This window comes from Anser cygnoides, chromosome Z (genome assembly GCF_040182565.1).
Source record: "Anser cygnoides isolate HZ-2024a breed goose chromosome Z, Taihu_goose_T2T_genome, whole genome shotgun sequence".
Classification (NCBI taxonomy): Eukaryota; Metazoa; Chordata; class Aves; order Anseriformes; family Anatidae; genus Anser; species Anser cygnoides.
Window position 1 is genome coordinate 68,560,695 of NC_089912.1, and position 144,179 is coordinate 68,704,873.

At 42.4% G+C, this 144,179-nt stretch overlaps 1 protein-coding gene across 1 annotated transcript; it reads right to left on the reverse strand.

The window, feature by feature from the left end:
• Positions 1-3,680: 3,680 nt before the first annotated feature.
• On the reverse strand, positions 3,681-95,305 carry PLCXD3 (phosphatidylinositol specific phospholipase C X domain containing 3). Its single transcript, XM_048048453.2, has 3 exons — positions 95,069-95,305; positions 40,153-40,861; positions 3,681-10,339 (listed from the first exon to the last, which is right to left on the reverse strand). The coding sequence occupies exons 1-3, from the start codon at positions 95,169-95,171 to the stop codon at positions 10,183-10,185; spliced, it is 969 nt and encodes a 322-aa protein (XP_047904410.1). The 5' UTR covers positions 95,172-95,305; the 3' UTR covers positions 3,681-10,182.
• Between the last annotated feature and the right edge of the window lie 48,874 nt (positions 95,306-144,179).

Consider the following 144,179-nt stretch of genomic DNA (forward strand, 5'->3'; position numbering starts at 1 on the left):
CCGTGGGAGGGAGCCCGCGTGGAGCAGGGGCAGGGAGTGAGCGTGAAGGAGCGGCGGAGACGAAGCATCAGGGACTGACCACAGCCCCCATTGCCCATTCCTCTGTGCCACTCGGGGGAGAAGGTGGAAGAGGGTGGATTGGGGGAAGGCATTTTTGTTTTGCTTTTAGTTCTCACTGCTCTACCTTGTTAGTGATAGGTAATAAATTACATTAGTCTCCCTATGCTAAGTCTGTTTTGCTGGTGACAATAATTGTTATCTCCCTGTCCTTTTCTCAACCCAAAATATGATTTCCGTGTTTTCTCCCCCTTTCCCTTCGAGGTGGGGGAGTGAGAGAGTGATTGTGGTGTAGCTCAGCTGCCCAGCAGAGTGAAACCATCACACTGGTTTCATTCTGACTTCTTGCACTTTGTGCTTTTGAATGCTGTAACTGAAGGAAGAGCAGAGGTGAATTTTATGGGGTAATAGATATGTGAGGTATCAACAGACAAGGGAAAAGGAGTTCGCTTAGATTTTGGGTAATGTGAAGTGTTTAAATAACAAGGGTAACCTTCACTTTACTGTGAAGATAATTTATTCAAGTATTTCTGTATACCAACAACATGGACAGACCTGCTTATGTCCCAGGGACACATCCCATGGGCCCAGGACCCCACCTCAGACCCTCCAGAGCCATCATCCCCCGTCCCAGCTCTCCACAGCTGAGCCCACACTGGGATGATATAACACAACGCACCCTTCTGGATTTCAACGTGAGCAGAGAGATGGGCTTCATGTTTTTTTTTTTCTAAGTTACGAGAAGAGCACAGCCAGAAGACACATAACTGGCTAATCATGGGCTTTAGTACTTCAAGGTGAGACCTATTCTGTCTGTCTCAGCCTCTTTGTGCTGGACGTATCTGAAACGCACATCGGCTTGTGATTTCCAGTTCTTCTTTGCAAATTACACAGATTTCATTATAAGCTGTTTAGAAGTTTCAGAAATGTGACAGTTCAGCTACTCAGGAATGGGAAGCGGTTTGGTCAGACAATAATCTAGATAATAAGGAAGACAATTTCATGACATCTCAAACTGCAAAGGCACAAGAAAATAGGATATGTATGTGTAGATACCGCATTTATATCTGCGTTTCCCAGCAAGACCAACCACCTGCAGCATTTACTGTTGCATTTTACCAAGAGGCAAACCCAGACCCTTCCCATGCAATGCCTACAGATGCAGTTCCCGCTGCTCTTAGGTTTTCCCACCTTCTCACTGACTCTCCCCAAAATATATTTCCCCAAAATACATTTTCATTACAAAGCATAGCCCCCTGGGATGTCCTGTCGGGAACCACCCTATGCCCTTCATTCCTGTGTTGGGGTCCCTTCAAGCTGACCGGATCCTTCTGCAGGTTTGCCACCCCCACGAGCCAAATTCTCCCTGTCTCCCAACAGCTCCAGGTTTTAGTCCACGTACCCTGGTCAAGTTTGCTAGCTGCTAGTGGTTACATGAAAACTGGGTATTCCTTCCCACCATTTTATAGGAGAAATGGAAGCTTTGTGCAACATTAAGATTTCACCCCATCTGAGAAAATGCATCTGCGTTGTACAGAGTGTTGTACCCCAGTTTCACTAACACAAATGACTTCTAAAAATAAAAAGGATAACCTTAAAAAGAGTTTTAAAAGTTTTAAAGTTTTAAAAACCAAAAATCTACAGAAGTGCTGATCTATGTTGATCCAAGTTAAAGCTTACATTTACTACTTAGTAAATGTAAAATTACCGGCACTGAAACATAGATCATTTTTTTAAATTTTTTATTAAAAAAAAAAGAAGAAATGAATAAGCCCCCCAGCTATGTACCCGGGAATAAAGCCTCCTGGAGTGACCAACTCTTTTTGGCTTGTGGGATCTCTGCAGCAGAAATCAGTAAGCTTTCTTCCCTTCACTTTAATTCAATAATTAGCTTTCTCAAATTGACTTAAAAGCCAGAACGTTTCCCTTTTCTGCTAATCTATGAACAAAATGTACATGCAAGTTTTGTGGGTTTTTTGGCCCTAAAAAAAATAAGGGAATCTGGTAATTATTAAAAAATAATATTTCAATAATTAACTATAGACAAAACTTCTTTTTTTTAAATTACCTTTCATAGATATCAGTATTTATACGGATTTTCTTTGGAATCCAGCATATTTAGCTCTGTTTTATTTATTTTATTAGTGCTATACAGACTTTATAAATGATAATTCACTGTAGTCATCTTTAGGAGGCAGCATGAAAAAACACCTCAAAAATTAATAAATTCATGTATGTTAAAACAGAAACTTGTTCATGCATAGATTAGCTATGTTCATGCATAGCTTAGCTTCCTGTTTAGCGAAGACATACCAAGTCTAATATGTTATTCCAGTTACTTGTTAAATCAGGTCTTATTGGCTATACATAAGGATTAACCAGTCATCAAAACCAAAAACTGACCAAAAAGGCAAAACAAGACTAAAATTCACTGTTCAGATCAATGTTTTGTACTTGAAGATTTAAACTTGGTTAAGACCAATTATTTAAGTTACTTTTATTTCAATCAATACACTTACGTTGCAATTATTTTTCCCTCAGGAATCTCCCAGTTGGTGGGAGAAAAACAGGAATAAATAAAAAATGCAAGAAACTACAGCTAGGTCACTAAGAAGCAAGAAGCTAGACCAAAAATGTGGAGGTCCTATTTTTCACATACACTGTACACTGTGCCCACAAACTGCTTATTTACATAAAATCTATTTAAAATTGATCTTCCAAGAGAATAGTTACATTTTAATTGAACTCGCTTATCATGTTAAAAACATCTACGTGTAGCCCTTTTTTTTTTCTTCTTTTTTTTTTTTCCCAGATCCAGTGGCACAACATGCAATTACTTTCTGGAATCAGAATCATTTAGTAAATACCTGCTTCACTTGCTTCACTTAGCATTGCAAATGCCTCCTTAAAGGCTTCAGCATCTCAGCTGGCTGTGTTCTGTGCATCACCACACCACTGTATGAGCCAGGACAGAGACACCCCGTTTTGGGTGTAAAGTGGCTATTCCAACAGCAGGATACAGTGGACAAAAAGAGTGCAACCACAGCAGGACACCGTAAAGCCCAGCCACGTTCTCTGTGCTCCTGGGCGCAGTGAGCTCTTGGTGCAGGGTCACCCGCGTCCCCCTCCATGAAGCAGGTCCCCAAACCCCACAGGGGTCACCGAGGAGAAGTGGAGGCAGCTCACCTGCTGGCCGGCACGTCCTCCAGCCAGGCATGAGGAATTGCCTGCTCCACCTGCACCTCCAGGCTGTCCGGGCTTGCCTTGGTGGCTGGCATCCTCCCCAGGGGGGCCGTGGGACACTAACATTTGCAGGTTTGGTGGTTGGGGCAAACCTATGTTGGAGAGCCCTGCTGGGTGGGAGAGGTGCCGGAGAGCCTACCGCGTCCCTGTGGCACAAACCCATCCCAGAGCTCTGTGGTGGCCATGTGTGGGACCCCTGAATGGGGTGGAATCAGTCCTCCCGCTGCGGTGCCCTCACGGGGCAGTCCATCCACGCACGCCTCTGGCATGGTTGCACAGCCCGAGCTCAGTGTCTGACTTCAGCCCGCCTTAGAAACAGCATTTAAGAAGCCTCCAACTTGTAACATCTTGAAGGAAGCAAAGAACCCATAAACCAAGAATACAGGTACCAGAGCTTTATTAGATGTTTCACTGGATACAAAGAAACTGGATTTTATAGTTTTTTTGTTGTTTTTTTTTTTTACATTAAATACACATTCTTCTCATAAAAATTCACATTTGCTATTCAGAACTGTAGGCATTTTTTACACAACATTTATTAAAGTACCATTAAATAGATCCTAAAAAGAGAAGGTGCAGCTCTGTGAACCTTTGTGGGCACAACACACAGGGAGCTCCATGTCCTCAGTGTTACACATTCATCCTTCCCACAGAAATGGAGAAAGTCACTCAAATGCATTAATGCTCATTTGGAATAGTAAGGCTTCTGTACAGAGACCCTGAACATTGTCAGGAGGCAGTGTGGCAATAACATCCTAATCATCACCTTGCATGATTATAAAGATACTCGTGACTGAAGCAGGAAAAAACTTAATCTGTCCTGACACGCCCAGCTATTTCTTTTAAAGTTGTATTTTTAAGCATGTATTCTTATTTTCAGCAATAATAATTACACATGAAGCCCAGGATTTTGCTTTAAGGATCACAGCTTCACAGCAAAACTGATCTGGCAGTGCCAAACATTTCACCTGCTACAGGAATCTCTTCTGATGAAATTGATTTTGGCAGGACCCAAAACCAAGGAAAGAGACTAGTCCTTGCCATTCCACTGCAGAAAAAAAAGCCTAACTGCATCCCCATCTTAGGAGATACTCATTGGCTTATCTTCTAGTCTGTTTCTGTTTTGGAGAGAGAAAGCTTACAACTGACTTCTCATCAGCCAAGGTGAGGTCCATCTAAGTGGAGACATGTACATCACCTGGAGTGTAGAGATAAACCATGAGATGTGGGACGCTGCCCTCTTTTAGCCCCACACTCAACACCTTGTAAGAACGTGTGAATTGTGATGGTGTAGTGAGGATAACAAACCTGTACCACTCACTTTGTGCACAGTGCTGCTGACAGCTGGTGGTTACAGGGATGAGGATGCAGAAGTGCATAAAGAGTGCTGAGCTGAGACAAAGAGAATTGGGAAGATGTTGTATTATAGCTAGACAGAGATAACAGAAGAGGGTCTCCAGCCAGACTTCTGCCTTCCCTCAACCACCACGTACGTGGGTCTTTCTGAAGCTGACTTCACACCAAACAAGAGCGCTCTGCCTTCCCCTGCCCAACCAGCTGAGCACAAGACAGACTCTGTCTCTGTTCTGCATGTCTTTCAGCACCACCCTTAACATCAAGCAGCGGCATCCATCACAAGAAAAAATGAAAGGAGAGCTAGATCTAGCTGTGGGAATGGTAAGGGCAATGGACAGATTTAATATTCCCCTTCCCAAGAAGAGCAGTAGGTCTTGCCAGCCTCCAGGAAATTATTAGAACCATCTTAATTTAAGCTGCCAAGGCTCCTGAAAGCAGAATGCTGTATGTGGGCATGCCAGGCCAGGCTGCTCAGCCTCAGACATTCATCCTTTTTATGTAAGGACTTATACAATCCAACCTGGGTTGGAGCAGAGTTCAGAACTCTTACTGCAGACTTAGAGCTTCGTTCCAACGCGGGACATGAGCAGTATTGCATAGCATTCAGGCAATTCCACAGAGCCAGGGTACCACGACCTCAGCATCATGACTGTATACCAGAAGAGGAATTTTAGGCCCTTCAGTTGCATAAACACAATTCCTGCTGGCATCAACAGGAGCTGTGTGTGCACAGAAGTGATTTGCTCTGTACCACATAGGAAACCAGATCTTTGACAGCATGTACAATCAAGGTCGTACAAGCATGCTATTCTTTATTTCTTAATATGTAAGTGAGCTCCGGGTAACTTCAAGTTTAACTCCTTAATGCAGAGAAGTGAGGGAGTCAGCCCTACAGACAATCCTCACTAACATCTGAAATCAGAACTTGTAATTATGGGACTTAAACAAGATTATGTGAATGCATTAAGGCAGGTTACATAACTGCCCTTTTCCTTTAGGATTAATTATTTCCTTGTACATTGTAGACAATCCATACTCCCATATACACACATACCTACAAAACAGCAGCACAGTAAGAACTAAATAGATCACTGAACTCCAACATACTTGTAATCAATACATTGCACATACTATACAGCATATTTTAACCTCATCATTGGGTAAACATATACGATTCAGAACAATGTTGACTGTATGTAACACAGAAGCTACCACTGAGATATGGCAAATACATCATACACACTATTAGCTTTTACTTCACTGAAAAGGAGTTTAGAAGTTTAAAATGGTGTTAACTGAACTCTTGAAATCACCAAATAGTCTACTTAGCTGCTAATACCTAGTGCTCCATATACTATATTCAGCATAAACAGCACTGGAGCTATGTTTTCAGGGCGCTCCACTTTTTCAATATTGTGGAATTGACCTCCACATTTTTAATTTCCTTTGCAACACAGCATATACTTACTACACACTGACTATCTGTTCTCTCTCATCCCAGGGTAAAATGTTAGTAAATGTTTTGAAGTTAGTAGAAATGGTCTGGATTTGTATCAGTATGACAGAAGGACTTAGCCCAGCATACAGAATTGTACATTCTCTCACACACATATGCATATATATATACACACATATATATGTTTAAAAGAATGGCTTGAAATGGCAGAACTTACAAAACTAGTAACATAACCTGTTGTAACATTTGCTGTTAACCAAATGAATGTAGATAAGCAAATGCTGTTAAGCAAATGAATGTAGATAGCCCACTGATTTTAAAACTAGGCTCCTTTGGTCTGGTTCTGACCTTACACCTCTTTGCACAAGGCAGGACTCAGGCTTATGAACCAGCTGCTTTATGGGTTCACATTGACAGGAGCTGGGTCAGCACTGGACAACGAGATCCTCAGCTTGCACAAACTGAAAGAAGGAGCCACCTAGATTTACACCAGCGAAGAAACCGCTCCTTTCAGCTTGTGTTGTGCGAGGCAGGTGTAATTTTTCAAGCAAAACTGAACGAGAGGGTGAGTAATCCCATGAAAAGGTTGAAAAGCAATACTGCTTCATGCGTGTAACATGAACGTAGTGAGAAGAGAAAGATACACAGGAAGAGAAAAATGTTTTGACAGAGAACGACATTACAGTTTGAATAAACAGATGTTCATGAAGATCAATAGTGTAGACAGGTATTTTTCCTCTGATCGGCTGATTACAGTCATCTGACTTCCCATGCAGGAGTGCCCAGAATGCACGGGTTCAGGTAGAAGCCTCCCAGATGAATCAGGTCAGACAATTAGTCTGAACCAACCCTGCAGTCCTTCTGCAAGCATTTTGTGGTTGAAATCAAAAAGTTCTAGCTGCATATGAACGGCAACACGGGGCTCTACAGTGGTCCAGTTGTGTTGCATAGTCCTTTCTGGCTTGTTCTTTTCTGGTGAAATCTCCCAAATTGTTATCAACTGGGAGTGTATCCCCATCAGGACAGTCCAAATAAAGTTTTGGTGCCTCACATATGAAATCACCAGAAAAGTGTGGATAGCATGCTCCCCTTTTTTATTTTATTTTAGTAATTAAGGCAAGCTTGTTTACCTGTCCCCTTTCATAAAGTGCTGTGCTTCTCCAATATAAAGGAGATGGACAGCTAAATGAAAACAATTTTTGACCAAAATTTAACATTTTCCCCCATTAATGGAGAAACTATGTGATTTGTCTATTATCCTTCTTGTCAGAGGATTGTTGGTTTTTTTTTGTTTTGTTTTGTTTTTTTGCTTTGCTTTTATTTTCCAGCACCCAAATGACAATTAGAATACAGCTGATGCTAAGCAAATATTTCATAACAACGGTAGTAAGCTTAAGATACGATATAGCTCTATATTTATTCATATATACAGGCGCGCACACACACACATACACACACTTCTTCAATAAGCAGAACATTTGCTTTGAGTACACCTTTGTGTAAGCAAAAAGCCTGGTGTGTCTGGCACGTGTTTGAGCCAGGGGTCCCAGGAGGAACTCGGTGTTGGTGCTCTCAATCTAACAGAATTTCAGTCAGTATCCAAAAGATGAAACCTATCTTTTTGTTGTTCCACCTAAAGATTCAGATTATTTTAATACATTAGAAGGATAGTTTAAGTGCTTGACCTATACTTTAAGTAGCTAAAGAATGACAGAAAGAATCTGGAAGCAAATAATCCAGTGAAACAGAAGAATGAAAAGAGCATTTCACACCACATCTCCAATAAATTAGCTAACATTTTCATCCCACAAAGAAGAAAAGGTACTGCTTCACAAACTGTGCAAAATCCACAAGACTTCAGATTGCACAGGGTTCAAGAACACATCCACGTTTCATTTTATGTGTCCATTACATTAATTTTGTTTGGCAAGCCTGTGAAGATTGAAAACAAAGTGCATCTACCCACCCCCACATCATGCTTAGTCATGGGTGAAAGCACCAAGTCCTACCCCTTCCTTGTTCAATGCAAAGATGGGCTGTGGCTCTTGGTAAATTTTTGGATCAGTTTGGGTTAAATTTTAATGCTATAAAAATACTAACTGGCTTAGATCACAGATTTTACTAAGGATGAGTTTTACAGTTGTAATCCATACGGAAAAATCTGCTACAGAAGGAGGCATCATAACTTCATAACACCTGCAGTTTTCTTCAGGCAAATTTATAACACTCCTGTCCAGAAGCCAGATCATCACTGTGCAAGTGTGCATGGATGTCTTTTTATCATATACATACATTTAAAACGTGTCTTTATAGTATAGATGCACTTAAATGTTTCTCTACAATACACACACACACACTTTTTCCAAGGCACCCTCTCAGTACAAAATAGCAGCAAGTGTTCATTTTATTCCACTTCTTTAAAATAAAACAAAACAAAAATAAAAATAAAAGCATAAACATAACCAACCAACAAACCCCCTATAACCCACCTCTTTGATGAGACAATTTTTTTAACAAATAAAATCTGATGGTAGATTGCAGCCCTTACCATCTGACAGAAAATAGCAAAAGACCCTATGAAGCCATTCTCTCTTCTTACTCAATGGAAAGTTCTAGTAATATCAATGGAAACTTGACATTAGTCTTATCCTATAAAGCAACATTTCAAAGAGAATTTTCCTTGTATAGCATCTATTGGTTTGCACAAACAAAATGTTTTGCTTTCCAAAGTTGTGTGCATATGCATTGATGGATGTAGGATGTACGATTGATGGTATCCAATTTGGTGTCATACTCTCACAATGCTCTTCTTTTATTTTATAATTCACTAAATTTTCCATATAATTGAGTTTTATATGCTTCATTAAAAGTAGGGTGATAGAGGTTCTGCTACTAGCACAGTGCCATTCAGTAGACTTTCTATTTTGTGTTATGCTGTATTATTTCCCACAAACAAAGTAAGGACTATAGCATAATGTTTTTAGCCAGATATTGAACTACTACACTCTAGTACAGCAGTTTTTCACTGATGAAACTGGCACTGTTTTTGTTTTTTGTAATCAGCAGAGAAGTGTTGTGTTTACAACAGCCCTAAAGAGAAGCTCAAACTGCACCTACATTTTTTAAAGAGTAGATTTAAACCTACAGAAAGCCTATTTCGACTATGGGACAAAACCCTGCCCACCTTACAATACACACAGTTTACTGATCCCATGCTCATTCCATGATAAACACAGGAAATCTCCCTATTAAATTCAATGGATGTTGGATCAGACTCCTACATGAGATTAGTCCTGGGAAGGAGCAGTGCTCCAAGCTGGCCTAACTTTGCTCCAGCTAAAGCCATGGAAAATACACACTGGCAGCGCTAGTACAGAGTTAGGCCAGCACTATGTAACTGCTGACGTTACCTAGGGCAAAAACACTGGAAAACCCCATTTCAAGAACGAAAAGCAAGCAAGATTTAGTCTGTGCTTTGTGCAAGCTACATAATGCATCATGTTTACTGTCCACTGACTATGACTGCGTTGGAGGCATGACTTTGTATTTACTTCACAAAGGCATTTAAACCTGTAGCTCACTGATAAATAGAATCCATTAAATCACCTAACAGATGAAGTGTAGCGGCTTAAAATTTTAGGGACAGATATACTGTCCTTAGTCCTCTGGTGTATTGTTCACACCTTCGGGAATCCTGCTGTGGGCAGACAAAGAGAAACACACATCCCACTGCACTGAAAGCAGCACATTTCTTGGCACTGTTCATAACCATAGAAGACACATGAATCACATTTGGTACCTCATGGAAAACATGTAAATGGCCTTCTTTTATCAAACACTGTAAACATGGTTAGTTTTGCTCTTCACATGAAACACAAATGTAAAAAATGATCATAATTGATTAAAACACTTCCCTTATGCCCACCCACTAAAGCCCTAAACACCTCAGAGAGTGTTATAGGAAGATCAGCGTTTTACAAGATAATTCTTTTAAAATGCAATCTTTTTTTCTTTTTTTTTTTTTTCTTTTTAATTCTAAATAATGCAACAGCAAACATATTAGAACACTATCAAGTAGTGTCATCTTCACCTTCATCCAGGGCATAGTTGAGCTTTATGACTGTGCTGATAAAGTCACCGAGTTCTACAAAATCTGCAGTGATAATATTCACACCACTTTCTCCTGGTTTCTGAGTTCGGACCCACTGCATCATTGCAGGAAGAGCCCTAAGGAGAAAACAGGAACAATAATTACTCATAAAGCAGTGAGAGAAATACATCAAGACAGGATTTATTAGCAGTGACTGCCGTTGATTTTACTTTGTTTCTAAGGGAAGCACATGAGAAAGGACAAGGGTTACTGCTCAGGCTTTTTGAAAACCCTACTCTTTTTTATTCTCTGTGGGAATATTATGTTGGTTGTATTCAACTTCTCAGTAGAAAAGAATAAAAGCAAGGTTATACAGGCTCACAGTGATTACTGATCTTGCCTAGGGGCACAGGAATGGACTGGACACCTTTTCAGTATCGTATGGCCATATGACTCCATGGGAATTGTTTATGGAAAAAGAAACAACAGAGGACTCAAGCCACTTGCAAAGCACATTTGACACGTTCAAGGAAATACTGAAAATATTATATTTGGGGACACAAAACAACCATGATTTCTACAGTATAAGTACAGCATATCCTCGATACTCCTTCTTTCCTAGTATTAATATCCCTGCAATAATTACATTTTGTCATATACAAGTGATTAATAACTGAAATAAAAAGCACTACAGTCATATTCACTCTTTTTAAAAAAGCATATTTTTATTATGTGAGACCCCTAGTGCTGGGACACTGGGGTATAAAAGACATCTCCCTAACTGGGTTGGTGAATGTAAAGAAATCTTTCTGATACCATGAAAATATAAACTGGTGACCACTACAAATATATATGGGAAAACAAAGGACTCCCTAAGTCAAGAAACAAGATCCAATGTTCTTAAGACAGAAGTTAACAAGTCAAACAAAATATGGTACAGATTTTTCAAAAAAAGTGTAATTGACCGTTGGAACTATTAGCAGACACAGATTTTATTTGTGACTGGCCAGAATCAGTCTTAAAAAAAATATTAAAAAAAAGAAAGGTTACAATTACCTATGATTTTACAGGTGAATGCACAACACAAAGGTTTAGCTTCAGCAAAACATCTGTCCATATGCTTAAATCCATTTTAAGACATATGTCTAGGACTAGTAAAGCATTTTATTTCACACACTGATTCATTACAACTGAAGCACAGGCATATATATGCACCAGCTCATAAAACTGAGCTTAAGCACTCTACTGTAAAAAAAAATAAAAATAAAAAATCAGTATCTATAGATTTATGCAATCCTGGAAAGTTGCACTCACTGGAATAGTAACAGACATAGGTGTGCTGTTATATATTCTGCAGTGCCTGGGCTGTTTGAAAAGGTCCATGAATCATCAGAAACTCTGGAACTCAGCAAAATAGCTGGGACCACAAAACCAATCAAGTCTCCCTCCTTGGAGACCTTCATAAGGCCCAGGCCCTGAACAACCAGCTCTAGGTGGCCTTGAGCTGGGGGACTGGATCACACAACCTCTAGAGACACCTTCCAACCTCAACCATTCTGTGATTCTGCAAAACAGATACCCAGAGCAGCTGAAAACTCCACCGCATCTTCACGTGCAAGTGACATTGCTGAACACTGAAGGAAGACGTGAGGCTGCACGTCTAAGATGGCAGCATGCTGCCTTTGTCTTTAATATCTGCCCGTTGAAGCTCAAGGAATTGCAGGATTAAAGGTGAACTGAGAGAGTGCAGGCAGGCACAGATTTTTTCTTCCTTCTGCATATGTTGATACCTTTGGCATATTAGTCTTCCTTGAGGCATAAGTACTTTCTTTTGGTGTCCTTTATTTGTTCTGAATCTGGTTCTGATAATGTAATTCTGCCTTGAGACCACTGTGCTTCCTGTCTACATGCTCAGTCACATACCCTGAAATACTTTTTAATTTTTCCTATTGTGTTGTTATTAATTCAGTCTTTAATAGACAGTCATGTTCCTTTAAATAGTGTTTTATTTTAAACTCAGTTTGCCCTGCCATTTCATCTCCAAATAGGCTTGGTTGTAAAAATGGGTTGTTTACATTTTACTGATATCTCAAATAAAACTCAGTTGCATGACCCTTTGTCCATACACAATTTGTTAGATAAAGTCATAGAAATCTTTTGTTCAAGAGACTGACAAGTGTTCAAAGGTAAGTCAAAAAGTGAATCAGATCCAATAAAAAGCTTCTTTGCATAGCAAAGTCAAAGAACACAACCCTGAAAAATATATACCTGAACAAAAGATTCTACTGACCTTAACGATTTGGTCTATGCAAGTCTGCTTGTGACAGAAATTCACAGAAAAACACATACATTTCCCCATCTTCCTCCCACAGTGCCATCTTGAAAGTGGATCTAGATCACTGACTGTAAGAAACCACGCATTGCTCAGCTGCAGTACAAATATCTCACACGCTCACAGTAATTATTAGAATAAGCCTGCTTTAACATTCCTCAGGGTGTCTTTGTGATAGCAGCACAAACCTTGTTCACCCTTCCTTGTAATTTCCAGTCTCTGCATGCCTCAAACTAGTAATTGTTCTCATTAAGGGTTTTAGTAAGAGGAACACAAACCATGCTGCGTGGCAGCCACCTACATGATTGCGTTCACAGAAACCCAGTATGTACCATGGTCTTAATGGAAATTCTTGCCATCTTGATAAAAATGATTTTGTGCATGAGGATATGCAAGCCTCTCAGCCTGCAGACCAACCTTGACAGCACCACTCTGTGTTAAGCAGATCCTGGCTCTCTTATGATACTTCTGGAGGCTGTTGCTGTCTGTGTTTCAGGGTCTCAGTGGGGACCTGTCAACAAAGGTTCTGATCCTGACCCTGTAAGGGCTGGGAACAGTCCAGCCACATCAGCATGGGCTGCAGTTGTAGATACTCAAGGTTAGGCATCTCTGCTTCTCGGCAAAAATAATTCCACTAACGGCAGTGGTCTCGGCACACTCTAATTACATCCTGCACTGCGCTAGTGCAACTAGTTCTCATAATAATCAAACAGGTTAATGTTGGTAGCAGTGCCAGTGATGTCAATGTTGAAACTACAGGCAGGACAGGCCCCAACTCTCCTTACAGTACAGGGCAATTCTCATTCTCCTCACCCTCCCATACCTCAGCTGACTTTTCTGCAAAGCATGCAGTGTGAGCTTCAGAAGTTAATCACAAAATCACAGAATATCCCAAGTTGGAAGGGACCCTGAAGGATCACTGATTCCCACTTCTGGCTCCACACAGGACCACCAAAAAATCAGACCATATGTCTGAGAGTGTTGTTGAAAGTTGTTGAGAGTGTTGTTGAGTGTTGTAGCCCTCCTTTGGACACTATCTGATAGTTTTATGTCCTTCTTATATTGTGGTGCCCCAAACTGCACACAGTGAGGCTGGAGGTGAGGCCGCACCAGCACAGAGCAAAGCAAGAGCAAGAAAATCCCTTCCTTTGACCGGCTAGCAATGCTGTGTTTGATGCACCCCAGGGTATGGTTGGCCCTCCTGGCTGCCAAGGCACAATATTGGCTCACATTCAACTTGCTATAAACCAAAACCAGATCCCTTTCTGTGGGGTTTCTCTCCAGCCTCTCATCCCTCACTCTGTACGTATAGCCAGGTTTGCCACATCCCAGGTGCAGAATCTGGCACTTGCTCTTGTTAAACTTCACATTGTGGGTGATTGCCCAGCCCTCTCATTTGTCAAGATCTCTCTGCAAGGCTTCTGCACCCTCGACGGAGTCAACAGCTCCTCCCAATTTTGTATCATCTGCAAACTTACTCAGTTTACCTTCAATTCCTGCATCCAAGTCAATGAAAACATTGAAGAGAACTGGACCCAAAATGGAGCCCTGTGGAACCCCGCTGGTGACTGTCCGCCGGCCTGATGTAACCCCATTTACTAGAACCCTGTGAGCCCAACCCATCGGCCAGTTGTTCACCCATTGCATTATGTATTTGTCCAGCTGTTTGCTGGACATTTGGTCCAGAAGGATTCTGTGAGAAACAGTACTGAAAACTGCTGAAATGCAAAAAGATTACATCAACTGGCTTCTCTTGGTCATAGAATCATAGAAACATTAAGGTTGGAAGAGACCTCCAGGATCACCTGGTCCAACCATCCCCCTACCACCAGTATCACCCACTAAACCACGTCCCTAAGCACCACGTCCAGCCTTTCCTTAAACATCCCCAGGGACGGTGACTCCACCACCTCCCTGGGCAACCCGTTCCAATGCCTGACTGCTCTTTCTGAGAAGAAATGTCTCCTCATTTCCAATCTGAATCTCTCCTGGTGCAGCTTGAGGCCATTCCCTCATGTCCTATCACTAATTATCTGTGAGAAGAGGCTAACCCCCAGCTCCCCACACCGTCCTTTCAGGTAGTTGTGAGAGCAATAAGGTTTCTCCTGAGTCTCCTCTTCTCCAGACTAAACAACCCCAGTTCTCTCAGCCGCTCCTCATAGGACTTGTGTTGCAGACCCTTCACCAGCTTCGTAGCCCTTCTCTGGACACACTCTAGGGCCTCAATGTCCTTCAATGACTGGTCGTCAGCTGGATTTCTCTCTGTTCACTACCACTCTCTGGGCCTGGCTGTCCAGCCAGTTTTTAACCCAGCAAAGACTGTATCTGTTCAAGTCATAGGCTGTCAGCTTCTCAGGGAGAATACTATGGGAGACCATGTCAAAGGCCTTGCTGAAGTCTAAGTAGACTACATCAACAGCCTTTCCCTCATCCATCACGGGTCTCCCGTTGAGAGAAGAAGATGAGGTTGGTCAGGTAGGACTTGCCTTTCATGAACCCTTGCTGACTAGGCTTGATCCCCCAGTTGTCCCACCAATGCTGTGTGATTGCATTCAGGATGACCTGTTCCATCACCTTTCCTGGCACTGAGGTTAGGCTGACAGGCCTGTAATTTCCCGGGTCCTCCTTGCAACCCTTGTTACAGATGGGCATCACATTTGCAAGTCTCCAGTCATCTGGGACCTCTCCAGTTGACCATGACTGCTGATAGATGATGGAAAGCGGCTCAGCAATCACATCCACCAGCTCCCTCATCATCCTTGGGTGGATCCCATCTGGCCCCATGGATTTGTGACAGTCCAGGTGGAGCAGCAAGTCTCTAACTGTTTCCACCTGAAACCAGATGGATGGTGATCAACCAGATGGAGGACCTTGACATAAAAGGAAATTAAGTTTGTTAAGCCAGACCTTCCCCTTGTGAACCCATGTGTTGTGAGACTTCAGCCCTGTGAATAAATGCTCTGAAGTGCACACAGGATGGAAGGTCATACATTAACATGTTACAAACTAAGCGCTAGGTAGCAGGAAAACCTGAATATACAGAATGCTGTCAGCCCTTTAAAACATATGTAAGCCTGTTGTGTCTCACAGTTGTGAAACTCAGCCCTCAGTGGCAGAGTGAAAAGTTTCAGAAGGAAAAGTATCTAACTTCAGGGGTTGCAAAAGCCACTGTAAAACAGAACAAAGGACACAAAAGGGTGCTGCTTGCCTTAGCCTCAAGCCACACAGGAAGAAAGGCACATTGTTCGGCAAAGCCTTAGAGAGGAGGAAGAGAGGAGCATCCACCTTTTGTTGCAGTAACTCATGCAATGCTTTCACAGCACTGCAGATCCACCAACCTCTGTGTGGGCTGGCCAGACAGGGTACTCCTGCAGGTCCATACAGCGCTGCCCCAGCAACCAGCACCTGGGGTTGACTCCTTCATCCTGTTCCCTGGCACTGGGGCAGGGCTGGTGGTACCAGCAGTGTGGAGAAGCAAACCATAGGATAGAGAATTGAGCCACCGTGGGAAGGCTGCTCTGGGGAAGGAACTGGCACGTCACCCAGCTCTGACTGTGCACAGCAACTGGCAATCTTTGCAGAAAAATCTTCTGTCCTGAGGAAATATGTAGGATACATCATTTATTTGCACTCAGAGCCTGCTGCCCTCACATTCCTGAAGCAGAAGAACAGGGCACAGAAGTGACGTGGACAGCCATGACATGTAAATGCCTGGTGGGACAGGCGGTGATCAGCTCCAGCCTCTCCACATGGTCAACCTGACCCACTCCACGGCCATGCTCCCCAGCAGTCTTCTACAGCCACCCAGATAAGCTGGATGGTACGTGTGGAAGGGGGACAGTGGAGGAGATGGGTGTAATAGGGACATACACACACTGCACAATGCCATGTCCTGCAGAGCCATTTGTGGCTGCAGTTCTTATAAGACCAAAGCTTTTCTCTCTAGATGAACCCTCACTGGGTCCGTCAGACATATCAATCATTTGGGCATGGCTTGGGTATCAAGATGACTTACATCAGTGCCACGGAAACATGCCCTACATCACTGTCTCAGGCTTTTTTTGTTGTTGTTTGAGGAGCCACATATTTTCTCATATACTGTTGCTAGAGTGATTTTTATTTACAACCCAGTAAGATCTAGTCTCAGCTTTGACAGTTACTTTATTACCTCTATTTTCCCGGTCCTGCTTGCTTGCTCATATAAACAGAAATGTGTGCAGGTGTTTTTTGTGGTTTTGTTTTGTTTTTAAGTTTTGCACTTCTTTGATGAGTCATTTTCTGATGTGTTAGAGAACTTACCTAAGAAACTCTGCCCTAAACTACAAGACATGCTTGGCCCTTTTCAAAGCTATTTACCATTCAGGATGACTTCTTTATTTTTCTCAATCTGTCAGATATCTTAGGTGGACTCCAATGGAATTAAATTTTGTTTAGAAAATAATACGTTCACATAGCTTCAGTTTAGGCAGCAGAGCTGAGAGGTCCATTATATGCTTTCAGAAAGAAGATATGACGTAACTAATTGCATTAAAATTCGCTTTAAAAAAAATTGCTGTTAGGCTACTTTAGTTCAGAAAGATATTTTTTTTTAATGTCTGAGTCATCACAGCCTGACAACATGACAGAACATTAACAGCAGCAGTGCTCCACAACAGGACCTCCCATGGCGAAACAGCCGCTCCTCTCTGCAGAGCTTTCAAGGGAGGAGAAGGAAGAGAAGTAACTCTGCAAGCACAAAACAGAAGGGTTGTTCACTGTTTAATGAGAATTTGAGCACTAAATGGCAGACAACAGGTTTTCTTTTAAAGTGTAAAGAGCCACTACAACCTAATCCAGAAAGGGAAACCGGTCTCATTTCCAGAGCGCAGAGCTGTCTAGCATTAAATGCCCACTACCAGCAACACCAGAGAGAACTGAAGCGCATCCACTTGCTTAGGGCAAAGGTTAAGTACTCAGGGCATTTCCTCCCACTCCAGTGAACTACACAGCCTTTTGCAAGTAGGTGTTACTATTCAAGAAAAAAAGCACTCCTCTGCAGGAGCATGTGCTCATATGAGCCAGAATTAGAATCCTTACACTTTAACTTTTCTCACCCCTTCATCCAATTTTACTCATATTTGAAGAACACTGATTAATTCTAGAGCTGTAAGTCAGCACATGCTGACTTTTGCTTTTCAAGGATGCTGAGAATTCATCGCTCCAGTGGGAACAGGGGATGTCTCGTGTGTCACTGAATCATAAAAATCATGACTGGAAAGAACCTTGAAAAGTCGTTCAAGTTCATACAGTCCATCCTGAGGCAGGATCAGCAACATGAAGATCAACTATACAAACTACTCCTGGCAAATGTTCAATTTAATCAGTTCTTACAAGCTTCCAGTGATTTCACATATTCTACAACCTTGCTCTCTATTCAGAGCATTTCTACACAAATATCCATACACATTCTCCCTAGTTTTAATGGGATTAGCCAAAAATAGATGCAGCCAAAAATATTGGCGTAAAGGTGTGCTATTCAGAAGTGTTCATCACGTCCACACCCTGTTCCCACTTATGAGAAACTGTTCATCACTATAGTTTACCTGCAAAACACAAACCATTCCACAGTGCATCGTTCAACTGTGATTTTCTTTTGTGGCAGAACTATTTTAAAAGGCTTATTTTTCTTTTCCATGCCAGCCATTTGTTTCTGTCCCCAGATCACAACTTACCATTCTCTCAGTTGTGTTAATAAACCTCTAGTGACAAAAGGAAAGACAGCACATGGAAGTGTTCTGGATTAAAAGAAATAAATCAACCATGTTTAGTCTTCCCATGTCCCAAATGGCCCCAGTTCACTGAAGAGATTTGATTTATATCAGGATCTCATAAACGTTGAATTGGCACAGCCAAGGAACAAATGAACTAGCTGTGCACAAGCATGGACCAGCTGGGACGGAACTCCTTAAATTTGCTTCTTTAGTTCTCACATCCTCTAGGCAGCAGCAGAGTAGTCATAAAATTGGCACTACTAAGGCCAGACTGACTAGAACCAGAAAATTTGGGCAACACTGGGTGAAATGAGTGAATTCCATTATTCTTAGGCTCAGAGAGACACAGGTGGGAACTCCTTCTCCAGGATCGTGAATGGACACGTTACACTGCCCACGAGCTGTCAGGTTGCAGGTACAACCTACGTTAACATCAAACAGCCCTGAATTTATTCTTCTGAAATGTTTATCTATAATTCAGTCATCTCCAATTGCTTTATACAGTTTGGAAGCTCATCTAATCAGATGACACAGACTACCGTGCTGGGGCCAGATGAATATTTTAGTGTAATTGATCATAGCACTGTACTCTGCAGAGTCACAAGGGACCAGATGTCTTTGCTCTTCTATTGAGCTGTTGTTGCTTTTCTGGGTTTCATTTTAAAGGGGAGGCAGAAACGAGCTCAAAAGTGCCCTTTTCTGCCCTCCCTTCAAAGAAATTTCAGCTGTATTTATTGAACCTACACCTCTATGCTTGTATAAAAATGTAATGGGATATTTAATAGCAGCAAGCGATGGTTCTGGAAGTGACTAATATTCAACATCCTATTTTCCTCATTATGTTTTTAGCCATTGCACCTCGAGCATTAACTAATAGCATTAGGAACATATCAGCTGGTAAAGGCTTTAGCGGACCCCATATTATCAGAGATCTCACTAACGAGACAACGCTAGAACTATGGCCACTCTCTTGGCCTATGTGGTGGGGAACTGAAGTGGGAAAAAAGCAGAGCTAAAAGCTTTAACTTCTACCACACAAACTGAGGCATTTAGCTTTTATGACATGAGGCCTTGTAACACATGTACTTCTGGTAGCATGGACAAGTACATGATAGTCCATGGATTAACTGGAAAAGTACTGTCTGTCATGAGGATGCCTGTGTTTGAAGCCCGGCTTTTCCAGTGATTGAGCAGATCAAGTCAGACAAGCTCTGTAACTGTTCTAATCTGTCATCTCTTTGGAGATCACATGGGAGAGGAACATCTCCCACTTTCATTAACAGTGGTATAAGTCCTAAGCTATGAAAACAGAGGGGAATAGAATTGCCATCATTTCCTAATCAACCTTTCAGCTGAGAGATTCAAGAGCTGTTCAGATGTCATTCATTCCAACCTTTTGTGGGTCAGAGAGATAAGCCTGAACACCCATTTATCAGGTGTCTGCAAAGTTCACCTGCTTGAGGCAGTTGTTTCATTCCAAATGGAAATCTGGCAGTTCAAGAAATGCTAAGGAAACCACAGCAATGACAGTAAGAGCAGACTATAGAAATTAAAATTGACCTTAGCCCATTGCCTGTGAAACACAGAAGTTCTGCTTTACACAAGATAATGTTCTGCCACCCATCAAGGGATTAGCTACACATTTGCTTTTTTTTTTTCCTCTCATCTTCTAGTTCTTTAAAAAAGTTATAATTTATTTATAAACTCATTATACTTGTTTCACTGCATTAAAACCATTCAAATTGTGTGTTAGAGTTGACCACAGAACAGGGATGGCTTGGTCACCTGTGTGTAATGATCTGTCAAGTGTTTGTTCTGCTTTGTGTCCCCAGATCTTTCATTGACATTTGTTGTCAGTCCCTGTGCTCCCTATCATGTCATGATCTGAGTTGTCGAGCACTTCCTGAGCCAAGCTAGTATCGTGTTTTTGTTTTTGTTTTTTCCTTCTAATTACACGAGTTACATGATTCCCATTGCAAGGAGTTAAACACATTACTATTGTCACACAGAATTATCTCCTTTTCACGTTGCGCAAACATTTCTATTTTACTGTTCTGCAGCATCCACCTACAGAGCTGATAGAGCTGAACTGAAATAGTGCCAGCTGATTCCGAGTGCCACAAAAACATAACCCTAGTGATGCTGCATCATCAATGCCCCTTTCACTCTTTCTAAGCTGCAAGAAACACAGGTGATAAAATACTGATAAGCCTCATTTGTACAAGTACAAACAAGGAACCATGCCATTACAGAAACTTACGTGAATAAATAGCCCACAAACAAAGCAGCCCAGCATTGTCACCAATGGCAAATAACCATCCATCAGATGTGTTCATTCGCCACTAAGCTGCTTTTTCGATACTTTTTTTTTTTTTTTCAGTCCAGGTCTCTTGCTCAAACTTTGAGCTAACAAAGCTCTATATAGCAGGAGGAGTCATGTTACATGGAGTAAAGGCAAATGACCAGAGCCAGGAGACTCTGAGGTGTCTTCCCAAAAATGCTCATAAGTACATCTTCATCAGTGATGGTGGCTGGGGAATAATTTCTTACTACCTGGAACTTGTGGGTGATCATGTTAATTAAGATAAAGCCGTAAGTACTGTTACAACTACAGTACATGACTATGTCCACTACAAATTCTGCCACTGATAAAGGCTACAACTTCCTTGCCTTTATCACACTTATCAATTCATCTCCTACCTTCTGAAGAGAGAAGGCTTGAGTTATTTTATGCTGAGTTATTTTATGCCATGTTTTGAACACCACCAAGGAAGAAGCCCTAGGCAGGCAGCAGGTTTGCCCTTCCTACCTTCTGGCAACTCCAGCTACTCACAGTCTCCTGAAAACAAGTCCTAAACATGTTACCTATACTGCCCACGGCAGCCCCCAGCTCCCAGGCATCCACAGCAGCTTTCAGGTATGGTGCAGATCAGCCTCCCTGCACTGATCTGACAAATGCCTGAGGGGGTCTAGCTGCAGGCTGCTATCATCTCCCTGCTTGTAAGGTGCTTTGTGTACACTACACATCCTTTTCTTCTTCTCCAAAGCACAGCACATGTGTTCTGCCTTCTGCCAGCAGACAGCAAGGCATCAAAATGCTCTGCAAGTCCTGTGGTGGAACACTCAGCGGAAAGCTGAGAACAAGAATAAAACGGCCAGGGTCAACCAGACAGCTAGAAAAAATCAAATGCTGACATTAGAGCTACTGAAATTATAATGGACTAACTGGAATCTGAATCCATACACGTCTCTGAAGAATCATGCTATGCTCAGAGACCTAGTGGTGGTGCCCAACATGACCACCCCAAATGAAACTGGGAGCAAGAAGCCACGGCAGAGCAGAACAATGTAAGAAAGGATCCCGTACCACGGTCATGGGCTGACACAGACCTTGAGAGGTCAATGCCACAAGGCACTTTGTCACTGCAAAACCTCTCTCTCTTTAAACACTGCAAATTAAAAAAAAAAAAAAAAAGAAGAATCTCACTGAAAGTGGGTATATGTTTCAAAACTGCAATCTTGAAAAATTCTGTCTTCTGGGTGCCCAGCAACAGTCTGACAGAGTAAGAAAACCCCCACCTCCTCCCCTCGCTAACAGCTCCCTTCCGGAATTGGAGTGATGCATTTTGCACTAAGCTCAAAAGTTTTCACAACAATTTTCCAACCTGTCATCAGGGGCTAACTACCATATTTTCTTATGGGTCTCATGACAGATGGCATTTTTCTTACAGCCCCATCTCCTGGAATCACAGTATGTAACGATCCTTCTTTTTTTCTAAATGAAAAAAATAAATGCTCTGAATTTATGGAAACAAGCCAGGGAAGAGGAAGCCTAAAAGAAAACAAATAATAAGATAACTGAAAAGACTTCAACTAGTTATTTTTAATACCTTGTTCATTTCTACTCAAAATTTCTTTTTTTTTTTAATTTTACTGTTCGTATTAATCATTTGATACCCTAAATATTATAATCAATATAGAAAAAAAATATATGTCATTTTGGCTTCAAAGGCATTTCTTATGCTTTAACATAAAAGACAGCTTCACAGAACAGTATAAAAGAGTCTATAGTTAGTGCAGCTGCACTCAATATTCATATTCAAATAAACAAGCAATTACAAGCAACAGATACAAATGGTTTAATTCATCTTGAAATGAGGGAAGAAAGCATGTGTACATGCAAGCACAAACACGTAAAAAGCACTAGCTTCACTGATGGATGAAAGGACGAATTTTTCTAACTTTGGCCATCTTCCTACCACGCAGAGCAATGCTTCTTCTACTTGTATGCCAAGGAGCTTAATGAAGGCACCTCACCAGGGCTCCATGTGCAGCAACCTGAGACATAATTGGGTTTTGCACTGTGTAAGGGAAAGGAACCCAGGACTTGTGTCATCCGTATCTCCTCTCCTTGATTTTTGCCCCTCTACTTGACATCATTCGCCATCGGACTGTTTTCATTTCATGTTGGCTTATGCATCCCACATCTTGTCCACACAACCAACCCTTTCACCAGTTTTTGGCAGTGATATAAAATAGGGCTAGCTATCTTGTGTATTGGTATTAGCTGGACTTCAACCTCAAACTGTGGGGATGGCACTACTAAACTCCATGACATGCAGTAAGGAACACAGGTTGAATAACTCAAATATTTAATGGCTCCAAGTGCTCTTGCACAACTCCCACAACATGCCCAGGAAGATTAAGAATTAAGAGAATTAAGGGACTGACTTCCTCTAAAGGGCCAAAAAGTGCAGGAGCTGCTTTTGGAGGTCCTAGCAACACATGCAGGAGCAGAGAGTACATAGAAAACAACTTCTTGTGCAGTGATTTACAGCAACGATAGGGGGTGATTGCTGGTTTTAGTCTCGAATGAAGTTGTAGCCAGTACTGGACTACTCATGCTCAAGGTTTCCTCCATCAGCCTTAACCAGGGGGTTCATTTTCTCTGAGAGTTGCCACCATGTGCTGCCTGGAACCTTTCAAAGAGCTCTCCTGCTGAGGAACTTGGTAGGGGACTCCAGGTATGGAGCTGCCCAGTTACCCCCCAGCTCATGGTTTCACTTGCTGCTGATGGCTTAGCCCCTCCCTCGTTACAAAACTCAAATTCTTAAACACCTAAAATTTGAATGATGCAAGAAAGAAAAGAGAAAGAACATGGATACAAATTAAAAAGATTAAAAAATGTTGTGCACAGAAGAAACACCCTGAAATTAGATGTGGAGAACAATGAAAGACTACCAAAGCAGAAAAGAAAAGGGGATTTTTACTAATGTTTAGACCTGCCCAGTAGCCTGCATGCAAAACAGGTGAATTAGCAAAGTGATTTTAAACAAAAACTGCTTTTGAGTAACTAGAAAAATGAGCAAAAAGGTATGCATCACCATCAGGGAAAACAGAGCAGCTAGAGGGAAGGCAAAGTGTATTAAATAAACTTCTGGCTGCCAGCACTATCACTTTGCTGTATGACCTGTAACAGAACTTCGCACATCATTCACTGAACAGTTTCCACTGAAACAGATACTACAATAAATCCAACTTAATTAAATAGATAAAATATAGATTTTTCAGTCTAGTAGAGTAGCCTGCAAAATTAATGTTTTTTACCCAACTACCTGCAAATGCTTCAAAATTAAACTAACTCTCACCTATACTTGAACCTTCACTGTTGAATACAAAACAAAGCAATTTCCATTTCCTTTCAAATCAAACTGCTCTAAGTGGTTCAATTTTTCTTTTTGTTTCATCAAGTAGATTTACAAGGAGTCTGCAGAAACAGAGAGCTGACAACCAAAGTATACAAAACTGCACGCAGCTGTTTGCCATAGTACCTTGCTTTGTGTATTCCATAATACCTTATTCAGAGATAGATGCACTGTAGAATAATTCATATTGAATTCACTGTTGAAAAATGCTAGGAAAACAACCACATTCAAATCCTTCCAACTCTGTTGTGCCTCCAGAGAAAGCCCCAGTGAAGAGCTGGGTCTTGTAGCATTCCCAGGAAGCTAACACCTGATTCTTCCAAGAAGGTGGAAATAAGCTTCGTTTGTGAAACATCACTAAGTAGATCACAATGAAGCAATCCACCCAACAACGCTGAAATAAGAAAACTGTGACATAAATCACTGCCTTTGAAAAAAGGCCTTTGAAAAATAGGCATTTTTCATCACTATTGCCTTCTGGACAACAAGAAGAACCAGAGAGTACAATATGAGCATCAGGCTTGCATATTCAAGTAACGGAAATTCCGAATAATTACAGCTCTGATTTGAATGATGTTGTGAAGAAAAAAATCAGGATGCAAGATGGTGGGGGACAAAATTATATAGGAGCTTACACAATTTTTCAGTTAATTAAAAAAATTAAGTGTCTAGCTAATGTTCAGCATAGCCAATTAAACCTTGTTTTCTTGCTTTTTGTTCTTTTAAAATTTAAATCATTTTAAATGAGGTGTCTTTAAAGTTATTTTGGATTTGTCAAAGCACTTCAATATTTCTAAAACATTAAGTTAGAAAATATCAAGATTAAATGTTTTCCTACATGTTTTCATCAAATACAATTACTTATCAAGTGTGACCAAATTTCAAAAATCACATCAGTGCTTCTCACAGATCTGTTTTTCTAGCAAATTTTTGTTTGGCATCAAAATTCCTCCCTGATCTACATATGCCTTCATCTGAGGTACCACCTTGTGTACTTCCTGCTGCTGTTTCTTTTGACCAACAACCATCTTCTTATGTGGACTGGAGCTCCTCCACCTTTTTCTCCACCAAGCCTGTATGTCCAAAACTAGTTTCATCATTTTGTTTTGCAAGGTCCACATCAAATAGATACACATTTTCAAACCCATAGTACATTGCTGTCATTGCCCCCAAGGTTTTCATCTAAACCATGCTTAAAAACTTTACATAATCAACTAACAAAATGAAGAACTGACATTCAGTACCAAGGTCTTGGTTAGGTCTTGGTTATGGGTTCGAGCCGCCATGATCACTCTGGTATGGTCATGCCATTGTACTGATGTCTGGGAAGCACCTGATTTGGGTTAGCAACTGTAACTCATCTTTTTTGGAGACTGGTGAATGGTACACAGCAGCCTCGGGCCCAGCAGTGGTCACTGCGCAGCAGGAACACAAAATGTCAGAGCAAAGGCCAGCCCAGCAGCCAGACCACAGGTTGTGCAGGTCTAGGATCTTCAAACACCAACTCTCTCTGCAACGGCTGTTTAATCTCACAAGAGCAGGAGACTAAGATGCTTAGCATTCTTTATACATTTTCTGGCTTCTAGCTCTGGCCTCACATAGCAAAACCAGCTTTGTTAATCATCACGATCCCAGAGGCAATATTCTCTAAACAGTATTCTGGGCATTCCTGTGAAGCATTTAGCAGGAGCAGATTTCCCTGAGCAAATCCTTGTTCCTTCTGGTTGTTTTTCACGCAACCCAGTACTAACAAGCCCAAAACATTCATAGAATAAGCCCTGTGCTACACCAATTATAATTATGCCACACACAGTGTCCAGGAGATAGGGCAGAATAGCCACTTTTCTTTCACAATGAGAAATGCTTGCTCTGGTCACAGCTGAGGGAGACACGCTCATGGGGCTCTTCCTGCCAATGTGCTCCCAAGTCAGCAAGACTTATCCCCCTACCACAGGCAGGTCTGGCTCTGACTTCCCAATAACCAGTGGGGCTGTGAATGAATACCACAAATGTCTTGTTCATCCACAGAAACAGGTTGGGAGGAATCTGCTAACTAATTATCTCTCTCCCTCTTTCAAGGGCTGATAAAGCTCATCTTATAAGCAGCCAGCTTTTTTACCTCCCATTTTTCCAAGAGGGTTGTAAAACCTCACTGCTCTGGTGGCAGGGAGCCCTTCTCTCACTTCCAGCCTAAATTTATGTAGTCAGTTTATCGCTGTTGCTCTTGTGAGAACACTGGCCTTTAGCCTAAACTGTTCTCCCTCTTTGGTATTTATTCCCCTGTGATATTTATAGACAATAATCACATAGCCTCTCTGGCTTCATTGTGCTAGGATAAACAAGACAAGTGCTCTCCATGTCTTCAGCAATGTATTCCCTGATTACCCTAGTAGTCCCTCTCCGCACCTGTTCCAGGCTTAACCACCTCCCCAGAACAAGGACGCTCGGAATTGCACAGGATATCCAAAAAGATATCCAACAGCACCTTGGGCAACAGCATTGCAGCCCTTCCGTACATGCTGGAAACACCTTGGTGCACACCAAGATGGTACCACTCTTTTTCCCAGATGCTTTTTACTGAGGGTGTAGCTTTAGCCATCCACAGGTGAGAGATACTCCCCCAGCCACCGTGCCTGGCTTTCCCAGCTGAGGAGAACCCACCTCACCAGAACACGTTCCCATTGCCATCACCCTGCATTTTGTAGCACCGAATTCCAGCTTGTTTCTAAATTCTGCAGGTCTTAAGGTCACCCAGTTCTTCCTGTATGTCACTCCTCAGTCTAGTATGATGATAGCCTCTTTCTTTGTGTTAACAGCAAACTGCGTTAGCACTCTCCTATGGGTGAACCAAGGGGCCTTCATGGAAATGTTCAAGACTACCTTTCTCTTTAAGGAATGGTACCATTACTTCCTCTTCAGTCTGGTACTTTCAATCAGTTTAAATTCCATTTCTGACGCCTAAATTCTATTTTGGTTGATAATATCCTATTTCACACTTTACCAGCCACATTACTGAAATCCAGTCATCTGTTTTTTCTGTAAAATTTCCATAACATTAGTTAAAAAAAATAATCAATACAGTTTGACACAATCCACCTTTGGCAAAACCTCATCAAGATTTGTCCTACTTTCCTTTAATCTCTGTAACTTCAATTATCGCTTCTTTCCAGTTAAGGTCAACTGTCTCACCTTCTCCTAAAAGCCTGTTGGGGCTCAGAACATCCCCCTATCATTTTAATGTAAGCAAATTTTACATTTGCTGCTCTCCACTCTAAGCCATTGTTTTCATAGATCTGCTTTAATATTGGCAATGCTTATGCATTTAGCAATTATGCAATTCTAGTTATGCCACTCTCCTCTGTGCTTGATTGTATCCACTTTGTACAGCTTTTATAAAACATTTACCTCAACACTATCTGGGGTCACAAAGAAGGCTGCAAGAGGAACCCTGACAGTCAGACAGTGGGATCTCAGGCTGCAGTTTGGCTTTTTCATGTACCTTATCCTCCTGGGCTTCTGGCCTTACAGAATAGGAATTCATCCAGCTGCATAGAGGTCTATCTCCAAAAGTTTGTGTACACCTAGAAGCAGATCATTCAGCACAGAAATCTTGCTAATACATTCAGGTCTTATTTTTCATATTATTTTTGTATTACATATTTTATATTAGATATGAAAATATCTAATATTGAAAAATATGAAAAATGTTTTCATACTATATTTGTTTTTATTATCTACAGGATAAAAGTCTAACTCTCAAGATCCACACTGAATAAATGAAGCAGAACTTAATATAAAGATAACCACTGTTAGTACAGTTATTTTAGCCAACTCAAGAGGGCCAATTTTTAATGTAATGGTGCTACAGTTCATATACTGCACTGTGCTGTGGAATCCACTGGAAGGAATGAAATCTGCTTATGTCAGTCTGGCAGGTATTTTTGCTGACCTTTGAGCCATCCTTTTTACCATTTGTTATTGTCAGATTTTATAATAAAATGCTAACAGTCATCTTTTCCTATAATTCAACCTTACAGACAACGGTCTTGAAATGGCTCAGTGATGAAGCAATCACTGGCAACATAACGTGATTGGCACCAAAATTCAGTCCTCTCACAAAGCTAAGTCATCTTCACTAGACTCTTTCACACTGCCTATTACTGACTCTAGATTACATCTACCATCATGCTGTCTACCTTCGTTTCAGATTATTTTAAATTTTAAAATGTCAGCTGGGCCATTTCACTCTTGGCCAAAGTGATGAGGTTGAACTTTCTTACAGAAAAATTAAAAACAAGTTCTGAATTATTTTTCCCGCAAAAAAGTAACGGTCCTGGAAATATGACACAGAACATTACTCATAAGACAGATTCCCCCAGAGAACTCTGTCCTTCTACCGTGTCTATTCCCATGCACACTGGGTGAATTATTGTTGTCAATAATACTGCTATTTCGCTTGGTCAATAGTACCCACCGTATACGTAATGGGTAAGACCGTAATTTCCAATAGCCATAAACAAAATTAAAAAGGAGATTAGGAATGAGAAAAAAAATAAGTTATTGTCTGCAGACTGTCACTTGATCAACAATGATAATCCAGGGAATGATAAAGGCTGGGCACTTCAGTGCTAGACACCCTTTGTGATATTTCATAGATCTGGCCTGAAACCAACAACTTCTGTTCTGTTACAAAATCCAGCTTTTCAAAATGTGATTTTATTTCAAATTGGAAAGCAAAGTGTTGGCCTTTCCCATCACGTAAAGTTCAAAATCTATTTCTGAATACAAAAATGAAAGCTGTGGATACAGCAACAGCATTAAATATTGCAATTAGCACTGTAACATAAACCTAAAGACAAGATGGAATTAATAGAAGTACAAAGTTGAAATGTTTTGACATAAACTGTTTTGCTAAAGTAGACTTCTCCCTGGAGAAAAACACTGAAAGATGCAGTCTTGAAAAAAAGTGTAGACTAAGATATCTGCAGCTTTCAACAAAAAGCTGCACCAATGGGAACAAATGGTTTTGTAATCGCTGGGTCGAAACAATTTAACACAAACGTGTACTTGCTGTCACAACTAACAAATCTAACAACTGTAGACCAAAATTTTAAAAAAGGAAATAAAATATTAACTAACATAGCACTGACGTGATCTCAACTTAGCTTTAAAAACTAAGTTTTTTTCAAGTGCAAATGATGATTTGGAGAGCTCTTACTGGTTCTGATCTGCACTATAAATAGCCAGACATTGTGAGAAGTCTCATGCTTCCAGTAATACTGGTAACTTCTGAATTGATCTCATATTTTATTTAACGAAAACTCCACACTGATGAACTAGGGTTGCTATACCACAAATGAAACAAGCCACATCACAGACCATCAGGGAAGAGGTAAACTAAAAAAATGCATTATATAGCTTGTAAAAAGTGTAGCAAGGGATTTCAGAGGAGGCATCAACAATAAACTAAAATCCTTCTGGGGTGAAGCCAAGATAGATTTCGGCTGAGATATGCCACAGCAAAGAGGGCATTCCCTCTTCCTCTGGGACATGAGTCATGCTGGATCACTCTGCTCCATCAGCAGAAGACCACACAGACCCGTCACGTCAGCCACACAACGAGTGCGAGAGCCGCTGCGGTGGCTCGTGTGCCTCTTGTGAGATACAGACCAAGCTGCACATGTACTAAAAAGCTGCTGCAGTCCCCTTCCTCCTACAGACCTCCCAAGGCCAGATGCTGCTGGTTGGCCTCAGGCCCTGCGCCCCTCCACCCAGCACTGACTCAGCTCTGGACAGCACGGCTTCTGTCTGCGTGTCCCCACAGGCTGTTCCACCTTGTTGTGCATCCGTGGACACGTTATTTAAGAGATGACAAGAGCTCACAAGCATGGGCCTGGAGTAAGACACACACAAACCTCACCTAAAGAAAAAAAAAAAAGGCAAAGAAAAAAATGCAAACAACTGACAACAACAAAAACAGATAAATGAATAAAGCATGATTTCCCTGCCAGCTGCTGTGAGTCTGCATCTCAGAAGAGGCATACCCTGAGAAGAGCTGCTCAGTGCAGGAGCAGGCAGCTGGTATGGTCAACCCTGGCTGTAAGGTCGGTGATGGCTGCAAGCAGGAGAGAAGCCCAGAGGTTTCTGAGAGGGAATTACAGTAAGTGAGCCTGTGATCAGTCCATACAGTGCATTTCCAGAGTTACTACAGAATAAAGTCCTGCCTGAGATGGCAAATATTTTTCTAAGAAGCAACCTACCTGTAACTCTCATGAGAAACAGCTTACAAGAAAAACACCCAGATGCTCACCATATGATTTCCTATTTCCACAAATGCTCCTCAGACTGGAGCTCTCAAAGAAGGAAGTTTTCCACCAAGAAAGAAGCTAACCGGTTGCATTTACATCTTCTCTGTTTTCATGCAGCCAGAAACGAATAGCACGACACACTGTGTGAGGGAGAGAGGGAGCCAGCAGCAAGCACCACGAGGTGAGAGACCATTATCAACCAAATGCTTTCTGATCCAGGATTAGCAGCAGGCTCAAAAGAACTTCCTGATCACGGCATTAAACAAGGGCGAGAGAGCGGCTCTCAGGGCACTTCATTTCCGATGCCTTCGCGATGACCTTGTCCATCCCTGCCAGGTGAGTCCTGCCCTGTCACTGCCACAGAAGGATGTTTGACAGAAGGGATGAACCAGGCACAGACACTTGCCATGCCATGCGGTCATACTCCTCAGAGAAGCAGTGCTGGCCTGAACACACATTTAGCTTAATGACCCGCAGGACCACCTGCCCATCACCCGATGGCAGCCTGAAACAACGCCTCTGGGAATGAACCCCCCTTTCCTTAATTCCACCCAGTGGCACCACTGAAACCAGTAACACTCTGGTTTCAGATTTAATTATTTCATCTTAATTGTCCAAATCCCAATCATCGCCATCCATGCAACTGAAGCAGAAATGAAACTTGCTGGAACAACTGCCTGCAATGGTCAAGAGGAAGAAATTGAAAACAAAGCAGAAAGAGTGGAAAGCAGGGAAATGGCGAAAGGAGGCCAGGGAAAGGAGGCCACAGGAGCAATCCTGAGCGGAGGCAGATGCCAGCCCCTTGGCACAGGGGGTAATGCCCCCGAAGAGCTGATGGTGACCATGCTCACCCCATGCTCTCTGCAAACGGCAGTGGGGAGTCAGGTTGCCATGTCCTCAGTTCCTTCCAAGAAGTTCTGGCAAGCAGCAATACGGGGCCAAGCCATAACGAATTAACTCTTGAAAAAAGTCCTGCTGGTGCTCAAACCTTGGCAAACAAGGTACCAAATGCACTGGCTAGAACGATCCTTTCCCAGGTACTCGAACAATGAAGTACACTACTACCTGCATGATTTTTGGGGGATTACAGCATTGTCTAGGAGCCCTGATTTCAATTGCTTTCACTGTAAAAGGAGAGAGAAGTCAGTTTCTGACTTCAGAGTTTGTAAATCCAAGTAGGGAGGAAATAAAGGTCCATGGCTGTCCCCCGTCACTGGCCAGCAGCAAAATCAAGGAGCTGTATCACCCAAGATCTGGATCAGTTCTTGATTTCCTACACAAAAGTGCTTGTTGGTACAACTGAGAGCACGACGGCACTACTTGAAAGATAAAGCTAAGCAAGTTTTAATATCCAATATGAAAAGAGTGATGGTAACTACTCCTTTGTGCTACAACTCAGAAAACAAAAAATTTCAGTGCAAAAGTGCCAGCATGTCACCATGACTCTGACTTGAACCACTCAGTCTTCTTCATGCCTTTATACTATTTTTTGATCTAATACCTGCCAGATGACAGTTGCTTAGTTACAAAAACTCTCAGATCAACAGCTACAACATCCAAATCTTGCCAAAGGTCAGATCCCACTGCATGATCATTCAGTGTCTCAAAGACATGTCTTTTATTATTTTCCTTAGCATCTGAGATAAATACTGAGACATTTTACTATAATAGCTTGCGCTCTGTTGAAGCAACAGTACAGCCTGGGACAGTATGTGCAATGTTATCATTGTAACTATAGACATACTCTTATAATCTCCTATTACATGAACTTTGTAGCTTAGCCACAAAAAAAAATTAATCCTGGAAGAGAATAGAATAATGAAGCTTTTGCCTAGGAGTAAAGTTTTAGAGAAAAAGTTTTATAAAAACAGGATGAACATTTTCAAGCTTAGCCTATGCAAGTTCTGGATCTTGGTGTATCACCAAGACCTTCTGCCTGGCTGGCTTTCCTATTTGCCAAGTCCTTTTCCACTCCCCCTGTTCCAGCCACTTTATTTGTACCAATGCATCACCACATTGCCACAATCTCTTATTGCCTTCCCTGTATGTTTTGTACCAACACATACAGCTATATGGCTATATATGTGGCACATATGGCTATATAGCTAATACACATATAGCCACATCTCTGGCTATATCCTGCATGTCTAATTACTCATTCAGTCCGGGAAGGCTGTTTGCAAGCATGGGTCAGCATTTAATAAAATTAATTTCAGGCTTGGAGTAATTTCAAGAAAACTTAGACCAGTCTGGCAGTCTACTTCTCAGACGGGAGGCTCATCTTCCTCATTTACGGCTGTTTTCTGGTGAGACAAACACTTCACTCTTCCTCTCCTAACCTCAAAGAGAGTTCAGACATTTTAATGGTAAGTGCCAGTACCTTCTGTCGCTAGTGTTACTGCCAGAGATCAGCGTCTCTGCTCTCTTGACAGTACATGCTTTCAGACTATTTAGCTCCCATCCCTGCCTTCTTCCCTATCACAACAGCCCATAAAACCAGGACAGATAATGGATCCCGGGGGTTTCCACAGCTGAAGGTTCCTTAGCCTACCACCCAAGTCTGGAAACAGCCACTGCAGAAGGTGGAGATAGGCAAGTGACTTCTCTAGTGAGAGTGTGGATGCATTCTCTCTAGATTACCCTTGAAAACCCTCCTCCCATTGCCTTGGAGCTTGCTGAGAATTGCCCTAATGCATCCCGAATGATACAGCAGGTGCAACAGGATTTTAAGAGCTGATGGGAAGTTTTTGACAACTCACCTTCCACATCCTACCACTCCAGAAACACATAGCAGATACAAGGAACTGCTCAAACTTCCAAAAATACCGTGAATGCATCAAGAACTGCCCGGTTCTCTGCTTAGGAAGTGACCACAATGCCCCTATTATTCTACTTACTTACGCAGTCTTGAAGGCAGTGCTTTGAAGTATGCAAGTGCTAATACAACACAGAGACATGAATGTTTTTATACCCGCTGAGCTTTTATTCACCCCAGTTCATATTAAGAGTCTTTGTATTACAGAATTTCATTATCAGCTTGAAAGCCTCCTTGTGAGTAACCCTGGAAAGGCTTGTTTGTGTAAATCGCTGTGCTCGTTTTGTACCCTACAAACAAAGAGAAGGACCAACCTGTCAAGGAACTGTTCCCTTCACCATGAGGTACAAAGCAGACAGGCAGACCCAGACCCTGTACAAGCAAACGCATTTTCCCCCAGGGTCAGTACTTGTTAGCATCTATTAGTTGTAGAACTTCCGTAGTTATCTGAGTAATGTCAGAAAGATCAAAGAAAACCCAACCGACTTAATGAGCCATTTGCAATTTCACTAGAGCTGCCGTGCAGATTGAAGCATGAAGTCTTTAAGACAAGTAGATATTAGTGACAGCACACAGCAGCAGTGCTGGGAGAATGAGCATTTACTCTACATGCTGAAAAACACTTGCTGTTTTCTGTATACACAGGGTCAGACTGTACTTGGAGAGTGTGATGATAGCATCACATAAAATATCTTTATGAGCAGCCACCCAGCACACACCAGGACTGCAAACAGGTGTTCTGGTGCCTAACAAGTTACAAGCAAGCCAAGTCAAGGAAAAGACTATGAGGAAAAACAAAAACATCCCCCAAAACCCCAAAGCCAAGTCACCAATTAAGTGGGTGGTCGAGCTGGTGACCACCATGTCACCTTCCGTTCTGGACTAAGTCCCAGAGGCTACTAATATGCACTTAGATCTATATTAGCATGTAATAAGGTTATTAAAAATCCCGTGCTCTTGTATTTTGTGGTATTTTAATACTATCCCTGGTTCGTGACTAGACAAACCCATCAGACACAACCAGCCAGCACCTCCCAAGGGATCATTATACTAAAATCCTTGTGCACACCGATGCTCCAGTGATGAAATACCACTAAAACATCTGTCAGTAAAACCAGATGAATATACACGGACCATTCTAGATTTTACTGTGGAGGACCATTGATGTGGCAGCGAGATGCTTCAGCTGACAGCAAGGTCTCATCATGCTGGTCTGTGCGCAAACCTAGAGACTGCTTTCTCTGAGGAAGGGCTAGAAAAGTAATTTGAGGAATAGAAACACTAAGGATTTGGCTGCATTGCACAGCAAACTGATAAAGTCCATAGTAATGATAGTTTGTGCCTTCTGGAAAGTGAAAAAAAAAAAAAAAAAAAGAGGAAGAGTTGCCTCCAAAGTCAAAAATAATGACATAATGATGGCCTAGCATGCTTAGTGAGGGACTGGGTCTGCTCTTGCCTCCTGGCAGTTTAAGAGCTCACACAGCCTCTGTGCCATGGGTTGCTGAGAACTAAAGCCAAACAGCTCATTTGAAATTGCTGCTCTCAGGCAGCCCATAACATCGACAGACATCAAGACTACAAGGAGGAAGTGCACTCACGCAATTAGCAAAATACAGTTGCCATTTCCAATATTTGTTTTTCTACATAATTTAAAAACATCAACAGTCAGTACCAAGTGTGGATCCAAAACAACAAACTCTCACTCACCCAGCAACACAGAAACCCTCAAAAATTAAGCTGGATGAGATATGGCCTGGAGGAGGAATGCACCCTCTGTAGCTGTCCCCCAAATCCCACTTCTTGCAATTTCAGGGATTATTTTTCTTTTAATATCTACCTATTTGCTAGCTAAATCTGACCCTGCTTAGTTTATGACTGCACCCAGAGATGGCTTTTCTCCAGACAGCTTCTGTGTCCTACTTACCACCCGTTATTAATGCTGCCTATGCTTTGCCTCCACTTCAAACGTTCCCCTTTGCAGGATATATATATATATATTTTATTTTTTTTTTTTGCTTTGGTTGCTAAGGGGGAAGCTTTAGCATGGTGGGCAAGGATTTAGTCACATGTGAGCTGTAGGGAACATTATCCTTACAGATTAATTTGGAAATCAAGGGGGACAATAGGCTGTGTTCATCTTCCACTCCTCAAAAGCTTTAAAAGTATCTCAAGATTCTTCTGTTCTCTAAACAAGATCTGTTATTCTTCAGTATCATTCAACCAGAGACAACAAAGAGAATAAAATACTTGTCTCCAGTGTCATTTACCAGTCAGAGATAAAATTAGTAATTTCACTACAAATCAGAAAGCAAACTACATTAATATAAGCAACAGCTCTACACGCATCAAAAGGTTGTTTCACAACTGTCTTTCAGATGTACTAAAGGCAGCTCCCTCACTGTGAAGTTAATTCAATAAGCAGAGGGAATGTAATTCATTTGGTACATACTGTTTGCTAATCAAAGAGTACTTCTTGGCACGTAAACTGTGCATGACAGAATGTTAAGCCTGAAAACATATTGTTAGTCCTCCAAGTTTTCATCAAATCCAAGAACGTAACGTACGTGCATGCAAGTGAGTCTCCTTATTCAAGTAACAAAGATAAAAGCTGTGTAATGAAGTTCTGTAATGGTGATCCGTGGTCCTGGGGAGAGCTCATGAGAAAACTTTTCCCCCTGTATTTGTGCAGGATAGAAAGCTTGATGACTTTTTCATTTCTTTTTCTTTCAATTATTATCCCACTGAGTGGGGACAGCAGCCACACCTATGAGCAAAGTTAATCAGTAAAAAACAGAATCACAGAATGATTTGGGTTAAGGGGCCTTAACAACCACCTAATTCCAACACCCCTGCCACGGGCAGGAACACCTCCCACCGGACCAGGCTTCTCAATGTCTTGAGCACTTCCAGGGATGGGGCATCCACAGATTCTCTGGGAAACCTGAGCCTCACCACCCTCATAGGAAAGAGCTTCCTCCTTCCAAATATTTAATCTAAATCTACCCTCTTTTAGTTTAAAAGCCATTCCCCTTTGTCCTATCACTACACTCCCTGACAAAGAGTCCCTCCCCAGCTTTCCTGTAGGCCCCCTTTAGGTATTGACAGGCCGCTGTGAGGTCCCCCAGGAGCCTTCTCTTCCCCAGGCTGAACAACCCCAGCTCCCTCAGCCTGTCTCCGTAGGAGAGGTTCTCCAGCTCTCTGGTCATCCTCGTGGCCCTCCTCTGGACCCACTCTAACAGCCCCACATCCTTCTTGTGCTGGGGGCCCCAGACCAGGACGCAGCACTGCAGGTGGGGCCTCACAAGGGCAGAGCAGAGGGGCACCATCCCCTCCCTCCACCTGCTGCCCACCCCTCTGTTGGTGCAGCCCAGGACGCAGTTGGCCTTCTGGGCTGCCAGTGCACACTGCTGGCTCATGCCAAGCTTCTCGTCAACCAACACCCCCAGGTCCTTCTCCTCAGGGCTGCCCTCAATCCATTCTCTGCCCAGCCTGTATCGGTGCTTGGGATTGCCCCGGCCCAGGTGCAGGACCTCAGACACGGTGCAGTGGGGAACAGGGTCAGGAACAATCTGGAAAGGCACGAGCAACACCACCTCAGGAGACTGCAACACTGCAGTTGGAGCAGGTGGGCCTACACCACAAGCAGCCACACCGAAGAGCTGCCAGCCTGGCCAGTTTGTTGGCTACAGAGGAATATTCCACCGTGCTCCTTCATGCGACATGAGCTGCAAAGCAACAGAAAGGAGCATGGTTCGCTGCACGGTGTCTGCTTGCAGTTTTCCTGGACTGACAGATGCTGCAGCTGACAGAAACCACATCCTCCCTCTCAAACCATTGTTCTTGCAATCTTAAATAATCTCATCAGTAGCGAACAATTTCAGAGATGAAAATCTGATACGTCTTATTGTATCCACAAGGATCCGAACTTTGTTCTGGTCTCAGAATTAAGTAGATAAGTAAGTGACAGTGACCACTGTTAAAATGAGGGGGAAAAAAACAGGCAAGCAAAGGTTTTATTTGAAAATGCTGAAAAGGAACATTTTTTAAATATAGTATTTCATTTAGGGGAAAAAAAATATATGAAAATTCAGCCTTGTTCCATATTTACATCGCAAATTCAATGTTCCAAAATTCAATGTGAGGAAAAAAAAACCTCGCCAGGTACAGTTACAAAACTGTGTCCAAAAGCAACACGCTGCAAAGCTCTTTGTCAACATTTATTAAAAAGCAGAAAGTAGTATAAAAATCTATACGTGTTTGCAGCAACTGCCAGATAGCACATGTGCAATCTACCTGGACACAATAATGGGATCTGACGTGTGTACTCATTCTGAAAAGGACAGGATAATGTCTCCATGAATAATCATTAGATGGTTCAAAGCAGCAAACACAGTGCAGCTGCAACATATACCCTGACTCCTTTAGTATGGATTACATACTTTTAAGTTACTGTTCTATTAATGCAGTGAGATTGGAGAGAATTCTGTAAATTCCACTAGTTGTATTCCACCCTTAATTGCTCATCTATTTATTTTTAACAGGATCATCATCACATTAAGGAGCAGTTTTGAGTACACTTGATGTTTACTTTCAGAGCAGTTAACTCAATATACAAGCTCTGTTTCTGTGTAGTTTAACACATATTTCAAGCCTGTGTCTTCACGCATCATATGTATTTTTTTAAACAACTACTAGGATTTCAATTTCCATACCAGCTCTGGAAATGATTTTCAAAGTCCATTTCTTTTGCGATGGTTAAAAGAGCCATGCAAAGACAAAAAAAAAGTATCCATGAAGCAGATATGATTACACACTTAGGGCTCACGTGAAAATCTCAGTTGCAATTTGGAAAAAACCAACACTGCCAGGTATTCCTGCCCAATTATTTACTAACATTTCAAGTGGTTTAGTTGTAATCTCTAAATTTGCTGTGGACAAGAGCATACTGAGAGTTCAAATACAAATCATTCAGAGCTTAGACAAACATATCCAGAAACCATTTGAACCTTTTATTTTTTCAAACAGCTTCAAGGAAGCACTTTATGAGCCAGAGGGGAAAAAAAGTTTTTTTAACTGGCTATTCCATTAATGCAGCAAGTTTTAAGATGAACCTGGTTGTTTCTCAATTGTGCTACTTCATGTTCTAAAGAACACTCAGAAAGATGTTTATCAGAGAAAAGAAATCCCTGAACAATGAGGTGAGTGTTTAACAGTAAAACCCACTGGCAAAGTGGGATTTCAGTTCTAAGAAGTGTTCTTCAGATTCACCACTAAGAGAAACACACAACCCAAAGGAGTCTATAAAAACATTAATGGAGGATATACACACACCTGCAAGTACAGTCACACAAGCATTTGTGAATCATATTCAACTGCCTATAAAACCATTTGTGTCACCACTTTGTCTTTTCAGGTAACATGTGTCCCTGTTTTTCCTAGTTAACAGTCACTTGGGAAAGCTGTCATGAAAACAGTTCAATCCTTCTCGAAAGTGAGGCATGTTTTCTTCTCAGGATGTCTTCACAGTGTCATAGACACTGTGCCATTCATCACAGAGAAGAGGACAGTGCTCCCAGTAGACAGACATTCCTGGTACAGGCACCTCCAACCAGATAGCAGAACATTAGCAGGCCATTCATCCCCGTTATGTATTTTTCCTGTCTGTATTTTTTTTTTCATTCCTTTTTTCTAAGGGAAAAAAAAAAGCTCTTGTGCTTTAGCATTAAATTTCAGGTTTCCTAGCAAGTTGTCAAGAACATAGTCGCACATACATGCCTTTAAGCTGAAAATTGGCTGTGATTTATCAAAGTCAGAACAGTATAAATAATGCAAGTCTTGCACAGACGTTTTGCAATGTAACAGCCAATGGCCTGCCAACACAGCATTCCAAATACACAACCTCTACAGTGGTCTCCAGAGTTTCTTTCCTCAAGAAATTCTGTATGATAATCAAAGGGCTGTTAGAAGGCAAATGCACCCTAATGGTGTCTTGACAGCTGATATAGTGTATGATCATATGCAGAAAGAAGTCATGCATCCTTAAGGTGTATAAGGATAGTAAAGGATGCAAAATTCTGCACTGTCAAGACTTTGCTAACAAGCCAAAATGAAAGAAAAATGATTTACTGAGTACCCGAGGCCTGGTGCATAAAACAGACTTAAATAAACTCAGTGCAGCCTAAACTTAAATATTGTATTCAGTTCTGAGCTCCACAGTAAAGAAAGGGCATTAAGATACTTGAAGGCATGCCCTCCAGAGGAGGGAAACAAAGCTGGTAACAGGGCTGGAAGGCATGTCCTGTGAGGAGAGGCTGAGGACACTTGGGTTGTCCAGTCTGGAGAAAAGGAGGCTCAGAGGTGGCCTCATTGCTCTCTGCAGCTTCCTGAGGAGGGGAGGCAGAGAGGGAGGTGCCAGTCTCTGCTCCCTGGGAACTGATCACAGGACACAAGGGAACAGCACAAAGCAGCACCAGGGGAGGTTCAGACTGGACATTCTTTACTCTGAAGGTGGTCAAACATTGGAACAGGCTTCCTAGGGAAGTGGTCATTACCCCCCATTCTTCTCAGTGTTCAAGAGGCATTTGGATAATGTCCTCAATAAAATGCTTTAACTTTTGGTTAGCCCTGAAGTGGTCAGGCAGAGGGACTAGATGGTTTTTATGGTTCCCTTGCAACTGAACTGTTCTGTTCAGACAAATTTGTCCACAGCCAGTGAGGAAATCTGAGGTAAAATGATCAGTGCCTATGGTGACAAACCACATTCAAAAAAAAAACAAAACATCTGCCTTCAGGTAAATGAACGTCAAGCCAATCCATATGATTTCATGATGAGTTAGTGCCAGATTTTCTTTTGAGATACAAAAGCTCCTCCTTAAACACGTTTCACCAAATACATTAGGATTATGCCCAAGTTCTGACTCTTAGTCACAGTAGCATGGTAAAAACAGATCTGCTGGAGTTTCTTGAAAATAAATTAGAAAAAGCAGCATTTCTGACACACATTCAGCACGGTCAGCAGACGTCACCCACCAGGAACTTACCTTTCTGTGATTGTTTCTCTGAGACCACTAGCAACCCCTTTCACCACTGTACTAGCCTTTGGTGTCAGCACTACTTGAGAAATAAAAAAGGAGCCCTTCTTTCTTCTTTCAGTGATTGATGCCTGGAGGAACTGAATCAGTTTTTCCGGATCTGTTGTGTTTGCCCATGGAGCTGGCATCATCTGGCCTGGCCAAAGAAATGGTACCTCGAGAGCCACTGGGCTGTGATAAAAAACCAGCACTTGGTGTTCCTTTTCCCACAGGTACTGGAGGCTTACTTCATGGGCAAATATAGCAGGACACATTTTGTTTCCATACGTGTCCTTGAGCATTTGGACAAGCTTTTCATGATGATATTTCTGCATCCCATAGAAATGATTGAAGTCCAAGAAGACCACTTCTTTTGGGTGGTCAGCAAGAAATGCATTGATCTCTTCCAGGCCCTCCTTGACTTTGGCACTGAATAAGCCGTGAGCAAAGTAGAGTTCGTTGTCTGGGTCTCTTGGCTTGGTGGAAATCCTAAGATCAAAATACCGAATGCCTGCCCCCAGCTGGCTGGTGAAGTTCATGGTCTGTGTAGCCAACCACTTCCTCATCAGCTTTTTAGCTACAGTCCCAAAAACAGACACAAAATTCTGGACCGTTTCTGGCTGTTCAGGCCCAACCGGAGAGGCTTCATCAATGTAGAAGCTAAAGGAGTCATGAGACCCTAAAAACACAACAAAGGAAAATAATCAATATTGGATTTACATGTTAGAAGGCATTAGTGATTCTTTTTTACTGAATGCAATTTTCTGACCTGTACCAGCACTTGACAACAAACTCCTCCCCTGTCCTTTTTCTCAATACACAACCTTTGCCTGGCAGCATTTACCCACCAGAGCTTCACAGGAACATGACTGAAAGGCAGTGCCTGCTTTACAGCTTATCTGGGCTCTCCCTCACTCTTTTAGCTCTTACGCCTTTTATCCCACTTAACTCAGAGGGCTCTGAATGTCAAAACAAGCCTGATGTAATTCCAGCAAAGTCAGACATGTAACAAATCCCTAGAGCCAACAAGAAGATGAGAATCTGGCCCTCCACACTGAATCGTGCACTGTCTAGTTTACAGAACTGAAGAAAAAAACACACACTTTTACTTGAGTTGAAAAATGCCAGGACATGTAACCTTTCTGACCTTTATTTCAAGTCTCATCTGGTCATCAGTAAGATTACTAAATGCTGTTTTCCTTCATAAATATACCTCTAAAATTCTTTGATTTCCCTTGTTACATAAATGAAACAGAGCTAAGGACAGCATTATGTTTCTCTGCTAAAACACAGCAACTTCATCGTGTGCCTTCAACAAGAACAGAACTCCTATTTAACATACCTATGTAAAGAGGTTGCCATTTTCTACAGCATAAGGTAGTTGCATACAAAAATACCTAAGACAATTTGCTCTGCAAAATTCTCTTTATGTCAAGGTATGTCCATTAAAAAAAAGCCACACACTTATTTTAACAAGCCTTTAGATCTTTACATGAATGAAGCTGATAATGCTAATGCTTTGGACATCTGCAAAAACATGATAGTTCTCCGTAAGGGACTTTGCCTTGCTTTATGGAGGGATAAGCTCACCCTAGGAGATGCTATCATCCTTGTCTACTACCAGCTTTCTCCAATCTACACAGACCGTCTGACCAGTCTCACTGTCCCAGCAGTGGAGGATGCTGCTGCTCAGAGTCACCACAGCAAGGAGAGGAGGTCTTCTCCTCTGCCTGCGCCACACCACTTGCAGAACTCCTCCAAGATCAGCAGGACTCGCATCTCCAAAATGGACTGTAGTGCTAAGCACTCAGAGACCCAACTCCAAGCATCAAAAGGAGTTCAGAGAACAAGTCGTGTCTTCTGCTATTGATGCTTTTTTAGGTGCTTTTCAAAATCACTTTCCAAGGCACTCATGCTGTGACAAATACGTATCACATTAGCGAAATCCTGCTAGTCAGTCATTTCTGATGGCGATGCTATTTTAACTGAGCTGGAACAAACCCTATAAACTGAAGTGACAGCTGTAAAATTTTCTTCTTTAACAATAAGTGGAGTCATGACAAATCATCTTAAACTCTGGCTTGAATTTTGCTTTGTTTAATCTGAGAAACGTCTTAAAATTTTGTACACCCCTGCTTTCCACAGTTGTCTCTTTGAACTGCATTTTACTAATATTAGATAAGTTTTTCATTTTGATGAAAGCTTTCTACTGCTATGTGTTGAAGCAATACCATATTCTTCACAGCACCTGATTAGATCACGGACTATCTTGTTACACACTGATATCCCAAGGGGCCAGATCTGCATACAGAATTTTAATGGTAAAACAAATGATTAGAGCAGCGACTTATGTTTCAACAGTGAAAAATCAATGAGATACATTAAACGTTCTGCTCAATGTAACCTGCACTAATCTAGAAATCAAAGTAAATCCAGTCCTGTTGAAAACAAAGCGTAGTTATTGATATTATCAAGGACGGATCTTGCAAACTCTTCACTTTGTCCACTGACGTTCCTTTGATTTCAGTAGGATTTACGTCAGAATAGGTATATATGTACAAACAAGAATAACTGATTGCAGCAGTGGGCCCCAAATGGTAGTAAGATTAATTAAACCATTTGCCCTTTATTGTCAGTTCTGTAGCCTCTGGGAATCTGCAGTTGCAGAAGAGGCAGCTAAGCTTGACCACCACAGCCAATATGCAATGTATACTGTGCCAAGCACTACTTAAATCTACTGAAGTCAAGAGAGGCAGCACAGTTCTCAGGGCATAAAACTAAGGTGGAAAACTTGACAGCTGGCAGCTACCAGCTATCACTAACACAGAACATGGGGTGGGGGGCAGAGGGGAAACATTGTAGATAGAAGCTACAGACCATTACAAGCAGGATAGGCTACATTTTTTTTTTCTTAATTAAGGGCTTCATGCACATGTTTGAATCTAAAAATTGGGTGAAATTTCACAGTGGGTGCAAGGTACAGAGAAGAGGACACAGGACACTGAGAAAGTCCGTATTTTGTGACTAGAACAGGAAGGACCCACTAAATTCCACAAAGAGAAAATAAAGCTTAATTAAACTTGGTTTACAACAAAAAGAACTGATGTGAGCTGAGCTCTTCCAAAGTATGTAAAGGTTCCTCCTGACTGAAAGAAAAACAGCAAATGTTTTTCTCTTTCCACATGTATAAGTAGTTTGATCAGGTCTTTTGAATATTTATTCTCATCATGCACTCATCTGTATTCCTTCTGCCTTCAACCTGCACTCCCGTCTGAGCCAGCTTGCTCGCCTAACTCTGGGAAATTCAAAATCCTTACACCTGGCAGAGCAAATTAGTGTATGACCTTTTGTACTGCCATGTCCCAAATCACTATGTTCCTGGTAACGAGAGGATCCTGTATGGACATACACTTGTTTTAAGCAAGCAGCTTTCTTTCCAGTCTTGCTTTGGTACACAGGGACACTCTCGTACTCCTTTGCCACTGGGAAGTGGACTTGTCAGCTCTCTGCATAGCCAGATCTCTGCTCCTATAAAGAAAGGATGCAGGGTTGTCCTGTTTTCGGCTGGGATTAAAGTCAGTTGTCTTCATAGAGGCTGGTATGTTGTATGATGCTGTGCTTTGTGATGAAAACAGTGGTGATAACATGGCAATGTTTTGGTTGCTGTTGAGCAGTGCTCACACAGAGCCCAGGACGTTTCAGCCCCTCGTGCTGCCCTGCCAGTGATGAGGGGCTGGGGGTGCACCAGGAGCTGGGAGGGGACAGGGCCAGGACAGCTGGCCCAGGCTGGCCGAAGGGGTGTCCCACACCGTGTGGTGCCGTGCTCAGCAATAACAACTGGGGGAACAAAGGAGGAAGGGGGGACGTTCGGAGTGATGGCGTTTGTCTGCCCAAGAAACCATTACAGGCGACGAGCCCTGCTGTCCTGGAGGGGCTGAACACCTCCTGCCGATGGGAAGCAGCGAGTGGGTTCCTTGGTTTGCTCTGCCTGAACGCACGGCCTTTGCTTTACCTGGTAAGCTGGCCTTGTCTCAATTTACTCTATCAGTTATTGAAACTGGGCAGTTTGGGTTTTTTGGATCACAGATGGTGCATGTATTTTAAGTGTCTCTTGATAATCGTTTCTAAGGTTGAGAGATGAGAAATGAAGCCTTTGTATCTCTGGGGAGTGTGGAGATAAGCAGACAGAATAATTTAGGTTGGATGGGAGCTCCAGAAGTCATCTGGTCCAACCCCTGCTCAATTGCTTCAGAAGTTTTCTTGCCCTGCATTAAAGTCTCCTGCCCTGTTCAGCAGCAGACCAGCATTTTCCTTGCTTTCTTTTGCTGCTGGAGCTTTCTTTAATTGCAGGAGCTCTCTGTTGCCTTTCCCACCCCTTACAGAATTTTTGAACTTAGACGTCAGCTAAACACTTTTCAGACATTCAAGGGTAAAATATGCAGTATCACTTAGACTGCAAGAGAACAGCTGCTTGTACTCTTACTATGGAGAATGGTCTCCTGTTTTCTTTAGTGAATTCCCTTAATAGGACAACTGGGAATATAAAACCCACTGTTGCTCAGCTATGGACATATTTATGGCTTCCCTGGAGGGCTAACCCCCCATTTAAAAAATAATTGGGCTCAGTGCTGAAAAAAATCCCTCCGGGAGAATGTGTTTCAGTTCAGAATTGTTTCTTCAATCCCACCAGAGATTTACAGAGAGGCACAGCAAAGCTACTATTTTCAGTGGCTAAGCCTTAACACATCATTCATAAAGAGGGCAGGCACAGCTGAACTTCACTCTTCCCTCCCTTTGCCTCACTGGGAGCTCTGGCCATCCCTCTTAACAATCACTTGGCAAATGGCACCTAAAATAGAGGTACTGATTCAAATGGTGCTGCCCAACGTGCCCCTGACAGCAGCAATCACATTCTGAAGGAGCACAAGCCACAGCAAAACCCCAAACAGGAGCAGAGTTTCACAGGTTTGGGCACCCTTTGCCCTCCTCACCTTCTCTCACAGATTTCAAACTCCTGCCTCTGCAGTGGAAGTTACCCAGCGATTGCCAGAAGTAGTCTTTTACTGCTGCTTTGGGTGTCATTAGAAGCTTTACCTGCTGTTGTTTCCTGTATTTAGGAGATGACATCCCTTGGTGACTACTGCTGAAGCATCACATGCTGAGGCAGTCTAAGCTTTTGGAAAACATCCTTGCCAAGAGGGCTCTACAGAGACTGACACCAGATCACAACGTTTCTCGGATGCTGCAGAGGACAGCAAGGACAGATTCCCTGACATCTGGTACCAAAGGCAACCAAAGCACATGTGCTCCCTGTCTCATTTGGTCTGTTCTCGCCATCTCGTTTGTCCTAAAAAAACAGTCACACAAGGACAAAAACCTCTGTGAATCTTTACTTAACAACATTGTGATCAAGGAGCAGCAAAGTCTTTGTGCATGAACACTAGACTTGCTGCAGCTTAATATTGTGTTTCAGCTTCTTTTTAAGACAGCTGAGCCCTCACTGCTCCCCCAGCCAAAGCCGCAGCACATCTCAGGAAGTCAAAACGTGCTGGCAAGAGCAGTGGAACTCAGGCTTCGTAAAACCTTTAGTATTTAAACTGCTTGGGTGACACAAACTTAGTTTGGTAAAAAGACTGCCCAAGACAGCAACACAAAAGCAACTGTGGGGAGAAAGAACACACTATATATTGTGCAGTGGCCCAGCCTCCCCAGAGGTAACTGCGTGGCTTATCAGCTCTTCTTCCAATGTGCATCAACAGTTGTGAGCCCATAACTCCAGCTGAAGGTCACGGGGCTTACAGTACTCACGTAATGCAAAAATCCAGGTAACAGAGAAGTCAGGGTCAGAGCATGAGCACACATACAGGTTACTCTGGTATAAATAAGCCCAGCGGCTGAACTGTTAGGCTGGCCACATTAGGTTACCGTGCAATGCAAGCAGACAACCCTCTGCTACCCATGACACCTCAGAACAACCCCAAAAACCCTGTCAAAACTATATGAGAAATATCTGGGTTCTCCAAGCACCACGCTGCTGTTCCAAGAAGAGCAGTTAAAGATGCACAGACAGCCCCGTGCAAGTCAATTTGGATCTGGAAAAGAAAAGCTACAAACGCCCTCCCATAGTGGGACCAGGAAGCTTCCCCCAGACCTTTGTCTTGTTCTGTACCTGCATCAAGAAGCCTACAGAGGTGGAACTGGCCACCTCCCAGGTCTCATCCACTCAAGCCGATGGTTGTGACCACGCCAGCTGGCTGGCAAGGGAGCTCATCCGCAGCCTCGCTCCTGCACCTCAGCCCCCGAGAGCTGCACGGGATTTCTGCAGATCCCCTCCCATGGGCAGTTCTGGCACTGCCCGCGGGTGAGCCAAGCTTTTCAGAAAAAGTTGCCTGCAGCACGAGCAGGATCACACTTAGCTTTTGGCTTTCTGAAGGCTCAGGAAAACTTCTTAAGGGAAAGCCAAAGCAGTCAGCACTCTTCCCAGAGTCCCAGTCAGCCAAAGAGCCTCATATTCTTTTACCTTGGTATTAGCACAGAAATCCCTTCTTAAGTCAGGCTTTTCTCTAAAGGAGAACAGTGTCTTTTCATAGGTAACAATATCTGGCTTTTAGTCAAGTGAATTGTCCGATCAGAAAATAAGAAAAAAATATTCTACAAGCCCGCATTTTGCAGGTGGTGAGCTAGCCCATACATAAATCAACCTTAATAGCCCCATCCCAAGTGGTGAAAACAGAAGAGCTATTTTATTTTTTGTACATAAAGCCTTGAAGTTTCTATTGAATGAGACAAACTAAAATGAAGACATTTTAAAAATAAAGCCATTAAACTTGAAATGTCTATGAGGAAACATGAACATAAATCAATCCGCTTCTTAAAAATCAAATCTTCCCCCAGGTCACACAGCACAAACAACCTGATACACAGACAGTCAAATCTCTCAAAGCCACTGGTTTTAACCTGTGAAGTAAACATTTTAGTTTTTACAAAGTATAAGTACAGGGATGAATTAACCTTGGTTTTCACTGGGAGATTACAGATAAAGTACAAGTCCAGAGCCCAATTCTAGGAACACTCAGCTGTCTGAATGCTCTTAATTACGAGCGCAAATGTCTGCAGGAAAGAGCCCCATTTTCCTCCAGCTTCTTTCAGAATAATAGAATTCCAAATTGCTTTGGAGTTTCAAGTCACACCAGCTAAATTGCAGTCCTCGAATATCTGGGAGCAAGAAGAGGCATGCAGTGACAAAGGAGAAAATGTATTCTGGTTGTGCTTGAAAATGTAAGCAAAAAGGTGACAGGAGTGACAGAGAATGAAGCTGTTAAAGCAACATTTGTTAGATTACTATTAACTTCGCAAGAATTTAGATGCTGTTGCAAATACAGCACAATTTCCCCATCTGAAATCTACTCCACAGTCTGCCCACGTCCTCTGTGCCAGTTGTATCAGCCCCAGCAACTCTTCTCTTCCCCCTCTCAAAGCTAATATCCCCTTCTGCCTTGAAGACCTCACAGATAATGTGGGAAAAGGAAAGGAAGAGTTTGTTCCCATCCTTCCTGGAAGCGGTAGCCTTCCCCTCACCTGCCATCCTCCTGCTGGACAGAAAGGTGCATTTTCCCTCTTCCATCAGAGAAGGCCTGGACCCCCACCAGAACTGCGCAAAACCCTAACTCCGACCTCAGTCCCGCATATGGGGACAGGCTGTCAGAAATCTGTGCTGTGCCACCTCACTGGGACGAAGACTGCAGGCAAACCGTGTGTCAAGGAACAACCTGAGAAACCAGAGAGGTGCACAGTGATTGGTATGCTGACATTTTAACGTGGTTTGTTGGCAAGGGTGAACAAACCCGCTGTGTGTTAAAATAAATAAATAAATAGAAAAGTCACGTTTTGCCAACCTTTGCCAGACGTGGTTTAATACTACTTCTGCCATGGGCGGACCCTGCATTGCTCAGCCAACACATCCACATCTCTGATGGAGCACCTTAATCCACATTGAGCAGCACAGCACACCTACAACAGACGGCAGCTACCGTACCAATAGCCACGGTTTAGAGCTCCACGTGGTAAAGTATAAAACATTTAAAACCCAGCACAAAGCAAATTAGCAAATGTCTTTGGCGTCCCTGCCTATGGCAGAGGGGTTGAAACTAGATGATCTTTGAGGTCCCTTCCAACTCAAGCCTTTCTATGATTCTATGATTTCATATATAATACAGAATAGAGAGTTTTATCCTTCAGAGAATCACAACCTAATTGAGGTTGGAAGAGATCTTTGGAGCTCATCTGGTCCAACTGCCCTTCTCTTGTGTCTAAAGAGAAGGAAGTGAAAGAAAGATATTTTGACAGACAGCTACAAATCATTGAAGACTGCTTAAAAAGACTTGTCTGCATCAGCTTCTTAGCTAGGGAGAAAGATGAACTGTTAGTCCCCCAGTCCAGAGACGGCATCCCATGTCTACTAACCAACTTTCAGATCAGGAATGGCTCCCTGCTTCTGTTCTCCCTATGCACAAATCAAATTTTCATGCACAAGAAATGATTTTAGCAACTATTTACTCTTGTTCTCTAGCGTCTCCTCATCGCGCATGAAATACTCCTGAGCTCACACTTTGTTGTGTGCTTTTGAACATGGCTACAATTGCCTCCGAGGGGAGCCTTTGTTGACACTGCCTGCAATCTCCAAGTCCTGCTCTTTACCCTCTCTGAGAGACATTACCATTTGAATGCTTTTTTACGTGACAGCTTGTGGTCTGTGGCAGTGCCTGCGCTGGGGAAGTGTTTCTGATTGCTCGACTGAGGCAAGGCGTTGCTCTTACGAAAGAGGCAGTACTGAGTGAGGATCCAACTCCTAAGATCAAACAGGACAGAAGGTGGGGAAGGATGTTCTTTGCTTTAAAGCCAAAGATAAATGGAAATTATCACAGTACTACATGCAAACTTTGGCTAAAAACCTGGTTAGGTTAATGATTACTCAATTCATGCTAGTACATCTGGTGTACATAAAACGTACCCACATTCAGTCCCCTACAGCTCCCTCTTGTAAAAACAAGGATCAACTCCCTTTTTCCTTCCAACACAACATCAGCTAATACCAAATTGCAAATTCTCAATGCACTGTTGAAAAGTGAGGAAATAAGAAAAAGCAACCTGTATTTCTAGCTCTCCGAACAGTATGAGCACGTGTCACAACTATGGATACCAACAAGGAAAGCTCTGCTAAAGAAACTATTCTTTAACAGAAAATTAGCACGTTGCCCTTCTGAGAGCATGTTTCCCCTCTCGCTTGATAACTTTCTTACTGTCCTGTAATTATTTGTGTAGGAGGAGGTGTTTAAATGTTTTCTGAGACACTGAAGTGTAAATAGCCTCCCACCTCTCACCAGTCGAACCACCTCCAGCCGGATTTCAGCGTGGACTTCAAGCAGACAGCATGCAGAGAAGACAGAATGATGGAGCAGTGCTCAAATGCCAGGGGCTTTCTGAGAGCACCAGATTACTGTACTCAGAAAGCCCACCATTAAGGGAATGATTAGTTTCATTGCAGGTTGGTTCTAAACAAGCTAGTGTTCACTCAGACAAATGTAACATTAACATCAGAGGAAGCCTGAAAAGGGGCTGCAGGATCAGGCCATAGCGCAGAGCAGAGCAGGCTTGTTCGCAGGTTTAATCAGCTCAGCGGAGACCTCGCACCACGGCACAGCGGCAGCATGGCAAGCTGTCTGTGGCAGCTCTGCTCACAGCCTCTTTCCATCTCTTTTGCCCCAAGAGCCGTCCCCAGCTGCTCTGCAAAACACGAGTTAGGTTACCAGAGTTCCTGCCGACACCTGAATTCAAACAGCACAGGGAACATTTTTGTACTATACATGTAGAAATGTAAATGATCATACTGAGGATTGAAAGAATCAGTCGGTGTTCCTTCCCCACTCTTTTTCCAAATGTGATCTTATAAACCTCTTAGCTGAACACAGAAGAAAAGGTGGAGGAGGAAGGCAGTGATATTGCCTGCATGCATGCCAAATGCATAAGCACCGTTTCATCTTTGTGCACTGCACTGAAAATTTTAAAAGGTGTAGGAATGACTTTAAACTTTTAAAATCAGCCCTACAGTAAGAAACTAAAAAAGCCATTCTTATTTATTCAAATGAAATTGTAAGGATGACTTCAAGATGTTTGGAAAGCAGACACAGAGCATATTCTTTAATGGAAGAAGGCTCGCTTCACCTATTGAGCTAACACCTATCAGGATTCATGGAACAAGAGCTTCAACTCAAACTTAAAAAAGCTCATAAGGCAACTCCTGTTTCTGGCACAGCAAGACTAGCCATTGAATTATTTTTATTTATTTTTAAGGAATTTTTACATCAAGACTGACCATGCACCTAAAACATACAGTCTACGATGGTAAGTTACAATTTCAACAGAGCAGACGCAGTTGTATGGCTTGCAAGCCATGGGTCAAGCGCTGTGATAGGTGGACCGCTGTGGCTTTATTTATGAATTTAACTGCATATATGAAGGTTGAATAGTATATTTTGTATCAAACTAATGACTATCACATACATCCTTGAATATTATGGACAGCTATAACGTGAAGACAGATTAGCTATCTAATTACCTGGAAATAAAATCCCTAGGGGGGCAAAGCCCTAGCTACACAAATGAGATCCACAAATGAGGATTCTTTCAAGTTTTCGCTGCTTTGGGAACAGAGCAGACCAATCTACAATGCTATTTTTTCTTTCTGCTCTGCAAGCTCACTGCTGGTTGTACAGATGCATCTGAGATATCTATCACAACTGACATTTTAGTTAGACACTAGTCTTAGAATTACCCTATTAGCTATTTTCCTCTTAACTCAAGGAATAGCATATGAATGTGAACATTTCAGAGTACAAAAGGTGTATCTGATTCTAAGCATAAAATTAATGTGCCAGGAATAGTTCGGGGCGTATTTTATTCCAGCACCAGCTCAGTCTGGCTGAGTGTGTCATCAGCATCCAAGTCATATCTCCTGGGGCAATCAGCAACACTTGCATTGCAAGCCAGTAGCTTTGGGACTGGCAAGAAGCTGTGATGACCCCAGGCAGCTCTGCTGAGCATGTGAAATGGCATCTCCTCACAGCGAATGCCTTCCGATCGTAATTCTTGTTCATAACCCTAATGCTACCACTGACAGGACAGCCTTCAAGGGCAGCATACAGCTGAGGAGGCTTATAAAAACGAGAACGGGCTGCTGTTGATCTGTTCATATCTCTTCTTCTCCATGCACACAGGAGCATAAAGCGCTACTTATTATGTATAGCCACAAGTAATGCAATGTTCACACCCGAAAATAGGATCAAATCAGACCACCTCTGCTTCTTGTGCTTTTATTTATTTGATTTCTTTTCATGAAAAACAGCCTTTAATACTCTTGGTAAGAAGACAAATATCCCTTGAAATAAGTGCTTCTGATTACACAGACTCTTGCCAGTTACTGCATCTTTTCAGCACTAGAGAGCATTTTGGATACCTGATTTTGCATTTCCCTCATCTCTTGCCTCTTCCCTCTTCTTTGATGTAATTTCCTCCCTCCCCTCTGGCATATACAATATAGCCCTTTCCTAACTCATTGCTGCATTGACAGCATGTATTAGCCTCACTATTGTTGCTATTTCACTGTGCTCTTTTTTTTTTAATTATTTTTATTTTTTTCCTTTCTAAACCAGTGCAATATTTTCTATTACATCTGAATAACGCTACTGAACAACTGTAGCGACCCTGTAACTGACAAAAATTACTTGCATGGCATGTGTAGCTTCTGCATTACCCATTATTTTAGGGCCAAGAAAATGAAAACTGGGAGGTGTGGTTATCACAGTATCACAGATTTCTAGGTTGGAAGAGACCTCAAGATCATCGAGTCTAACCTCCGACCTAACACTAAGTACTCCACTAAACCATATCGCTAAGCTCTACATCTAAACGTCTTTTAAAGACCTCCATGGATGGTGACTCCACCACCTCCCTGGGCAGCCCGTTGCAATGCTTAATAACCCTTTCAGTAAAGAAGTACTTCCTAACATCCAACCTAAAACTCCCCTGTCGCAACTTTCGCCCATTCCCCCTCGTCCTGTCACCAGGCACGTAGGAGAACAGACCAACCCCCACCTCTCTACAGCCTCCTTTCAGGTAACTGTAGAGAGCGATAAGGTCGCCCCTGAGCCTCCTCTTCTCCAGGCTGAACAATCCCAGCTCCCTCAGCCGCTCCTCCTAAGACTTGTTCTCCAGACCCCTCACCAGCTTCGTTGCCCTTCTCTGGACTCGCTTGAGCACCTCCATGTCCTTCCTGTAGCGAGGGGCCCAAAACTGAACACAGTACTCGAGGTGCGGCCTCACCAGAGCCGAGTACAGGGGCACAATCACTTCCCTCGACCTGCTGGCCACACTGCTTCTTATGCAGGCCAGGATGCTGTTGGCCTTCTTGGCCACCTGGGCACACTGCTGGCTCATATTCAGCCGACTATCAACCAATACTCCCAGGTCCCTCTCGGCCAGGCAGCTTTCCAGCCACTCGTCTCCCAGCCTGTAGCTCTGCTTGGGGGTGTTGCGCCCCAGGTGCAGGACCCGGCACTTGGCCTTGTTGAACTTCATACAGTGGTTGGATAAAATGAGATTGCATTGCAAAGCTTCTGGAAGAATGATGCCTTAAAACAAGTTTTCTGTGACTTCAAAGATCTCTACAAGAAATCCAATGCAGTCTGAGATGCATCTCCAAAAGAACTTTAAAGGCAAGATCTTTCAGTGGTATCTAGAAGCATCAAACTCTGCTGCAAGGACACCTGTGAAGCAAAGAATAAGGATTCCTCCTACACTTTAATAAGTGCACTGCCAGCCAGCGTATCAGCACTCCAGGATGGGCTGTCCTAGGGGTGGTACTGGTGGAGTTTTCTATTACCATGCAATAAATCCAAGCTAGGCTCATCTTCATTTTCTCAGCCACTGAGCTTGAAAAGCTGGGACAAACCTGAGCAGTTAATCTGATTCTTGTGAGAGAAAGATGGAGAGGCGAGTGGGAGAAATATTATTCCCTATTCTGAGTCAGTTCACAAAGGCTTTCACACAAAAACCCTCTTTAAAGATCACTTTTAGGAAGCTGTCCATATAAACTTAGCTGACCAACCATGTCATGACTCAGAGATAATGAAAAGATGCAAAGTACTGCAAAGGAATGGGAGGAAGAGGGAAGCATGGAAGTTGTTATATTTTCACCATTCCCCCTGTTCTGCCCTCTTCTTTATCCTTTGTTTGCTTAATATCTTCACACTAGAGATTCTTCTATTCTTGTGTATTGCCTGGTACATTTGACAAACTGCTGCAAACAAAGCTCCCAAAGTCATGGTGCTGTACATGGAATACCTCCTGAGGACAGGTGCCCTAAAAGAAGTCTCTCTTACACAAGATCTCCTCAACTATAATCAAAGCCACTGTAATGTTTGGCTTCATGTTTAGTAGAAGGGAAATAATGAAATACTTCCCTTGGGCCTGAAACGTGAATGAAAAACACTACATCTTTTCCAAAGCTTTTTTTTTTTTTTTTTTTTCCCTGCAAAACTCCAGAAAAGCAGTCCTAAGCATTTGGAGCCTGAGCTTTATGAAGACACCAGTTAAACATGTACAAGTGGGGTCCTCCTCAGATGTGTGTGTCTCCTGCCATCACTTTCCTTTGCTGTAACTAAACAGGGTGCCAGAGAATGGGCAGCTGGAGCAGTGTCACCAGGAGGAAGCACGCCAGCTCGCTTAGCTGGCTGCAGACACCATCACACCACCAAGTTACCACACCATGGTGTCACTGGCCTTCTGAAGCCCCACGTCGGAGGTCTGCAAATGCAGGACAGCTCTGCTTTAGTATCTACAGCCTGTTTTACCAACTTACTCCCTGTGAAAACACTGCAGAGGAAAAAAAACTTTCTAGGAGGTTCCTCTTTCCACATAATCAGTCTCTGACTTTCACATCCAACTGCAGAGCAAGGAAAGTAACCTCACCCAAAAACTTTGCATGTGAGAGTTCAAAACTTTCACAAGACATCCATTCTAAGATGTTACGAACCATCAGATACTGATAAACTCTGATCTTGCATGTCCTCTTAGCATCCAATGCTACTCTCACATTTCACCATTTTCTTGTACTGTTCAGTTTCTCATGGAAGATCTCCACGGCCACATGTACTCACTGTAAACCATCTTTCCTAGGAGATGACGGAGAAAAATGTGTCTGGCTGCACAGTGTGTGAAGAAAAGCAATCATGACACCTGTAAAACACCAAATGAATAAAAGCGAACACCCTTTTGCAATCGGATGACACCCAGCCTTAAAGACAGTGAGCAAAGAGGCTTTATGGAGGAAAAGTGTGGAAAGATGCACATCGTTGGAAAAGGAGAATCCATTAAAAAAATAAATAAATTTATTTGGTTAGTACTTGTACTGGGTCTAGCTGGGATGGAGTTCACCAGAGCAGCCCATAGAGTGCTGTGCTCTGCACCTGTAGCTAGAACAGCCCTAATAACACTCAGCAATAAGAGCTGAGAAAGGGGAAGGGGGCGGGGGGGGGGGATGGATCTCATTGTGAAGACATCTGTCCTCCCAAACAACTGCTATGTGTATGGAGGCCCTGCTTCCTGGGACATGGCCAAACGTCGCTTGCTGATGGCAAGTGGAGAATTTATTTTTCCTTCTCTGTGCTTCCACATAGTCTGTGCTTGTTTTTCCCTCTTCCTCTTCCCTTCAGTTAAATTATCCTTATCTCAATCCTTTTTTTTTTTCCCATTCTTCTCCCCCCTCTTTTTTTGAGGAGGAGGAGTGAGGGAGTGGTTGTGGTGGGGTTTGGCTGCCATCACAGTACTGAAGCGAATAGTAAGCAAAAGTGATCTGCTTTCTAACTCCTTGACCATGAGATATGAACAGACAGGAGACCTTTCTGGAGCCAAACAGAGAGGTTTAAAAACAGATCCTGTCTGAGCTGGGTGCAAATGCACGCATGTAACAGTATTTCAGATTGGTTAAGGTAAGAGCATGGTTAAGGCAAGCACTGTCAGATTAGCAGTGCTGTGAAAGGGCAGTGTCCTCCTCCAGGAGCTACACCTCAGCAGAGTTTTAAAAGCCCTCTAGACAAACGTATGGGATAATCTGCCACCCCTTCTTCCCCACAGGTTCACAGTCTGGCATTTGAATAAAGTTAAGCCCCAAAACATGAGTTTTCAAAATTTTTCTTGTTTTTAACTGTAAGTCTGAAAAAAATATCCCTATCCATGCCGCTAATTCCATTTCTGTCCTTTCAGACCAGGAGATAACATAAAAGAACAAAAGAGAAAATGTGGCAAAACACCAGAGACCTAAAGTCAGATCTCAATCTCAACAAATATGCCAGAAACAGGACTCAATTTGATGCTATTTCAACTTGTAGATCAAATAAAAAAAATAAAAATCACATTGTATTACAGGTAAGCATCACCCAGAGCTACTGCTGGAGCAGTCTTAGGTAGGACTGTAAAATGAGTCTATCAGCTACATCATCCGGTGCATATCCACTCTGGTCCAGGGACATAAAGAGACTAATAATTTCATTTTGCAAACAGAATGGCAAAAAGTAAAGACACGCAGAATACAGAGGAATCAAACTGTCAATGCCTGCCTTTTACTCATCTCCTTTACCATCACTGAGCAGGCAATTTAAAGCCCTGCACAATCAATCAACCTGGAGTGCTGCCAAACACGCCATGCCCAGCAATCCAATTTCAGATCTTCTTGCATTATTTGTTGCAAACTGTATCCCTACTTGATTCAATACAGCAATCAAACAAGCCACTATACAACACAGTGGACAATAATAAATGAATGAAGCAAGTTACAAAATAACTGTTCCATTTCCTAAATTTCCAGTCCACACCAGATTAGATTCCCAGTTGGTATTTATCAGTATAACTCTAATGACCCATTATGCCAATTTAGACCGCTGTAAATCTGGCTGTTAGCGTTTACCATTTAGCATCAAGAAGTCAATGAAAAAGCACAGGCAGCATTATTGATTAACTGAATGAACAGTCAGCTGATCTGCACTTTGTCCAGGCTCTGATTACAACTAATTTACACTGGATATGTTCATGTCTTTAAAAACAGTAATTAGTTTAGCTGTTTTATACTAACACTACATAAATAAAACATTTCATATTAATTTCCTAACACGTAATTGGAGACTATCCTCATCCTCCTAACTCATCTCAGCTGTTTTCATCATCCTGGTTCAAAAGTTAACGTTGATACTGTAGAATTAGTAAGTGTATTTCAAAGTGCTTTCAAAGCATCAGAACATCAAATGCTCTCAGTCTTGAATGTACCCAAAATAATCACATTTTCTCAGAACATTGCTTTGACAACACTCCAGTCCAGTGACTGCATTTTGGCTTTAACATGACATTCCTCAGCTTAGAAGTCCAAGTATTGTTTGTTATCTGCAATAATCCCAAAGCTGGTGATACTAGTAAAGGTGATGATGTTGGTAAAGCTGACACTTACAATACAGTGATGATTCCAGCACAAATCCTTTCATGCTTCCTTTGAATTCTTAAATAACTTCTGTGTCACACTTCTCTCCTGTAGCAACTGGTATGTGGTTGGGCCAAGATGGCCCTTGTTACTCAAGCATGAGTATCACACGGCAAACTGCCTTCACATCCTCCTTCCCTTCGCTCCCTAGCTTTATGCCATCCTGAATATTTATTTCTGGATGTTTGCAAGGACTCGCTCCAGATGGTCCATTTCTAACCCATTTATTGAAAAGACAAGAGTGGCTTGTGTGAAAAGAGACCTTTTCTTTCCTTTTTGCTCTAAACCATTATGTTATTACTTAATAAATCGGCACTGGCAGACAGCGCCTCAGTTCTGCAGTCCCGCTCCACAACCAAATATAATAGCAGCTGTTCCACACTGCTATTATTGCCATTTTTCAAGGAGATTGTCAAAGCAGAGTCTATTTCAGACTGTTTTTTGTTGTTGTTTTTTAATCTCTGCCTTTCTCTCAGTTATAGACATATGTATTAATTCAGGAATTTGATGAATTTTGAGTAAAAGATAAAATCGTTGTTACTTCTTTCAGGAGTAGCTGTACTGGATAAACAAAATGGACAAAAATATCCAGCAAGCCACTTGCAATTATCTAAAAATGGATCAAGTTGGGCAGAGACATGGATCTTCATACTTAACCTTATTTAAAGAGTTTTTTAAGAACCTTGGCCACTCTGTTAAGGAGTGAAGCTTGGTAGCTGACGCTGAAGCTGGGGAGCGCTTGGGGACAGAGCTCCTGTGACCCCGTGTCCCTCCAACATGCAGCTGTGACCCAGAGAGCTTCAGAACTGCCTGGGAGACACATTCAGCGCTTTGGTAGAAATTACTTCATCACTCGGCTTTCCTTTCTGTAAAACAGAGGATGTTAGTACTCCCTCTTCCATTAAAATTCTGCTAATAAAAATGCTGCATAGGAACTAGGTGGCACTGAATTTTCAGTTGAGGCAGTGCCTGGATCAAGTTGGCATTCAGTCAATGGCTGAACAATACCATGAACGCTCATCACTGTCCATGGGGATGTACCTCTCACTCACGAGAAGGGCCAGCTTGCCACACTGCCTCCCTGCACCCTGCAAACCCACTGGCAGCCAGGGAGCAGGACAGTGCCACCACCAGTTCTGCAGGCTGGACATGGCCACCACAGCACCGTCCTCCTCTCCACCCTGGTAGCTTGTCACCCACCTCACCACCGAGCTGACAGGTCCCACCTACCACAAAAGAAGACTTTCATCAGTGGTTGGGTCTAGTAGACTGTGCTGTGATCATAACTGTTAATACACTCGCCCTTCTGTACAGTGAAAATGTTTAGTATTTTAAGAGGAAAGTATTAAAATAATTGCACAGCAAATTATTTCTCACCTATGACAAACACCTAGTCCATAATCTCCTATTGCTAACAACTGCTCTGACATATAAACAAAGAATAAATGTCTTATCAGAGCGTGTGTTTTGAAATCTAAACATATTCATTAAAAATTAAAAGCTGCAGGAAGTTCCTAATTCTGTTCCTCTTCTGGCAATCAGCCATTTTGTACATCATGTTACTGACATACTTTAATTAGCTCTAATTCACACATTATAATCACTGTCTAGAAAATTTGTGATGTACTTGTTATGAAGCAGATCTGCATCTTTATCAACACACAGTTGTTTTAATGTTACAGAGTCACTAATGCAACAGAAAAGAGCTCTTCCTACATCATGAATTCAGATCCATGACATCCCTGTCTTTCCATTAAGAACTCTCTTCCCCTCTGGTTTTTGAAAGGCACTTCCAACCTGGTAGCTACAAGTATTAAAACCCCTTTTCACTGAACACAACAAAGAAAAAGGGAAGAAATCGTTCCTTTGCTACAGTGACTAGTATTTTTTTTTTTTTTAATGTATTTCAACTAATCCACTTCGGTTCTTTTGAAAACCCACATACTTGTACCTTTCTGTTCCCCAAAACCTTTGAAACTCTGGCTCTGGCTACTGCTGGGACTCAGTGACATCTAGGCTTTTTCAAGCAAGATGCACACTTTAAAAGCCTGGCAGTGCTTCATTGTTATTGAAGAGGCAGTTTGAAATTGAAATTTAAGATCTCCACCCTTTATAATAGTGAGGTAACAGTTGGTGTTGCTAACGTTCAGATCTCATTACTGTACAGTTCTTCAGCATCCACAGTTCATTTCAGCAGCATATTTCCTAGCACTGTTCCAGGCAAGTTGAACGCAGCCCAGTTACCAAGTGCAAAGTTTTCATGAATTTGCTGGGTCTACTGAGTGAAACATAATTTCCCCTTAGACGAAAAAACAACAAACAAACAAAAACAAAACAGGAGATGCAGGTGAATGAAAGCCAAAGGAATAATCAGGACAAAGCCTTGAGAAGAAAACCTTTTGAATTTACAAACTATTTTGTCTGAGAAAAGATTGGAAGTACAACAGCTATTTTATTTGCTGCAAAGCACTTCAAGCACAGGTGTTTCTCACTCCAAGTCCCTAGCCATCCAAAAAAAAAAAAAAAAGGAAAAAGAGTTGTACCCGATCCCCAGGCAAAAGATGTACTCTACCTTTTGCCTTATTCCATTAACACATCTCTCTGTGAAGAGATAAAAATTCACATTAATCCACACGAAACACTGCTTCCTTCTTCCACAAGTGAGCCTCCTTTGAAGAAGTCCAGTAACAGGACAGTTCAATTATTTGCATACAGAGACCCAGATTTCATGGCACTGATTGACTTTCAGCAGTCAAGCAGACACAAAGAGGCACACAAGGGCACTGCGCTCTGGACTGCAGATGAGGTGCTCAAGGATGACGAGGCAAGCATGAATGCAGCTGCCAGGCACATTTTTGTGTATGACTGCACAAAAAAGTCCATGAAAAGGAAGAGGAGACAGGGCAACCAACTTGCTCCGAAATCCATTCGTAGCCTGCTTCATGCTCCATTAGTGGTTGTGCTATGGCAAGTCCTGCTGTACGTCACCCGAAAAGCTTTCTTGTCTGGTGCAGCAAGCAGTTTCAGCTGAGGCAGAATCCATCCCTCAGTGTAGGAGGAAAATGAGTAGTGAGCAGAGCAGTCCCCACCCTCATGCCACCAGTGAAAAGTTTTGCCAGTATGTGACCTTTTGTTTGCTATCAAATCATCTCCCTAGCAGTCAAATCGTATGTTTGTCTATTCATCAGCTCCTCTGAACATTCAAACCACCTGTTCGCAGACACAAAGGCTGTTTGGATCCTTCCTGCCCTCTATTGTGGCAGTGCAATAACGAAGCCAGAGAGCTCCCAGCTGGGTACCAGCCGTGGAGAAACGCTGCACAGCCAGAGGGGAAAGAGATGTCGGCAAAGCACACTTACACAGGGAGAAAATTAGAGTCTGGAAACTCAGCAAAAAGTCATCGCTTTTCTTGTGAGTGTCATAAAAGAAAGATGCTCAGAATAATTACTACAATAGCGATGTTAAAATGTTAATTTGTACAGTACTCTGGAGAGTATGCAGTTCTGATTGACATTTTGGCTGGAAAAGGAACCTTACTTAGCAATCTCTATTTGCTGAATTAAAGCACTAATAGAGGCAGTTTGATAAAAATGATGTCACCCTACTTGAAACCAAGCCAAAGCATAGAAACATACTTGAAGGAGTGAAGTTGTAAAGTGGTATTTAGGCAGAGAAGATTCCCAGGATCTTGGTGGATTCAAATCCTCCTTACCAAAAATTAAATGTTAGAAATCTCTACTTGATTCTAGAAGTACAATTGTCCCCAGCTGAACACATAGTGCTTGTAGGAACAGCAATGTTTTGGATATTTAATCACATGGATGAACATCCACTTTCTGTTCCATGTCTATTACCTCAGCCTCCCCACCCAACTGTAGCCACTTAAAATTAATCCTCTAATCTAAGATGGTCATCTAAATTCCTGCAGAGATGGAGGAAGAGAGGGGGACCTGTGGTGGCTGCTCATCCTTGTCCAGATACAGGTGTCTAATATAAGTCAGGACGATTCTCCTGTGAGATAGTCCTTTTCTCTACTCCTTCGATGAGACAAACAGCTCACTTCAGGCAGCTAAAGTCAGGTGAATCCCAGCATACATACCTCAGGTATTAATGAACACATCTACGGAGAGGGAAATATTATGCCTCTATTACTAATGGGCACGGCAGGGTCTTGAGAGGCTGGAAATCATATTTTAAAAGAATTTAAAGACCTACTACGTGGAATTTAGAAGCTTAAAGTCTAAAACTGTGACTCTGAAATCCCTTTCGTATGCCTTGCTCATGTGCCACAAAGTCTCCTTACTATGGCATTTCCCAAGCCACGACAGTTGAGAACTGAGTCAGTCTCAGAGCCGAACAGCCGAGTGCCCAAAAAGCATATTAACCCTGTTTGGGCCCAGAACCTTAAGGTGTCATTGCTCGGAATTCCTATTTAGAAACCTGGCACTGAGCACACCCAAGACAACGTAAGACAGACCTGAAGGGGATGAGTAAGTCCAGACACCAGGCCACATAGTCCAGAGAAAGCACCGTGGTTACAGCCTGAGGTGTGCGTGCTGGGGGTGGTGGTGGTGTGACAGCTCTTGGGAGTGTAAGAAGTCTGGAAATCCAGGCCCACGATATTTCAAATGGAGCACCAGAAAGGCTTTTGTTTATTTGTTTTTAAACATACTCTCTCATGTTCAGCCATACCTCCGTTTCTTTTCTGTCTCATTGAGGTACAATTGTAGCAGCAACAGCTGTACTGAGATAGCTGCAAAAAGTCCTCATCATGCTTGGGCATGGCTGCCTCACTCTAGGTATCAGTTAGAGACACTTTTTCAGAGACTTCACAGACAGCCTGCATCTCTACAAGGATCTAACCCTCTAAGAATAAAAAGAAATGCATGAAGTAGAAAATAACGATCAAAAGAGGAGAGCTGAAAGAATCACTAAGATAATTACGAACAGCATATAAAAAGGTCACAGCTCATCAATTGTTTTCCAAGCGCTTGATACTTCAGCATCATGGTAGAGCTTAATTTTAGGAAATGATGGGAGTGAGACTCCCATTCCGAAACAGTATTTCCTACCCCCTCCCAGAAATACAAAGAAGTCTAAAAGAAAAGGTGATGGTGCTCGTGGGAAATGCTGACCGTCATTCAAGAGAAGGGACCACCGCTACTGAAACTGGCAACAATCAGCCCTCCACAGTAGCCAGGTCTCAGGCTGGGCTGAGGTGAGCTGAGACTCTGAAACCAAGGATAAGCACCCTGTGTTTGATGTGACAGGCAAGGGGTCTGGACAAGACAAGAGAAAGGAGAACCTGCAAAATCACTCCTGCAGAAACACCTGTGGGAAATTGAACTGTTCTGTCTGTGCATGAAAGCAGTAAGGTATGAAGCTGTACTCAACCCAAAGAGAACCAAACCAAACAGAGCACTCACCAGACACTATGAGACAGGAATCCTGCAGTAAGAAACAGCGTATTGTCCCGTAATTCTCTGCGTCTTACACAAAGTGTGTCACACACAAAGTGGAGACAAACTAAAAACTACAGAAGCAACCTTAATTCAAGTATTTGCTGATTTTGAAGGTTTGATTCTCCTGACCACTTACTTTCTGGTATTTCTTACCTGCATTGTACACCATTATTTGAACAGAAAAGTAGTGTTTTTGACAATTCTCTTCCTCCCCGCAGTATCAAAACCACCAGATTTTTTAGAGCATTGTTCCTCTATATCCTCCATACCTCTGCTGCCGTCATGCAGGACAAAGTCACAATTACAACAACAGCAAAACTCTTGTTATTCCCCCCCAGCCTGCTGCATAAGGACAGTGCCCAGACAACCAACTGCTGGAGTGCCAAGGAAAAGCAGCCTTTGGGGTAGTCCCATCCCAGCCCAACCCTGGCCAGACTCTGCTTGATATCCAGGCAGTGCCAGTTTCATGCTTCACAGACTGAGCTACTCAGGCTGTGTTTATTCTTAGGCAGCACTAGCATTAGATTAGTGTCAGGATGTATTTTTGCACTTAAATTGAAGTCCATTGCTTCCATTCCAGGCTTGGAGAAAGGTTTCTATACCTGAAAGTTTATTCAATTTCTTTCATTATAGCCACTGGTCCTCAAAAGATATAACTGTTGATACATGCTAAGGTCTTGATATTCGTAGACTATCACAGCCATAAGGAAACTACTGCAATATAGGAAGACACTGAATTTGTCGTCTGAATGGAGATTGCTTAAGATGAAGAAAAATGAAGCCACATTATCATTTAGTTCTCAAATTTACACAGAAACACACCATCCTCAGAAGAAGACTACCCCCACTCCTTTAAGTATTACTCATTTTTAGTTACTATACTGTGCAACTAGGTAGAGAACTGCAAATGCACTGAGAAACCATCTCATGCACTCAGCTATTCAACTCACCAGGAAATGACTGAAAGAAGAAATGCATTCCAACAGACTAAAAGAAAACACCCCAGAAACGAACAAAAAACCAACAAGCACTAGAGAGCAAACCCTAAAATGCTGCCAAAATAATTTGCTAACAGACAAAACAAGAAAAATATGAAATCTCATTAACACGAAGAAAACACCCACTGCCAGCAACAAATTGACCTGGAAACCCTGTGAAAACATCAAGAGAAATAACAGTAACGTCAGGTTGGACAACCTTGGACACAAATTTGGAGCAAAATCCTTAATAAGACTTCTATTTCTTGCACAGCAGGAGGCTAATAAAAACCCAAACCCTTTAAACTTTTTAATAATTTTCTGAACCTTAAATCTCTTCATTAAGCTAATCCCATTAACTTCTGATCAACAGGTAACAAACTCAGCTGCCAGATCCTAATGGTACAGGAAACTGCACTTGGCAATCCACGGCTGCAATTTACCTTTTTGTCAGCCAAGTACATAACTATCATTCTCAGACTGTTCCAATATATGAAGATCAGTCAATAAGAGCATAAAGACACCCCAGAAGCTGTGTTAACCATCTTACCACAGAGGTGGCATTTGCACAAAGGCAAAGCCAGACTCCTGATTTCTCCTTTTGATGTGCTATATGCATCTGGGGAAAACACACACATAACAGGCAGCTTATCATCCAAGAGAGAGGTAAGACGTTTATACACAAAAAGGATTAGGCACAGGCAAACGTGCCTGTATTTTGTCTATGGGCTCCTTTCCACCTGCATGGTGCTTGAAACCAAGATTTTTTTTAATTTTGTTGAATAAATACAAGAAAGGTTGGCTCAGTCTGGTGCTTTCTGCAGGCTGCATCGCCTGACTATTGTCAAACGCAGTTTAATGTTTTCAAGTATAGTGCCTGCACGTCTTTTTCTGAAGTCTGTCAGCAGAGGGCTGGACACAAACAGGGCTCCCTATTCCCAACCCCAGTTATGCTCAGTGGCACGTTCCCTCTTACACATGTGCTCCCTACCCCTTCTACCCCTCCCAAACTTCTGTTAACAGCAAAGAAACAAGAAAACAGGAGGCTATAACCAACGCCAGGCACATGTCAGCTGAAGCCTGTTATAACATTTCTCCCACAAATCTATCGGTTATTTCCCAATAATGGCTTATTTGTGCATTTTTATTCGAACGGACAATAGCTCGTGTCACAAATGGTGCACAAAACTGACAGAGAACAACACGGTTTCTTAGCACGCCTGTACTCCCATTGCACAAGGTGGTAAGTCCAACAGGCTTTGTTTTTGCAGAAAACACACCGGTAGAGTACAATGGCTGAAGTGAAAGGTCAATCTGACCTTCACTTTGACAGGTTTTAAACATTAAAGGTTAACACACACAGAAGACCTTAACTCCGTCTCAAAGACTCCTTTTCAAACACTCTTTTGTGTACAGAAACAATGTTTCTGCATGGGTACGAGTGAGACTTAAAATGATATTTTAGCTGGCTTCAGATAAATCGATGCAGGCCTCTCCGAGGACGGTCACATTGATTTCAGCAGTTCAGACGGTAAGTCTGATGGAAGCCAGCTTTAAAGAGGAACATAGTGTCCGTGCACTGTGCTCCTGGACCAGGCTGGAAACCAACTGTGGCATGGCAGAGCAGAGGGAGCCTCTGACAGCCCAGCCCAGCCCAGCCCAGCCCAGCCCATCCCATCCCAGCCGGGGCTCCAGCCAGGACAGCAGCACCACAAGGGGACACACGACAGCCACCCTGGGGAAGGGGTGGCCCCAGGCCCCAGCTCCCACCGGCTGGCAGGAATGGTCTCACTGGGGGTGCACCGAGGTCTTGTTTTTCTTGAGGAGGGGTCATCTTTTTGTTATGGATGCCATGACTAGTTTATGAGGAGGAACTGCCACTGTTAAAAGACTGAGTTGTACTCAAGGACTAGATGGGTCTTGGGACGGGTACTGCCTAATATCTTTACCAACAACACAGGCAGTGGGATGGAGTGCACCCTCAGCAAGTATGCAATAACACCAAGCTGAGTGGTGAGTTTGACACACCAGAAGGAACGGATGCCATCCAGAGGGACCTGGACAAGCTTGAGAAGTGGGTCCATGTGAACCTGATGAGGTTCAACAAGTCCAAGTGCAAGGTGCTGCACCTGGGTCAGGGCAATCCCAGACATGAGCACAGACTGGCAGAAGAACCCAGTGAGAGCAGCCCTGCAGAGAAGGACTTGGGGGCTCTGGTGGACAAAAAGCTCGACATGAGCCAGCAGTGTGTGCCTGCAGCCCAGAAGGCCAACTGCGTCCTGGGCTGCACCAACAGAGGGGTGGGCAGCAGGTGGAGGGAGGGGATGGTGCCCCTCTGCTCTGCCCTTGTGAGGCCCCACCTGCAGTGCTGCGTCCTGGTCTGGGGCCCCCAGCACGAGAAGGATGTGGGGCTGTTAGAGCGGGTCCAGAGGAGGGCCACAAAGTTGATCAGAGAGCTGGAGCACCTCTCCTGTGAGGACAGGCTGAGAGAGCTGGGGGTGTTCAGCCTGGAGAAGCGAAGGCTCTGGGGAGTCCCCACTGCAGCTTTCCAGTACCTAAAGGGGGCTTATAAAAAAGATGGAGAGCAACTTTTTGCTTGAGCAAATAATGATAGGACAAGGGGGAATGGTTTTAAACTAAAAGAGGGGAGATTTAATGAGATGTTAGAAGGAAATTCTTCACTTATGATGGTGGTGAGGCAATGGAAAAGTTGCCTAGAGAAGTTGCAGACACCCCATTGTCCTGGCTTTGGCTAGAATAGAGTTAGTTTTCTTCCTAGCATTTGGCATGGTGCTGTGGTTTGGATTTACGATGAGAATAATGCTGACAGCACACCGATGTGTTAGCTGTTGAGCAGTGCTCACACAGAGCCCAGGACGTTTCAGCTCCTCGTGCTGCCCGGCCAGAGAGGGGCTGGGGGTGCACCGGGAGCTGGGAGGGGACAGGGCCAGGACAGCTGGCCCAGGCTGGCCGAAGGGGTGTCCCACACCGTGTGGTGCCGTGCTCAGCAATAACATCGGGTGGCTGGCTGGGAGGAGTTGGGGGCACTGCTGCCTGGGGACAGGCTGGGCATGGGGTGGTGTGCAATTGCACTGTGCATCACTTGCTTGGTACATATCATTATTATTACTATCATCATCATTATTTCTTTTCCTTTTCTGTCCTATTAAACTGTCTTTATCTTAACCCATAAGCTTTTACTGTTTTCCACAATTCTCTCCCCCATCCACGGGGGAAGGGGGGAGTGAGCAAACAGCTGTGCGGTGCTGAGCTGCCTGAGGGGTTAAAGAACAGCACCCACCCCTGCAGGTGTTCAAGGCCAGGCTGGATGGGGCTTTGGGCAACCTGGTCTGGTGGGAGGTGTCCCTGCCATGGCAGGGGGTTGGAACTGGGTGGTCTCTAAGGTCCCTTCCAACCCAAACCGTTCTGTGGGCATCAACTGAATTTCAAGAGCTGGGTGGAGCCACACAATTTGCTGTTTAAAGGGAGACTTCGCAGCTCTGTCACATCGACATTTCTGTATCTGCATTTCATGCTGCAGAGTTCCTGCATTTCTCCCACTGACTGTCCTCCCCAGAAACACACGCATCTAAAGGAAACGAGGTGATCCGTTTTCAGACACTGGTGGAAATTTAATTCCACAAGTACAAAGAAGTTGTGACTAGAACATTTTTATCTAGGTAATACTTGTGAGCCAGAATACAGACAAGGACATACTGTAAACTGCAGGCTCCATAAATAAATAACTTAAATAAACAAATAAATAAATATCTTGTGCTAAAATAGAAGAAGCACTATTTAATTACTTCACTGATTTCTTTCCTGGCAAGAGCATCTAAGTAAATAAAATATTTCTGTGCAGAGATTTCTAACGGTTCTAGCTTTGGCCAGGTTGACAAGTAAAACTACAATACGCCTCAAAACCTGGGAGGTAAATGGTTATCTCATTAAAGTGCAGCACATTAACTTGCAGCCATCAGCTCTGCTGCATGCTGTGCTGTGAATAAATTAAATGTGAATTCAGAAGAATTCTGGCTGGCTGTGTCTGACAAGCTTTATTACTGTGCATACACCAGCAATCACTTCCCCAGTTTTGCAGGAAAAAAAAAACATTAAGAAGGCAAAAGCAAAAGAGTCCAAGTTTATCTTTGGCAGTGGAGCAGCTAAACTCCCGATGCCAGAGATAGCCTCACATGAATGTTTCAATAGCAAATACACAAACAGCACTGAACTTCTGGCCAATCACCAACTAAATAGGTATTTCAATGACCTACCATTAGGAGTTTCTCCTCGGGGCTGTACCTACTGCATGGCTATTGTTTATGCAAACACAGTCCCTGCCCACTCAAAAGGAAACAATATGACCACCAACTACTTCGGGTTTTGGCTCAGTCATGCACACATCACAGTGGCAGTCACTGAATAATGCATTTTCCTGGGGCAGAAGTATATTTCCTCATCTTCTTCAGTTCTTTGCTACTGTTGCTCATAGTGTGATTAGCTCCTTTATTCTGGCAGCATAAAGAGGCTATCAGGTGTTCATATTTAATCTGTTTCAAATGAAGCAACATTTGGCTAAGACACAGAGGGATTAAAATCTCTTTTCCACTATACTTTAATAAATTCCATCCTATTAATGAAGAATCAGAACTTGTGACCGCTGTCCTATATTTCTAAATATGGACATACAACAGGAATCTATGAATTTTAATTAGGTGAAACAGACAGACAATCAAAATATGAATGAGGACAGAAGTGAGATAAACATCACCCTAGCTGGCTCAGGCCTTCCAAGCCATAAGCACAAATGCAGGCACTCAAGACTGATGCCAAAGCGGGTCGGTGATCAATACACGGAAGCAACGCATAAATACACATCAACAAGATTTGGGTCTATGCATATGGGATATTGTTATTCAGATAGGCTCAATATTAATTTATTCATATTTGATCTGCAGCATGAGTTCTTGAAGACATCGTGGCAAGATTAGCTCAATGCAAGTTGCATCACATGATGATGGCCAAAGAATATGTAAAAGCAGAATTTGGTCCACTGGCATCACCACAAATAGAAGCACACAAACACATTTTCTTCTATTAAACCTAACATCTTGGCCCCTGGTACAGTACTATTCTGTAGCTCTGTGTCTATTTAAATGGGCAGCCACATCAAGTCATATAACGTAAGAAAGTCTCTGGGAGAAAAACACATTGAGTTCTAATTAGTTCAGATTGATGGGGAATTAAAAATTAACCTTTTATTCATCAATATTTCAAAGTCCTATCAGGTTCCACTCAGTAGAGAGCGTCCTTAGCATGCATCCAGGAGTGTCCTACAGAGCAATCACAGCGGAGCTGGGGAAGATGACACACATTTATAACTGAAGGTAGAAGGACAGAGTTTACCTCAAGCCCTTTTCGCACACTGTTCCAAAGCCAGTGCACAAGTTTAATTCTACATCTTGTATTACACACTTTGGAAACTATTTTTTTTACTTCTAATGAACCCTGGAAAACAAGGTCCCTGTGACCATTTTGTTCTGCCTAGAGATTTAAAACCTTCATTTCAAAAGCAGTATTACAGTGAACTTAAAGACTCCTCCTTTGGTCCAGCTGACAGTTGGCAGTTACAGACATAACACTGATTTCTGCTTGATCTTGCAAGGGAAAAACACAGTCAACTTACCATTTTTGCACTTGTATCTTAGTGCACATTTTTCATAATATCGCCTCTGGACTAGTGACTGTTCTCTCCACAACCATCACTGTTTCTGAATCCCTTCAAAGTCATCAGAACAACGCTATAACTGGATACTAACTGTGGCATTGAGTAACGTGGTTAATCTGACCACATCAGCTTCAAATTCCAATCCCATTGTAGCAGCTCTCTGAATTGCTTTTAACTTTTACTCCAGACTCTCACCATGTCTCTTCTTCTTGAGAAGGGAGATGAAAAATCTGTCTGTCGAGAGAAAGTCATTACTGATCCTTGGCAATGACGACTCCTGGCCAAAAATGACTGTCTTGCTAATGGTTCTTAACTGCTGTATCAAACACAAATATTGAGCAGTCACGGAGTGAAGGGGAAAAAGGAGGGCAGAGAGAAAATATCAAAAATCACAACTCAAACAGAAAATGAAAAAAAAAAAAAAAACAGGATGAGACAATGGAGACAATGCAGCAAAACAGATCATCTATAGCAGAAGAGACCAGACAAGAACAGAAGAAAAGGCTGTGGTAGATGACAGAAATAGAAACAGTCATAATAACCTTGCCTGCAGTGCAGGAGATTTTCAGCAGAGTCAAAGAAATGTAGAGGAGGTTTAGGAATTTGTTGTTTTGCTTCAAGATTACCCATGGTTTAGTCTATAGGCAAAACGTGTGTGTTCCAGGGATGCTTTGCGAAGTTGCTCTTAATAGAAAGCCTCAAAGCAGGAGACTCTGTGCTGCTGTCCACACACAGACAGAGCTGTGGAAAGGCAAGAGTTAGCTACTGGAAAGGCTCTGGGGTAGACAGATGGCACTTGACCGGCTCTAAATCCTAGAATTTCAGAACCTAAGAGGAGATATCAGCACAGAGTATCTGCAGGAAACATGCCCTCAAGACAGGGTTATTGAGCTCTGTAGTGATCTTACAAAGAAGCAAGATCCAAGTACGGGTCTGCTGCAATTGCCCTGCAACAAAAGGGTGAACTGCAGCTCTGAGCTCTGGCATTAAACCACCCTGCACCAGAACACAAATCACACTTGCAATTTGCTTTCTTCCAGCATTTTCTTCCAGACAAATCAGCTAGATCATACACAGATGTCGGGGAAAAAATAAACTGAAATAAAGGAAATAATTATCATTTATATCGTAAATACCTGGGAGATGTGCAGACATTACAGTAGAATGTCTGCAAAGCTCTGGTAATTGAACCTAACTTCTCCTGGGTACCTTCATTTACAAGCAGTGAAGGTATGAACTTCCTAGTAGATAAAACAATTTGTTTTGGCAAATACACTTCTTTTCTTCATCAAACAGCACAGCAATCATTACTATGAAGCAACTTATATCAGCTCTTCTCTAAGAGTTCCCAGACAGGTTCTTGTCAGAGGAAGATGGGTATTGCTGCTCAGCTGCTTCTGCACCACCCACCACAGGGCACCCACGTGCTCAACAATGCAACACCTGGAGAATAGGAACAGAGAATCAGAGAAGGTTGCAATATTTTCTCTGAAAACAAGATTGCCCAGCTTTTGAGAGCTTGCTACTATCGAAGTCGTAAGAACAGACTTTCCTAAGAGTTCTCCTAGCTCATTCATCTCTTCTATCATTCATTTCATCCCATACTTTGCAAAGCTTGCATAATAAATTCTAATTTAATCTCTTACGAACATTCAACAGGCAGGTGTCCCCTAAATGACCAAACAGAAAAATATATGCACACACAAAAAAACAGGCATAGCCATCTATCTAGTTGGAGTCAATGCAGTGATTTATGTGTGTCCAAATACAAAGTATCCATCAACCAACTGATTTTTCTAGCATCACTTGAAACACAGTTCTTAAACCTTTGAAAGGGGAACATACTTTCCTGGAAAGGAAAAGTTTTGCTGTGACTTCAGATCCACCCGGATTTGGCTCAGGACAGCTTTTCAGTTCTTGACACCTCCGCTGTCAATCACCCATTAAAAGCGCCAGGGCACACCAAGTGTGATCCTCAACCCTGCTCTTTTTTTCTAAAGAATTTAGGAGTTCACCTTGGTTACACCTGTGCAGATGTTAAAGATGCTAAGCCATGTGCAGTCCCTGCCCAGGACATCATACAACCTAAAACAGGGACAAAAGATGGGCAAACATAAGAGCTTAAATGAGGAAAAGGACAACACTGCATAGCACTACTGGTGGCAACCAGGATCAGGGAGAAAATTCGCCTTTCCAATCCTTGTCCACGCTCATGTTGGTTTTGCATAGTTAATCCCAGAGCAGGAAGAGAAGCACAGCTACAACAGGGCCACCCGCACCTCCCCTACCTGTAGGGCTGTTCTAACAAGCCTCTGGGTCTCAGAAGCAGCACTGTGCTGCCTTCCAGCACGCCTTTCATTATGCAGCTGCACAAATCCAACAAGCCTCCAAAATAATGCATCTCTGAACTCCTCGCTGCAGCATGTGAGGTCTGTGCCCAAGCATGGTGCAGAGCAAGCCCAGGCTCTCTTTAATCTTCCCGTCCTTTGAGCGTTCACAGCAGGGAGAGGAAAACGTTGGAACTACCTGCCCTGGGAGGCCGTTTCTAACAATGGGTTTCAAAGAACAAATTTCCAGAATTTAAGAAAGGAACCTGGGTTGCTGAAGTGCCTCTGGTGGAAAGGAGAGCCAGCAGCCTTGAAGTCCTGATAGAGTGATACTACTGCGTTCACTCAGGTTCGAGGACATAGGTTTGTTACAAAGCCCTGTGTGCAGCTGGTTACAATATCTGATAATTCAGTCTTTTGGGGGTTTTTAATAACTACCTCTCAAATCCCTTGCACAGCTGGTGTCCCAGGCAGAACTACTGATACTAAAATATTGCCAGCTGCAATGTACAAATCAGGTAGCAACGATCTTCTGAGTAGAAAAGTCGTACTGCATTTTTACATCTTTACCCCGAAGAACTAGACACAGAGGGTAAATAACTGAGAAGACCACCACAGCTGAAAGCCTATCTCAGCAGGTGGACGAAAAAAACATTAATGCATGAATTATGTATACATGAAAAAGTGTGCAGGACTTCTTTGAATGGCAGCCTAAAGAGCTACCCTGCAACTCATAGAACAACCTTTACAAGGCCATGATGGATCCTCGCAATCTGCTGTTACATCCTAATCCCATTCCCCTCCAGCAATTCAAGAATTTGTAGTTAAATCAGGATGCCCGGACGGAGGCAGGCAACATCCTAGCCTGGAGGAGGGAAGGGGCAAGCATCATGAACATGGTCACACCACGATGCTGCTTTTAAAATGCCTTGAAAACGTGAAACGCTTGCTGTCCTTGGGGGAGCCAATGGGTTTGCTAGAGGTTTGAATGGGTCAGCCTAGGGCTAGATGTACGTGCACCTCAGCACTGGACTAAGCTCAGCTTCTTGAGAGCAACATTTGGTGAATTCCAGGTGCATTTGAAAATCCTCACTTAAGATTTTACCAATTCCCATGAAAGTGAACTCATACACCATACTTCAGCAAGAGCCAGAAAAAAAAACAAACATAAAAATAAAAAATCCCAGCTTGGCAGGTATGCACTTGTCACTGTTATGTACTGAAAAAATATTGCCTTCTATAAATCACCACCTGACATTAAGCACCTGGAAGCCTGAAAACAGGTATCATCTGTTTCCTGGGAGTCTGGTGCTCGTGTCATAAACAAGGAATTAAAAATGTTTTTATCCATACTACCTTCAATTTTTGATGATCACCTGCCAAAAAGGTCCACTGCCTTTGTGTGACACATCTAACAACCTTCTGCAGCTCGGCTGCTTAAGTTTCTAGTCCTTACACTTAACAGACCTAGAAGTTTAACTTACTCTTCCTATTATGTAGCTTAGTCCACAGTCTGCTTTGAAAGAGTGAATTTGGCTGTGACTAATAATACTGTCTGCATTTTGCAGCCTATTTATCAGTCAGATTCATCAATCTGCTCTCCTGTGAGCAGTCCTTAGAGCACACAGTAGTGAGTAAACTCCTTCATATTACTTTCACACACATAATTGCTTTTCATAAAAATAGCTAGATGAGTGCTCAGGAAAGTTCACTGGGCCACTTCATTCAAGATATACCTTCTCATATTTTTAATTCAGTATATACCAATCTTTTTTCATCTCGCTGAACCAGGACCACAGCCACGTTGTACCCTATTCACATTCTGACCTTCTCTCTTTTGAGCACAGGAGTAAGCTTCTAGAATCTGAGCATTATAAAACATCTTGAGAGCAAGAGCTCTACCCAAGCAACTGTGATACCAGATGGATTATATTTCACCCAGAAAAACTAAAAATGTAAGTTAAAGCAATGGAAAACACATTGTTTTCAGGTCCACCCCACAACATCCAGCCACAATCTACCCCAAAACAGTCTATGTTTATAAATTCATTCTAAACTATCCCTATTTGAGATCTTAATTACTGCAGAAAAAAAAAATCCAAAGAAAAATCCTTACCAAACATTTTTTCCTTCCCAAAAAAGGAGGAAAAGAAAAGCAACTACCTAACCAAAATACTACAGAATAATAGTTTGATTTTTAAAAGATTAAGGATGAAATTTTCATAAATGATGTTGAAAGACAACAAGATTTAAAAAAATCTATAAAACAATGGGATTAACTGTCTATTGTGTGAGTCAATTGAGGAAGTCTAATGGGTATGGAGGAAGTAATAAAGTGAGAAAAAATCTGTTTGTAACAAAATGTTGAATCCATGATTAAACTCCCTTGATTAACTGTGCTACAACTCTCACTCCTTGTTCAATTCTGGAGAGCAAAAAACTGCATCAGCCCACATATCCTCTGCACAGTGTTCAGAAGAGTATTTTCAGAAATCACTGCCTGTTTCTGGCTTCTAAAAAAAGAAAAACTTTTGCTCCTTAAAGACTCAAGACGACTCAGTTCTTCAGGGCACATAGAAGTAAATCATTTCATTAGTCATTCAGGTACAATTCCTACTGAATACAATTCCTACTGGAGGAAACAGCAAAAGTGGTATTACAGTGAAACATTCTTTCATTACCATGTCAGGAGCATCCTCTGCCTTTTGCAGGCTTTTTTGTTTGTTTTGGCTTTTAAAATAAATAACAGTAAGTGATAATGGTTTGGTTTCTGACAGATATCTCAGAATTCTCTGCAAGTGGTGGTATTAGCTCACTTTCATGTCTTGAAAGTAACAGAAAAAGCATTATTTTTGTAACATCACTGATCCTAAACTAAGGAGATGTATTGTCCACTTCATAAAATATTTCCTACTACTTAAATCAGAATTACTTATTTATTTTTAAGTGTGTGATTCCATTGATCTAAGCTCACATATCTTACTGTTCAAGAATGCCTACAGCATATTATTTTGGAGGAAAGTAAGCTTACATAGTTGGTTCACAAAACAAACATCCGAGGGAATTAACAGACCACAACTGCAGATTCACAGCAATCCAAACAGAATTCGATATAGGCTGTTCAACAACGACAGCCAGCAACAACGAACTACAGAAGAGAAGTGGGCTGAAAACGCTGGCGGCAGAAACGTGTGTAGTTCTCAGGTATGTACAGCTCCTCTTGCCACTCTCAAGAGTTTCCATCCTGCAAGTCCTGATTCTGATCCAGGTCCACACTCACAGAAGAGTGCAATGTGTGGCAAGCGTGTTTGTTGTTGTTGTTTTTTAAATCTCTATTACAGATGTCACAGAAAAGGAAGCTTTCAACTAGAAATTTGTTCCATTTTCAAACACCTTTAAAATAGGAGGTTAATCTGGAGAGTTTCACTGGAGTACAGTACTCTGTACAGGGGCATCCAGCTCCCTGCAAATTAGTCCTTTACACGAAATGTCCTATTTGTAAAACAACCCAGAAGTTTGAAAAAACTCGAATCCAGAGAAAGTCACAGTATAAAGAGTTATTTCAACCTCAGAGGTGTTCTGAACAGAACTAGCTGGACTTTTTCATTATCTTGAAAGAACATGCCTCTTGACCTAGCACCACCTCAAGATTTAGAAGATGCACAAGCATTTCAGTGAAATAGAAGTAAGCTTGTGCTATTTTCAGTAGCTGCAAACTCCGAGAATGTACAAGGGAAGTAGCAGATCTGCTTGCCTCTGTTCTTGCCCTTCCCCAGGAATCTGCAAACACAGTCACTGCTGGACAGCAAGGTGAGAAGGAGATACTAGTACATCTATCTACATGGTGCTGTAAACAATGTCTTGGTTTGAAATATTTCTTTATGTTTGAGGTGTCTGGCCATTACTGATTTCATGCAGTTAAGTTGGCTCATAACTGTATTATAACTTTTTTAAAATCAGAAAGTGAGTATTTTTCCACCCTAAATAAAGCATTCCTTTTCCCTTGTCTTTTTTCAACTGCAAATAAAAAAAGGTATCTTACTTTCCAAGGTTTTTGTTTGTTTGTTTGTTTTTGTTTTTTCCTGACAACACGGAACTTACTGGAAAAGAGATGACAGTCTTCAGGGATTTCAGATCAGGGTCTCTACAGACTTCTAAGACCACTATAGATAATGATTACTTAGGTTGGACTGTTACATAGCACACAAGAAATCAGTTCAGGACACAGAATTATTGCGTTTGATAGACTCTACAGCAACCCTGAAACCTCAAGTGTTTTTTTTTTTCTGGAAAGAACTCTAATCTTGCTTTAACAGATTTCATTTCTCAATCCATCAGTTGTGCTAGCAGCCTCATTGGTAAAAGCACACAGTTTAATTCCAAGCTGAATATATGTGGAGTAGAAATGACATTTATATTTCACTTCTTGACTACCCCCAGAGCATGCTGTGATAGTTATGTTCCTACAGGAGAGCCATCCTGCAAAAACATTGCTCATATTCTTTAATCAGACTCAGAAACATTTTCATACTCTGTAGGAAGAGGTAGTTCCATCAAAAATATGAATCTCACAGGGTCTCTAACACTAATTTTCTTCATGGTCTTGATGCAGCAAATGGCCTCCTCCGGAATTAATCATTTCTAATATCATAATAAAACGTCATTAAAAGCTGTAAAGGGGCAGCTCATGCAATAATTTACAGGACATCACTTTCAACTGAACCCTCAGGATACCAGGGCTGAAATGCAAGGAAGCGGCAAGGATTTGGTCCTCTCCTCCACCACCAGCTTCCCCCTCCTCCCTGTGGCTGAGCAATGCCTCACCACTTGCTCTTCTTGAGGCTTTGAAACTCCACTGCAACAGATTACACAGCGACACACACGGCTTAGGCAACCACAGCACTGTGTTATGAAGCAAAGCACAGAAAGAAATGCATTTATTCATAGAGAATGGCACTGCCACACATGTGAACCTCAACCACTTTTTGAAAGGCATAATGTCTTCACACAGGTAAAAAGGGGACTACTTAGGGGTGGAAGGGCTGTTTAGAAAGTATGGACAGATGAACAAATACTGTGGTAATCTCCTGGGGTTTGGTTTGGTTCTTTCTTTTCTTTGCAGATTCAGGATTCAGGAACTGGTTGGGAAATAAGTACCATTCTCCAAAAAAGAACAAGGTAATTTGATATCTCAGGCATCACACCATTATAATACACACACTTAGGAACTGTAAGAATAAATAAAAAAAAAAATAGTGCCTGTTTGTATGTATCTACACACACACATACCTCTAGACACACACACTTAAAAATAATTCCTGATAGATTTAATATACGAAATGAACTTCAGACAGGAAGACACCACTTGTTTCTTCCAACATCATCTAACCACTAGTTTGCCTCCATCTCATGGAAGTGATTCTGCATCACATGGCATGACTAGCACCCTGGAACCACACACAGAGGGATCACATTTTCTCCCTGCCTGGATCTCTCAGAGGGTCCTCCATGTGATTCAGGCTGAAGTGCTGGCACAGTGGTAAAGGACAGTGTAGGCAGTAGCCAAAAACAATGCCTCGGACTGCCTAGCTCACGAATGATGGGAAGCAATCTACAGGCAGCATGGCAGTCAGGAATCAGCTCTGGTACAGCGTTTGGTAAGGTGTTCACAGTTCCTCATGGCTTAGGGACAGCTAACCTACAAGTGCTACCACACCTTGTAAAGAAGCACTGCATTTAATTGTTGGCACATCTCCTTGCATCTGCCCAGCTTTCGATTCTGTTAAGACAGAATACACCTTGATTCCAGCGGAACATTAAGGATTTAATTTTCATGTGAATTACAGCAATAGGCAATCGCTAGTTAAGGCTCAACTGCGGTTCTCATCCTACCAGAGAGCCCGTTCAAGCAAAAAGAAAAACCAAACAATAACAACAAAGGAAAAAAAAAAACACACACACACACACCTCAGTGGCAAGAGAAAGGAAAAAAAAAACCACACACACCTCAGTGGCAAAAGAGTTCAAAATTTGCTCCTTGATGAGGAGTGATTTCTCTGTAATTATTAGGTTGTAATTCAATTGGCTATGCTCTGTCATACACAAAAACGTCTAGAGAGAGGCTCCAAGGTCACAGATCTTGGCTATTTACCAGACAGAGCTACTCAGCACAAAACTTCGCTGAAAAGGCGCATCACTTTTTGACAGTCTGATGCCCCCTGCAGAGCAGAGCTCAGAGAGCAGGTCAAGGCATGTAAGAGAATTAAATCTTCCAATACATGCCCAGGCTTTTTATACAGCATGGCAAGAACACCTTCCCAAGGCACTAGCGGGCATTAATTTTTACACAGCACCAGTTACGGCAACTCCCCCATAGTTTGCACTAGCAGCCCTCTGAATGTAGAGTACCCCCTCCAGTCTTGTCCCTGATGAACAACAATAAACAATATTAATTGCTATTCTCTAAATTACTTCTCCAGAATGTATATATATATTTTTTGCCAGAAGGTGATCTCAGTTTGGAAGAAATCAATGAGACTTACTGTGCTGCTGATGCCCAGTGCTCACTGGAGTCCATCTGACATTATCCCCATGCAGTGTAGCTTTTCTAAGAAGCCTGAAAGCTGAAGCTATTGGAAGAGAACCGAGATACGAAGATAGCTAGAGGTGATGGTGAAGTCATACCAAGCTGCTGCCTCAACAAGACTGTGTAAGCTTGATCCTGCAGAAGCCCTCTAGTTTTTATATATGGATTATCATGATTTACAGTTCATTACTTCAGCTGAGTTTGGTTGAAAAACACCACATTTTAACTCGTGTTTCCTGAAGATAAGTAAAGGACGGGAAAAGTGTGTTTCTGGTGTCAGGCTGGGCACCTACCTGGTATTATGTAAATTCCTGTTTAACAGCAAGGCAGATTTTGTGACCCAAGTTTAAAGGAGTTCAGGGGGATCATACCTCATTTCTTTTTTTCTGAATCATGTAGTATGTTAATCCACCAACAACGTATTTTCCTGTCATTGTTACCTCTTACTCATCTCAGTGCTATTTCCAGAGTTGTATCTGGGTACTATCCTTGCAGTTTTACTACTTCACTCCCTCTCCTTGCACTGAGGCACGATTAAGGGTTTTGACACTTTACTTTCAGCTTCCATTTCTGCCTTTATTTTTAGTAACGACAAATACAACACTGCATTTGCAGCAGCATCATACAGGCATCTTCTTCATAAACACAACGCTTCAGAGTACGCAGCTGAGACCTGCAATGGCAATTTCTCCCCTGCTGCCTCATGTGTTAAAATCACAGCCATCATTCCCCTACAGATCTCTTCCAGAATTACTACATAAGTCCCTCTTCTGCCCAGTAACTTTAAAATTATTCTGCAGTCCAGCCCCAACCTATTAGTTTATTTTTATCCAAGTGAAGTTCATTTCACTGCGGTGCAGGATGGGGTAATGTTTTCCTCTTTCAACTGTTATTATCCCTGTATTTCAATAATGAGCTTGTTCTCATCTAGCTTAGTAATGAAAAACATTAAATGAAACAAGACCCAGCCATTTTAATAGTGAAAAAATAGCCCTGCCCAGAACTCGATGTCACCAAGTTAGTGCTGTCTTCATCTGAAAACCTTTCAAACCAACTGGATACAAGCTCTGCTACCAAGATGTACAGATATAAAACACAACAGTAAAAGGGTTTTAACCTATGGATGTTTTTTTTTCCCCTAAAGCCATCAATCAGTTCCACCCTCAAAACATACTTCAGACTTACTCTGAAGTCAACACACATTCACTGTCGAGATGCACGTGGCAACAAAAACAGCCCTACTGGCAAACTTCATTTTTGGCCCTCATCAGTTCCATATACTGATTTAAACTTGGCAGCTATAAAGACATCTTCCCTCAATATCTTTCACTTTAAATATTCTAGCTTGGCACTCAAGGAATATATGAATACTGCAAAATAACTCAGTCTCTGTGCCAAATCTTCAGAATAGAGCCTCGTCCTGCTAGGAGCACACATAAACCCTATTTCTGTATGGTTTAACACTCATTTTACTTTAATTTCTCTACAGCAAGTGTTGTTGCTTTATTTATTTATTTTTGCAAGAAAGGTCTGTGCTGCAACAGTATACAGGAAGTTCTTTCCAAATAGAGATCCTGAGGGTAAAATTTAAAGGATAGTGATATCACAACAATATGTATTTTCAGAACATACTTAAAATGACAGAAATAAATCAGTCTTTTCAGAGCCCACATATGATCACAGCATCTGCTGAAGTGGCTGGTATATCCTTTTTGTTTAGCAGTAAAGTATCATTTTGGTTATAGCAAGTTTTACTTATTTTCCTAATAACAGTATAATGCCTGTGCCCCCTCTTTCTGTTTTCCTTTGCTTTTGCTCAAGTCTAAGAAGCAAAATCAGTCAGCAAACCACTCCTGGGTTGCACTCCAGATGTTTTCTGAAACAATGCTTTGAAAAGATGGAGATGAATCTGGCAGCGTTCACCTTCTAATCTGTGTGGAAGCCCCTGGGTTTAGGAGCAGATTGGGACTCGGCATTCTCAGAAATTCAGTTTCTTTACGATGCTTCAGTGAAACAGCATGACGATACCCTAGGCTGATACAACAAATTTAACAAGAGAACACAGCAGCAGTCTACCTTCTCTCTTATAATCTCCTTCTCTTTGTGAATCTGTGAGAGATGGTAACAGGTATTTACAGTTGTCTTACACAACCACATACGCAGCATCAGTGAGATGGACGAGGAGAGTGCAAACAACCTCCCTGGGTTATTCCATCTTCTGCAGTGCCCGAGAAGTCACACAGATGCATCTCTGCTGACTGAGGGGTAACAAAAACATTATTTTGAAATAACCTAAATTGCTTGTACTCATCCCTCCAGCCCACAGTATATTTATTCCCCTTTCAACTTACTATATTGTATTCTGTCTCTTGCACGGTTTTGGATGAACAGGTGAAACTACTTGTGCCTCCAAGCTTTCAGACAGTGCAAGAGGAGGCTTCTGAGTGCCCCCACTCCTCAGCAATAGCATATACCAAGGACTATACTGATGCGCAATTTCCTCAGCTATTTCCATTTCAGAAAACAAACCCCACACTCAGAAACTTTGCATGAGGGACTGAAGACTGCGGATAAAACAAACCAGTTATGATTCACCTGGGGAGAAGGAAAGAAGTGCTGCTGGATGGCCCCGTGAAATACTCATCAAAACAGGTAGTGTGGGGGCATCACTCCCATGGACAGTAGGCACAACCATTGCTGACTGGCCAGCTCCTTCTCTCCAGATCTTGCAAACCTGCTATTTAGCTGACGTTACTGTAATGCTTTCTTTGGTTTTCAAATGCTCTTTCTGACAGCTTTTATTCTCCCCTTTCATCCCAAAACTTAAATATTTAAACTACTTAGTTTCAAATTATCCCACACCAAGTGCTATCGCACAACAATCCTATCAAGATCAGAGATCAAACAGAGATCAAAGCAAAAGGATTGATTTTCTGGAAGAAGGTGCTCAAAAGAAAAAATAAACAGCCTTGTGTTTCAGGGCTTCAGAAAACAGACCAATACTGCTATCATGAAACAACCATACACTGCCTCAGATACGCCTCAGATACACCACAGTCATTTTAAAGCCCTTTCTTGGAAAATATTTTCTGTTTCTATGTGTATCTCAATCCCTTTGTACTCACTACATTTGGACTGGAGACAAAACCAGAAGTTATAACCTCAACCTGTCCCAAGAGTTCTCTGGGCTTAGGTATGTGAACACCTGAAAAGCTACGTGAAGGCTTTGAAAATAAGCTAGCTTGTTTTGAAATACTGCTGCCTCAGTGTTAACATGTTATTATAAGTAAACATTAAAGCATTTGAAAGCCTCATATTTTCTTACAGTAAAACAGAGCAAGTCTGTGAAAGGCCAACTGGCTTCATTCACCATTATGATGCAGACCAAATCCAAAGTATACTTAGTGATATTTCAGGAACACATTGTCTCAAACAAGGATTACATTACCTGTGACTTCCTTCTCTTCTGTACATTCCTTAACCCACTACAACAACAAACCAAAGGCCTGATCTAGCACCATTAGTCATTGCAGGGCATCTGCCAGTTGACTTTAACAATGCAGTAGGTAAGATCTCAAATCCTGCTTTTCTGTTCTAGTTTTTCCTTAATTTATATTTAGGTCATAATGAAAGACAAAGAATTTCTGGATAAGGCTAAGTTATAAAGCTTTTGAAATTCTCCAGCACTTTGAAGACAGATTATTTTTCCTTTCATGCAGCTATTTAATAATGGTGCAGTTGGAGACTGGAAGCAACACAAGCTGGTACTCATCCCTCTGACAAGTAAGTTGCATTGGGTATTTTAACAGGGTCATATTTAAGTCCATCACCTAATCAGCATTGCTTTCTTTAGCTGCTTAGAGCAATTTATTCATCAAGAGCTAACCAAAAGAGACTCTGTTCCCTACCACATAGCTAAATACACCATGCGAGGTAAAAACACAGAGTAATTGCCCTGATTTAGTGGCATTTCATACAGTTCTGAACTTACGACACATGGTACATGATAGTGGGAAACCAGGCCCAGCAGCAGCGAGTTCAAAATTTGTCCTAGCAGCTGGTAAATTCTATTATCCAACCAAACATCCAAAACCAAACCAAACAAACATACCTATGAAATGAGTTGAACTCCAGCAAAAAGCTTACTTTAATATTTGTTTCCCTCCCTCCAGACAGCCCTTCCTGGTTTACTCATACATTGTTGGAAGCTTTGAAAATGCACTAATTTGCTTCCTAGATTAACACAGTGTTCACAATTTATTATTCAAGTTTGAGAGACATGAATGCTAGACTCCCCCCATTTATTTTTAAAGGATTTCTGTGTTAGAAAAATATGCTTCCATTCTTCCACTTACTTTACATATCCTCTAACAAAGTATCTTCGGTTCATACTGCACACTTAATAAAATGATAGATGAAAGAAAGCTCAATGCAAACAGTCTGCGTTTACCTTCTGTGCTTCTGTGTTCCAAGAACAGATACTTTTGAAGACAACAGTAATTTTGAAAGGAAAGGGCATTATCTCCCACTTGACTCAGAAGTTGCTTTCAATGCACTAAGTTTGTTTGTTTATCAGCACTTCTGAGTGCTATTCAAAATACGAAAGCACTTATTATTAAAAGCTTAAAATGACAACAAAACACCACCACCACCTCTCTCTCTGATAAAATTCAAGCTATTTCACTCTGACAAAGGTGTTTTGAAGATTAAGAAACCTTATCTCTTGGCACATCTGGGGAAGCAATGCCAAAGAAAGATAAAATCCAGTTCCGAACATTGCAGCGGTGGCCTATTGTTGCCTGAAGACTTGAGAAGCAAGCTGGACTGGACATATGCCACCACAAATGTTAGCCCCTCTAGGGTAAGCGGCACAATGCATGAGATTCAGAAAGATGCTTTCCTCCTCCAAAGCTGGGGAATGTTCACTTATGTGAATTGTAAGCAGCCAGAGGCTGCTGAGCGTTGGTGGAACAAAGAGGACAACTTCCAGACTTCCCCCTCCAAGTCTGCACCAGTCAGAGCTTCACGGGCTCCAGGAGACCAGGAACAAGACCTCCATCACTGTCACACTGCCACGCTCAGCTGTGGAGAAACTCAAGCTGCAGCTGCTGCTCCCAGCACACCTTCTGTCGCTATTTCCAGCATCTATTTGCTGTCAAAAACCTAAGCAATTGCAGAGGCAAGGAACCAAACTTCTCTCCATCCCCTCTTGTCTCAGTTAAGCTCTCCCATCACTGATCCGCAGTGTCATAAAGCCTTGTGTCCTCTCCTCATGGTCCTGCAAACCCTGCATTCTCCAATGGGCAAGGGGAATATGGAAAGACTCTGACTGAACCTTACTCACAGTCTAAGGGACATGGCAATCCCTTGAAAGCTATCTGGAAAAAAAAAAATCCATCAAGGATTATACGACTTAACAATCTGGATGCCACCTTTTGCTCCAAGAAATGCACAGGCCAGAAGAGTAATGGGCACAGGCCACAGCAGATGGCAAAGTCAGTTCCCTAAGCCAACCACAAGTTTGATCTCATTCGGCAGAGCAGTTCTTAGCCTTGTCTTACACACGGCCACATAACCTAACCCCAGCTCAGTTTAATCCTCATTAAGTCTATTTGTCTGTGTACCAATAGGGCACTCCTGCAACACTTTGGAAGTCCCTTTCCAAAGCCAGAGATCATTCCTGGTTCTGTAAAGGATGCAGCCTCAAAGCAAATTAGTAATTCTGTGGTGTAGACAGTACACTTCCCAACAGCCAGGAACTTAAATCATAGGACAAACCAGACAAGTCGTTTAGGGATTTGTCCCAGTCACCGCAAAGCAGGGGGACCCAACAGGACCAAATGCAGAATGGGCCAAAAGCAAATCACGTCTCCTCATTACCACTACCACACCGTCCTGAGCTCTCAGACAACTCGGTGTCTGTTTGTATCAGTTCATACTCATGCTATTTCCATCCCGAAGAGGCTGCATCACTAACAGCCACTTCATTAAAAGTGACCTTAGAAGAATACCCAGCGTTCTCCATATTATACACTGCGATTGCCAAAGTGTTTCCTGCTTCTTACACACTAGAAACAACAGTATTCTACTGCACATGCACTGTTCATGTCCTCCACAGTGTCCCTTGGCTTGTTTCCCCTGTAAGACAGCTACATCCAAAAAGTACTGAGGCTGGCTTGATTTCTACTTATTTATTGTCAACTTATAAAATATGTTTTTCAAAACACTCACTAGGCACATGTCCTAAATAACACTTAGCTGACGGCACGAGTCCAACTCCCTCTTGCAGCAAAAGCCTGTGCTACTAGATAAGCTCTGAAGCATGGGCTGGAAGGTCAAAATACATGCACTTCTTCTTCCCAGCACAGACAGGACTCATCTGAGACAACCTCTCCTACTGGAAAGGGTAAAGGCTGTCAATTTTGCATGTAGGGTAAGCCAGAACTCCAATCGAGCTATGTTTTGCAGATTAAAGTTAATCAAAACTAAGCATCTCCATGGCACTGCAAAAGCCTCCATTTCAGCTCTAGAGATGACAAGGCAAATCGGAGAATAAGTTGTAGTACTACATAGAAAAACAGACAAACAAACAAACAAAAAAAAGACACCACCTGAAAACACTGCCTGAAGTGGAAAATTCCAGATTTGCATTCACATACTTAAATGGCCTAAATAATCCTGAATTTAAGTGCACAGTCATTTGACCAAAAAATACGCTGCTGACTCCTGCATTGTACTCGGAGGCCCGTTACACACAGGCAGTGAGCAAAGCCACCTCCAGTGCACATCTGTGGATAGGAGGTTCTGGGGATCCAATGATGCAACCCCCAAACACGCTGTTAAGTGCAGCTGGATACAGAGATGAATGCACACCACATCTGCTATTTAATGTCCAAGTCAGATCTTTGCCTCCAGGAGAACTTTCAGTCAGCACTCTCCTCCCTCTTTTTGTGGATAACAGGAATTTCTGATTACGAATAGCCTCATCCAGCCCCAGCTCACCCAAGTGCACTGACTAATGATTCACTAATAGAAAAAAAATTACTTTCTCCTATAAAACTGTTTAGGGGTGAGTGAATTGTTCCACATCCCATGGAGCATAACACCAGTAGTCTTTCTGAGATTAATAGCCCTAGTCTACACTGGAAAAGACAGCAGAGATTTTTGACAGCTTTTGTAAGATCATACAGCACCTTCACAGATAATAAAAGCTAAAACTCCTCCATATCTTCTCTACTTTTTAATGGCAGACACCACAGTGAAACATCAGAAAATTCCAGTTGTTCTCTGGTTAGTACATCTTCTGAACATATCATTTGAAGGCTACTACGATGGTGAAGGGCCTAGAGGGGAAGATGTATGAGTAGCGGCTGAGGTCACTGGGCCTGTTCAGCTGGAAAAGAGGAGGCTGAGGGGGGACCTCAACGCAGCCTACAGCTTCCTCACGAGGGGGAGTGGGGCGACAGGCACCGATCTATTCTCTTTAGTCACCAGTGATAGGACCCGAGGGAACGGTGTCAAGCTGCAACACGGGAGGTTTAGGCTAGACATCAGGAAGAGGTTCTTCACTGAGAGGATTTTTGCACACTGGAACAGGCTGCCCACAGGGACATAGTCACTGCACCAAGCCTGCTGGAGTTTAAGAAGCGATTGGACTGTGCACTTAGTCATATGGTCTAAACTTCTGGGTAGACCTGTGTGGTGCCAGGAGCTGGACTCGATGATCCTTATGGGTCCCTTCCACCTCGGGATATTCTATGATTCGGCTTTGGTATGACCATGCACACACGTTTGCAATTCACTTTTGAGGAATATACAGTTTTACCAGACATATTTAGTAAATGCAAACTGAAACATTTTGAGGCAGTAAACCAACAGCCTGATTGCATAACGCTCTACACTACTCACATATTAAATACTCTCACTTCAGTCCCAGTTTAGCAATCTGTCATGGTTTTGGCTTGGATAGGGTTAATTTGCTTCACAGAGGCTTGCATGATGTTATGTTTTGGATTTAGGATGAAAACACTGGTGATAACACACCAATGTGTTAGTTATTGCCAAACAGTGCTTGCATAGAGCCTAGGGCGTTTCAGCTCCTCTTGTTGCCCGGCCAGCGAGGGGCTGGGGGTGCACCAGGAACTGGGAGGGAACAGGGCCAGGACAGCTGGCCCAGGCTCACCAAAGGGGTGTCCCACACCGTGGGTGCTGTGCTCAGTAATAAAAGCTGGGGTAATGAAGGAGGAAAGGGGGACATTCGGAGTGATGGTGTTTGTCTGCCCAAGAAACCATTACAGGCGACGAGCCCTGCTGTCCTGGGAGGGGCCAAGCACCTCCTGCCGATGGGAAGCAGTGAGTGGATTCCTTGGTTTCCTCTGCTTTACCTGGTAAGATGTCCTTGTTTTGACCTGTGAGTTCTTTTACCTCTTCAATTCCCTCCCTCATCGCACCCGGGTAGAGTGAGTGAGCGGCCCTGTGGTACTGAGCTGCCTGTCAGGTCAAGCCACAACATAACCTTTTGTAGTTAAAAAAGCAAATTGCATGGCTGCCAAACTGTAAGTACTTGCCAAATGTTTAATAAGATTTAAAGGGGGAAAAAAATGATGAAAAAACAAAACAAACAAAAAAAACCTAATACATTGTGGATGATAGCACCACAACAAAGAGAAGCAGAAAGTACACTACTCAACTCACTGTGCTTCATTTTGTTAAAAAAGCAGCTGTAGAAGTTATTTAAAGGTCAGGTTAGCTCAATGCCCTTTATCCTGGCTCTTTCGAATCACTAGCAAAATTTATAATCCAGTAAACTTCCTGAATAGGTTTTCACCTTTGTAGCAGTAGTTCGTCATACATCCCCAATCACCTGAGACATCCCAAGTGTTACAGACAGAGGGGAGCCAAGTCTGGAACCATTGCTAAGAGCATCTGGTTTTTCCTTCCCTCTTTTTCTCTTATTCCAGGTATTCTGGAATACTTGGTTTCATAGTTGAAACACTAAGATGAAGCATTTAAGCACTGGGTATGCAAGCTAAACAGATGAAAGAATAGATGAAGAAAAGATCAAACATTAAATAATAGGAACAGGGACATTTTAAAAGGTGGCAAAGCATCTGAAAAACATTCCAGTGATTTGTTTTAGATCATGGTGGAAACCATGACACAGTTTTATTCTAGACAGGAAAAAACAGAATCTGTACTTCCAAAAGAAGAAAACAGAATATATTACATTTCACCCCAAGAGAAACACCTTTTAAGTTGATATGACATTTTGGTACGTTAGGAACACTACAAAAAGATCCTTTCAGAACACTTGGGCTTGAGCTGATGAAAGGCCAAGTACCCTCATCTCCCGCTGGAACTGGCAGCACTCAGCACCTTTCAGCATGGTATCTACCAGGCACTCATCTCCTAGGGAAAAAAGATCCTCAGCTTTGCTTCATGCCTTTTGGATGGATGACAATTTAGGGAGGGGCTACTATTGTTATAAACTGCAATTCTGTATTTTTACTGTCAGAAGTAAAAAAACAAAAAAAAAAAACACATAACACTATTTCAGAGCTCCAGATTACCCAACCATTTTTAGCACAAACTATCTCTTTGCTACGTACCTATACTGAATAAAGAAACCAAACCCTTACTACAATGGTGTGAAATATGACCTCTGTTGGTCTAGCTGTGCAAACATAAGCAGCACCAGTACAGTGTTCCATCACAAGCATATATACATGAAAATAAGCACACAAACTATTCATCACTGAAATCCCCCTAGAGGAAACCACTAGTGATTCCAATTTCTGGCAGGCTACTTGAAAAGGGAAAATAATGCATTTGTTTATATTGATTTATCCCTACCCCAGCATTTCAGTACTTGCATACAGTTATCAGTTGATAATATACAGCTGTTCAAAATAATGGAAGAAGATTAAACCAACATATGCTACCGTAGGTCAAATGAAAATACATTCAAAGTTGCAAAAGTTTAAATTAAAAAACAAACTTTCAGATTTTGAATCTTCTTTCTTCCAAACTATATTATTTGCAGTGTCCCATAGACTGTAAAGACTGCACAAGCAGATATGCTCACAAACTAAGCACCTATAATTTATACCTACTTTGAAGGAACAAGATCACAAAATCACAGAATAACCCAAGTTGGAAGGGACCCTGAAGGAACACCAAGTCCCACTCCTGGCTCCACATAGGACCACCAAAAAATCAGACCATGTGTCTGAGAGCATTGTCTAAATGCTTCTTGAACTCTGACAGCCTTGATGCTGTAACCACAGCCCTGGGGAGCCTGTCCCAGTGCCCGAGCACCCTCTGGGTGCAGAACCTTTCCCTAACCCCCAGCCTGACCCTCCCCTGTCCCAGCCCCATGCCGTTCCCTCGGGTCCTGTCGCTGTCCCCAGAGAGCAGAGCTCAGCGCCTGCCCCTCCGCTCCCCTCGTGAGGGAGCTGCAGGCCGCCATGAGGCCTCCCCTCAGCCTGCTCTGCTCTGGGCTGAGCAAACCAAGGGACCCCAGCCGCTCCTCACACATCTTGCCCTCTAGACCCTTCACCACCTCTGTAGCCCTCCTTTGGACACTCTCTAACAGAGTTATGTCATTCTTATACTGTGGCACCTAAACCTGCACACAGTACTAGAGGTGAGGCCGCACCAGCACAGTGCAGAGCAGGACAATCCCTTCCCTTGATCAGCTAGCAGTGCTGTGCTTGATGCGCCCCAGGGTATGGTTGGCCCTCCTGGCTGCCAGGGCACACTGCTGGATCACATTCAACTTGCTATAAACCAAAAACAGATCCCTTTCTGTGGGGTTTCTCTCCAGCCTCTCATCCCTCACTCTGTACGTATAGCCAGGTTTGCCACATCCCAGGTGCAGAATCCGGCACTTGCTCTTGTTAAACTTCACATTGTGGGTGATTGCCCAGCCCTCTCATTTGTCAAGATCTCTCTGCAAGGCCTCTGCACCCTCGACGGAGTCAACAGCTCCTCCCAATTTTGTATCATCTGCAAACTTACTCAGTTTACCTTCAATTCCTGCATTCAAGTCAGTCATGAAAACATTGAAGAGAACTGGACCCAAAATGGAGCCCTGTGGGACCCCGCTGGTGACTGTCCGCCGGCCTGATGTAACCCCATTTACTAGAACCCTGTGAGCCCAACCCATCGGCCAGTTGTTCACCCATTGCATTATGTATTTGTCCAGCTGTTTGCTGGACATTTGGTCCAGAAGGATTATGTACAGTACTGAAAGCTTTGTTGAATAGCTATGTACGGGTACAGACCTTATTCTCCCTGTTCTGATCTTTGAAGAGACTGCTGTTTAACAGTTCTGCTATTTGCTAAAATTTTAGTTAGATATTGATTATAGATATATTAGAAATAGATATTGATCTTTACTAAATCCAAAAAGTATTTATTAATGTAGTTAATCTCTATCTGCAGAGCAGTTCCAGAGATTGCAGTTTTCCTTTTAAATACAATAACCCCACTGTAAGGGCTAAACCCTCTACTTAAAGTTGTGTTTTCATTACTTGGTCTGCTTCGCACCTACATTTTTAATTATTTGCATGTTTGAGCATGTCTGAGCATATGCAAGGCAGTATCATTTCATATGAAAGATACAGAACAAGTTGTAATGCAGTAAGAACTGCAGAAACTTACCAAATATAAAACATTTGCAGAGTTAAAAATTGTTAGAAGTGCAGTTCCGATACACAGACAGAAGAGGAAGGAAGTTTTCAGCCAAGAGATGAAATGAAACAGAAATTCAGTGAGGTGGAAAGAAAGGAATAATTCCAGATGGCAATGCAGGCTTTTCCTCTGATGCACCTGCCAACATAGTGGGATGCTAGGAGGGTCAGAGAAGAAGCCAGCTCTGCGGGAACTAAGGCAGAGGAGACTGCTTTATTAAATAAGAAACTCCTGCTGGGAAACCGAAAAAAAGCGGTTTCAAATTATTTCTTGTATTAGATGGGCAAGTAACTTAAGGGCCTGAACTGCCCATTTTCTATGGCAGTAAGAGGAACCATACAGCTTCATTCTCTGCATACTAGAAACACATCATGGTAGGGGGAATTAATGGTGAATTCTACAAGAAACTGTGTCACAGAAATATTTCTGAAAAGACTGGTAATAACCTATTAGCAGGTGCAAGGCCAGTGAGAGGTTTTCATCATACAGTAAATGATGAAAAAAAGCTCATTACCAGGAAAATAGCTACCAAAGGAAAAGAAAAAAGTCAGGAATGTCAGTTACGATGATCTTCATTTTCAGACCAGAAAATAAAGTGTGAAGTACTTATTTCAGATAGAAGAACACTGAAATAGAACAGAGGGTGCACTGGAAAGAGTTCTTCTAGGCTTTCATGTCTAGGCCAAAAGCTAAGTGAGCAACTTGCATTATAAGCTTATTTATAAGGTTACCTGCATTATTAGTTCCCAATTCTAAGCAGAAGTAATTTTGTACAGACCCTGGAAAGCAAAGAAAAGGTACTCTGTTGACCACTAGTGGACAGATAAGGATGAAACAGGTCCCAGACACTTCCCAAATACATCACTCTTGACTCTAAGGTAATCCAATTTATTGACTCTTCAGGCTCAAAATTAAAGAGCTTCCTAGTAAGACTTAAAAAGTGAAAATGTCGCGTATGTATGTAACTGACATGGAAGTATTTTTAGCCCTTTTAAAGATGAAAGAAGTTCCCCATGGGGCTGAAAATGAGAATTGTCCGCCCAAGAAGTAATCACTCAAACATCTGCAAGATATTACAATGAAAGAAAGGAATTTAAAGTATCATTAGGAAAAGATCTGCTATATTACTTAAGCAGTGCTGTCATTCACAAATGGCTAAGATATTGCAGTTACAACATACATGCTTTTCCCAGGTCTCCTGGCACTATCTCCCCTACCTTAACACACTTACTAAAAATCTTCGACGCTGACAGACATCGTCCCTTCTTATAACGTGATTCTTTGTGAGGTCTCACTTTTTCTTTTCAAAGCATGATGATGGTGGGAGAGTAGGGAATACAAATTTCAAGTCTCTGAGCCTCTTTCTAAATTTGGGTAGCATAAAAAAAATTCCACCTGCCAAAAGCTCCTTCTCATTTAAAATGAGCCAACTTTAGCTCTGCTGTGTCTAGTAATTGCTTTCTGGCCGATGAACAAAGAACTTTATAGGTCAAAACAGAAAAAAAATTCCATCTGAGAAACAAAAGATGCTCTTCAGATCCTGTGCATTCCTCCTAAGGAACTAACACTGAGCAAATGCTGCTGCCAAGCTGGTATCACTGTGAAAATAATTTTCACTGAGAATTGCATTGCTCACAGTGAATTCTGAGGCAACAAGAGCATACACTGAAGCCAAAGGTTTCATCTACTCAAAGAAAGCACAAAACGCATAAGAAACAAATGCTTGAAGAGTCCCAGCTCTCAAAATGAGACACTCAAGAGGTATTTAGGGTCTTAAATTCATTCAGAAGATTTTATCTGCACTACGTGAACAATAGACATCCCTAGCACACATCAGCATTGCTCATAAAGCTGATCTTAGGCAAGCACCAATTTTGGTGGAAGGAATAGCTATTTGGGAAGGAAAACACTTTCTTCCATTGTAAATTATTCTTAAAGACTTTCTCAGAAGCTTGGAGTATCAGCACTAGAGGAAAAGGTATTAGACATGATTTGTATAAAAACCTCAGACTCGTAAAACTACGTGCGTATTTCCAGACTGTCAATAAGATAAAGTTAATTGATCATTAAGTGGGTCAATTCACAAGGAAATGCTGCCTACTGACGTCTATTTTACTGCATTGCACATAGCTCATGTCCTCAACCTGGATTAAGAAGTGAGCATTACTACAGCAGAACAGACTCTATACTTTGCCTTCTATCCTCAATTTGGGGGCCTAAAGATTACAGTTCTATAAACCTACATTATCTACAGAAAGCTATTTCTTACCCTGGTCAAATAGACACAAGCATTCAACAATGCTACACCTTACTGACAACCATAAAACACCCCCGCAGCCAACCAAGCAGCAACCCACAATCCTCCACCTTTTCCTTAACCACACTGTTACGTCTTCAGCCAGGCAGATCTTTTAACATACGAGGGAGTTTACAAGCACTAGGAGACACACACCTAAGGCTGAATATATCCCTTCATTGTTCTAATTGTCATAGCAATAGAAGATTAAATATGCATGGTATTATTTCCTGGTAGCTAAGAGATTTTGTTGTTTCTACATAGTGCATACCATTAATTGTTACTGGTATCCTTCATTTGAGAAAAATCTGCCATTTGCAGTACAAGAGAGCACAGATACAGCCAGCAGAACCAAAGGAAACACCATGGTGTATGGAACTATCCTCATATTTGGAATAAATCCAAATGGAAAAGTTTGACAGATAAAGCTGACACAAAGCTGGTGTTAGGGATCTCTGCATACTCTATTGGATTCCTGATCTCACAAAAAATTCTTGGCCTGAGTTGCAGAGAGTGAAACGAGTGAATGGGTTTACTGGGATACTGACAAAATCCAACACTATAGAAGCTTAAGTGTTGATAAACAGTATATATTTGTGCCTGCATAAGCTTAACTGACCATTAAAAAACAAAAGCCACACACACAAAAAAAACAGATTATGTGTGATCTATCATGTTTTTAAACATAATATGAGCACTACCTTCAACAGAATTGTTCAAATACTATCATGAGAAAATGCTACATTTTTGGTGTTTCTCTTCTGCAACAGCTGAAGTATTGCATGCTTGCTAGTGCAAACACAGTGCGCCACCTCAGTTCCAGGTACTCCTTCTAAAGAATAAGAAATGTACCAATGACTTTTAATAAAACAACATTTTTCCCTAATATACTGGGACATCACCCGTATTGGATCAATTTGGAATCCATACATCCATTTGGAAAATTCATTCTAATATTTTCAAGCTAATACTTGGTTTTCTTGACGTTAGCGTTGGACTGTTACTCAGGCTCCTGAACTGAATTCTATCTGTCTGGATTAAGTCCAAAGTCAGTATTCCTTCTGCTGCAAGTAAAACTTATATCCTACTCAAAAAAACAAGAACAACAACAAAAAAAATTACAGTTTCCTTCTTTGGGTATGGAAAAGAAAAATAAATGCACAGAAAATGCTATTTACAAGATACAGCAAAAATTCTATGACTGCATTAAGACAGTAATTGGAAATTTGGAAAAATTAGATTCCGAAAATAGTTAAAAATTCATGTTAAAACTATAAACCTGGCATAATAGGTTTCTGCTTCTGCACACTCCTTACATTACCTACTTGGGTAGCAGTACTTATGTTAATAGCTATAACAAACATATAGCATTAATGTTCAGCTGAGGTCATATGGGAAGAAACCTGCAAACAAACATTATTAATGTCTAAAATATTATTTGTTCTTGACGGATTAAATCAATGCCAGGTTTGTCTTTGCACTAACATTGTGTATTTCCATGCTGCGTATGTTGAACGTGATAATAAATCTACTTTCAGAAGATACTACTACTTCAACTGCACTGATACCCACGGAGCCTGTGTGGCATGCTCTGATAGGGACAAATTTTCGAGCTGTACTTCCCCACTCCCCAGACAGCTCTTTTTTCCAAAGATGGCATTTTAAAAGCAAAATAGACAAACAAATGAGGTTTATGTCAATTTCTGTCAACAGAAGGGCAAACTTCAAAGGTCTCCACCATATGCCACAGAAGTAATAGAAGTTTTGAGGCTTATTTCGCAAAAGACAAGATTGCACACATCACCGTTACAAGAAGAAAACCCTTCTGTCAATATGAGGGGTCACTGTCCGCACTTAAAGGCTGCAGAACCTGCCCACTGCTTAATGGTGTACTGGCATTAACTGGCACTCACAGTCTGCACGAGGTTATTTTTTAAGAAACAATTCAGACATGTTAATAAAACGTCTGAAAGCCTGTATTATTTACTGCCTAAGCTGCACCAAAGCTCTGAGATAGGTCTACTGTGAAAACCTGCCCTGTATTTTACAAAAAGGCTATGAAAAAGTAACTGCGAGCGCTTGGTGAGAGATGCCCAGGTAAAGCCTCAGCCAAGGAAACCAGTTAATGCTGATGTACTTCTTAAGCAATTTCACACAAGTAAGTTTGATCGCGATCTCAAAACCAAGAAAAAGACTAAAACAATATATTTAACTTGTAAAGACCCAATGAATGCAAACCAACTCACCCCTCATCACAGACAGTATTCTGTAAGAATAACCTACAGCCCATGGGTTGTGGAAGAGTTATTAACACCAAAGGGTTTTTATAGCTCCAGCAGGGCTTGACATACATCAAGTTACGGTTACAGATGCTGGTTTCCTGTGCTGAGGAGGGGCAGGTTTTTACACCATGCATTCAACCAACAGCAATAAATAAATAAATAAAATATCGTAGCAAGTAAAAATGCTAGCCATAGCTTGCATAAACCGTAAGAGACTACGAGATGCATGAAGTGTTTTAAAGCAGCACACCTGCATTTGAACAGAGCAATTACTGAGGACATGCTCTAGTAAAAATGCTGCTACAATTCTACGGACTTAAATATTAAGACCCTCTTTGACCATTGTTACAAAACGCAAGCAGCTGCTACACAAAACTTGCAAGAAGTGGACATTTCTCCTAGGGGGGATTTTGAGACACCTCAGCACCCCTGAAGCCCTGCTCCTGAGGGGATCGTGGAGGGGACGGGGTGGTGGAGAAGAGGTTTGGCAGGTGAGGTGCCCCTCACAAGGGCCGCCCCAGCCCTGTAGCGCTCTGGACTGCGACGCCTGCTCTGCCTGAGTGCAGCCTCGGCTTTCATCTTCCTGAGGAAAAGGATGCGAAAGTCCAGGACCAGGAAAGAGAGAAAGAGAGACACAGAGTTCACAGCCGGCACGCCGCGGTGCCGCTGGAACTGCGGCCGGGATGGAGCCCGGGCAGCAATACCACACGCTTTTTTTTTTTATTTTTATTTTTTTCTCCTGATGTTTTCGGCTCTGGCCCGGCTCCGAGACCCCGGCTCCGACACCCCGGCCCCGACCCCGCGATATCCCGGGCGAGGGGCCAGCCGCCGCCAGAGCACGGCGTCCCTCGGGGGGGCGTCGGGGTCGCCCCCCCGCGGCAGCCCCCCACCGCCATTTCCCCAGCGCCCCGGGGGCGGCGAGGGGCAGAGGGACCCGCGGGGCGGCCCTTACCTGGGATGGCCAGGTTGGTGAGCGGCGTGCCGTGGATGCTGTCGGGCAGGGCTGCCATCCAGTCGGCGAAACGCAGCTCGTTCTTGCCTTGCGACGAAGCCATGCCGCTGCCGTGCCCCTGCCGCTCTCCCACCGCCAGCCGCTCGCTCGCTCTCTCGCTTCAGCCCAGCCCGGCCCGGCCCGGCCCGGCTCCGCCCGCCCGGCACCGCCCCGCTCCTCGCCGCCTCTCCCCCGCGGGGCCGCCGCCCTCTCACACCCCGCCGGGCTCCGCTCGGCTCCCGGTGCCACCGCCCCCCAGGTGGCTGCCGGGGTCCGCCATTTCCCCTCAGGGCCCCCCCGGCGTTGGCGCTCGGCCTGTTCCTGGAAGGGCGCTCGGGGGGGGTCGGCTGCCTCCTCTTCCTCAGGGCGACCCGTGGGGTCTGTAACAGCCCCCTGAGCTCGGCAGGAGGTGGGTTAAATAAATGCCTTCTGTGCTGGGACAGGTGGCCCGCGGAGGGGTCTCTCAGCCCATGACTGCCTCAGGTTGCCCTGCTCGTCATATAAACTCTGTGCAGTGTGTTGCATTAAGAAACATCGCTCCTTACCTGAACGCGCTTCCAAGATCTGATTTTTTAGGGTCTGTGATTTTATAGCAGCCTTTGAAGATGGTGTAAAGTAGTATCATACACTCTCATTCCCAACCAAACTTTATTTCAAGAGGCAGCTTCTTAAATGTTGGCATTAGCAAAGCAATTTTATTTCTGCCTTTGGATCAATGAATTAGTGAAGCTGATAAAGCTCAGTGACCATCTTGAGCTGTTAAAACAATCCTGATCTTTTGACCTCAACGTGACTGCTTATGTTTTATTAAAGTAGCTAGTAGGTGATATGTGTGTGGAGTTCTGGAGATGTTCACCTGGTGGATCTGCCATAAACAATGCCTGAAGAGATCCACAAGCAATGCTTGCTTTGCCCTGAAGTCCTAGGAGAGCCAGCTCTGGTCCTGTAGTTTGTGTTTTTCCTCAACATTTTCAATAGCAGCTGGCTTTGGAAGTAAGCATGGAAGGAGCAATTATTAATAACCATTATTTCTGTTTCAGTGCAAGCTTGAAAAACAAAACAAAACAAACAAAAAAGCCTCTTGCTTCAGGCACAATACAAAAGAAGGATTTTTTGTAAAATGACTGAATATTTCTGAGATATTCAAAAAAAGGAAAATTGCTGACTCACTTATTGCAATAGAAACAGCTCTTAAGGTGGGATCTGTGTGCAGAAATGTGAACAGATGGTTGACCTTGTGAGAGACATTGGATCTCAATTGGTAGTACATGAAAAAAGGGACAGAGTATACAGTCATGGTGACAGGTTTAATTTTTGCAGTGTTAGCTCCCTGCTTATTAGTATGCTAATCTGCCCCTTCCAAAATCACCAGTATTAGTAAACATGGGAAAAAAAAAAAAGTCCAGATTTTGAATATGAAGACATAAAACCCACTAATGACATAGAAAAGGAAGATGCTGCTTTACTTCATCTTCAAAAGATGGTAAGAAATAATAGTCAAAACTTATAAATTTCCAGAGAGCATTCAAATGAGGGGTAATGAATATTTTTATTAACATGATTGGACCCAATCAGTTTAAGTGGCAATGTTATTAATGGATTGCACTGGTTACCTGGAAAACTGCTGCTGAATTTTTATCCACTCCACTATGTGTTCTATCTTTTCGGACACAAAACTGATGTATATTGCTTTTTGAAAGGTTAAACATGTTATTAATAACTACTGTTGATCTCTTTCAGTCTCTAAAGCTTTGGGTCTACCTCAGAGCAAAATAAAACAAATACATGAAAGTCCCATCATTTTTTGATGTATTATTTTTTATAATAATGCTAGAACTATCTGATATCATTCCAGGTCTCTCAGGAATGCTTTCTACTTTACTGGAGAACTGTAAGTGTCCCTTTTTGCAATGGCTAGAAATTTGTGGGCCTTTGCTTCCACAGGTAATTGGAGCTTTTGTATCTGCTTTTTTGTCTTTCAGTATGCAAAGCAGGATTTCTTAAAGGTCTGGATTTTCAAACCATTTTCTAAAAACCAGTCCCCCCTAGTATGTCTCACACTAACCATGTTGAAGAGGTTTGCCTCTGTTTCTAATGTACTGTAACTGCTAAGATAGCAGACTTGAAATCTGTCAGTGATTCCCTATGAACTTCTGAGAAAGCACACATAAGTAATTTAGAGGGAAGTGGTGCAGGAGAGGAAGCTCCAATGGGACAGAAGGTAGGAAATATTTTCTCTAGCAACTTGAAGAAACACTTATGTGGAATTTTTGACTTAAAAAGGTAGCATTCTGTTGAGCGTTTCAGTGATCTGTAAGTTCAGCATAACGAATCATCCGTGTTTGGGAAGAGCTTAATAAAAAACAGAGCAAATGCCTCTCTTGGTTGAAGAGCAGCTTACTTTGGTTTGGCCTAAACCTATTTTACGGATTTTAACTGATTTAGAATCACAGAATCATTAAGGTTGGAAAAGACCTCCAAGATCACCTGGTCCAACTGTCCCCCTACCACCAATATCACCCACTAAACCACGTCCCTAAGCACCACGTCCAACCTTTTCTTAAACACCCCCGGGACGGTGACTCCACCACCTCCCTGGGCAACCCGTTCCAAGGCCTGACTACTCTTTCTGAGAAGAAGTGACCTCTAATTTCTAACCTGAACCTGAGGCCATTCCCTCTAGTCCTATCGCTAGTTACCTGCAAGAAGAGGCCGACCCCCAGCTCCCCACACCTTCCTTTCAGGCAGTTGTAGAGAGCAACAAGGTCTCCCCTGAGCCTCCTCTTCTCCAGCCTAAACAACCCCAGTTCCTCAGCCGCTCCTCACAGGACTTGTGCTCCAGGCCCTTCACCAGCTTCGTAGCCCTGCTCTGGACATGCTCCAGGGCCTCGATGTCCTTCTTGTACTGAGGAACCCAAAATTGAACACAGTGCTCGAGGCGCGGCCTCACCAGAGCAGTGTACAGGGGGATGATCACCTCCCTGGTCCTGCTGGCTGCACTATTCCTGACACAAGCCAGGATGCCATTGGCCTTCTCGGCCATGTGGGCACACTGCCAGCTCATGTTCAGGTGAGCATCGACCAACACCCCCAGAGCCTTTTCCTCTGCACAGCTTTCCAGCCATTCTGTCACAAGCCTGTAGTGCTGCATGGGGTTGTTCTGGCCAAAGTGCAGGACCTGGCACTTAGCCATGCTGAACCTCATCCCACTGGCCTCTGCCCGTCGACCCAACCTGTCCAGATCCCTCTGTAGGGCCTTCCTACCCTCTGGCAGGTCGACACTTCCCCCCAGCTTGGTGTCCTCTGCAAACTTACTGAGGGTGCACTCAATTCCCTCATTCAAGCCATCCATAAAGATATTAAAGAGGATGGGCCCCAACACTGACCCTTGGGGAACACCACTTGTGACCAGTTGCCAGCTGGATTTCACTCCGTTCACCACCACTTTCTGGGCCCAGCCATCCAGCCAGTTTTTAACCCAGCAAAGAGTGTACCTGTCCAAAACATCGGCTGACAGCTTCTCCAGGAGAATACATGGGAGAGACCATGTCAAAGGCCTCGCTGAAGTCTAGGTAGACTACACCAACAGCCCTTCCCTCATCCACCAGGCGGGTCACCCAGTCATAGAAGGAGATGAGGTTGGCGAGGCTGGACTTGCCTTTCATGAACCCATGCTGACTGGGCCTGATCCCCTGATTGTCCCACACATGCTGTGTCACTGTACTCAGGATGACCTGTTCCATCACCTTCTCTGGCACTGAGGTCAAGCTGACATGCCTGCAGTTCCCTGAATCCTCCTTACATCCCTTCTTGTAAATGGGTGTCAGGTTAGCAAGTCTCCAGTCACCTGGGACCTCTCCAGTTGACCATGACTGCTGATAGATGATGGAAAGCAGCCCAGACGTAACATCTGCCAGCTCCCTTAACACCCTTGGCTTGATTGCATCTGGCCCCATGGGCTTATGGCAGTCCAGGTGAAGCAGCAGGTCTCTAACTGTTTCCACCTGAACTGTGAGGGGTTTATTCTGCTCCTTGTCCCAGACTTCTAGCTCGGGAGGCTGAGTACCTCGAGGATAAATGGTCTGCCTATTAAAGGCAGATATAAAGAAGGCATTGGGAATCTCAGTCTTTTCCTTATCCTCAGTGGCCATGTTCCCCACTGCGTCCAGTAAAGGATGAAGATCCTCCTTGGCACTCGTCTTACTGTTAATATGTTTGTAAAAAGAATTTTTTTTATCTTAAAATATTTTTTGTTATCTTAAAGAAAATTTAAACTGTGGCAGAAAGTAAAACAGGGTCAGAGCTTCCATACAATCTTTTGTTCCTATTTAAAAAGATTTTTTTTTAAATTACATCTTTGGTCAAATTACCGAGTACTTACACACAGCAAGTCTGAAGTGCTAAAGAAAGTGAGTTCCAGGAGTTAAATACTTTAAAAGTTTAAGAGGGACCAGATACAATGAAAATGAAAGGCAATGCACAGATAGCGAAAAATACCATCTTCACGCTTTTATTCACAACTTTGTTGAGCTCACTGAAGATGCCATGAAGAGAAGGAGAATTGAAATCGTACTATTTGGTCATGGCATACTGTGTTCTCTCCAGTCTGCAACTATAACTGCATTGGTGAACAGTGACACCTCTGCTTCTCTGGAACAGGAAAACACAGTAATTTAGCCAGTAGGAATGTTACTTCAGCACTCAAAATTAATTTCATTGTTAAAAAAAAAAGGTTTTCCATTGTTTTCATTCTCTTAAAAATTAGCATTTTAATGGTAAACATTCATTGTTAAATTCTGTCATTTTAACAGTCAGATGCTTTGTCTTTTCACATGTCCTTGGCATCCGTTTTAATCATGTGAATAACAAAAGAGTAGTAACAGGGTCTTTTCCTCTAAATAGCAAAAAGTACATTCTACTCTGAAAGGTAAAAGAAAAAAATGGCTTAGCGAGACATTGTCTCTCTGTAGTTTTCCTGTTATATGTTATTTATTTAGAGGCTACTATAAATCTATTGTTAATGAATTCAAAATGAGGCTCTGCACAGAAGAACTGATATTCTTTATATATTTGAAGTTTTTCAGTGGACCCTGCTTCTGAGGTTTGGTCTCTTCCTCCTTCTTTGCTCATTTCTATGAATAGAAGTTTTTCAGAACACATCCTGGCCACAACCCCACATTAGCAGCTCTCATGTCTTTAAATTATGCTATCAGTCACAACTGGGCAGCAAAATCCTTCCAGTTGTTTGCAGCTGAATTTCTAGTTATCTTCTTGTTACCTCCACAAACACTGAAACCATGCTATTCTCAACATTGTTAGTCCTCATGGCTGACAGGAATAAAAAGACATTTTTATCCCTAAAACAAGCAAAACCCTAAAGAATCAGAGGTTGGTTGAAGGACATAATTTTTAAAATGACCATATAGATTAATACGAGAAGTGACAAGTATTTTTGTCATTTCAGACTTCATCTGGATTCTTCAACAATCTCATATTGCCTTCATTAAGCAATCTTTATTTGGCAGTACTCATCCTGGCAAAACAGCTTACAAAATTTATGAGTAAACAGAAAATAAAACCTTGTAAAATTAGGGTAAATAGTCTATTTTTCATTTTATAGGAAAGAATATTTGTGTTTCTGTCTTTTTTTCAAGAAAAAAAAAAAAGTATTTTACCGTGCACTCATGTTCAATTTTTCTCTGCTAAGAAAAACTGAACATCCTTGCTGGTACTGGTGTTGAATCTGAGGAGAAGTCATTGTATTTGTACCAGGCAGCTGATGAAAAGGATTCTATGTTATTCCCATTTGTCATAGTGAACTACAGGCACTGTGAACGAAATGGGTGAAGATCCAATGTGCATTTATAGTAGCATAATTTACAACCAAAGTAGAAACTTCACTATAATATACAGGGGACCCAAGAAAATATGCATGTCTTAATGAAAAAACAAACAAACAAACAAACAAACAAAAAACCACAGGTCCAAAATGTATACTCCATCTACTGTTAACCCAGAATAAAATAATTAACATGTATGGAAAGACAATTTGTTATAATTAACCAAACTCTCAAAAGTTGTGATAAAGAGGCTGAAAGGTGAATTATAATACACATGTCCAGCATGCAGGTGGAAATCAATTTCACCATAGCTACCCCTCTATGAACGTTATTTCTACAGTTTCTGGAAGAGAGTGTTTGTTTTGTTTTGTTTCTTCTCTTTTCAAAGATTGTCATGCGGAGTTATTTATTGTTTAGGAAAGGCCATATAAAACAAGAAAATGACTGAAAAGTACAGAACATTGTACTTATGATGAAATGAAACATGTTCAGTAATCACCTACAGCATGTTTTATCGAAGAAGTTTGTTTAAAAATACAGCTATGGTGACTACTCTTTTATTTGGTTAAAAACAAACAAGGTTGGTAATGTTGGCGTAATTGCAAAGACTGTAGTGGCATTACTGAGTTTGGTGATGGAAGATCATGAAAAACCCCATTTTCTGCACAGTAGCATAAGATCACAGAAAAAATATATATATTCAACTTCAGTACAGGGAGGGATGGGAGAGACGTGTTTGGTTGGTTTTTAATCTAAACAGGCCTGACAATGTTTCAAAATATCCTACAGAAGCTCAGGAACATTTTGCCATGAACAAGTGCCTCTGTCACTTTGAAGGCCCCATGTTTAACTCAGTGGAGACCTTGCACAGCAGGCTGGATTACAGCATATTAACTTCAGCACATTGTCAAGAATGAAAACTGAGTTTTAACAAAAACAAGAGCTAACTGAGCTAGTTTAATGGTGGAGGTATCACAGACAATGCAGAACTAAGTCCCAGTGCTAATCATAAAATATGTAGTCACCCAGCGTAGTGTTGAGGTGGTCACAGGAGACTTCTTCAACAGGAAAATGTCTACCTTTGGTTAAAAAGTATAGAGTTGAAAGCCCCCAGCCAATATCTCCTCCTCCAGTTTCTTCCTCCCTCCTCCCAATTTTTAAGTTTTCCAGCAGCACAAATGAAAAAAAGTTTTCAAGGCAGTCACAAAACAATGAAGCTACCTAATTTTGTCAGAAAACCCACCCCTTTGTATGAATATATGTTTTTGGCCAGTCTAATAAAATGTGCACTGAAAAGTAATATGAACTGGACAATATATTCCAGAAGAATTCAGAGTATCTAGATGCTGAGATCTTACCTTAGGACTCTGTAGCTCGCAGAGACAAGTTAGAAACTTCCATGGCAGGGTAAAAACTGTTAAAAATGCAAGACAGAACCAAGTCGAGAAAAAAAAATAATTGTCAATATTTATTATGTTATCCTGTGGTAGTAAGAAAAGACAAGCCCACACACAGAAAAATCAGTGAATGTAGCAGGAAAAAAAATGGTTGAGATTATCCAAAGTGGATAATCTTCCACTTGTGTAATCTTCTTCCACAGTGAAGCATCTGCAGGATTTTACAGTGGACCATCAGAAATAAAAGACACAATCATTTTGTGTGTGTCAGCCACTTAGGATGAAGTTCAGACCTCCCTGACAGGGTATTTAGCTACCAAGGGAAAAGAGGAAAATAGTTTTTTTATTTGTTAAAGTATGGAAAACAAGTTTTATAAAAAGTGAATCTCAAATTCTACAGAGCTTTCATTACAATCAAGATATTCTGAATGATATCTTGTAATTGATCTTGGCTATGAATGAAGAGCACATGCACTTCTGTGTAGTTCCCATTTCTTTGCTGTAGGATTATTTTTAAAAGAGCAAACATCACTCAAGCCATTCATGTTCTGTATTAAATGTTATTTAAAAGAGGCTAAAAGAAATGGGAACTGAATTAAGTGAGAAAACAGCGGAAGTGAATAAATGTAGAATGGCTCCTTAAGCAATTAATATTAAGCAATAATAAACAAATTATTTTTATTTCTTTGCCTGTTGGAAAATAAACCAAAATCAGTGAAGAAAATTAAATTCTCTGCTGGATTCAGTAGGATTTGGATTCCCTGGGTGGAGAACCAGTGTCAGTTGGTTAATAGCTGATGCTTCTACTGTGCTTATATCCAAAGCCACTAGGGATGAGAAGTGTCTTCTATTTTTAAACAGAAACCATGATGGATGACACAGAATGTTCCCAACAGGAGCTGCAGAGTGTTAACGGTGGTCACTTCCACTTTTGGCAACTGCAACTGTTTCATGAACGATGCATTTCAGCATCCTGGACAAGGCTTCCTAAACAGGCTCCTGCTGGTTGCATGGTAATGAAGCATTGACCAGCGGTGTTGAAAATGGTCAGCAGGAGTAATGAGATTTTAGCACACTTCTGGAATCAGTAGAATAGCCACATTTTACGGGCTGCAGTCAGTGCATGCTGTGGGAATGAGAAGTAATGTTCCTTTCTAATTAGACACACCCTGTGATCAGTATGAACAAAATATTCATACCGTCTTGGCATTTGCAGGCCAGGTAGTACAGAACGCAGGGCAGAGTCTCAGCTCCAGAGAAATGCATGATGCATCTGTCTTCTCTAGAGGAAGAGGTAGGAAGAGGTAGGCATGGATTCTAGAGAAATAAAGATGAGAACTAATTCTGGGGAGTCAGCATTTCTGCAGCATGCCAGGCCATGTGTTAATAAGGAATGTTATACATACAGTCATTGCTCAAAGGTAGTATCCTATAGAACAACGTAAACTTTTCTCCTGAAACCAGAAATATTTGTTTTTCCAGCCCAGGAGAATGAGGTGAGAAGGAAAGAGGGAAAGAACAAGAGAATGAAAAAGTAGCTGGTCATGAAGAGAGAAAATAACTGCTCAAGGAAATGGAGAATGCTGAAATCCAAAGGTGATTCCTGATGATAACAACACGCCTGCAGACTATGACAGGGTTCAACGCTGTCAACAAACCAGAGGCTGCAAAAAAAGCTGTCAGATGCTATGTCCTGACCAAATCCCCAGGAAGGCAGACTCCAGGAGTCTCTGTTGGCAAAGGTGTTTCATCAGCAGATGGCAGGGTCTTAGCTGTCTGCTGAGTCATGAAACACCTTGAAACCTATGTGCAGATCATAGGTCACTGAGATCCTAAACACCTTGTTCTACATATCTTCCAAAATCAGTGAAAGGAGGAGAACTATAAGCTTGGAGGATGAATGTCTTTTATAAAGCATGAAGTAACATACAGGCTTGGAAGACAGTGAGCACAGCTTGTCTCAGCCAAGTGCCCCATAGCTAACAGCTGGGCACAAGACAAACGCACACCTGGAAATCTCATCTAACCTGCCTGCGGAGCTAATTGTTTGCAGCCAAGTAACAAAGCAATGGAGACGTCAACAGGCCAAACTAAACATGCTGTTGAGCCCAGGCTAATTAAAGGAAGGGCTTGATTCACATCAGCCCTGGAGAGGAATATAGTGCAAGACCACTCTTCAGATCTTGGTCTTCAAGAAGTGAAGGAACCACGCAGTATAGCCTGCAAAACTCGATGGGATAGTGGTTGAATTAAACATATAAAAATAATCAATAGGAGAACAATTGATACAATGCAATGAAAATACATAATTAGAAGGGGAACATGGAATCACAGCTTTGGATCCAGGCTGGCAAGTACGCAGAGGAACTTGATGTTTGCATAATAGTTGTATGACAGTATGGCTTCTCTTACTGCCTAATAAAGGACCATGCTTGGGGGTCAAGCAAGGCTGCATGGTAAGGCAGGGCTGACTGTGAACTGAAACAGTGACAGGGGCCAGTGGACCACAGCAGCATCCCACACCCCCTTGTAAAAGGAGCAAGTAAGAGAAGCTGCACTGTAATTTCAGTTTTCTCATGGGGGATCATGTAGTCCTTGACATGTCTGCATGGGAAGCCAGCCACGTAATTCTGCTGAGCACTGGAGAAACAGAGATAGTTCCAGTGTTGAGGATTAGAGACCGCATTTCCTTCAAAGAGCATCTGCCCCCTGCCATCTGGCTCCTCCTGATACCCGCGGACTCATCTCAGCTTCTCTCTGCTTTGAATTGCTTCCTCACCCTTGACCTGTGCGGCAAATTAAATTATGCACCTAACACCTTAATTGCCAGATAGCACTGTACGTAATGAACAATTCCAGAAGGACACGAGTGTTTCCAGCTAAAGCCTGGAAATCAGGCATCAGTTTTCAAAGTAATTTTCTGTCCACAGGATCGAGCCCTAATTACTGTGCATCATGACTTGCTAGCAGAGTGAAAAGATGTTAAAAACAGTTTCATTAAATGCAGTGCAGCTCTCGATTCTAAAGATAATTAAGTTTGCAAAAGTAATGATCCGTATGACACTGAGTGAATAAAAGATAAGAATAATTCGTAGTAAATATACAAACCCCTTAGGATTAGAACTATTTTTTTTCCCAATATAAAGTCACATATTTTAGCTGCTGGACTGTAAAATATTTGGCTAATTCCCTGGGAAAAAAAATGGGGTTAAAGAATTCATCAGACTTCTCCCCATGCAACCTGCAAGTACCATAAACCAGCAAGCTGGAGGGAGAGGTTGTGGCCCGCTATGGTAACTCGCTGTGCCCGAGTCCCGCTGCCCTGGGGAGCACAGTGGAGTCCAGCTGGCAGCACAGCCCTCAGTGAAGGATCAGGCTGGTGAATTTCGTTTTCAGGCTCACTCCTACAATGAAATAAATCCCAAGTGTTTCACAGGGCTCTGGGCAGCTCATTTCCTTGACCTACTAGCCTGAATGCAAGGTACAACCACTTTGCCTTAAAATATGTCTGATCCTTTTTTTTTTTTTTTTTTTTTTCAGATATCCGGTCTTCTCGTTATAATTTTTCAGGGCAATAGGGAAAAGCAACACATTGCTGCAATCAATGTTCCACGGTATTTCCACGAATGGGCCGCTTCCAACGGGTGTTTTTGTACAGGTGAAGCAGGCCAGAGCAGGGCAGGGCTGAAACCTGCATCATCTGCTTTTTCTCATGTCGACTCCAGACCCATGGAGATCATGGGGCTCACATGGGCAAGACAACAAAAAGTGAAAGAATTCAAGTTCCCAAAGCCATGCTGGCTACAATAATTTGCACACAGGTGTTAAACTTTACTGAAATACATTTTGTGTCTGCACAAAGTGATGATTTCCAATTTCTGCCTCTGTGGAAAGCTGAAACTTAATCTGGATTGTGGTCCTGATGTTTTCACACCTAGGAGGAGATCCTGGGAATTTTCCACATGGTAATTACAGCTTCACAAAGCCCTCTTACCTGAGGATGAAATTAAAATAACTTCAGATGGCAAGTGGCAAGAGATGGCTGTGCATTTAGGTGTCAGTGGCTCAGAAGCAGATCTTGGCCCTGGAAAGCTCCAGGAATGGCTCAGTGTTGACCACAGCAGCCATGAGGACAGCCACCAGCACCAGCAGGGGCATGGGCAAGTGAAGGGGATGAAGATGGACCTGGAGAACAGGCAGAAGCTGCAGGGAGAGAGCCCAGTACTTGGCTTCATCCTTTCGTGCACACGGGCAGAACATAATAAATGGTTTATTTAGTTTAATTAGTTTATTTAGTTTAATTTAATTTTTAATTTAAAAAGAGTTTATTTAGTTTAATCAGTTTCATTTAAAGTGCTAGATTGAATCTGAAGATTTTTAAGTAGTCTTTTATTTTAACAAGTATTTCTCTGTTAAAGTACGGTGAGTTGTAGCTCTGTCTAAATTAACAGATTGATGCACGTATACATATATAAGCATCTCAAAACCAGACAATACATATTTATGAATGGAAGAAAGAGTACATTGATTCAGAGTGTAAGTACGTTGTTGAAAATTTCTGTGTGGAAATGATGCAGCACATTCATCAGCATCTACATGGTGAGGATAGACCAATAATGTTTCCTTGCTGTTACGTTGAGCATATGCCATCTGAAAAGCAGGAGTGTTGATGTGTTATTCTACCAGCCATATGAAGTGAAAAAGCTAGCAAAACTCAGGCCCATTTTTAGAATTTCACTTTTTGGAAGAGTTTTCCATTGCTGGAAGAGAAACAGCAGCAGGAGTTTTGTGAATGTTCAGAGTGATAAGCAGCTTGAATGGCACACAGATGGAGAAGATCCAGTGGGTAAAATCCTCTCCCCTTTAAAGTCAATGGGAGGTTTGGCTCCAAACTTGAGGGAGCCAGCCTTCACCGGCACTGTTTTGGCTTTCCCTGGGATGTAACAAGAGCTCTGCAAGTCTCACTGTTGGCTAAACAGCCACAGTGTTGTGGAAGAAAAAGGAAAAGCAGGAACTATTTTTTTTTTCCCATTGCAAACGAGAACCAGAACCATGCTCTGATCTTCTGCATCACTCCTCTCCCCTGGAAACAAACTTGGGATCCCAGGACAATAATTTTCTTGACCTGTGTGGAGACAGATATCCTTAAACCCCCAAAGGCATCCCAAAAGGCAAATGCTGTGTTTGAAATGGTATTCCCTCCAGAAAAAACAAAGCCTTTTGAGCAATGTGTGTCTTGCTTGCACACTTTCATGTGTGCATGCAGAAATCCATCTGGGATGTGGTGTGTCAACACTCCAACTCTCTTCTCTGGTACTTCTCACTGTAATACTTTCTGAAAATTGTCTTTATTAGAAGAAGCTCTTTGAGCAACTTTTGGGAAGTTAGAGAAGTTCAGCTGAGAGTGGATTGAAGTGCCAGCTTTTTACTAATGCACAGAGAGGGTCTGTAGGACAATGAGGAAGAATAATTAAGAAAAATGTGAGAGCAAAGGATTTCAGTAGCTGAGTGTGCCAGCCATGGATAAGTGGTTTGCTGACCAAGGAATAATACCTTTGGAGAAAAAAAAAGTCTTCACAAAAGTACACTGGAATAGTCAGAACATCCTTTTACTGTGCATCCAGTCCTTGAAAAAAAAAAAAAATCTTGCTAGATATAGAAGGAACTTCTGGCACTTCATGTACACATAATTCACAAAGAAAATATTTAAAAGTATAAGTATGAAAAGGCAATGAATATCTGCTAAAACTGCCTCTGTCTCTGAGAGATAAGAGGGCAGGAGAAAGGAGAAAGAACAGTAATTTCTTTTAAATTCTCCTTTTAACCCATTTACAGCACCACACTGACAAAAAAACATGCAATTACGAGGCAGACACACCGGCAGCATTGCACACGACCCTGACCAGAAGTGCCTCGCTGCTCCTTTCCTTTACCACTCCTTGCTATTCACCCCTTGCCCTACAATTATTTCTAAAATACAGTAGTAAATTCTTCAGCTCAGGTGCTTTTTTTTTTTTTCTTTTTTTCTTTTTTTCCAGTGACGTGCTAATAGAGACCTCTCCTCACTAATGTCATGCAAATTCATAACCCGAATGAATAATTAACATAGCAGTATTCCGGTGGTTAAAACGTGCCTGTGAAATCCTGGGTGGGTTTTTGCTTTGGTGCTTTGCTGCTCTCCTCTGTAGTGCTGAAGTCCCCAGTGGTGGGGAGATCTGTGAGATAGGGGCATCTCTAAAATATTTATGAGGGGGGATAAATATTGTTGTTGGTGTTTTGTCTGGTAAAGCTCGGTGAGTTTAAGGTACTTATCTCAAAAGTTATGAGGAGTGCCTAGGGATGGGGATAGGTTTTTGCTTTATTGGCTGTATAAATCCAAATAAATAAGTGAGAAGAAATAATTATGAGACCAGTAAATTGCTGCCAATAACAGTAATGGACACTAAATATTTAGAAACCTCTAGACCTATGAATACATCTCAAGAGCAATTTCCAAGGATTTTTTCCCTGTAGTGCTGAACTTTGTTTCCAACACCACCCAACCCCATACATTTGCTATGCTGCGCTGATTAGCGACTTACAGATTTTGCAAAGGATAAAAGACAGTAAACCCATTTTATTTAGAAAGAAGGAAAGAAGGAAAGAAGGAAGGGGGGAAGGGAGAGAGGGAGGGAGGGAGGGAGGGAAGGAAGGAAGGAAGGAAGGAAGGAAGGAAGGAAGGAAGGAAGGAAGGAAGGAAGGAAGGAAGGAAGGAAGGAAGGAAGGGAGGGAGGGAGGGAGGGAGGGAGGGAGGGAGGGAGGGAGGGAGGGAGGGAGGGAGGAAGAAGGGAGGGAGGGAGGGAGGGAAAGGGAAAGGGAAAGGGAAAGGGAAAGGGAAAGGGAAAGGGAAAGGCAGAACCTAGGCGGCCCATTGCAAAGCCATGTCAACAGGGGAGCAGCTATCTGGACCTGCTTTCACTGAGGAGAGAGAGCAGCTCTGAAGGAGGATGCCCAATCCCTTCCTGAGTGGCCACCTCGCTTGTGCCCATTCCCAGTCCCGTCAAGGAGAAAGGAGCCTTCAAGAAACTGAGGGAGACTGAGAAATATGTTCACAGGATCTCTGCTCTTCCCCAAATACCTTTTCTCCTCTACCTCTGTATCAAGCATTTTATTAAGGCCAGCTGAAGTGTGCATCTGTGATTCTCTATGGAGAGGAATGAAATAGATATGCCTGGCTTTTGTTTCTTTTACGGTCTTCTTGAAGGAAAAATGAACTTCTCAAGTCCAATCTTCACTTTTGCAATCAAGCTTCTGGTAGCAAATTTTAGTGTTTTTCCTTGAAACTCCATAAACATTAGGGTGAGCAGAAGGCGCTGCTCTGTGAGTTTAAAACCTCCAGAAAGTTTATGGCGTTTTTATGCCCTAAATCCAGATTGTGTCTAATTATTCTCCTCCATCACACAACGTGCTGTAACCTCGCGCTTCCAGCCACCACCTCCAGAAGACACAAAACACAGCATTTGTTCCCCGAGAAGGCTGCTGCAGACGCACATTAGGTAGCTTCCCTCTCACTTTGGTTAAATTAAAGCAATATTTTAAGCATCCTGGGGACGGGTTTTGCTCGCCTCTCTCGTGACAAGGCCTGAAGGGGAAGCAGGAGATGCTCCCATCTCCTTGGCAACTGAGCCAGGTGTGCTCGGTGCCACCAGCACGTCCCCGCAGCTGTCTCCAAGCAACAAAGCCACCACGATGCCAGTGAGGACGCGGATGAGGATGAGACGAGCTCCCAGCCCCAACACCCGCCCCGGCATCGAGCAGGAGGCAAGACTGAGCAAACATGAGGCTGTCAGAAATGGAAATCGATCGAGCAACCCAGGCATCTCCATTTGGCCTGCCAGGCGCTGGGTATGTGAAGAATAATCTATTTTAATGCAAGCAGTGCTCGGGGGGACAGATGTAGATGTGTTTTGCTGAGGCTTTGCCTTGGCATGCCAACGCGGGGCCAGTACGCCTGCTGTCCCAGAGCTGGCTCGGCGGGGAAAATGGAGCAATGGCATAGCAAAAAATATTTACAGTAATAACTCAGTGTTACACTAGTTGCCACAATTTGCCAAAAATTTCATTTGCTGTTTCAAAACTAATTCCTCTTTGAAGTAAAGAGGCTCGTGTATACAATGGTTATTGTGTCAGCAAACACCGAGTTTCTAAATAACAACTGTAAAGCTACTGAGGTTTGCCAAATGTAAGTGTGACAGATAGCACTGTTCTCCTAAAATAAATAAAAAAAATAAATAAAATACTGTTTTAGTTAAGGTGAAATTTACTTTGGAAACCAAGATTTCAGAGGAAAAAGCTGCTGTTTATGCATCAGTCTGAGCCAATGCTTTTTAGGTGCAGAGCTAACACCTGCAGGTTACAGAAACCAAGCAAGCACTCCCTCAAGTCAACATTTCACACCTGTCCCTAAATTGCTCTTACTGGGAATCCATAAAGCCCTCTGAAATACCAATATTCAATCCACTGCTGAAAACACAGTGGTGTTTGCAGCCCAGAAATGTTGGTCAGGAGACAGGAAGGACACATGGAAGATGGCTAGGCTGCCCGCCGCTTTGCAGAGGGCTCAGGCTCTGAAGCCCTGCGTGGGTGCATTGAAGCCCCTGGAGGCAGGCTGCTGGTGTCAGCCTTGTGCTGCTCCTCCTGGCAGCATCACAGAATCACAGAGCAGTTTGGGTTGGAAGGGCCCTTAAAGCTCATCTAATTCCAACCCCCCTGCCATGGGCAGGGACACCTCCCACCAGACCAGGTTGCACAAAGCCCCATCCAGCCTGGCCTTGAGCACCTCCAGGGATGGAGAATCCACAGCTTCCTATTTTTGTCCTGATTTTAAAAGTTATCTTTTGTACAGCTTCCCTAGGAGAGCTACCACTTAAAACTTTTTATGACAAGCTGCTGAAATTATCATCAGAGGCAGCTGTTCCTTAATTTAAAAAGAACATAAAACCGTTGATATATATCAACAGTTATTTCCCACTGAAGTGATAAATACTTGCAGTGGTAAAAGCCTGGATTTATGCTAAATATTGAATAACAAATAAATAAATTAGAATTTGTTACTTGACTCCAGCTATACACTCCTGTTGATGCTGCTGTTTTAGCTCAGGTCTCACTGTGATTTTAAACATTAAAACAAACAAAAAAAATACAGTTTATCTTTAAGACCAAACAGTACCAAAATCAGGCATTTCCCTGTTTTAACCAAGCATAACTGAACTCAGATTTTTGCATCAAACAGCCTTCAGAGGCTCAAGAAATGCTAGCTGGCCCTATTACAGCAAAATAGCTAAGAATGTGTCTAATTTCTTTTATGAGTTACAAAAGATCTTCAACCACATGAAGAGTATCACCAAATCCATGAGACTAATTGCATGCCTAATGCTAACAAAAAGCTCAAATATCTTCTGTAATTGGGGATCCAAATTCAGATTCATTTTTACGGGCTGCACCTGTCTGTTGCCATTACAGTGAGGCATGCTGCCTCCTCACATGAAGTGGCACAATGTGCTTAAACGGAGAAGCTGATCCTCCGTGGGACACAAGGAAATGCTGCCTTTCTGCCTCTCCTATGAACAGCTCAGAGCTCGGGGTCCTTCTGGAGTCACAGAGAGGCTGAGGCTGGAAAAGAGCTCCGGAGGCCCTCTGCAGGGTGTTGGACCAGGTGGCCTCCAGAGGCCCCTTCCAAACACAGTCACTCTGAAAAGATAAAAACTTGAAACTTCTTCTTGTGCATGTAAATATACTGAAGCAAATAAGGTTTTTCTTCTATGAAACTGCTGCAAAAGGAGAACCAGACCTGTGGAAAATACAAACCCATTCCTATTGTTTTAATGCTCACCTGTTTATTTGCCTAAGTATTTTAATATGGAGCTTGAAAGAACCCCAATGGAAATAACCTTGTGTAAGCTTTCCCGGAATTGCAGATTTTATGCCTGAAAGAGTAAAAACAGAAAATGGTTCAAATCACCCAAACTATTTTTGGCTTTGATGCCCCTTCCTTATAGAAATGTTTAAAGACTAAGCTAGACGTACTAAAAGCGTTATTGTTTGTCAGCAGCCTATCCTTTTATTAGCCCTTATGCCTTATGTGCACTTGTTTACTTCTGGCAAGCTCTCCTTAAGTGGCATAACTTCATTCAGGTTTGTTGTTTAAATTAAAGGAAACAGCCTGCGATTGTTAGAGAGAAGCTCCCAAACAAACCTAAGGCCCACCAGACAGACTTTTCTTCCTGCAACTCCTCAAGAGTTGGCCCAAAGGGAAGAGGATGAGAGGCCAAGAGAGGAGCACATCCTACACCCTCTCCTGTTATTGGAAGAGAAAGGCCGGAGTGGATGACGGCAGAAAAATCCTCTCCCTCTGTGGGAGGCCCCAGAATCTGCATGTTCATTTTTTTGAAAAAAAAAAAAAAAAAACCAGACGAAAATTATGTGAATAACAAGGGGTTCACAATGTGAAGGTCAGATTTGTAAGTGTGAGAGGGTTTTAGCCTGACCCTCTGGGACATCCGATGTTGGAGGCTAGGGAATTTCCACCTTCCATCTTGCTGGGAGCACAGAAATTACTGAGTGATTTCCTACATCTCGGGGAAAAAAAACACTGAACAGGCCATACCTCTCTGCCCTCCGAAGCAGCTCATTGTTGGATTTTTTATATCCTGAATTCAGCACTTTCCTCTTTTCCTTCCTTTCTTATTGCTATAGGAATTGAGAAGCACCTCTAAAATACCTACACTTTATATTTCTGAGATGGGCTTCCAGTCCTGGTACACCTCTTCCAGCAGCAGCTCAGTACATCATAGCTGGGATTTTGTGAATATATCTGTATATATTGTTTTTTTTCTTCATATCCCTTTGAGCAGTGTGATAGATTTGCAGATTTCTTTAAATGGCATACATGTTCTTTCCCCCAAAATTTTCTTTGGCCTATGTGAGTTGAAAAAAATGCCTTAAAATAAGCCTGCAGAGTTTGAGAAAAGGTTCCTGCCTGGCTGGTGAAGTAGTCCTCTGTGCCTGCACTCCATAGCACAAGCACATACATTAGCTCTCGAGGTGCCAATTCCCTATCGACAGGCAAAACCCATCTGTGAGAAGCTCCTGCTTCTTTCCTCGCTCCCTAGCAGACTCATTTCTCAAGAATAAAATCCTCCAACGAGGCTCTAACCAGGCGCACGATGGCTCCATTTAAAATTTCCCTAAACAGCACTATGATATTATTAATCCCTGCCTCCTCTCTGATCCCAGACCACTAACAGCTGTCACGAACACAGCAAACCGGGCTGTTTGTCTGTGCCTCAGCACATGCAGGAACCATTTTCTGTTTGATTCTTCAGTCAGATCTGCAGGCTTTCCGTCGGATGCCTCTTTTATTTTCAACCCACACAAGCCAGTAAAATTGTCATCTTTTAAAAGCAAATATTGTACCTTCCCAGTTACATTCTCATTTAAAAAGTAAATCAATAGAGTTTGTAACTGATAACCAGATTATGATTGCTTTTAAGATTCTGGTATCTCTCCCACAAGATAATCTGACAGCATCTGACAGCACAATAAAATATATCTATTTATTACGAGGAGCACTCACATATTCAATAAGCCTGTTTTAAGAGAGACCATAAATGAGATTTAGGATTTTAAACAGCCTGGATGACTTTCCTTCCTCTTAAATTCCATCTGCTTGGTTTTCATAACTGTCCTTCTTCCTGAAAAGAGTTTTAAAGAATTATTTTATGCATGTATGAACATATACATGCATGTGTACATACATACACATGCCCCTGCCCATCTAACAAAGCAAAAAACTTCTTTTCATGCTTCTTTCACAGAAACTAAAAGGAGGTGAGCCACTTTGCAGAGATCATCGGAAGAATCATAGAATAACAGAATCCTTAAGGTTGGAAAAGACTTCCAAGAACATCTGGTCCAACCATCCCCCTACCACCACTATCACCCACTGAACCATGTCCCTAAGCACCACGTCCAACCTTTCCTCAAACACCCCCAGGGATGGTGACTCCACCACCTCCCTGGGCAACCCGTTCCATCAAGATGCTCGTGATGGAGGAGAAGCCAGATAGATCATGACCATGGTCTATGGGCAGCATTTTCCTTGCAGCCCTCACAGCCTCTTGTGGGTACGAAAAGCAAATTCAGGGGAGGGTGCTCCCAATGGTGGTAATGCAAAACGTAATTTAAACTGCAATTAAAAATTTTTTATCTGAATTAAAAATTACCCTGTTTGATAATTTGAAAAGGTTAAGTTCAGTGGTTAAAATCTCAGCGTGATGGATGTGGAAGTGGGGTGAGGAAGGAACTGGGGTGAGACCAGAACTATGCTGTGTCCACAGGAGCCCTGAGGAGAAGGAAGCTCTCTGCAAGCCATGCAGGCATATGGCTCCCCTCTGCCACCTAAAAAGCAAAAAACAGCTGTCCCAACCTCTGGCTGAGCAGCCCAAGCACCAACACCCACAGGGAAGGTGAAGAAGCTCATGTGCTGGTTGATAGCTGCCTCAATCTGCCTTGACAGAGGCCAGCTTTTCTACTCCTTTTTCCATTTTTTTCCCCTATGTTGCTACATGTGCCAAAAAAAAATGAGCCAAAAGCAAGCTTGAGTGCCATTACCAACATATAAGCAATTAGACAGCAGATGCTTGTGTGCACCTAGATTTGATATTTATGTATGCCAGCATAAAAACATAAATCAGATGAAGCAAATATTACTCGTGTTGCCGGATACAAATCTGTTCAGCATCCCCAGTCCAAAGGGTCCCATGTTGTGACTGTTGCATGCCCATCGCTCTGGGAAGCGGGACACAGGATGGAGGAAGGGCACCCTGGCTCTTCCAAAACTCGAACACATTTTATTTCATTGTGTTTTTCAGTTTGTGAACTTGTAAGTGCTGTCAGATGAAATAAAATAGTTGCACACAGCCTTCTACTAATGCAGCTGTAATGACAGCTTAAAAAGCTTAAATTCCTGTTACTCACACATAAACAAACCCCGACAGTGATGTTAATTTTCAGTTTAAACTGATTTTTAAGAAATATTTAGGGCTTCTGAGATTACCACTCAAAGCAACCACTGGATTTGCAGCAAGAACCAGATCCCGGGCTGCTAAACCCAAAGGAAAATTTCAAGAAGCAGCACGTTACCACCCAACACGCAGGCATTGCCTGAAGTCCCAGCCTTCACCCAGGTCTGCTGTGTCCTCCAGTAGGGTCAGGGGGCTCTCAGAGGGCTGTGACTTTGCCTCCCCACCTTCACCCGGCCTCGGTGGGGCCACTGATCTGGTGGACGTGCGTGATGCTGTGACATGAATTACACCAAGGCTCACAGCAGAACTGGAAAGGAGGGCGGGCATCGCAGCTGGGAACCAAGTTGGGCAGTCCCCATTGGAGAGGCTGCTAGCATTATTTAGGTGCTTACCTAAAGCAGGAGGAGAACAAGACAGCAGGTTTGTGCAACTAGATTTCAAAAGTTGGCCTTTGACACTTTAAAACCCTGTATGTTGTATGGATGTTTCTGCTTGTCTTAAATCTAAGGTTTGCTAGGGAAATTTTTGTCATTATAGGAATTAAATCTGAAGTTCATTATTTTTGTAACATTAATGCTGCCATATGTCTTGATGGAGTGGCAAGTGATGTCTCCTGACGTAGTGGTAACCTTGTATCTGTGACGACCTTCTGCCATGGCCATGGAGAGGTGCAGATAGGGTATCCATAATGACACCAACACGGGCAGTCCCCGAGCTCCCTGGCACAGACAAACAAATGGGGCCACCACGCAGTGCCAAACAGTGCCACTGCTCAGCATGGCAGAGCAAACACTCATGCATTCACCTGCTGAACTGGACACAAAGTTGTGGTGCTTTAAGTGTCTAAAGACGGGAAAAAACACAGCTGAAACCTCAACAAGTTCCCTGTCTTTTCATTTCCTCTTCTACGTTTTAGCCTGTTTACGTGACTGCAGATATTACTATAGACACCTAATCAAAACCAGGTCAATCCCATTACACTCGGAGCGTGCTTTAATGCCAGAAAAGGCCAGGAAGCTGCCCTTCTGGAAACAGGAGATTTCCCTGGAGTGAGAGGCAGCTTTAATGCACCGGACCCCCTGACCCTGCAGTTAAGCCACTTACATCTGACTCCCAGCTACAGCAGGACTGGCCAGAGAACACTCCCTGTGGGTAAAAACTACTATCTGTGTGTGTTAAGGCAATCCCAGTGCTGTTCCCCATCCTAAGTGGTGTTAAAACTCAGGGGAAGGAAAATGCAACACCACTGTTGGTGCATCCTCTCCAGCACTGCCAGATCTGGGGCTGCAGCCCTTCCTGCTGGCCTCGGAGTATCTGATGTCTCATAATGCTCAAATGATGCTAGGCTGACTCAAAAGCCTGAGCCACAAAGTTTTCTCAGGATGAATTGATGTAAAACTCTGTATGAACACCACAGAAGAAGACTTCATTCATGTTGTCACACATTTTAATCTTGTTCTCCTTCTATTTTCCTAAAGAAAAAAAAAATGATTCATGTCGTGAGAGCTATAATCATGTGAATTTTCAACTATTATAGTTCTTTCACTAAATTTCATAATTTTGGTAACACAAGGACATGTACAATGTCTTCACAAGATTAAATAAGACTGAATAACTGTGTTAAGCCACATAACCACTTACAATCAAATAGCTGCTTCCATAAATGTAAGTAGAGTATGCCCTGTCTCTAAGAAACTTTGTATTTGTCAAAGCAACATTTAGATGGAAATTGGAAGGCAGCTAAATTACATGCAGTAGAATTTAAGAGTAGTTTTATTTGTTAAATTGCCTTGAATTTGCTGGACACAAAAGAAGAAAAATAAGCCTATCAAATCGTATTCTACATTAAAAACTGATTTATTAAGAAATACACTGAACTGAACAGATTGTTCCTGGTGATGATGTCCTTCAAGATTTTAGAACCAATACATTTTCCTTCCATGCTTCGTTTTTATTCATAAAATGGAAAAAGCTCGTCTACTTTTTCTGCTCCCAGCTGACTTTCATTTTTGTGGGAAATCATCTTTGGTAGATCTATTTGAGGGAAATGGTCTAGTCTTTGCAGATACAAAACGGGCTTTTTTAAGCAAAAGTTGGTTCATTGCTTCAAACAATTTTTTCCAGGTGCATAACCAGTGATATTATTTCAGGATTTTGACATCTTTTGAAAATTTGACAGCAGACATGCACTGCTTGGCATTATTTTGCTTGGCATTATTTTGCTTGGGGGAAGTTGGGTTTGTTTTTGATTTGGTGCAGCAGGGATGTAAGCATATAGCATATGCTGAAGTAGAAGGTAGGTGAGCAAGAATTCAAGAATCAAGGGTGCCAACTCCTCTTGTATTGTGTCTGGCTGCAGGAATGGTCAACGTGTGTAGATGGTAGTCAGTTTAGACCTTAACATTTCATGATACCAAATTCAAAGTTAAAATACCAAAATATTCTTTTTAAGGGTGTTTTTTTCCTTGCTGAGGCTGATGTAGTGGTTTCATAACAAAAAGGCCACCTTCTCCAGCAAATTTGCAGAAATGATCTATATTGTTGAAATCCTTTTATATCACTGTAAAAGTCTATGCTACAGAAAGGTGAAAAATCAGTGTATTGGTTCCAGTTAGAACAACTCTTAACATTGCCTACTCCAGCTCTTTTTTGGGGGGCTAAATGACTTGTGCAAGACAACATGGATAAATGAGAAATGTAAGAGTTTAGAACCACATAACGATTTTCCCTGATCTTAGTGTGAGCCTGTTCTTGGCACTCTGGGACCACCTAGGGCATCCTTCTGTTTGGAAAAGGAGGAGAACTTGGCTCAGCTCTCTACGCTTCTCTCTTCCACCAGAATAAGCTATTTCCCTCCTCATGGAGACATAAGGCGAGTTATAGTAGTATAACAGACATTGCCAGTTCAGACTATTATCCATAATGCATTTTAATCATAAAAGTTATTAGAAATAAACACTTCATACCTGTAGTCTTGACACTGTCTAGAGACTCTAGTCCTTCGGTAGGAACCATGGCCAAATTCCTGAGACAATCCAATACTCAATCACTTTTTGAAATTAATGGGAGTTTACCATGTAATCTGATCCCTTTAAAGTTCTTTAAAGATTTTGGCCTTGCCAGTGCAACACTGAAGAACACACACACACATCTACCTCTATCTATCTATCTATCTATCTATCTATCTATCTATCTATCTATCTATCTATCTATAGCTATAGCTATACCTATAGCTATACCTACAGCTATACCTATACCTATACCTGTACCTATACCTATAGCTATACCTATAGCTATACCTATACCTGTATCTATACCTGTGTCTATATCTATATCTATATATCTATATCTATATCATGTCATCTCTATCTATATCATCTATATATGAGTGTACTATCAGGTTATAAATGTGGTGTTATCAAGTGACTATTCCCACTCTTCTTAGCCATTGGGAATGAACTATATAATTTTTTTTTTAAATAATGAACGTGAATTCAGAAGGCCAATGCATGAGTGGCTGTTGCAATCCGTTATAATTCTTTTCCCTTTTTGCGTGGTGTTACATTTTTCAACATATTACTATACTGTCAGACCGTATTCTTAAGCAAAAAACATACTTAACATACCACTCATAAATATACTGCGTACAACCTGATGTGCTGAACAGTTATGTGCTCTTTTTAACACTGCTATCTGTGCTCAAACTGCAGCAATGACAGGGCTTTACCACCCTCATTGCAAGCAGTTATTATCCTGTCTTTTCCCTTTAGTTTTATCTTAGCCAATTTTACTTCTGCAAGTTACAGCTTTTCCATCGTCAAATTAGTTCTCTTGATATTAAGTAACTTCCATTTAAGACGGTGAAGAACCCACCGTAGATAACTGTGCGTGGCACTCTTATTAGGTTAACCCCTCTGCAGCAGGAAGACTGAGATCAGACATTGGCCCTTTTCAGTCCAAATGTCATTTCCAAGAATAATTTCCCCTCGTTGCTTAGCAACTTCTCTTAATCTTGCCTTTCTCTCATTCATATCAATATCCAGCCCCTCGGCCACATCACTAAGCCAAGGCACGCTTCCTCCAGCCTGCTGTTCATGGTGTCCTGGTAATAACAGTCAGAAACTCACTGGGACCCATTTTCATTGTGTTTCTCCACAGTACGGTTGCTTTTATGGTTGGTTTGCCCAAGGAACAGACAAGGCATAAGATGTGCAGCCAATAGTGCACCAGGGCACAGGAATGTCAGAGGAGTAACAGTAATCAGGTGTTTGCATGCCCATTCCCCAGGTGAAAGCACCTGCAGGCTATCACTCAAAGTATAAAGCATGGTCATAATTTATTGACGTGTAGCTTTATACCTACTAAGTAATTTGGGGCCCTTGTTTTTTTATTCTCTTTTGTGCACAATTCTTTCCCTTTCTCTCCTATGCTGCTTACAGCCATGCCTTACAGACTGTGCTGAAATATCACTATTTGCTTACAAAATAATAATTGGCCCAAGCTTTCCTTGTACCCCCAGGTGCAGCTCAGAATTCAATGAAAGCAACATCACATTAACTACAAGACAATTGCCCTATGTGTGTGTTAAGACCAGTTAGCCAAATCCCTTCCTTTGAAGAAAGCACTTTCTCTGAAGGGTATTTTGCAGTCATCAGCCAAATATAAGGTCTGAGAACCATAGAATCATCTAGGTTGGAAAATACCTCTAAGATTTTCAAGTCCAACCATTAACCTACTGCTGCCAAGTCCATCACTAACCATGTCCTTAAGCATCACATCTACACAACAATTAAATAACTCCAGGAACGGTGACTCAACCACTTCCACCATTTCTCATCCCTATGGTTTATTCACTGGTGAGCTATAAGGACAAAATATCACTATAGCCTCATATGGTATGATTTTTAACTCTGCTGGCATCCCTGTGTTTGCTTAGGCATAAATAACAAAGATGTGCTCTGCAGTTTTTGTGTGGGAACCCCACTGGCACCTTATGTTTCTCAAGCTGTAGGAAAGAATTGTGACCTTCTCGTCCTCAGCCATGCCAATGAAGAAATTTCAGCTGAGATCTTTAACAGTTTTAAAATCTCCTTCACTCTACAAAGCTAGGCAGATAGCAATGTTGGCCAAGGTCAAATGACCCTTTCAATAAACAGCGAAATTAAATGTTAAAATAAAGTCCCTTCAAATTTGTGGCGATATCCAGGACTTTTTGCAAGTCTGGATAAAAGCCACATACCACTCTATTCATAATCATGTGCAGTCCAGATTGGAGAATGCTAGTAAAAAATGAGAAATAGAAACAGTTCTTAACTCAGCTGGAGGCATAAAATGGTTACCAGGCTGTCAGCAAGTCAGCTGCCAAGAAACCTGCTGATGGAGAAGCAAAACTCAGCTAAATGGGGTGTAACCTGATAGTCACCCCTGTGGTATGAAGTAAGCATCAACCAAGACAAGTTCTTTAAGACAGACATTATCAATACTGAGAATATGAACCATTCCCGTTGGAGGCTCCAGATCACTGTGTGAAGGAAGACTTTAGTAACTGGCACAAGAACAACATAACAGTGCATTGTCTCTCTTAAGGAGAGAAGTACAAGTCCTGTCTTTTTACTTGAATTGCAGAAATTGGATAGAATTATGAAGATATCCAGAAAACCACTGCTAATAATGATACATGCTGGGACCAATATTATATCTAACTAAACTAAACAGATCAGAAGAAAAAACTCGTCTCAATTTTTTTTTTTTGTCCCCATTAGTGAGACAGGAAAGGAACAAAATAATGGAGACACATTAATAGTTTTACTAAAGTGAAGCAGGTTTTCTTTTGCAGAGACTGACACAGGAGGATTTCTTTGTTTTTTGTTTTTTTTTTTTTTTTGAAAGACTGGGTGATCAGTATCTCCTGTGTTGCAGCAATAATTATTGTGAATGAAGGCAAGCAGAGCAGTAAAGAACGTATTACTTCAGAAAATATACAGGAGTATGCAAAGGAGACAAATGTAACACTGACACTAACCCAGCAAATCATGAACAAATTGACCTACAATGACAGAAAATGTGAAAAGAAGTAGTATCACAATTGCTGGAACTTGAAGTAAGTAGCAATAAGAATTGGAAATTTCTCATTTACAAGAAGACATTTAATATAATTGGCATTATAGAAACCTAGTGGGAGGATTTTCTTGCCTAGAATGTTAAAAACATTGCTTATAACCTGGTTAAGAGGGATAAAGCAGGTAAGAGAATTACACCATGTGTCACAGGTTTGGTTGCTCACCTTAGGGACTTGAAACTACAGTTCAGACCACAAATATAATAGAGAAGAGAAGAAGGGGCAGCAGCTTGAAAGCTGGGTATACCACCTATGAGTTGGTTTGCTTTTCTTTTTTTAGCTCTTTTTTTTTATGCTTGACGCATATGGATAGTTTGAACATCGATTAGAAGAGTATATACGTAGAGGATAAAACTGTTGTCTTAGCCAGCGTGCTAATCTGACATTCAGGTCTTTGACTTGTACGCTGTCTGGCATGCTGGTGGATCTTGTCCTCCTCTGTTCACCCCTTCAGAGTGCTAACTGGTGTTTTTATTTTTATTTCTAACTTTCTGTAAATTTTCATAAAATTTACTTTAGCATTAAAAGATCATTGAACAAAGTTGTTTTTATTCTCCCTATAATTTCATTATTTACATTCCTGCCTATAAGTCTTTCAAAGTCTGAAAGTTTTACCTGTTCCAGTTCTTTTGAATCTTGTAAAGTAAGATTTTTGGATTAGTGTCAGTACTGGTAAAAAAAGAAACAGTTCTTTTCTTGTATACGAGGAAAGTTTTAGGCAACTTCATCTGAAAGGAAGAAAAAACAGGGCAAAGTGAAGGAATAAGAACAAACATTTAGTTCTTTAAGAAAAGTTTTAGATGGTCAAAAAGCTACAATCAAGACCAAACTTCTTTGAGCAAAAGTTCCTATTGGATAAATGAAGACAAGAAGATTTATAATAAAGAAACAAGGAGAAATGGGCAAAATGAACATAATGTCTAGCTCAGAGTATAGCAAAGTGTAATAAGAAAAGTTAACAATGTTAGATAAAAATCCATGGCAGGCAGGGTAAAGAACAAAACAATTTCCATCTAAATGTTTTAAGAGGAGGAAAAAAAAAAAAAAAAAAAAAAGGAAAGGAAAAGAAAGCAAGATGGGTACCCATTTATTGAATAGTTCTTTCTATCTCATTAGTAACATCCTTTCTACAATCATTTACTGCTCTGTATCTGGAAAAAGGCAAGATGAAGCACTAGATGAATTAATTTCATGACAATGATAAAAGGATTCCCAGGCCAGCAATAACCAAGGAGGCACACCAAGCTACATATAGGAGATAAACACTTGATTCAATGGGGCCTGTTAACTTCTTCACAAGTCAGTGAAATCAGTTTACTGAGGAAGATTCTAGACTGTTGATTTTCTATATAAAATAAAATTCAGAAAAGGCCAGAGAAAATACCTGGTGACTGGAAAAGCTGCAACATTGTCCACACTTCAGCAGGAGCAAACAGGATGACAGATGGTGGGTTAATTTGATAGCAATCTCAGGCAAAATAGTGGGAAATCAAATAATCAATTGTAGGAGATTCAGCCCACAGAAAATGAGCCATCTTACATCTGCCATAGCAACATATTTTCCACTGCTGCTCTTTATTCTGCCCCAAAAGTGAAGGTTTTTGCTCTGCAGACAACAAGATCCAACTTAGCTCAAAGGTTAAAACCTTCTTGGCCTTACCCACACCTTCCTGCCTTTTCCACATTTCTTGACTTCTTCCTTCCTCTTTCCAGAGCCAACGCTCTTCAGCTGTTGATGGTGAAACAACTTGTACATTGAATCTTCATTGGTTGCATAGAGTCTATCTAATCTATCATAGGAGTACAACTGATAAAGAATTAGAGGAAGACAATAATTAACTTGAGTCAATGTGATTTTCTGGAAAACAAGTCTTGCCGGACAACTGATTTAATTTACTGAGTGGATAAAGGTAACTGGCTTGAACATTGGCAATGTGCGTTTGACTTTGTTCTATAGAAATTTATGACTGAAAAATGAGTGGACTAAAATATTTTCAAAGCACTTGAACTGTCTAATGAGATGGAATATTCCTTACAAGATAATAGAGAAGATTGTTCCCTGAATTTTGAAAAAAATATTGTTAGTTTTAGTTTCTTGAACACCAGTGCACAGCAGTTTGCTTATAACCTAAGCAATGAGCTAAAGCATGAAACAAGCTCAATTATACCTAAAGCTTGCATGGCAGCAGAAGTAAATGAGGTACATGCACTTGAGAAAACAAGGCAGACAAACAGAAAAAAAAAAGAACTCTTATGAGGAGAGGACTGGAAGAACACTTCCACGGTTTATCAAATTCAGCACATCACAATTTTGGCAAATACACATGGCCCAGAGATGTTCTGGGCTGTCTTCTAAAGGTTTTGAAGAATAACATAGCTCGGAAGCGATGGTAGTTGGTCTCAGGTGCACCCTCCTACTGAAAGGAGGTCAGAATTTGTGGCTCAGGGCTTTCTTTATCCCTTTTCTTCCTTGAAAATCTCCAAGGAAGCCACATAGCCTTTCTGGGCAACCTTCTCCTCTCTGGACTGTCCCACAGGGAATAAGTTTTCCCTTTATATCTAATATGAGCTTCTCCCCTTTCAGCTTAGACCCCCCCTCTCTCATCCTGCTGCCTTGCACATCTGTGGAAATCCTGGCTTCATCTTCTTGGTGACCTACTATTAAGCAGGGGGAGGCTGCTCTGAAGTGCCCTGAAAGCCTTTCCTTCTCCAGGCTGAAGCAGCCCACTTGCATGGTAGGTGCTCTAGCCCCTGAACATCCCGTTGGCCCTTCACTGGACTCAGTCCACCTAATCCAGCTCTTATTCAGGTTTATTTGTACAATAAAAGGCTACAAAGGTCTCCCATTGATTTCCTAGCAGAGATTTGTAATTAAAATAGACTCTGCTGATGGTAGGAGGAGGTAAATTCTTGTTCATTTTTTGCATTGACTTGTAACAGCTCCATTGGCCCAGTAATATCAACAAGGTGCTCAGCGTTCCCATTTCAGGCTGCAAACAGTGTTATCTGCATCTTGAAACAGAGAGTTTTTAATAATGTAGAAGACTGCTACTGATCAGGGATTAAGACAATTTTGACTGGATTTGATTCCCACTGCATCTTCTGGACCAGGACTTAAACTTATCAAGCTTTCACAGAGGAATGGAAAAGCTCTGCTTTCTCACTTGAGAAGTCAGTCAAACTGTCCAGGTACTGCCAGAAAACAAAAGCCACCAACAACAAAATTGCCTGTGAATATCCATTTAAGATTTTACATGATTTCCCCCTGTTTACAAGGAGGTCTTTTTGTATTTTTTTATGTGAACATTTTGTTCAATGAATTCACCCTGTGATCTGGCATGGAAAGTTGTTTTGAATTCCCAAACCTTTGGCCTGACAACTCACACCCAAATGACATGCAATGTTTGCTTTAAATTAAAACAGCTCAAGATCATTTGTTCTGAAGGTTAGTTACTCTTCAAAGCAGTTATTTAAAAAATACATCAAATAGTAAAGCAACTAGTAAACCAAATCTCACTCATTTTCTGGTCAACAGAAAATTAAAACATTTTTTGTTCAATTTATATGTAATATAAGTCAGATCTAAGTCAGATGTGCAAATGTCTTTCTCAAAACTATTTTCTCCTACTTCACCTCTACTTTTTATACCTAGCCCAAAACACTGTTCTCCATGTGAGTGGTTTTTAAAAAAATTGCTTCAGTTGAAAATAATTAATTATCGTCACCATCTTTCATTTTCTCAGTGCTGAAAACAGCAGAAACATTAAAATGGAGATGTTATATTTGCAGAATACATCCTCTAAAATGAGTATCAGATTCATCCACAATGAATAAACCATCACAGATGCTGTGCACATTGTGCTCAGAGAAAGAAGTTTTCCTCCTGTTAAAAGGGGCTTTATTAACTAATTATACAGTAATAATCAGAACATGCTGATCCTGGGGATTAATGACCAGAAGGGTTTGATTGTTTCTCTGCACACCTTGGCCCATTAGCTCCCAGCAAGCCCCCAGTTATTCATCCTCAGGAAACTGCATTGTTCTTATTGGCATATTAAACTGCATATGAGAGCAGAGCCTTCAGGTTTATGGATAGCTTAATTTTATTGGCTAATGTAGAAATAGTTAGTGTGTACAGCAAAGAGAATGAATGTCATCTGTATCAAATTAATTGGGAATAAACCCTGAACGTGCTATTTGCTTTATAATCACAACAGATTTTCCTGCAGTAACGTGACCAATTTTAATTCATAGTGCTGTACTTGCTACCTGCAACACCGTTTTCATATTGACACTTTTTTTTTTTCCTCAGAGGTGTATGCATGATCTTGCACCTTCAGAGGTCACTGATTTCAAAACAGTAATAGCTATTATTTACAAAATTACAAAAACTTTGAAGAAGGGAGAGAAAAAATGATGCTGAATTTTGTTGCTGCCAGCAGGGCTGGCTTTCACACCCAGGAGCGAGACCCAATGACGCAGATGAGATCTGCAACCCCAAAGCTCGGGAGAGGTGGAACAGCCAGTCCTGGCAGCAAGCAGACATCTTCTCTAAGGGAGACAGCCATGAGGAAAGGGCAAATCCTCTTTCCTACCGAATATGTTCTTCCTTCAACATCATTTTCCACAACATAAAATGTAATAGAAGTGCTTTATTAAATCCCAGGTAGACTAAGTAATTTCTTACGATATGATTTTCTAAGACAAAATAAAAGGAGCCGAACATCTCCCTGGGCCTGAGACTTGTTGGTTAGGCTGCTGCATATAAAGCTCAATCCAAAAGCTTTGTTTATCCTGAGTGCTTGCTGTGGGTAGCCTGACATGTCCTCTCCACCTCTGTCTTGCATGCGTGCCTGTGATGGGCAGGTCTGGGCTCTCCTGCCCCAGGAGATGAGCATCAGCAGAAGCCTACAAGGACACGCGTCCTCCCATCCCACCAGCCTGAGCATGGCGGCAGGGCATTAAGCAGCATGAGGGGGGTGGTTCTTCAGCTTGGCAGCTTCTTCACCATCAGCAGCAAGCTGTTATTTGGAGTTTAACCAGGGCATGGGTTGCTACTGGCAGCAGTGTCTTGGTCACACTTGTAGGCACAGCGTGGAATATTGTGGTGACTTCTCGGACAAGCACAAGTGTGATATGTGCTCTGGATCCATGCCATTTTGTAAAAAAAGTGGCCTCATCATTTAAGCAAGAAACAATATCAATGACATCAAACATGCCAGTAAGAAAGCAAGGCTGAGTGAAAAAATAATAATAATTATACTGCTTCTACTTTTTAGTTCTGTGTAGGAATACAATGAGCAATTTTATGGTGAATTTCACCCTGTCTGCTCCAAGGGCTTTAATTAAACATATCTTGGATTGTTTATTTGTCCATCGTTTGTAATTAAAAAAAAAAAATCTCTGCTGTAGTTTGATTTTATCTAAGTAGGACCACAGAGTCAAAACCAAATGTTATTTTTCCCTTCAACACAATATCCCAGTCTCTTGCAATCATTCATTAACATAATCTTATCTTATCTGGACAAAAGATCAAAGCCCTATTTCAAGCCATCATTTTACAAATGAGATAGCAAAGTCCAGAAAGATCTACAGATTTGGCAAGAGGAGCCAAGAGGCACAGTAAAGCCTAGGGGCAAGACCCTTATCACAAGTCTTGCCATCTTCTCCCTTGCCTGGCACATTCCCTTATCATACTGCAGAGTGAGAATACATATATATTGGTGTAGGTTAGGGTGCCTTTTTTTTTAAAAAAATTTTAATTTTAATTTTTATATTGAACATGCATTAGTACCAATCTCTGGTCTTAAACAAGAGTCTTCTGTATGCTTCTGTATATTATTGCATTCAGGCACATGCTCAGCACACCCTCCCCTCTTACTACAAAGATATACTCAACTGTAAATGCCCTGTGCATCTCAAGCAATAGACAAGCTGTCCCAGAAGCATTATTGTCCCTAAGAAGTCCCTAAAGCAGAGCCCATCATTATTCTATCAGCGACTTGGTAGGTTATGATGAAGATTTTGAACTTTGTTCTGAAATTGAGGAGGATGACAGTTAGCAGGGCACACTGTGAATTGCTTGCCTTGGCCATCATTGTTTAAGAGCATGTCGCTGCACGCTGCACGGTCTCTGGCTTCCTGTAGTGTTCGTATTAATACCGAGGAAAAAGGAGTTGTGAGAGACTGTGCTGGACATGACAGGAATGTGGATCAGTAGATATGCTTCCTTGCTTGAGAAAAAAAGAAAGTTTGTGGACCTTTAACAACTTCCTGACCAAAACTAAACATGAAGCAATGCTATGCTCTATTTTGTTAGCCTGCTTTCAGCTGTTCAAAATCCTAGTGAAACAGATTAAAGTATGAAGGTGATCGTCAAAGTATTTTGTAACATTGGTACAAAAGCACTACTGCTGTCCCACCTGGGTAAAATTCTGTCAACTGCTCTTTGCCTATCAGTTCAGATTTTTGAAGCTCTGGGGTTTCTGCAAAAAGAAGGAAAGGAAAGCAAACTATCTCTATCTCTATAAAAGTGTGAGTGACATCTCACAAGCTCTCTGAGGCTAAAAATTAATAAATAAATAAATAAATAAATAAATAAATGAATAAATGAGAAAGATCCTGGTATGCTCACCATTGCACAGAGCCATATAGCCAAAACTGTCTGTCTACCTAGGATCCAAAAAGTTATACTTCCGTGCATGGAGGGCCACAACCTCTCATGTGAAATCTTTAACCCACTCTAATGCTCAGTCCCACAAGAAGCCTCACAAAATGACTGTTCTCAGTGCTTGCAGCCTAAGGACAGTGTGGCCTCTGAACTGATGTTCACTAAACCACTAACAGCTTCTGGGTTGCTCTTGAGACGGTGACTCTTAATTCCAGTAAGGAAAATTCTTAGATATTGTTACCTCTGTCTAAGAAAATATCACTCTAATTTTGCCTTAGAAACAAGAAGAGAACACTTAAAAACATAACTGTCAGTCAGAATTATGATGCACATAACCTGTGCATCACAGAGCTGTTGGAGTGGATATGATTTGTCCAACACAGATGTGCCTGGGAGAGAGATGATCTATGTACCTGCTGTAATAGTAACACCAAGAAGACAAGAGTTCTCAGCTGTGCTTAGGTTGAGTCTGAATGAGATTTCTGCAGGGATGTTGATTTCTCTGGCCTTTTTTTCTGTTTTTAATATAGTCATCATAAAACAATGATGCAATGTGGTGCCACGTACAAAGTGCAGCTGAGTTTGACCTGACATGTTCAGAATTTGTATTATTTCATCAATTTATCAATGTGCTAATTTCTGGCGGTGGCAGCAGAATTGTCTTCCACTGTGTTTTGAAATGATCAGATGTTGTGTTTCCAGCAGAGTACTATTTCAAGTCTCCCAAGGAAAAGGCAGGTTATCCGAAGAGTCCTTTGCTTGGTGGTATTTCTCTTCTTCTCGAGGTTTAATCATCCACCAAAGAAAAGGGACAAAGAACTGATCATGGCTAGATAGTCTCAGCATACAATATTAATTGTGGAATTAACCAAAATAATTTAGAAATTACTATGTGGGTCTCTCTATATATATTTTGGCTGGAAGAAAACTGTAGAGCTTCTAAAACTGTGTACACCTCAGAAGGTGAATAAGGGCTCCTTTTGCTACCTGCTGGCGTACAACATTGGTAAAGACAAGTCATCTCTGTCACAGGGTAGGAATAACAAGAATGGATGGCGGGCATCTCCCCCTTAGACATATGAGGACACAAAGTCTGACAGATGAAGGTGCTGACAACTGGAACAAAGCACCAAGAGACAGAGATGTTCAGCCATCACTTGGTCTCTCCAAATCGAGACTGTGCATCTTTCTGGAGTATAAATCTTAAATCAATGGGCCAGGGTGAAGCTTTATTGCATATGACATATGGGTCAGACTAAATAATTGGAGTTATCTTCCAGCCTTAATATCTATTAGTCAGCCAGTCAGAGCAGCACATGAAAGCAAGATTGTGTCTTCAAGTAAGAACCACAGGCAGGAGCTGACCCTGCCTCTTCAGGGAACATGTTGCATTCAATTCACCAGGGCAGCCGCTAAGTGATAGGGTCTTCTCTCCAGAAAACTTTGTTTCTCTTCATTCAGATTGCTTTTGTTATTTTATAATGAGACAAAGGACAGGAACAGTACAAGACTTTCTTTCGTAGATCATGATTTCATATCCTACATCTGAAATTGAAGTGTAGCATGAAATTTATTTTTTGTCCTAATATGAAATTGGATGAGGTAAAAGCAATTTCTGTACGCTTAGCAAGGAGAGGTCACTAAAAATGGGTGAAAAGGGCTCCATTCAGTTTTTAAAAAATAACCATATTTGTACCTAAGCTCACAATGATTTTATTACCATCTGATATGACTGATGATATTGAATTACAGAAGAATCACCATATAAAAAACAAAATTATGAGACTTTCCTTTTGCACTAATGCATTGTTCGACTCTTGGCTCCCTCTGACTCAACAAAAAGCACCAGGCTCTGTGCAGCTGCAGTGAAAGAGCTGCGGTAAAACACCGGCCCTGTTTGCAACAACTAGGAGACTAGTTTTTTCCTTCAATAACAGTGGTCTTGTAAGAGCTGCCATAAGATGATTTTTGTAGATTCCCTGCAAAACAGCTCTGAGACCAAACTAGTCCTTACTAATCCTCCAAAAGCCCCTCCTTACAGTCAACATGAAACCTCATTAGCACACATCAGCTGGCAGAATTGGCAGAGATGAGGGTATCTCTGTGTACTCGTGATGCCAGCCGCCCTTTGCATGGGGAACACAACCTCTCTCAAAGAGCTGCTCTCTTCTCTACATTTTGCATTGCCTTGCAAAGTACCTAGAAATACTGTGGAAGCACTGTGGCTTGAGTAAATAAACAAGCAGTCCCAATTTGTGATTAGTATAAAGCGGAATGACAAAATATAATGAAAAGTGAGACTTTCGCCAGACTATAATGAATTGTTTCTGCCGTGGCATTGAAGAGTGATTTGGCTTTGTGCAAGAATAATGCAGGCTGAATGGCAAACAGTGAGAGGTTTTATACGCCAATAAATTGAAATTATCTAGGTGAAGGAAAAAGATATACACAGACACACGTGTGCACACAGTTTTTTCTGAGAAAACTATTCTTGAGCTATTCCTCTGAAGACACGATGGTTGAATAATCACATTTCCAAACCTGTATGCTAGTGCTTGGCTTCTCCTGCTCAGGCAGCCGTAGTGAAGGACGGGACTAGCCACAAGCAGCAGCTTAAGCAGGTGCAAGATGAGCTCCCAGATGGCAAAGATGCAATTATTTTGAGGAAGACTGTTACTATGGTTTCTGCAAAAATATTCCAGGTAGCACCAAAACACTCTCTCATCCTGACACTGCCACAGTGGGTGTCCTCGCAATGGTGGCTTGTGGCTTCCAGTGCAGCTGGCAGCCGTGTGTCGAGTTCCTAATGCCCTGCCATCCTGCAGGAGGGGTGGAGGGGCCCAGCTGCCGCCAGGCTGGGGCCTACCAGCCACAGGAACAGTGAGCGTGTTGCTGGGCCCCTAAAACTACCAACTTGCTTCTCCTGAATGCAAAGCCACCACTTTAAATATTATGGCCCTCTCTTCACTTGCCATGTTAGTTCATGAACACCTCGTGTTCCTGCTGTGCCCAGGAAAGGCCTTGTGGACACCAAGGGCCTGCCCAGAGCCCCATAGGAAGGGCTTCCATGAGGAAACCTTACCAAGGAGGGTCTGAGCCAACTGCACTGGCCCCAGTGCCCCAAACCACCAACTATGGGCTCTCCTGGAGCAAAAGTCTCTGAGCACCACCTTGAGAGGGATCATGAAATACTCCTGAGGCTGCAGAGGGTGAACATGACCACATGCAGAAGTGTGGTGGTCAGGGCTGTCACCTGCCAGGACATGGGCTTACCTCATTCAGTGACTCATCTTAAGCGGTATTATATCAAAATATAAAATATTAATTGATAACAACCTGATTTTTAGATGTAATGGCATACATTGAAAGCCATTTGACTTTGGTGAAAGTGAGTGCAGGTAGACAGTGATACGGGTAAGAGCAGCAGGCCAGTCCCTGCAAGAGCATGAAGCATCCTGAGGCAGCCAGCCGTGGAGACCACAGGCAAGAGGCAGTGGGATTTTTCTCTTGATATCCAGTACTGGTAAACAAAAACACCAGAAAGAAATATTATTAAAGCCAAGACACGTGTTGGCACCACAGCAAAAGGCACAAACTGCCATGGACAGCACCAGGCTGGAAATGAGAGGAAGGCTTCCCACCACCAGAGGCTCTGGAGCAGCCTCTCAGCCTGGGTGATGGGCAAGATACGTGTCAAAATGGGCTCAGCAGGTTCAGGAAAGGGAAAACGCAAAGTGACTGGGGGGAACGGAGTTGATGGCACGGGCAGGCTTGGATTCTCTTTGCCTATTTGTGGTCAGAAATGTTCAGTACGAAATTTACAGTTTTTCTTGGTGTTTTCACGGTGCTGATGCCAACTAACATCGATGAACAGTGTTTTCATCATTTCTGCAGCTGTCAGAGTTTCATTCTCATCCTTGCATGCAACACAATCTTGCTTCCACAGCTTATTATTTTTGCCGCCAGAACTGTAGCCATGCAATATTAATAGGACCTGAAACTCAAAAAATGTTAAAGGCTAAATTAAAATATTTCCATAGTAAAATTTTCTTCTGTAACTACATTTTTTCCCCATAGGAAGACATGTTGCAGAATGGGCAGAATGTCCCATTACCTGTCCGGAGTACCTTGGAAACCCTTCAAATACTGCAGCTATGAGGATTCTGTAAAAAACAACAACAAAAACCCACCACAACTCTATAAACTCTATACAAACATGAAGGAGGAAAATTAATGCCATGCTTCAGAGCCTCTGCAGAAACTTGGTGTGAAATGCTGTGTCTAGTAGCCTCTGATTTTTTTTCCTTATTACCTGTAAATCTGAATGGGATGCAGGAAATAATAGTCTCTAATTCAGATCAGTGGGGAAAAGATTGTTCAATGTTATTAATGTCATGTAGAAATGAACTATATCCCTATTGTTTCTGGTGCAAACTGGTCGAGCTTTGTAGACTCCAGTTTTTGTTTTGTTTTGCTTTGTTTTCAATGTCCGCCATCACTCCCCCATCACTCCCACCATTCCCCTTCCCTCCCATTGTGTAATATTTTTGCAGCCATATCTTTTGGAGACGCTATAAGCCCCTCATAGCACTATCGTCACAGTCTGCTTCAGCATGGCATTGGGAACTACATGAGTTTTGCTAAGCAAACGTTCACAAAGCATCAGAGTTTTTAATACCAGAAAAACCCAGGTGTTGGTGTGAGCAAGAAGCTGACATTCAGCTGATGTTTCTACATTTTATGAACATAGGTGCAGAGAGCACGTCTTCATGACTTGCGTGTGAGACCCGATGGTCATGAATCTTAGGTGATTCTGGAGAATAAACAAATACCACTGGGCTGCCTGCTCTGCTTGGTTGAGAAGTTTTTGCTTTATGTTTGTGACTCCAAGGCCTTGTGACAGGACACCAATCTTGTTCATCACAGGGCAACTGTGCTGGATGTTCTCTCATCAGTAAAGAGAGGGAATTACATCTGAAGGACTACAAGCACACATATCTTAGTTCACCTTTTAATGACAGACCATCCTCAAAAGTCAAGACATTCCTCTCAAGGGGAATGAACCTGCAGGATTGCTACAAACTAGGAAGACTGAGGACTGAGCAAAAGTACTCCCAATCATTCATATCTATTTCATTTTGTAAACGGACAAACCTCACCTGGAATAGATTCTGCTTTTTTTTAAAAAAAAAAAAAAACAAAAAACACAAGGGCACCCCTCACCTGTGGAAGTGCCAGGACTTCCCATTTCTATGTGTCTCTATTTGTAGAGAAGGCCTACATGATGAATAGGCAATGTGATAGGTGCGCTAGGCTCCAGTAGCTGGTGTTTGAGATGGCCCTATGCACATCTAGGACTGTGGGTAATGATTAGTCATGGTTATGAACTATTTAATGACCTACTGAATTTCTTTAGTAAGGTATCCATGACTTTTATTAACTAACATGAGACAGTGCTTACAATTAAAAGCGTAATGTAAAGCATGGTTAATTATTCCAAGCTCTAGCTTCCAAACAAAAAATTCTTTCCTACTGAAAGACAAAAACATCAGTAGGAAATATCATTCATAGGACAACAAAGAGGGAGGTAGGAGAAGAAAAAGTCGGGGAGGAGGGAGGAATGGAGAGGAAAGAAGGGGAAGGAAAGGAGATGAATGGGAGGAAAAGGGGCTGCACACTGCCAATGCCACATGGAAAGCTGCACCGCTCTCCTGCCTGTGGAAGACTTTCCCGTGCAGAACAGTCAAAGCATGTGCATCAACAGTACAAGGAGTAAGAAAGGGACATCCTGCCTGATTTGTGTTTCTTCACGGTCCTAGAAGTTGTAGTGCTGCTGGCTGTAGGCCAGATGTGGCTCCATCTGTGGTGGTTTGTTTATGGTGTTTTCAGAGGAGAAATTCGAACAGGCAACACACAAGGATACAAAAAGAACCAACATGCTCTTTCAGGGCAGGCCACCCTCTCAGATGATCTCACAAGCCATTCTCATGAATAGCCTTGATTCTCTGACAACTCACAATTGTTTCAATGTGCACAACCCACTATTAAAATTGCTGTATTTTTTTTCTTTATTTGCTGCTTTCTTTATTCGCCTCCACTTTAAGAATATTAAAGAAGAGGATAGCCAAATTCACACACACACCATCCTCCAGATTTAGGCTCTGACATGAATGTTGCACCCAGAAGATACTATGACTGGCTGTGGGAGAAGGCTCACCTCCATAACATCTCAAGCGAAGACAACATTGCTAATGGCCAGAGGCATTACACAGTAAAACAAGCAGCTTTTCTGGAGACAGTTCCCACTCCGATTGTTATCTTTCAAGCTGCTACAAGCCCAAACAATATGAATGATCCTTTTTGCTTAGAGAAATGTTTTCTTTGACGATCTTCATTTAAACAGAACTGTGTGATTTCATCTGTGAATGCCGGAGAAAAAGCACACATCAGACAGTTAGAGGAGGGTAACTATAGTCATCGTAGGTAATACACCTTTCAGAAAAAATCACCCTGGACCAAAACCCCTGCAAAGCAGCATCGCACTTGTTTTCCAGCTATTTGCAGGGCCATGCACACAACTACTCAGTACTCACGGGAATGCCAAGCTAGGAGGACTATCAGGATCCCAAGGTGCGAGGCACCAAGTGCCCAGCGTAGAGGGACTACAGGACACCCACCCTTCTGCAGGGTGCCAGCTGCCAGTCCCAGAGCACCCCTCTGCAGCAACCTCAAAGCCCACAGTGATGATCCAAGATCCTTTCTCAGGAAGAGAATGAGATCAGGGATGTCACTCACACCACTGGCTCTCTGGTAACTGCACCCTGTTGCACCAGTGCAAAAACAAAACAAAACAACCACTGCATGGGTCAACACAGTAGCCCAGGATCATGCTACCAGAGCAGGCATAAGCAGCCCTCGGTTGTCCTTCCTGTATGACATTGTCAAAGCAAACACCCCAGCAACAAGGAGGGCACGTGTTGCCACCACTAGTTGCCACCAGAGCAAGGGGGATGCCAGGGAAACGTGTCCTTCCCAGCATGCTGGAGCCTGAAATGCTAGGTAATTGCAGTACAAATACAGCATAAGCAGAAGAATTTGTTCTTTCTTCAAAAGTTCTTTGTATTTAATTTGATGCAGCCTCTCAGCACCAACATCATCCTCTTCCTCCAAGGATTCCTCCAATCACCTGTTCCACCCCTTGCATGGGGTCACAGAGCTCCTTCTTGCAGCAAGCACAGGCCTCCCCATTTCCCTGACCAAGCAGGATTTTCAGAACTCCAGATGTCCAAAAACCACCTTCTAATTCGCAGTAGCAATTTATTCATAACCAATATGTAACCATTTGATCCTGTGCTAATCGTATCCTCCAACTCAAAGAACATTTTCCTATCCTCAGTGTGTTCCACCCAGCATATTTATTAAGAGGTATTACATCCCCTCTAACCTTTGTTCGACCTGGCTAAACAAGCTAAGCTCATCAGAGGAGACATTATAATTATTTTAAAATACAATTACCATTTCTGCTAACAAGAGAGAACAGAGAGACTACAAAGTCCAGGGGACTTCATAGTAACAATTACAACACAGAGATGCCTGCCTTAGAGGTTTTAGCTGGGGATGATCATTAATTTCCTGAATATGTATTCACCCGTGAGACACAGTCACTCGGCAATGGACAGGTCTCCCACTAAAACTGAGGACAATCCACCTGATGTTCCACAATATCAAACCTGCACAGCGTCCTGCCTGCCTCTCCCCTGCAGAAGGCCGGCGTGCCCTGCCCCTGCACGCACCCAGGATGGACAGCTTAAAGGCAGCATTAAAAACACCAAAATGGAAAAGAACAGAAGACTGCCCTGCCACCCTCCTTAGAGAGCTGCACTGAAAGGCAGAGGGAAACTGGAAATTCTCCCTCCCCATGCATTTGCTCAGACGGCTCTTTGCCCATTTTCTCACCTTCTTCAGGGAGGTCTCAGAAGGTGCCACCGGCTGTGACACAGACACCACCTGCACACGCTGTGAAAGGAGGCAGAAGAGTGGCTGAGCTGAGTGATCACCCGACAGGCTGGCACTGAATTGGCTTTAAACTGACATATGCTGTCAGACCCACTCAGCTCCATTTCCAATCAAGATGTTTTCAAGAAGAAAAAAAATACACACACACATATATATAGATATATCATATTTTCCCTTCTCTTCTTTCATCAAGTTGTGATTTGAAGACATTTACATTTTTTACTCTGACATGTCAGAGGCTGAATGGCAAGTAAATGAACCAGGGAATTTTTGCCCCATGTTGTGGAAGAGCCCTGTCATTAAACCAGGAGTGCTCAATGAGATGAACAGTCACTGCCTGAGGAGGAACAGCAGGAAAAAAAAAAAAAGTCAAGTCTCTGATTTTAATGCCAGTCTTCTCCAAGGAGTCATTGTGCTTCATCCTGATGACTCCTACAGCATCTCTAAGTGTCTAGGATTTGCATTATGTATATACACATATACATACATATATTGATATGAAAGATGGCACCATTAATGCTAGAGGAAAATGGTTCTACTTGCACAGAGGAAGAAAGACACTCTGGCCTTGTAGTCTACTAAAACTTGTAAAAGCTGTAGGAAATGACTGTAGCTGTACAGATATTTAACACTAGAACAAGGTCAAGTCACTAAATTACAAAGCTAATCCACTCCAACTGCCCTAGCTATTCCAGTCAGTAGTGAGGACTGAGTGAATTTACATAAAACTCACCCTCCCCTTCCTTTACTTCCTATGTAAGTGTTGTTATTTTTCATTGTTATGTTTTTAAGCATGGATAGCATCACAGGGTAACCAGAAGCCACACTGTGCACTCCAGAAATAAGAGGAAGCTCTTCCCTTGGTCATCCTCATGGAAATCCCACAGCCACCAGAAGAGCAGCAGCCAGGGGCAGACAACATGAGCCTGACTTGTGAAGGAACATCCCACGTGTGGATTGAGTTTACACCGCTCTTCAGATATGGGCAGGTTGCAGAAATCCATTGCCACTGGATGTGAAGGCAGAGAGGTAAATGAAGAAGTAGTGTTTGGTGGAACAGTTTTACACAGGTTTCTTTTATATGAATGTGACTTTGGGGCTAGCACAGCAAGAACAGCAAATGGGCATGGACTCATGTTTGGGCAGCTCTTGCATCAAAACAGCAAGGGGTGGAAAACCCCAATTTAAGCACTAAGGATTAGGCAGAGCATGGCCCAGTGGTTTGGGCTGGTGGTTAATTTGCATGAAGGAAAAAAAAAAAAAGAGAGACAGAAAGAAAAACCTCAGCACCAGCACCGTACTTTTGGGTGGGATTTGCTGTATGTTACAGATGTTACAGAGCACTGCCTAATGTTTCCACATTTGAAAGACAAAGCTTAGCACAGTCAATCCACAACACCAGCAGAGACAAGACACTGCCTCCTAGCACCTCCCAAAGCACAAACATTTGACCTGGGAACAAGAAGAGGCTGGAGTGGGAACCTGGCCACATCTGCACTTGCTGCAGCTCTTAGGTTGGAGATGGCAATCTGGGGCTGCTGCTTGGCCCAGCCACTCTCCAGAGAAAGGGAGATGCTTAATGATAAGTTAGAGAGTATTTTTCAGAGTGAATTTTCCTCCTGTCCTTGTTTACAGTGCTGCTGGGAAGAGGGACCAGTCCTCTCCACATGCATGCCACTGCCCTGTGCTCAGCCTGCATACTTTCCACGGGGAGAGCACGGTGTAAGCCTGGACCAGGGCTGGGAGAAAAGGTGCAGCTACACCCTGGTAAGGTGCCCGGTCCAGAAAGCCACCGGGAATACAGAGTTAGTCACATGCATTTGTTTGCATGGTAGCTGCTTTTCCCTTTACTCAGGCTGATTTAAGCTTGATCTTTGCTCTGAACGTACAATGAAGATCATTACTGCACAGTGTTGAGTAGTGTTTGAGGCAGGCTGCAGGAATGCAGGCATCAACAGCCTCCTTTGTTACAGCCTCAAAAGACTCAGAAATTAAAACAAGCTCATTGCTACTTTGGTACATGGCTGAAGCAGGTAGGGACAGCCTTAATTAGGGTAGATAATGCCACGAGGATAAAATCCTGACATAAGATAATGTCTCTTGGTGGTACATAAATGTCAAGACATTCATGGAAGACAAGTGTTGCAGCAAAACAAATGCTTACATTTTCATTATACCGAATGATGGATGAAGATGCAAATGTCACCATATGGCTGAAAGGTGCTGTGCAGATGAGCAGAGGTGGCTCGCTCACAGCATGCTGCCCAAGCCACCATGCACAGGGAAGGGTCAGACACCAGGTGCTGGAAGGAGGGTAGGCTCTGCCCTCAGGGCTCACCAGGGTCCTGGGGTTGCTGCCTGCAGAAGCAGCTGCCTGCACAAAGCAGGTCTCTGAAGAGGCAGGCAGGATCAGACCCTTCACTGAGCTCCAGTGCTGGAGCTCAGGAGGGCATACCAGAACTGAGATGTGGTCATGTATGCTGTGGGGTTCGTTCCTGCAGCGCCTGTACTGGGTTTACATGGCAAGGTTTTGGTAGCACGGGGCAGCAGGAGTGGTCTCTGTGAGAAGAGCCCAGCAGCTGCCCCATGTCAGATAAGGGCCAGCTCCAGACGGCTCCAAAGGGACTCACTGCTGGCCAGAGCCAAGCCAGTAAGTGATGTTGTTTGCACATCTGTAAGAGCAGACTTAAGAAAAGTGAAAAAACCCTACTGTGCAACAGCAGCTGGGAGAGAGGGGTGAGAACCAGCCCTGCAGCCCCCCAGGTGAGTGCAGCAGGAGGGCAGGAGGTGCTCCAGGCAGGCAGCAGCAGTTCCCCTGCGGCCTGTGGAGAGGCCCCTGGTGCAGCAGGCTGTCCCCCTGCAGCCCACGGGTCCCACACGGAGCAGATCTCCACGCTGCAGCCCGTGGAGGAGCCCCCGGTGGAGCAGGTGGATGTGGCCTGGAGGAGGCTGCGGCCCACGGAGAGCCCCCGCAGGAGCAGGCCCCGGGCCGGAGCTGCAGCCCGTGGAGAGGAGCCCACGCAGGAGCAGGGGGTCTGGGGGGAGCTGCCGCCCGTGGGGAACCTGTGCTGGAGCAGTTTGCTCCTGGAGGATGGACCCCGTGGTACGGAGCCGTGTGGGAGCAGGTCTTGAAGAGCTGCTGCCTGTGGGCAGCCCCCGCAGGCTCAGTTCGGGCAGGACAGCATCCCGTGGGAGGGACCCCGCGTGGAGCAGGGGCAGGGAGTGAGCGTGAAGGAGCGGTGGAGGAAAAGAATTGTAGAGTGACCACAATCCTCATTCCTCTGCACCGCTCAGGGGTGGAGGTGGAAAAGGATGAATGAAGGGAAAGTGTTTTTGGTTTGCTTTTAGTTTCTCACTGCTATAGCTTGTTAGTACTAGGCAACAAATTATATTAATCTCCCTATGCTGAGTCTGTTTTGCCCATGTTGATAATTGCTGAGTTATCTCCCTGTCCTTATCTCAAACCTTGAGCCTTTTCCATCATATTTTCTCCCCCTTTCCCATTGAGGAAGAGGACTGAGAGAGCAGTTGTGGTGGAGCTCAGCTGTCCAGATGAGTAAAACCAACGCAGTCTTCCTCACTGAATTAATTCTGGCTCCAGTGATGAGATGTTTTCCTTAACCATAAAACACACATAAGCAAGAGAAAAATATGTCTATGAGGAAGAGGTAGGGGAAGCAGAACACAGAGATTCCTTTCCCCAGTGTTCTTCACATGATGAAGGTTTGGGCTCCAGGACACATTGAGGACAAAAGCAATAAATAGTGACAGAATGCAACCTGGACGTAGAACTTCATTGTGAAGATAATATAACTTAAGATAACAATCAGCCTTTTTGCTCCATTCAAATCACACTCCAATTTCATGGTCGTTTTTAGAATTCTCTAACACTGCACACAGCAGTGATAATACATTAAAAATGCAAATCACAGATGAATGATGAACTAAAATGAAGAACTAAAATTGTTTTCTAACAGGCAGCAGCAACTATTTTCTTCCTTTTGCTTCACCTTTTTACTGCTGGAATTGAATGATACTTTTCATTTTGGGGTTTTTAATATAGGCTCTGGTTTCATCAGCGTGTGTGCTGCACCCAATGGGACTGCAGGTCTCTGACACCACAGGAGCAACCCATAGTGCAGTGCCTCCAAATATTTTGGAGGATCTTGCCATTCTAGTTTTCAGGAGCAGCCAATTTAGGCAATAAATGGATGATTAAAAACATCAGCTGATAGTTTTCTTTTAAGAAATGACTGACTGGACTTGGAAGACACTGTAATTTAGGTGTGTTGAAACAGATTCTTGAACAAATTGGTCAAACTTTCTCTTTTTTACTACACATGAATTCCATTCCTTTAGCAAAATGTTTTTCCAGCAGTGCCCCACACCATGGGGAAACTGCAAAATAATGCATTTACTTTTAAACTAGGTAATTTAACAGAAATGTTAAAGCAAGACAGAGCCAAATAGTTAAATTCCTTTCCTGCAAAGGACTAGAGGTCAATCTTCCTTACTGTCATCAATTTAGTCTTTAATGCATTTATTTCCTTAAGATATATATTTTTTAAATCAAATAAACCTTTAGATAGAATAGTCTGTTTTTTGCAACTATTAGTGCTCCAAAACACAAGTCTTTTCTACCCTTTCCCTAGTCTCTGCAGGACTCGTGCAGGTTGCACACAAGCACCCTCCTGCAGTGCCTGCAAGTAAGCATGCCTGTGACTGCAAGAAGAAAAGAGAAGAAAAAAAAGATTAAATACCTTCAGCATAGTGTGTGTGCAAATAAACACACACAAACACAGACAGAAAAGGAAGCGGGAACACAGCTCCAGTCTTGCCCACTTTCAATAACCTAAATTTATCTGCAGGCAGCCCCATCCCATCCAACCCAGTCAAAACAGGTTTGTCAGGCTGACCACATCTCATCCGAGATAAGGAAGGGCTACATTTCAGCTATATGGTCGCTACTCGCTCAGGAGTGCGGGGAGTTTGGGAAACAAGCCACTAAAGAGTGAAAAAAGCCTTGAATAAAGGACCAGGATGCATGAGGGAGCAAAGGATTTTTTTTTTTTTTAACCCTTATTTCCATTTTGTCTCATTTTTCATTTTTTTCCTCAGTTTTCAGAATTTGCTGCTCAAGTTCTGGAGTTCAAAGGCTTTTGGTGTCCTCAGCACCCATGGCAAGGGAGAAGTGCTGCCATAAGAGCTGTGGCCCTTCACCAGTGGGCAAGAGGGACCGATCTGTAGATTTTCACACAAAGGCAACACAAGGGAGCCCAAGAAATGCAGAGAACACCAGAGCTTTTAAAATATCATCATCTGTAACCTCATGGAGTGATTCAGGTGGAAAGGCCCCTCTCGAGTTCATCTTGTCCAAACCCTTGCTCAGACAGGTCAGGTCCAGAGCGGGTTGCTCAGGTCCGAGTCCAGTCAGGCTTTGGGCCTTCCAAGGAGAGAGGCTGCACACCCTCTCTGTGCGACCTGATGTATCAGGCACGATGATTGCATTGGTGTGACCCACTGAGATCCTACACACAGTTTTTTTGACACCAAGCAACACCTTGCACACACACAGCATCTTGCCTTTTGCTCAGACTCACCCTTCCCAGAGACTGACCTCTGCATCAGTGGGCAGCTCAGGCAACAGCTACACCACCAAGCAATGTCGTCACCACCTGTGCACAACTTAACACAGCTGGCCATACCCCAGGCTTCTCACTTAACCCTTTGCTGCTGATTTAACCCACTAATAACCCTTTCAAAATGCCTGGTGCTCACCTGTGATTGTCTCTACACAAATACCAGCCCAGAGCACAGCTCTGTGTCTTAGCGTCCCACTGCCACATCCTCAACACACCTGGTGAACATGCAGGAAAAAGTCACAAGTCACAGAATTCAAACTGCAGGTTTTTGTTTGTTTGTTTATTTGTTTTAAGAGATGCTTTCATTTAATATTTTTACAGGGGAAGAAAAAAAAATAAAGAAAGAAAAAAAAAAGATATGGAATAAAGGAGTCATGCCTTTGCCTTCGGATTGGATAAGGCTGTGCCTGAACCTGGAGTTACTCACGTGCCCATCCTGACTCCCACTTCCCGGAGATGCACCACTTTGCAGCACCACTCTGACGAAGCCTATCTTTACTCATTAAAAACAAACAAACAAACAGGAGCATCTGCCCAGTGCCTCCTCCTCTAACACACACCAATTATGGGCTGACATCCAGAGCTGTGTTTGAGCTCCCCCAGGATCAAAAAATAAATGTATTTCAGTTTCCATGCTTTTGCAAGCTCAGCGCCGCGATATTCACCCATAGTGCAGTAACTCAGCTTATGGACAAGATAGCTCTGTGAAGAAAATTGGATTTTTTCTTACTGCATGCATATATGTTATACCACAGGCTGGGCTTCCTTCCCCTGATTGAGTTCCCCTGATTTCTTCCCAGTTCTGATTAGAAGCCCTCAGGGTATTTTTGAGTCAAAACCCGAACACCAAGAATCGCCAATTATCCCAGTAGAGAAAGGCAGAGACAGGATTTAAAGATGAGGGGCTGAAGCTGCATCACCTGGTCTTGTTCTTAATTGCACTGTGCACAGCTGGAGTAAGCAAAGGGAAACCTCCTGAGGAGCAGCTGTGAGGGTTGTCTGCTCAGCAAGGGACAGCACCAAATGCCTGAGAGGCTGAACCTGTGGGGGCTGGATTAGTGCCCAGCTCCTGGTGTGCCTGGGAGCATGCTTGTGGCACCTGGGAGCCCCGTGCTCCACCTCTGGTGGGGTTTCCTGAGTTGTGGAGCTGCTGCAGGTATCACTGCTCTGGGTGCACTGTGTTTCCAGTTTGGGTGGTCTCCTGTGCTCCCCTTGCAATCCCTGTCACAAGCACCCCTTTGCCTGCTCAAAATATTAAAATGAAAATGCATGTACTTTGGTTGGTTGCATAAAATCAAGGACTGAACAAATCCAGCCCTATTAAAAGTGTGCATAATTTTTAATCTCAATTAACATTCAGTAAAAACACCTTTTCTGTGCTAAAACACTTCTGTGCATTCACTATTGTTTCATTCACATTTTTAGCCTAGCCAATAAAATATGTGTCTTAAAGTACCACTTATAATGGAGTTTCACTGAGTTTTTCATTTTTTTTCATCACACCACTTCTTTCTCATTACACTGTGACAACAGTAGTGCCAGCCAGAGGAGATTAATGTTCCACAAAGCCTGTTGTGAATTTCCCTTACAGACGTCTATGGTTTCTAGGAAGATTCTTGACACAATCTTCAATAAAAATATATAATAATAATAACAACAATAATAATAATAATCATAATAATAACAACAATAATAATAAATGACAGCAAAACCAACCAGCCAGCCACAACATCAGCACATCTTATTAACTGTGGACAAAAAATGTTGTCATGTTGCTTCTCCCTGACATTTCTTGTTTTCTCTTAAGATAGCTAAATTTGGATTATTATTCTGTAGAAATTTCATGGAAATTGCCAGTCCCACCAGCTTTGGGTACACAGAAAATGCACCTTAAATTCTAACAAGTAGCATCTGCCAATTATTCAGGCCCACATTGTTAAAAAATTCAGCTCAATTAAATAGACACCCCTCAGAAAATGTGGAAGAGCCCTTGTGGAGGCAGTGGAACAAGCAGGTGAATTTCAGCAGAGAAAACTGGAAGGAAGTGAAACCAATACAAGAAAATTAGCCCAGTATATCAGCGGATGAGAAGTTGTAGGAGGATAGGTGAATCACCTCGGGGTAGGAAGGCAGCAATTAAAAAAGCTATGAATATTACATGGAAATTTAATTTGCTTCCATCAGTCATCAGTACAGTGGATACCGTACTACTCCTCATTGGGACCTATTAGTTCAGATTGCAATTTCTGCGCTCTGCCCATGGTGCACTTCACGGCAGGATGGTTCCCACCACCACCAGGTGTTGATGAGCTCTGCTGGACCCCT

What these genes read in the sequence shown, in the direction of transcription:
- PLCXD3 (XM_048048453.2), bottom strand. Translation starts at nt 95,171, where the DNA reads ATGGCTTCGTCGCAAGGCAAGAACGAGCTGCGTTTCGCCGACTGGATG. An exon ending in CACCAACCTGGCCATCCCAG is followed by an intron (nt 40,862 to 95,068) that starts GTAAGGGCCGCC and finishes TTGTGTTTTTAG; the next exon opens with GGTCTCATGACTCCTTTAGC. An exon ending in AGAGAAACAATCACAGAAAG is followed by an intron (nt 10,340 to 40,152) that starts GTAAGTTCCTGG and finishes TTTTCTCCTTAG; the next exon opens with GGCTCTTCCTGCAATGATGC.